Genomic DNA, 127,371 nt, shown 5'->3' with positions numbered 1-127,371 from the left:
CCCCAGTGGGGGGGGGGGGGGGGGAAGGGGCAGCGCTTCCGCCGTACGGCGGCGGGGAGGGCGCCATAGCGCATGCGCGGGGCTGCTGGGCCCGGGGAGGGCGTGATTTCGGAGTTATATAGGGGCCGTTTGGGGGATCTATAGGGGCTGAAGGGGCGCAAATAGGGGTCGAGGGGGTAATTAAGGCTTGAGAGGGCAATTTAGGGGCTGAGGGGGTTATAAATAGGGCGCAGAGGGGCAATTCAAGGGCTGGGGGGGGGGAGGGAGTCATAGAGGGCCTGGTGGGGCATTTCAGGGGGGCAAAGAGGGGCCAAGGGGGCAATTTGGGGGGGTTAGATAAGGGATGAGGGGGCTTTTCAGGGGTTGGGGGAGGGGTGGGTAATTAGAGCCTGAGGGGGCAGTTGGGGGGGGATGAGGTCTGAGGGGGCAATTTGGGGTGGGGGGCAGATACAGACTGAGGGGCTGTTTGAGGGGGGTAAAAAAAGATATAAGGGGGCAGCTCAGAGCCTTTGGGGGGGCACACAGTTTGGAGGGGGGCAGCAACTGAGACACCCCCTGAATAAAAACCCTCGGGGCTTTTATTACCCATGTGGGAGGGGGTAAATACTCCTGGGGGGGGGGTAATACCCCATCACGAATCTTCCTTCTCCTGAAACCTGCAGGAAAAGGAAGATGTGGTTATGGGGGGGGGGAAAGGATTAAGGGGTCCCCCACCCATGACTTGGGGGGGGCTCTCACCGGCACTGGGGGCAGGTGTAGAAGACGGTCTGGCCCTCGTCAGCCGAGCGCATCTGCCGGGTGCGGTACGCCATGCCCTCGTGCCCGCAGCGGGGACACCGCCGCTCCACCTGGCCCCCCCCAAAAAAACAATTATAAGGGTTAGCCCCCCCCCCCGCACCCTGTTCGGGGGGGGGGGGGGTGGGCTTGCCCACCCCCCCCAGCTCGGGGAAGCGTTAAACCCAACCTGGGGGTGGGAACCCCCAAATATCCTGGCTCTGAGGAGGTTGATGTGTTATATGGGGGGTTGGACACACAACCCCATTCTGGGGGGTGCTCCCATCCCACTGGGGTTTTACCTCCTTCTGGGGGGAGGGATGGCGGGGTTTGGGGTGGGGATCCCCTCCCAGTGGGGTTTTACCCTCCCATTAGGGCTTTACCCCCCTCCCAGTGGGGTTTATGGGGTGGGCACCCCCTCCCAGTGAGGCTTTACCCCTCTCCCAGTGGGTTTTATGGGGTGGGGGTCCTCTCCCAGTGGGGTTTTTGGGTGGGGGTCCCTTCCCAGTGGGGCTTTACCTCCCTCCCAGGGTGGGTTTTGGGGTGGGGATCCCCTCCCAGTGGGGCTTTACCCCCTTCCCGGTGGCTTTGTGGAGTGAGGGTCCCCTTCCCAGTGGGGTTTTTATCCCCTTTCCAATGTTTTTTTTGGGGTGGGGGTCCCTTCCCAGTGCCCTTTTACCCCCCTCCTAGTGTTTTTTTTTTTTTGTTTTTTTTTTTTTTTGGAGGGGGGGGGGTGGAACCCCCCCCACTCACCAGGGGCCCGTCAAGATGGGGTGTGAGATCCAACCCCCTCCCTGCCATGGGCTCCAGCCGGTTGAACTCGATGGTGCTGCGGACAACTTTACCCTCAAAATCTGGGAGGAAAAAGAAACCAACCAAGTTGGAGGGAAGAGGCGGGGGGGTCCTGGGCTTTGGGGTGTCTCAGAGGGACACCCACCCCCCCGCCCCCCCATCCCCACTGACCGGCGCTGCGGAGGGTGAAGGCGCAGCGGGGGCAGCGGATGGTGCTGTGGGGGCCCGGGCGGGGCAGGACGGAGCCGCATTCGGGGCAAAAATCCAGACAGGACTGGAAACGGGAGGGGGGCAGCTCCATGGCTGGGGGGAGAATTTAGGGGGGGGGGGGTGTCAGTGGGGGCTCCCAATCCCCCCCCCAGCACCCCTTTATCCCTTTATTCCCTGGTGTCATTGACCCCCCAGCACCCCTCATTCCCCCCGCGGCTCAAATCACCCCACTGCCCCCCCCCTCCCCCAGCACCCCACATTGCCCCCGCCCCCCAAAACCCATCCCAACGACCCCCCCTCATTGCCCCACACTCCCCCCACCTCCCCATTGCCCCCCAATACCTCCCAACACCTTAATGACACCCCCCAGCCCCACACCAACCCAACGCTCCCATCGACCCACGTCCCCCAGTCCCCTGCCCCCAATATTCCCCCACCGCCCGGAGCAGACAAGTCCAACTTCCTCCGCGGCGACCAGAGCGGCAAGACCGCGCGCGTGCGGAGAAACCCCCGCCCCCTCCTTTACGTCACTTCTCCCCGCCCTAAACTTGCGGAGCGAGGCGTTCATTCCTGGAGGCCTCACGGATTGGTTGATAGAGCTGCCATTCACTGATGGGGGCGGGACGGGTAAGGGGCGGGGCCCAGCGGTGTGTGGGGGATTGGGGCGTGCTTATAAGGGGGCGTGTCTACCGGTGGTGGTGGGCGGTCCCCTGTGCCACCGGGGGGGTGTGGCCTGACGTGAGAGGCGTGGTCTACACAGGGAAGGAAGCACGGGGGGCGTGGCCTTGCCGTTGCCATGGCGTCGCTTCCGGTGCGGCGGGGCGGAAGTGGCGGGCGCTGCCGGGAGGCGCCGCTGGTACGGGGAGGGGGGGGGGCGGGTTTTGGGGGGGCTTTGGGACCGGATCGGGCCCTTTGGGGGGGATCCCCCTGTCCCTCGTGGCCGTGGGGGGGGCCCTCCTCTCCCCTATAGCGATGGAGGGGCCGCGCCCGTCCGCTGTGGGGGTCGGAGGGGCCTTTAGTGTCCCCTATGGAGGTCTCGGGGGGGCTGAGGGTTGGGGGGGGGGGGGCTCCTCTGACCCCTGTGGGGTGTTGAGAGGGATGGGGGGGGGCAGCAGTCCCCTATAGGGGTTTTAAGAGGGCTCCCCTGTCCCCTCGGGGGGGCTGAGAGGGGCTCCTCTGACCCCTATGGGGTTATCAGGGGGGTTGGGGGGGGTCCTCTGTCCCCTATAGGGGCTGGGGGGGGGGATGATCCCTTGTCCCTATAGAACTGGGAGGAGTCACACACCCACCCCCCCCCCCCCCCATTCCTGGCAGGAATTTCTCTCCCCGGGGATTTTGGGGTTCTGCAGCATCCCCGGGGAGATCTAGGGGGGGGTTGTTCTCTCTGTAAAAAAAAAGGGGGGTGGGGGATAGGAGGGAATTTGGGCATTTTAACCTTTTCCTCCTCATTTTTAGAGCTCATCTGGACACACCAACCCCACAACCCCCACCCCAAAAAAAAAAAAAAACAAACCATGGCTGGGAGCTGGGAGCTGCTGAACCCCACGAGAGCGGACGGACAGATGGCCTGACCCCCCCCTTTCCCCCTCCTCCACGACCGTGAGGAAGCTCCGACGGGACAAAAGCAGCGAATTCCCCCGATTCCTGAGGGATTCCCAGGCGGTTCTGGAAAAGGGGGGGGAGGGGGGAACCCCAGCGACCCCCCTCCCCCTGGAGCGAGCCACAACCAGGTAAACCCCCCAAAATTTTAACCTGGAGAGAGAAGGGAAACATTTTTCCTGGCTGCTCGCCCTCTAATCCTCACTGGAAGGGGGCTAAAACCTCCCCCAAAAGCCAAAAAATTGGCCAAAAAAATTAGATTTTTAGGAAGATTGTGGCGGTGGGGTGACGCTCAGTGGGAAATCCCGTGGATGAAGGGATTCATTTTGCCCAAGACGAGGGTTGGTTGCCATCGAGCTCCATCGTTGCGGTTTATTTTGGCGTCGCCTGGGCTGAAATGAAGCCAAAAAGGTGAAAAAATGAGGTGAAAAAACTGGGGGGCGGGGGGAGGTCCCCGAAAGCAGCGCTCACTTGCTCGGGCCCTTCCAAGTGGTTTCGGGGTTGCTGAGTTCAGAACTGCTTTCCCCCTAGGGTGCAAAAAAGAGCCTGGATTAATTAAAAAGAATATTTAATGAGTTATTTAGGGGTGGCAGAGCGAAACAGGTGGGCGTTTGCCCAAAATGGGGGTTTGGGGAGTCTGGGGGGATGCCGTGACGAGGGAAAAGAGCTTAAAAATCTCCCCCAAAACTTCAGGAAGCTCTGGATTTGGGGTGTTTCACCTCTAAAAACTCCTGAGGGGGGGGAAAAAAAGGGGGGGTGTCGCCCACCCCCCCAATCCCTGGATTTGGGGGGATTTGGGGTGCTGGAGGATTTAATTTAATATAATTATCGGTCGCTCGGAGTCTCCCCCGGAGCGAAGCCGAGGGCAGGGAAAATCCCCAGCTCTGCTTACTCAGCGCCTCGCCGCCGGCTTGTGCCTTGCTGCCGAGAAACGTTGGGTGAAACCGCGGCTGAACCCTCCCCACCCCTCCCCGCCTTGGGCTAAAACCACCCTCGGTGTGGGCCAAAAAACCCGCAGTTTGGGCCAAACCCCCTCGCTCTGACCCCAGCCCCGGCGTTTTGAGCTGCCACGAGGCCGAGCTGCTTTCGGCCCCGCAGGTACGGCTTCATCCCAGCGTCTTTCTCCTCAGGGACGCAACTGAGAAGCGTGAAATCCTCACAATTGACTTTTTTTTTCCTTTTTTTTTTTTTTTTTTTTTTTCCCCCCCTCACTTTCCTCCTCTCCGGCCGTTTTTTTGGGGCCAGATGAGTTTGTTGGGGCCGGGAAGGGGGAACTGTGCTATCGGCATTTTCCATCTTCACCCTTCCCCTTGGGCGGGGGGAAACCAGGCTCACCCTCCTTTCCTACCTCTCTACACCCCTTTTTTTGCTTTTTTTCCTTTGAAATGCCCCTTTTCCGGGTGTTTTTTTTCCTTTTAATTCCCTTTTTCCGCTCGCCAACGTGGCCCGCGGCGGCGTTAACCCTTAAGCCGCTCCCCCGCGCCGCTCCCTCACCAGAGTTAAGCAATCGCTTTTTTTTCCCCTCTTTATTTTTTCTGTTGCTTTTTTAACTCTGCCTTATTTTTTTTTTTTCCTTTTCTTTTTTCTCCTAATTCCCCTTTCCCCCCCCCGCTTCCCTCCTCCCCTTTTTTTGCCACCGCTGACATCTTGCCTCTGCTGGCAGGAGTCGGGCCGGCCTCCGGGTGAGTAAAAAACTTAAGGAAAACAGAACTTTGTGAAGGTTTTGCTGCTCAAACGTGATATTTTATTTTATTTATCCCCAGTTTGCAAACAGAAACCGCCCCCACTTCACCCCCCTCAACCTCCACGGTGGCAAAGCCTCACCGGAGCCAACTCCTGGGTTAACGTTTAACGGGAGCGGACTCTGCCCCCCTCCTCCTCCCTGCACTGAGATTTGGGGTCGGGGTTTATCATTTGCTTTTTTTCCCCCCAGTTATTTAAGCTTTTTTTTTTTTTTTTTTTTTTTTTTTTCCTCTGTATTTTTGCAGCGCCGCGTTTCTGCTGGGAGTTCTCCCCAGGGCCGTGCAGTTTCGCTTCCTCTCCCCACGGCGGGGGTCGCTTCTCTTTTTGGGGAGGGAAGTTTTGGGGTGTCGCAAGCACGGGGTGTCCTCGTCCCCCCTCCAGCTCCAGTTTGAGGTGGTGGGGGGGTGATGTGTGTGTGTCCTCTTTTTTTTTTTTTTTTTTTTTTAACCCCCTTCCCCCTGCCTTTTGCCAGGTCCATGGCGTGGGAGTGAGCGCTGAAGGATGCTGAAGAAGAGCAGCTTGGTGGTGTGGGGGGCGGCGCTCTTCGTCGCCTGGAACGGCCTCCTCCTCCTCTTCCTCTGGAGCCGCCCGGCTTCCCCCGGCGAAGGCGACCGGCTGACGGCCGAGGTGATCCGCTTGGCCCAAGATGCCGAAACCGAACTGGAACGGCAAAAAGAACTCCTCCGCCAGATCCACCGCTACAGCGGGCTGGGGGGGCGGCGGCGCGGGGTTCCAGTCACCCCTCGCCCCCCTCCGCCCCCCCGCCCTTCCCCGCCGCCGCGACTCCCCGAGCCCCCCGCCGCCGTTTTGCCGGTGCTGGTGATGGCTTGCGACCGCAGCACCGTCCGGCGGTGCCTGGATAAACTTTTACGTTACCGTCCCTCGGCTCAACGTTTTCCCGTCATCGTCAGCCAGGATTGCGGGCACGCCGAAACGGCTCGCGTCATCGCTTCGTACGGCGACGCCGTGGCTCACATCCGCCAGCCCGATCTCGGCGACATCCCGGTGCCGGCCGAGCACCGTAAGTTCCAAGGTTATTACAAAATCGCCCGGCATTACCGCTGGGCGTTGGGCCAGGTTTTCCGGACCTTCCGTTACCGCGCCGCCATCGTGGTCGAGGACGATTTAGAAGTCGCTCCGGATTTTTTCGAGTATTTCCAAGCGACGTTCCCGCTCCTCCTCGCCGACCGCAGCCTCTGGTGCGTCTCCGCTTGGAACGACAACGGCAAAGAGCAAATGGTGGACGTCGGGGAAGCCGAGTTGCTTTACCGGACTGATTTTTTTCCTGGCCTCGGTTGGTTGCTCTTAGCCGAACTTTGGGATGAACTTGAACCCAAGTGGCCGCGAGCTTTTTGGGACGATTGGATGCGCCAGCCCGAACAGCGCCGAGACCGCTCCTGCATCCGCCCCGAAGTCTCCCGTACGATGACGTTCGGTCGCAAAGGAGTGAGCCACGGGCAGTTTTTCGACCAATATCTGAAATTTATCAAACTGAACGACCGCTTCGTGCCTTTTACCCAGCTGGATCTTTCTTACCTCAAAAAGGAAGAGTACGAACGTTTTTTCCTCGCGAAGGTTTACGCCGCGCCGGAGGTGAGGGTGGAGGAGCTCCAAGGGAACCGCCGGCGGGAGCTGGGCACCGTCCGCTTGCAGTACAGCGGCCGCGATTCCTTCAAAGCCTTCGCCAAAGCCCTGGGGCTCATGGACGACCTCAAATCCGGCGTCCCCCGCGCCGGTTATCGCGGCATCGTCAGCTTCGTCTATCGGGGGCGGCGCGTTTATCTCGCGCCTCCCTCGGACTGGACGGGTTACGATCCCAGTTGGAGTTAGCGGGGCGCCGTCGCTGCGCGGGGGGGGGATTATTTTTTTTTTGTGTGTGTGCGTGCGCGCGCCCCCCTTTTTCATCATCTTTTTATTTGTATTTTTTTTTTTGTTTCGGTGTGGCTTCAGCGGGGTGGGAGGCGGCGGGGGGGGGGATAGGATTTTTGGCACCCAGCAGCAGCAGCAGCAGCAGCAGCAGCAGCAAAGCGCCGCTTCTCCGGTGCCGCTGCGGGGGAAGATTTGGGGTGAAAGTGGCTCCGAGCGGAGAAATTATTTTCCAGAATAAAAGGAAAAAAAAAAAAAAAAAAGACTAAATTTTTTTAAAACAAAACAAAACAAAACCAAAAAACCCAAAACCCCACAAAATTCAGATTTTATTTGCTCAGCTCATCCACACCGCCCAGGCTCTGTATTGCACTCTAGGGCCTTGTCCCTGTATTCAGCTTGATGCTCTGGGTGCTGCACGCTGTAAAGCGATCTATATGGGTCTGTACAGATCTATAGGGGTCTGTACGCATCCATAGGGGGTCTGTACAGATATATGTGCCCTGGTTCCTATAGGGTCTCAGCCCTATTCCAGGCCCTATATTGGGCTGTGGGGTCTAGAATCTCTATAAGAGTCTGTTCTAGTCCCTATATGTGATTGTACACCCTGGACCCTATATATATACCATATATATGTATATATACATATATATATGTATGCATACACACCAGGCTGTTGGGTGCCATAGGGTTTGGGCTCTGTGGTTTTGTCCCTATATCAGGCTATAGGGTCTGGGTATCACACTCCATACGTTCCCCTCACCCTATATCACAGCCCGTTTCACAGCCTGCTCGCTGGTCTGTACGTTCTGCCCCATATGTTCCACTGCTGGGGTCTGAGGGGGAGCATCGTTTCTGCTGCTAAAAAGCCCCTTTTGTGTTTAAAAAAGAAAAAGGAAAAAAAAGACCCTTTTTAGTTTAAATAAACCCTCAGCCGTGGCTTTTTTTTGGAGGGGGGAGATGGGCAGTGAGGGGTTTGAGGGGGGGGGAGAAATGTCTTGCTCGGCTTCGTTTTGGGGTGGGAAAGCTTCTTTTGAAAGCAGGGGAAGTTCTGAAATAGAGGAACTGAAATGATGAAATTTTATCCCAGTAAATTGGGATAAGAAGTGGGGAAAAGGCTGGGGGGCAAAACTGGGCAGGGTGGTGACACTGGGAGGGATTCATCCCCCCTCTCCTCCCTCCAAGCAGGATTTGGGTTAAATCTGGCTGGTTTTGGCTATTTTTGGAGGCATTCCATCCCCACCTCTGCTGCTGGTGCTGATACACCAAATCTTTTTACTTTCATTTAAAAGGGGGACAGTCCAACCCCCCCCCAAAAATGGGGGGTTTGGGGTTTATCAGCACTTTTATTAACCAATTCCTCCCCAATTGGGGGTTTTCTTCCCCACAAGGAGCGTTTTGAGGTGGAAAGCCCCCATTTCCCAGCACACTGCCCAAAACATGCCAAACCTCCCCAAAACCAGAGGCTTCAAGCCACTGACTCCCGCCCCGGGGTTGACAGTGGAGCTGTATTTTGGAGCAAAATACGCCCAAATTGGTGGTTTGGGGGGGGGATAACGATCCCGTGATTTTAAAAGTGCCTTTTGAACCCCGTTTTTATAAACACCCGCCGATTATTAACCCGAATAGTTGCAAACCCGCCCCCGAAATCCGCTTTTTTCCACTTAAAACGGATCACTGTGAGGGAGCAGGGGCGGTTTAACGCTCCCGACCTCGCCGGGGACCCGCAGTCCTCACTCAGGTCCGCCCCTCCGCCGCCACCGCCCCTCGCTGCGTCGCGCAGTTTTCACTCAGGTCCGCTCCAGGGAGGGTCACCTGCGGGGAGCGGCGCAGCCAATGGAACGCCGCGATGGGGAGGGGGTGGCCAATCAGAGCGCGCAGCGCCCTTCTAACAGGCGGGGCGCGCCGCGGTTGGCGGGAACGGCGCGGCGCGATAGCGCGGGCAAAGCAGGTGGCGGCGACTCCTCCTCGTCAACCTCCCCCCAAAAACGCTCTAAACACCCCCAAAACGCGCCCGTCTCCCTGCCGGCTGTGGCGAAAACTCCGTCTTTCCCGGAAAAAAACTCCTTCAGCTGCTCCCCGCGGCCTCTTTTCGCAGGTTCCTGCGAGGTTTCTCTCTCCCCTGGGAGGGTTTGGGGGTCCGCGGCGCTGCTGTGGAGGCTCCGCGGGCCGGCTGCGAGGCGCTGGTGCTGGTGCTGTTCGAGGAATGGGGGCCCTGTGCCCGCCACGCCAAGCGAGCTGCCATCCAAATCGCCAGCGTGAGGCTTGTGAGGTGCCTTCGAGGGAGAAGAGGCTGATTTTTTTTTTCTCCTTACCCCTCCCCCGCCTGCAGAGCTATGCCGAAAGGGCACATTTTGGGGGTTGTTCCTTTGTGTGTGCTAACTTTCAAATTAAAGCCATGGAGAAGCAAAGCGAAAGAAATGAGAACATCAGGAGCTCATCTGAGCAGGAAACTGCAAAGAAGCATTTTGATTTTTTACTCGGGACAGGGAGCGCCGCTGGACCTTGCGCTGTGCCGGGTTCTCATGTTTTGAGGGCGATGTCGCCTACGACTCACTTCACCACGAATCAAGCAGGGAAATGACTAATTATACAACTGAGCTGGGCTGTAATTTAGGTTTAGCGGTGATCTGCGGCTTTGTCAGGGACCTTATTTTAAATTAGGTCCCCGGAGATGAAAGCAGCCACCCGCCCCGCTGCTTTTCCTGGTGGTTTCTCCTCTTCCTCGGGCCGTTGTCACGAGTCTCTGTGGACGGGGAGGCGAGTCCGGCAGTGGAGGTGGAGCGATTGGGGCTGTAAGAGCCAGAAACCTGCCCGGTCCTGCCTGCGCTGCCTGATAACAGCGCTTTATTATGTGGTTTAACCCTACTAACGGCTTCCTGCTGTCTCAAGATGCTGGTTTGTTTATTCTTTCCCCTTCTCTTCGCTCATAGGTGGTGAAATGGGAGGATGAAGTCTGGGCCGTGGCCTCTCTCCCTGCTCACATCCTGGCAGCGACTGCAAAACCACAGGGAGGCCCCAGCCCGAGTGATCCCGGGAGGCACAAGAAGTGGTTTTATCCCGTTCCCCCCCTAAATTCCCTGCAAATCCTAAGCAGAAACTTATCTGCTTGCAAAACCTTCCTACGAGGCGTCCAATGGCAGCAGCAAATCCTTTTTTTTTTTTTTTTGTTTTCCTCCTTAAATTGAGCTTTTTACATTGGCAGGGGGTGGGGTTGGGATTCTCCCTGTTTTTCTGGGCCATGTTTCCATTGACAAACAGCCAGGGAAACAAAAACCTCTCCATCCCTGTCCTCCCACTGAGGATGTTTCCTCAGGGGGAAATGTGGGTGTTTTGCAGCACGATGAGGAGAAAAACTCAACAAAAAGCATTAAATTGGGGAAAAAACCCACACCTCAAGCACAGCCCTCTCCCCAGCGTGCAAAACCCAGCTCTGCTCCAGGCCCGTGTGCAATGTGCTCCTCTTTCTTTAATTTTCCCCCTCCTTTAAAAAGTAATAATAATAAATGGGTGAAAAATGTGTATTCAGGGTGGGTTTTGCTTTGGGAAAGGGGTTTGGGATGAGCACTGGGAAGCAAGATATTCCCTTGTCTTTTCCTCTTTCAAGGCTTATTTTCACTGGAGAACTGCCAGCAGAGCTGCAAAAAAAAAAAAAAAATTATTTAAGGGGAATTTTGGGTCCTTGCAAACCCGTCAAGGAGTGGGATGGCGAAATGGGATTAGTTTTGTTAAATTAGGTGTTAAAAGGAAAAGCAAATATGGGGCTGGGGTGGTGGAAGGGTCTGGTTTTGGGGGGTTCAGGGGCAGAGGGTGAGCAGAGCTGGCTCCTCGCCCCGCCAGAGCAGTGGCTGGAGTTGTTCCCCAGTGAAAGCTGCCTGGGGGAAGGTGAAGATTTTGGTCTCGCTGTCGGCATAACCCAAAACCACCTCAACATGTGGGGCTGGGCCGGGTAAGAGCCCGTAGCTGCCCCAAGCACGGCCCAAATGCCTCGTTCGGGGCTGAGACCGAAGCAGCCCGTATGGGACACCAAACCTCAGTTTAACCATCAACCCCAGCACCTCAAAAGCAAAAATCCCAGGGGAAAAGGCTGCAGGGTGAGGAAAAGACGCCTAAAAATGGCATTTCTGGTGATGCTTTTTGGTCCATATACCTGCTCCGGGTGACTTGGGCATCCTGGAGAGGGAGAGATGCTCAGTGCTGTTTGCCTGGGGGAAAAAAAAAAGCCAAAGAGGAGGAAAACAGAGGGATTTGGGGGAAGGATTTGGCTCGCCCCCTTAGCAGGTCACTGTCCGGTTGCCAGTGCTTGGCCCGGAGCTCAGCGACTTCACTGCGTCGCTGCTCCTCCAGCCCTCAATGTAGGCAACACAGCTGGATCAAGAAGGGTGATTTCTGCTTGTCCAGCACCCGCAGAGGCCCTTCCAGCAGCTTCTGCTTCTTAACATTGACTCAAATCTGGGGGATGAAGGAAGAGGAGGAGGAGGATGGGTGAAGCAGGTTGCACCCCGACGGCGGGAGCACCCACCAGCATCTCCCGTCTCGTCTCCTCCGCTGCCAGCCCAGCGCATCGCTCGTCCTCCTCTTGCAAGGCTTTCAGGGAAGCTTCGAATCATTCCTGCAAGCGGGAAAAGGGGTTTTGGCTCCTGGAGAGGGGTAAAAAGGGGGGGCTGGCACCCCTAAAGCACACTGGAAGCGGCCAGCATGGGCGGCCCCGTCCTCACCCTCCTCTCTGGCTGTGCTGAAACAGATATGCAAATGTATATCCCCATTATAATTAGTTTTCTAGCTATGCTATAGGTACACCCATACATTATCTCTATAGATATATAAGTATATAGTGATACATGCCCACTATGGGTCTCCCAGCTGGGTTGGGTTACCCCATCTCTCCAAAACCTCCCCTAAAAGTCCCCGCCAGCCCCTTAAACACCCCAATGCCCTTTTTTTCCCCCTTCCTCACACCCCCAGCCAGGTCCAGACTCCCTTTGTGGACCCCCATTTCCCTTCCACACCCAGAAAGGGAGCAGAAACCCTCCACAATACAGGCGCTGAGGGAAAGCAGGAGCTTTTAAATCATAGATCTTGAGAATTTTGGTCCCCATACTGCCCCGCCCCATTTCATATGTAAGCCTCAGCAAATTGCAGCATTTCAGCTCAATTTTGACTTGTGGGTGCTCGCAGGGCTTTTTTCCCCTGGAAAGGTGGGGAAAAGCTTTGCCCCATTGAAAATACCTATTTATTGGGCTGAGTTTTAAGGGAAATTGGGCTTTTAGAGTCACTCGGGCATGGGGAGGGTGTTTGAACTGGGGTTTTGCTCACCCTGTACTCGCGAGCAGCCTCTTCGAGGGGCACGGTGAGGTGGGGGTGATGCTACGATGGCAAAAATTGTGGCCACAACCCAGGAGCGTGACAGGATCATGGAAAAAAATCCAAGCAGATGGTGCAGGTGGTTTCCTCCTGGAGATTTTCCATGGCGTTTCTCGTGGCTGTGGCTGAAGCAACGAGGTTGGGGGGTTTTATGAGCCCTTTTTGTGGAGCCTCACAAGAGAAAACAACACAGAGCTTATCTGGTGTTTCTCCTGCCCCAGTGATACAATAACCCCCAAGGACAAGGCCAGCAGGGATTTAAGGACAAAAAGGAACACAGGTGGTGATTTCTGTGGGATTAGGAGAGGTGATTTATTGGCGGGGTGAGTTTTCCACCATTCTGGCTGTACCCGGAGGGGAGCAAACTGTGGCCGGCGGGTGGCTGCAGAAAGGAGGGATTAATTCAGGAATGCAATGAGTTCCTGCTACGTCCCACAGAGCTCATGTGGATATTAGCCATGTCGCCAACAATAAACCCAGTGGGGGGGGTTAAACTGAAATAAAACCCCACTGCTAAACCTCAGCACCTGAATCAGATGTGAAAAACAAGAAGCGGAGAGGAAAAAATAAGCACTAGCTGGCAGAGGATGTGGGGGGTGGAGGTGGTGTTAGAGCAGCCCAACCCAGGAGGGAATAATGTTAATGCAGTTGTAGAAGAAAATTAATTCAGGGAACCAAACCAAACGAGGGTCTTTGAGCAGGAAGTTTCACTTTTATAGAATGTAGCCCACTTAAAAATATTTTTTTTTAAAAGAGACTAATCAGGAATTATTGTAGTTATGAATAAGGCTGATAAAACAGTAAAATAAATTGGCTATTTCCAAACAAAGGTGTAAAAACAGCAGCTCGCTGAACCCCAAATTAATCAGCTTTGGCTTTTCCCCAAGAAAACCACAGCCCTTTCCTACGGGGATATCAGCGGCGCTGCCAAACCCCCTCACTCCGGCTTGCAACGAGGGAAAAAAAAAGGTAGAAGCGATGCAAAACCCACCTGTTTTTTCATTTTTTAAGGCCGTTAATAGACCCAGCTCCGCTCTTAGGCGAGGAGGGGCGGGGGTGGAGCCCACCTTGGCCTCGGGAGAGCGGATCGGAAAGTGCCATTGTTATTGGTTGACTTGGGCAGCCAATGGGTAGCCTCATCGTGTCAGGACAGCCAATAGAAGGAGGCGTTTGTGATCCTCTGCCCCTCCGTTCACACCCGCGTGGGGAGCCTCGAGGATGCGATGGAGCAAAGCGCGATCCGACCGGACAGGAGACAACAGGAGGGAGTAAACCAAAATCAGTTCCAAACTTTAATCTCTCGCGGTAGCTCTCTGGGTAGAAAAAAAAAAAAAAAAAAAGCAAAAAAATCTCTCCGAAATCCTTATTTCCTTTTTTTTTGCTTTTTTAGTTAAAAAAATGCACATACATATATATATACGTATGGTTAGTCCTAGCAAAGCGCCTGCAACAGGGCTTTAATTAACAAGAGATCAACTTCACATTTAATTCTTAGTTGTTTCGGGCACTTACTAGCTCTTTGTAAGAGGGATCTCAGCCTGCGAGAGCCTTTGGCAGCAGAACGAGAAGCCAGGGCTGTGCTAGATATTTTCCAGAAACCGGCATTTTTGCGCACTTTCTGTGATCTCTGTGCCCGAAAGCAAACCACCGTTTGTACTCGATTTGAATTTTATTTTTTGCTTGTAAAGACTGTCCGGAGCTGCAGCATCGCGGTGCAAGCGTGCGTGGCAGCCTCTTGAATTTTCTGAGGCAATTTTTAGCGGTTTTGGTGTGGGTTTTTTTTTTGGTTTGTTGTTGTTTGTTGTTGTTTTTTTTAGGGGGTAGAAAAGCCGGTTTTGGCGGCGGCGGGAAGGTACGTGCGGGTTGACTCGGTTGCGTCCGCCGGGGAGGGGCGGGGGGGGGGGATGAGAGCGCGAGACGTTGACTCGGTTGCGTCCGGCCCGGGGCTATATAAAGGGGCCGCCGGGGGGCGCTGCGCCGCAGTTGCGAGCTGACGCCGGAGGGAGGAAGAGCGAAGCGAGAGGGCGGCAGCGCGAAGCGAGAGGGCGGCAGCGGCGAGGTGAAGGCAGCGGCCCGGCCCGGCGATGCCGCGGGGGAGAGTCGCGCCGCAGCGAGGCGCTTCGAGGGCGGCGATGCCGGTGGCGAAGAAGCGCGGCAGGTTGTCGCTGTCGGATCTCATCCTCCGCGCCGTTTGCCTCTCGACGGCTCGCAAAGGCGCTTCGTTAGCTCTCATTAAGAAGACGCTCGCCGCCGGAGGTTACGACGTGGTGAAGAACAGGGGGCGCTTGAAAGCGGCGGTCGGTGCTTTGGTCAGCAAAGAACTCCTGCAGCGGGTGACGGGCAGCGGCGTCGCCGGTTCGTTTCGCATCGGCCGTGTCGGTAAGCAGCGACTGGAGGGAGCCGGGCGGCGCGGGAGGGCGGCCCGTGAAGTGCGTCAGCACCCCGCCGGGAAGAGAAAGGGGCCAAGGCGCGGTGTTAAAGCCACCGCGCAGCGGCTGAAGAAGCCGAGAAGGCGCCGGGGAAAAGCGGTGAAGGCGGCGGCCGTGGAGGAGGCGGCGGCTGGGGGCGCGGAGGAGGCCGGTGGTCCTACTGCGGTGGCGGCTAGGGGAGAGTTTTAGAAACGCGATGAAAATAGTAATAAAGGTTGAACCCAAAGACTCTTTTAAGAGCCACCCCAGGGGGTTCAGCGGAGGAGCTGGTCACGGGGCGGGGGAGCCCCTTGCTGGTTCCTCCAAGGCGAAGCGATGGTGAAAAAGCTGCGTGAGGGAAGGGCGAGGCGCGAATAGGGGCGGTGCGGGGGCTGTGGCCGTTGCTTCGTGTCACTGAAAGAGCTGATGGGTGGGGTGTGACTAAAAGAGCTGCAACGGGGGAACAGGGCGAGGCGGCACTAAAAGAGCTGCACCGAGGGCCGGCCGCTGCCCCGGGTCACTGGAAGAGCTGTAGGGAGGGGAGGGTGAGATGGGACTAAAAGAGCTGCAACGGGTGGAATGGCGAAGCGGCGCTGAAAGAGCTGTACTAAGGGGTGGCCGCTGTGCCCAAGTGTGAATAAAAGTGCTGAACAGGTGGGGAGGGCGAGGTGTGACTAAAAGAGTTGCAATGGTGGGACAGGGCGAAGCGGCACTAAAAGCTGTGCCGAGGGGTGAATAAAAGGGCTGCACGGGAAGGCCGGAGCTGCGCTGCAAGAGCCGTACCGAGGGCTCGCCACCGTCTTGTGTGTCAAGAGCTGATCCGAGGAAGAGCAGCAGCGAGGGAAGAGAAGCGCGAGGTGGAGGCGGCCGGGGCTGCAGCGAAGGGAAGCGGCGCTAAAAGAGCTGCACCGAGGGCCGGCCGCTGCCCTGGGTCCCTGGAAGAGCTGCAGGGAGGGGAGGGTGAGGTGTGACTAAAAGAGCTGCAACGGGGGAACAGGGCGAAGCAGCACTGGGAGAGCTGTGCCGAGGGGTGAATAAAAGGGCTGAACAGGTGGGAGGGGCGAGGTGTGAATAAAAGAGCTGCAACGGTTGGGGAATGGGGAAGCGGCACTAAAAGTTGCGCCGAGGGGTGGCTGCTGCCTTGGGTTACTGTAAGAGCTACAGGGAGGAGGGGAGGGTGAGGTGTGACTAAAAGCTGCAATGGGGGGGAATGGCGAAGCGGCACTAAAAGAGCTGCGCCGAGGGCCGGCCGCTTCGCCGAGGCGTAAATAAAAGTGCTGAACAGGTGGGGAGGGCGAGGTGTGACTAAAAGAGCTGCAACGGTTGGGGGACGGGGAAATGGCACTAAGAGATGTGCCGAGGTGTGAATAAAAGGGTTGCTCAGTTGGGAAGGGCGAGGTGTGACTAAAAGAGCTGCAATGGGGGGAAATGGCGAAGCGGCACTGGAAGAGCTGCGCCGAGGGGTGAATAAAAGGGCTGCAGGGTGGGAAGGGCGAGGTGTGAATAAAAGAGCTGCAACGGTTGGGGGACGGGGAAACGGCACTAAAAGAGCTGCGCCGAGGGCCGGCCGCTGCCCCGGGTCACTGGAAGAGCTGCAGGGAGGGGAGGGTGAGGTGTGACTAAAAGAGCTGCAACGGGTGGAATGGCGAAGCGGCACTGGAAGAGCTGCACCGAGGGGTGGCTGCTGCGCCCAAGTGTGAATAAAAGTGCTGAACAGGTGGGAAGGGCGACGTGTGACTAAAAGAGCTGCAACAGTTGGGGGCACAGGGTGAAGCGGCACTGGGAGAGCTGTGCTGAGGGGTGAATAAAAGTGCTGTAGAAGAGCAAAGCGGCACTAAAAGAGCTGCACCGAGGGCCGGCCGCTTCGCCGAGGCGTAAATAAAAGGGCTGCACGGTGGGAAGGGCACGGTGTGAATAAAAGAGCTGCAACGGTTGGGGGACAGGGAAGCAGCACTAAGAGCTGCGCCGCGGGCCGGCCGCTGCCCTGGGTTATTGGAAGAGCTGCAGGGAGGGGAGGGTGAGGTGTGACTAAAAGAGCTGCAACGGGTGGAATGGCAAAGCGGCGCTGAAAGAGCTGCAGCGAGGGGTGGCTGCTGTGCCCCAGTGTGAATAAAAGTGCTGAACAGGTGGGAAGGGCGACGTGTGACTAAAAGAGCTGCAACGGTTGGGGGCACAGGGTGAAGCGGCACTGGGAGAGCTGTGCTGAGGGGTGAATAAAAGTGCTGTAGAAGAGCAAAGCGGCACTAAAAGAGCTGCACCGAGGGCCGGCCGCTTCGCCGAGGCGTAAATAAAAGGGCTGCACGGTGGGAAGGGCACGGTGTGAATAAAAGAGCTGCAACGGTTGGGGGACAGGGAAGCAGCACTAAGAGCTGCGCCGTGGGCCGGCCGCTGCCCTGGGTTATTGGAAGAGCTGCAGGGAGGGGAGGGTGAGGTGTGACTAAAAGAGCTGCAACGGGTGGAATGGCAAAGCGGCGCTGAAAGAGCTGCAGCGAGGGGTGGCTGCTGTGCCCCAGTGTGAATAAAATTGCTGAACAGGTGGGGAGGGCGAGGGGGGACGGGGAAACTGCACTACAAGAGCTGCGCCCGGGGGGTGGCTGCTGCCCCGGGTCTCTGGAAGAGCTGCAGGGAGGGGAGGGCGAGGTGTGCTAAAAGAGCTGCAACGGGGGCACAGGGCGAAGTGGCACTTGGAGAGCTCCGCTGAGGTGTGAATAAAAGGGCTGTACAAGGGCGGAGCTGCACTAAAAGAAATGCAGTGAAGGGCGATGGGAAGACCTGCAACAGTGGGGGAATGGGGAAGCGGCACTAAAAGAGCTGCACCGAGGGGTGGCCGCTGCCCCGGGTCACTGGAAGAGCTGCAGGGAGGGGAGGGTGAGGTGTGACTAAAAGAGCTGCAACGGGGGAAATGGCAAAACGGTGCTAAAAGAGCTGCAGCGAGGGGTGGCCGCTGGGCCCAATTGTGAATAAAAGTGCTGAACAGGTGGGGAGGGAGAGGTGTGACTAAAAGAGCTGCAACGGGGGAACAGGGCGAAGCGGCACTAAAAGGTGCGCAGAGGGGTGAATAAAAGGGCTGCACGGGAAGGGCGGAGCTGCGCTGCAAGAGCCGTACCGAGGGCTCGCCACCGTCTTGTGTGTCAAGAGCTGATCCGAGGAAGAGCAGCAGCGAGGGAAGAGAAGCGCGAGGTGGAGGCGGCCGGGGCTGCAGCGAAGGGAAGCGGCAGTAGAAGAGCTGCGCCGAGGGCCGGCCGCTGCGCCCAAGTGTGAATAAAAGTGCTGAACAGGTGGGGAGGGGCGAGGTGTGACTAAAAGAGCTGCAACGGTTGGGGGACGGGGAAAGGCCACTAAAAGAGCTGAGCTGAGGTGTGAATAAAAGGGGTGCTCAGTTGGGAAGGGCGAGGTGTGACTAAAAGAGCTGCAACGGGTGGAATGGCGAAGCAGCACTGGAAGAGCTGCACCGAGGGGTGGCTGCTGTGCCCAAGTGTGAATAAAAGTGCTGAACAGGTGGGGAGGGCGAGGTGTGACTAAAAGAGCTGCAACGGGGGAACAGGGCGAAGCAGCACTGGGAGAGCTGTGCCGAGGGGTGAATAAAAGGGCTGCACGGTGGGAAGGGCGAGGTGTGAATAAAAGAGCTGCAACGGTTGGGGAATGGCGAAGCGGCACTAAAAGAGCTGCGCCGAGGGGTGGCCGCTTTGCCGAGGTGTAAATAAAAGGGCTGAACAAGTGGGAGGGGTGAGGTGTGACTGAAAGAGCTGCAACGGGGGAACAGGGCGAAGTAGCACTGGGAGAGCTGCGCAGAGGGGTGAATAAAAGGGCTGCACGGGAAGGCCGGAGCTGCGCTGCAAGAGCTGTACCGAGGGCTCGCCACCGTCTTGTGTGTCAAGAGCTGATCCGAGGAAGAGCAGCAGCGAGGGAAGAGAAGCGCGAGGTGGAGGCGGCCGGGGCTGCAGCGAAGGGAAGTGGCGCTAAAAGAGCTGCACCGAGGGCCGGCCGCTGCCCTGGGTCCCTGGAAGAGCTGCAGGGAGGGGAGGGTGAGGTGTGACTAAAAGCTGCAACGGGGGAAATGGCAAAACGGTGCTAAAAGAGCTGCAGCGAGGGGTGGCCGCTGTGCCCAATTGTGAATAAAAGTGCTGAACAGGTGGGGAGGGCGAGGTGTGACTAAAAGAGCTGCAACGGTTGGGGGACGGGGAAATGGCACTAAGAGACGTGCCGAGGTGTGAATAAAAGGGGTGCTCAGTTGGGAAGGGCAAGGTGTGACTAAAAGAGCTGCAATGGGGGGAAATGGCGAAGCGGCACTGGAAGAGCTGTGCCGAGGGGTGAACAAATGGGCTGTAGAAGAGCGAAGCGGCACTAAAAGAGCCGCGCTGAGGGGCGACGGGGAGACCTACAACGTGGGGGAATGGGGAAGCGGCACTAAAAGAGCTGCACCGAGGGGTGGCCGCTGCATCCAAGTGTGAATAAAAGTGCTGAACAGGTGGGAAGGGCGAGGTGTGACTAAAAGAGCTGCAATGGTGGGACAGGGCGAAGCGGCACTAAAAGCTGTGCCGAGGGGTGAATAAAAGGGCTGCACGGGAAGGCCGGAGCTGCGCTGCAAGAGCCGTACCGAGGGCTCGCCACCATCTTGTGTGTCAAGAGCTGATCCGAGGAAGAGCAGCAGCGAGGGAAGAGAAGCGTGAGGTGGAGGCGGCCGGGGCTGCAGCGAAGGGAAGCGGCGCTAAAAGAGCTGCACCGAGGGCCGGCCGCTGCCCTGGGTCCCTGGAAGAGCTGAAGTGAGGGGAGGGTGAGGTGTGACTAAAAGAGCTGCAACGGGGGAACAGGGCGAAGCAGCACTGGGAGAGCTGTGCCGAGGGGTGAATAAAAGGGCTGCACGGTGGGAAGGGCGAGGTGTGACTAAAAGAGCTGCAACGGTTGGGGGATGGGGAAGCGGCACTAAAAGAGCTGCGCCGAGGGATGGCTGCTTTGCCAAGGTGTGAATAAAAGTGCTGAACAGGTGGGAGGGGCGAGGTGTGACTAAAAGAGCTGCAACGGGGGGACAGGACGAAGCGGCACTGGAAGAGCGGCGCTGAGGACTGAACAAATGGGCAGTAGAAGAGCGAAGCGGCACTAGAAGAGCCGCACTGAGGGGCGATGGGGAGACCTGCAATGTGGGGGAATGGGGAAGCGGCACTAAAAGAGCTGCACCGAGGGCCGGCCGCTGCCCCGGGTCACTGGAAGAGCTGCAGGGAGGGGAGGGTGAGATGGGACTAAAAGAGCTGCAACGGGTGGAATGGCGAAGCGGCGCTGAAAGAGCTGTACTAAGGGGTGGCCGCTGTGCCCAAGTGTGAATAAAAGTGCTGAACAGGTGGGGAGGGAGAGGTGTGACTTAAAGAGCTGCAACGGTTGGGGGACGGGGAAAGGGCACTAAAAGAGCTGAGCTGAGGTGTGAATAAAAGGGGTGCTCAGTTGGGAAGGGCGAGGTGTGACTAAAAGAGCTGCAATGGGGGGAAATGGCGAAGCGGCACTGGAAGAGCGGCGCTGAGGGGTGAATAAAAGGGCTGTAGAAGAGCGAAGCGGCACTAAAAGAGCTGTGCCGAGGGGTGGCCGCTGCCCCGGGTCACTGGAAGAGCTGCAGGGAGGGGAGGGCGAGGTGCGACTGAAAGCTGTAACGGGTGGAATGGCGAAGCGGCGCTAAAAGATCTGCACTGAGGGGTGGCCGCTGTGCCCAAGTGTGAATAAAAGTGCTGAACTGGTGGGCAGGGCGAGGGGGGACGGGGAAACGGGATTACAAGACCTGCGCTGGGGGGTGGCCACTGCTCCGGGTTATTGGAAGAGCTGCAGCGAGGGGAGGGTGAGATGGGACGGAAAGAGCTGCATGGGGGGGCAATGGCGAAGTGGCACTAAAAGAGCTGCAGCGAGGGGTGGCCGCTGGGCCCAATTGTGAATAAAAGTGCTGAACAGGTGGGGAGGGAGAGGTGTGACTAAAAGAGCTGCAACGGTTGGGGGACGGGGAAAGGGCACTAAAAGAGCTGAGCTGAGGTGTGAATAAAAGGGGTGCTCAGTTGGGAAGGGCGAGGTGTGACTAAAAGAGCTGCAACGGGTGGAATGGCGAAGCAGCACTGGAAGAGCTGTGCCGAGGGGTGGCTGCTGTGCCCAAGTGTGAATAAAAGTTTTGAACAGGTGGGAAGGGCGAGGTGTGACTAAAAGAGCTGCAACGGGGGAACAGGACGAAGCTGCACTAAAAGGTGCGCTGAGGGGTGAATAAAAGGGCTGCACGGGAAGGGCAGAGTTGCGCTGCAAGAGCCGTACCGAGGGCTCGCCACCGTCTTGTGTGTCAAGAGCTGATCCGAGGAAGAGCAGCAGCGAGGGAAGAGAAGCGCGAGGTGGAGGGGCCGGGGCTGCAGCGAAGGGAAGCGGCAGTAGAGCTGCAGCGAGGGGTGGCTGCTGCGCCCAAGTGTGAATAAAAGTGCTGAACAGGTGGGGAGGGCGAGGTGTGACTAAAAGAGCTGCAACGGTTGGGGGCACAGGGTGAAGCGGCACTGGGAGAGCTGTGCTGAGGGGTGAATAAAAGTGCTGTAGAAGAGCAAAGCGGCACTAAAAGAGCTGCACCGAGGGCCGGCCGCTTCGCCGAGGCGTAAATAAAAGGGCTGCACGGTGGGAAGGGCACGGTGTGACTAAAAGAGCTGCAACGGTTGGGGGACAGGGAAGCAGCACTAAGAGCTGCGCCGAGGGCCGGCCGCTGCCCTGGGTTATTGGAAGAGCTGCAGGGAGGGGAGGGTGAGGTGTGACTAAAAGAGCTGCAACGGGTGGAATGGCAAAGCGGCGCTGAAAGAGCTGCAGCGAGGGGTGGCTGCTGTGCCCCAGTGTGAATAAAAGTGCTGAACAGGTGGGGAGGGCGAGGGGGGACGGGGAAACTGCACTACAAGAGCTGCGCCCGGGGGGTGGCTGCTGCCCCGGGTCTCTGGAAGAGCTGCAGGGAGGGGAGGGCGAGGTATGACTAAAAGAGCTGCAACGGGGGGACAGGGCGAAGCGGCACTAAAAGCTGTGCCGAGGGGTGAATAAAAGGGCTGCACGGGAAGGCCGGAGCTGCGCTGCAAGAGCTGTACCGAGGGCTCGCCACCGTCTTGTGTGTCAAGAGCTGATCCGAGGAAGAGCAGCAGCGAGGGAAGAGAAGCGCGAGGTGGAGGCGGCCGGGGCTGCAGCGAAGGGAAGCGGCGCTAAAAGAGCTGCACCGAGGGCCGGCCGCTGCCCTGGGTCCCTGGAAGAGCTGCAGGGAGGGGAGGGTGAGGTGTGACTAAAAGAGCTGCAACGGGGGAAATGGCAAAACGGTGCTAAAAGAGCTGCAGCGAGGGGTGGCCGCTGTGCCCAAGTGTGAATAAAAGTGCTGAACAGGTGGGGAGGGCGAGGTGTGACTAAAAGAGCTGCAACGGGGGGACAGGGCGAAGCGGCACTGGAAGAGCGGCGCTGAGGACTGAACAAATGGGCAGTAGAAGAGCGAAGCGGCACTAGAAGAGCCGCACTGAGGGGCGATGGGGAGACCTGCAACGTGGGGGAATGGGGAAGCGGCACTAAAAGAGCTGCGCCGAGGGGTGGCCGCTGCCCCGGGTCACTGGAAGAGCTGCAGGGAGGGGAGGGTGAGATGGGACTAAAAGAGCTGCAACGGGTGGAATGGCGAAGCGGCGCTGAAAGAGCTGTACTAAGGGGTGGCCGCTGTGCCCAAGTGTGAATAAAAGTGCTGAACAGGTGGGAAGGGCGATGTGTGACTAAAAGAGCTGCAACGGTTGGGGGCACAGGGTGAAGCGGCACTGGGAGAGCTGTGCTGAGGGGTGAATAAAAGTGCTGTAGAAGAGCAAAGCGGCACTAAAAGAGCTGCACCGAGGGCCGGCCGCTTCGCCGAGGCGTAAATAAAAGGGCTGCACGGTGGGAAGGGCACGGTGTGAATAAAAGAGCTGCAACGGTTGGGGGACAGGGAAGCAGCACTAAGAGCTGCGCCACGGGCTGGCCGCTGCCCTGGGTTATTGGAAGAGCTGCAGGGAGGGGAGGGTGAGGTGTGACTAAAAGAGCTGCAACGGGTGGAATGGCAAAGCGGCGCTGAAAGAGCTGCAGCGAGGGGTGGCTGCTGTGCCCCAGTGTGAATAAAAGTGCTGAACAGGTGGGGAGGGCGAGGGGGGACGGGGAAACTGCACTACAAGAGCTGCGCCCGGGGGGTGGCTGCTGCCCCGGGTCTCTGGAAGAGCTGCAGGGAGGGGAGGGCGAGGTGTGCTAAAAGAGCTGCAACGGGGGGACAGGGCGAAGTGGCACTGGGAGAGCTCCGCTGAGGTGTGAATAAAAGGGCTGCACGGGAAGGCCGGAGCTGCGCTGCAAGAGCCGTACCGAGGGCTCGCCACCGTCTTGTGTGTCAAGAGCTGATCCGAGGAAGAGCAGCAGCGAGGGAAGAGAAGCGCGAGGTGGAGGTGGCCGGGGCTGCAGCGAAGGGAAGCGGCGCTAAAAGAGCTGCACCGAGGGCCGGCCGCTGCCCTGGGTCCCTGGAAGAGCTGAAGTGAGGGGAGGGTGAGGTGTGACTAAAAGAGCTGCAACGGGGGAACAGGGCGAAGCAGCACTGGGAGAGCTGTGCCGAGGGGTGAATAAAAGGGCTGCACGGTGGGAAGGGCGAGGTGTGACTAAAAGAGCTGCAACGGTTGGGGGATGGGGAAGCGGCACTAAAAGAGCTGCGCCGAGGGGTGGCTGCTTTGCCAAGGTGTGAATAAAAGTGCTGAACAGGTGGGAGGGGCGAGGTGTGAATAAAAGAGCTGCAACGGTTGGGGAATGGGGAAGCGGCACTAAAAGCTGCGCCGAGGGGTGGCCACTGCCCTGGGTTACTGTAAGAGCTACAGGGAGGAGGGGAGGGTGAGGTGTGACTAAAAGCTGCAATGGGGGGGAATGGCGAAGCGGTGCTAAAAGAGCTGCAGCAAGGGGTGGCCGCTGTGCCCCAGTGTGAATAAAAGTGCTGAACAGGTGGGAAGGGTGAAGTGTGATTAAAAGAGCTGCAACGGTTGGGGAATGGCGAAGCGGCACTAAAAGAGCTGCGCCGAGGGCCGGCCGCTTCGCCGAGGCGTAAATAAAAGGGCTGAACAAGTGGGAGGGGTGAGGTGTGACTGAAAGAGCTGCAACGGGGCAACAGGGCGAAGTAGCACTGGGAGAGCTGCGCAGAGGGGTGAATAAAAGGGCTGCACGGGAAGGCCGGAGCTGCGCTGCAAGAGCTGTACCGAGGGCTCGCCACCGTCTTGTGTGTCAAGAGCTGATCCGAGGAAGAGCAGCAGCGAGGGAAGAGAAGCGCGAGGTGGAGGCGGCCGGGGCTGCAGCGAAGGGAAGCGGCGCTAAAAGAGCTGCACCGAGGGCCGGCCGCTGCCCTGGGTCACTGGAAGAGCTGCAGGGAGGGGAGGGTGAGGTGTGACTAAAAGAGCTGCAACGGGGGAACAGGGCGAAGCAGCACTGGGAGAGCTGTGCCGAGGGGTGAATAAAAGGGCTGCACGGTGGGAAGGGCGAGGTGTGACTAAAAGAGCTGCAACGGTTGGGGGATGGGGAAGCGGCACTAAAAGAGCTGCGCCGAGGGGTGGCCACTGCCCTGGGTTACTGTAAGAGCTACAGGGAGGAGGGGAGGGTGAGGTGTGACTAAAAGCTGCAATGGGGGGGAATGGCGAAGCGGTGCTAAAAGAGCTGCAGCAAGGGGTGGCCGCTGTGCCCCAGTGTGAATAAAAGTGCTGAACAGGTGGGAAGGGTGAAGTGTGATTAAAAGAGCTGCAACGGTTGGAATGGCGAAGCGGCACTGGAAGAGCTGCAGCGAGGGGTGGCTGCTGTGCCCAAGTGTGAATAAAAGTGCTGAACAGGTGGGGAGGGCGAGGTGTGACTAAAAGAGCTGCAACGGTTGGGGGATGGGGAAACGGCACTAAAAGAGCTGAGCTGAGGTGTGAATAAAAGGGGTGCTCAGTTGCAAAGGGCGAGGTGTGACTAAAAGAGCTGCAATGGGGGGAAATGGCGAAGCGGCACTGGAAGAGCTGCGCCGAGGGGTGAATAAAAGGGCTGCAGGGTGGGAAGGGCGAGGTGTGAATAAAAGAGCTGCAACGGTTGGGGAATGGCGAAGCGGCACTAAAAGAGCTGCGCCGAGGGCCGGCCGCTTCGCCGAGGCGTAAATAAAAGGGCTGAACAAGTGGGAGGGGTGAGGTGTGACTGAAAGAGCTGCAACGGGGGAACAGGGCGAAGTAGCACTGGGAGAGCTGCGCAGAGGGGTGAATAAAAGGGCTGCACGGGAAGGCCGGAGCTGCGCTGCAAGAGCTGTACCGAGGGCTCGCCACCGTCTTGTGTGTCAAGAGCTGATCCGAGGAAGAGCAGCAGCGAGGGAAGAGAAGCGCGAGGTGGAGGCGGCCGGGGCTGCAGCGAAGGGAAGCGGCGCTAAAAGAGCTGCACCGAGGGCCGGCCGCTGCCCTGGGTCACTGGAAGAGCTGCAGGGAGGGGAGGGCGAGGTGTGACTAAAAGAGCTGCAACAGGGGAAATGGCAAAACGGTGCTAAAAGAGCTGCACTGAGGGGTGGCCGCTGTGCCCAAGTGTGAATAAAAGTGCTGAACAGGTGGGGAGGGCGAGGTGTGACTAAAAGAGCTGCAACGGTTGGGGGACGGGGAAATGGCACTAAGAGATGTGCCGAGGTGTGAATAAAAGGGGTGCTCAGTTGGGAAGGGCGAGGTGTGACTAAAAGAGCTGCAATGGGGGGAAATGGCGAAGCGGCACTGGAAGAGCTGCGCCGAGGGGTGAATAAAAGGGCTGCAGGGTGGGAAGGGCGAGGTGTGAATAAAAGAGCTGCAACGGTTGGGGGACGGGGAAACGGCACTAAAAGAGCTGCGCCGAGGGCCGGCCGCTGCCCCGGGTCACTGGAAGAGCTGCAGGGAGGGGAGGGTGAGGTGTGACTAAAAGAGCTGCAACGGGTGGAATGGCGAAGCGGCACTGGAAGAGCTGCACCGAGGGGTGGCTGCTGCGCCCAAGTGTGAATAAAAGTGCTGAACAGGTGGGAAGGGCGACGTGTGACTAAAAGAGCTGCAACGGTTGGGGGCACAGGGTGAAGCGGCACTGGGAGAGCTGTGCTGAGGGGTGAATAAAAGTGCTGTAGAAGAGCAAAGCGGCACTAAAAGAGCTGCACCGAGGGCCGGCCGCTTCGCCGAGGCGTAAATAAAAGGGCTGCACGGTGGGAAGGGCACGGTGTGAATAAAAGAGCTGCAACGGTTGGGGGACAGGGAAGCAGCACTAAGAGCTGCGCCGTGGGCCGGCCGCTGCCCTGGGTTATTGGAAGAGCTGCAGGGAGGGGAGGGTGAGGTGTGACTAAAAGAGCTGCAACGGGTGGAATGGCAAAGCGGCGCTGAAAGAGCTGCAGCGAGGGGTGGCTGCTGTGCCCCAGTGTGAATAAAATTGCTGAACAGGTGGGGAGGGCGAGGGGGGACGGGGAAACTGCACTACAAGAGCTGCGCCCGGGGGGTGGCTGCTGCCCCGGGTCTCTGGAAGAGCTGCAGGGAGGGGAGGGCGAGGTGTGCTAAAAGAGCTGCAACGGGGGCACAGGGCGAAGTGGCACTTGGAGAGCTCCGCTGAGGTGTGAATAAAAGGGCTGTACAAGGGCGGAGCTGCACTAAAAGAAATGCAGTGAAGGGCGATGGGAAGACCTGCAACAGTGGGGGAATGGGGAAGCGGCACTAAAAGAGCTGCACCGAGGGGTGGCCGCTGCCCCGGGTCACTGGAAGAGCTGCAGGGAGGGGAGGGTGAGGTGTGACTAAAAGAGCTGCAACGGGGGAAATGGCAAAACGGTGCTAAAAGAGCTGCAGCGAGGGGTGGCCGCTGGGCCCAATTGTGAATAAAAGTGCTGAACAGGTGGGGAGGGAGAGGTGTGACTAAAAGAGCTGCAACGGGGGAACAGGGCGAAGCGGCACTAAAAGGTGCGCAGAGGGGTGAATAAAAGGGCTGCACGGGAAGGGCGGAGCTGCGCTGCAAGAGCCGTACCGAGGGCTCGCCACCGTCTTGTGTGTCAAGAGCTGATCCGAGGAAGAGCAGCAGCGAGGGAAGAGAAGCGCGAGGTGGAGGCGGCCGGGGCTGCAGCGAAGGGAAGCGGCAGTAGAAGAGCTGCGCCGAGGGCCGGCCGCTGCGCCCAAGTGTGAATAAAAGTGCTGAACAGGTGGGGAGGGGCGAGGTGTGACTAAAAGAGCTGCAACGGTTGGGGGACGGGGAAAGGCCACTAAAAGAGCTGAGCTGAGGTGTGAATAAAAGGGGTGCTCAGTTGGGAAGGGCGAGGTGTGACTAAAAGAGCTGCAACGGGTGGAATGGCGAAGCAGCACTGGAAGAGCTGCACCGAGGGGTGGCTGCTGTGCCCAAGTGTGAATAAAAGTGCTGAACAGGTGGGGAGGGCGAGGTGTGACTAAAAGAGCTGCAACGGGGGAACAGGGCGAAGCAGCACTGGGAGAGCTGTGCCGAGGGGTGAATAAAAGGGCTGCACGGTGGGAAGGGCGAGGTGTGAATAAAAGAGCTGCAACGGTTGGGGAATGGCGAAGCGGCACTAAAAGAGCTGCGCCGAGGGGTGGCCGCTTTGCCGAGGTGTAAATAAAAGGGCTGAACAAGTGGGAGGGGTGAGGTGTGACTGAAAGAGCTGCAACGGGGGAACAGGGCGAAGTAGCACTGGGAGAGCTGCGCAGAGGGGTGAATAAAAGGGCTGCACGGGAAGGCCGGAGCTGCGCTGCAAGAGCTGTACCGAGGGCTCGCCACCGTCTTGTGTGTCAAGAGCTGATCCGAGGAAGAGCAGCAGCGAGGGAAGAGAAGCGCGAGGTGGAGGCGGCCGGGGCTGCAGCGAAGGGAAGTGGCGCTAAAAGAGCTGCACCGAGGGCCGGCCGCTGCCCTGGGTCCCTGGAAGAGCTGCAGGGAGGGGAGGGTGAGGTGTGACTAAAAGCTGCAACGGGGGAAATGGCAAAACGGTGCTAAAAGAGCTGCAGCGAGGGGTGGCCGCTGTGCCCAATTGTGAATAAAAGTGCTGAACAGGTGGGGAGGGCGAGGTGTGACTAAAAGAGCTGCAACGGTTGGGGGACGGGGAAATGGCACTAAGAGACGTGCCGAGGTGTGAATAAAAGGGGTGCTCAGTTGGGAAGGGCAAGGTGTGACTAAAAGAGCTGCAATGGGGGGAAATGGCGAAGCGGCACTGGAAGAGCTGTGCCGAGGGGTGAACAAATGGGCTGTAGAAGAGCGAAGCGGCACTAAAAGAGCCGCGCTGAGGGGCGACGGGGAGACCTACAACGTGGGGGAATGGGGAAGCGGCACTAAAAGAGCTGCACCGAGGGGTGGCCGCTGCATCCAAGTGTGAATAAAAGTGCTGAACAGGTGGGAAGGGCGAGGTGTGACTAAAAGAGCTGCAATGGTGGGACAGGGCGAAGCGGCACTAAAAGCTGTGCCGAGGGGTGAATAAAAGGGCTGCACGGGAAGGGCGGAGCTGCGCTGCAAGAGCCGTACCGAGGGCTCGCCACCATCTTGTGTGTCAAGAGCTGATCCGAGGAAGAGCAGCAGCGAGGGAAGAGAAGCGTGAGGTGGAGGCGGCCGGGGCTGCAGCGAAGGGAAGCGGCGCTAAAAGAGCTGCACCGAGGGCCGGCCGCTGCCCTGGGTCCCTGGAAGAGCTGAAGTGAGGGGAGGGTGAGGTGTGACTAAAAGAGCTGCAACGGGGGAACAGGGCGAAGCAGCACTGGGAGAGCTGTGCCGAGGGGTGAATAAAAGGGCTGCACGGTGGGAAGGGCGAGGTGTGACTAAAAGAGCTGCAACGGTTGGGGGATGGGGAAGCGGCACTAAAAGAGCTGCGCCGAGGGATGGCTGCTTTGCCAAGGTGTGAATAAAAGTGCTGAACAGGTGGGAGGGGCGAGGTGTGACTAAAAGAGCTGCAACGGGGGGACAGGACGAAGCGGCACTGGAAGAGCGGCGCTGAGGACTGAACAAATGGGCAGTAGAAGAGCGAAGCGGCACTAGAAGAGCCGCACTGAGGGGCGATGGGGAGACCTGCAATGTGGGGGAATGGGGAAGCGGCACTAAAAGAGCTGCACCGAGGGCCGGCCGCTGCCCCGGGTCACTGGAAGAGCTGCAGGGAGGGGAGGGTGAGATGGGACTAAAAGAGCTGCAACGGGTGGAATGGCGAAGCGGCGCTGAAAGAGCTGTACTAAGGGGTGGCCGCTGTGCCCAAGTGTGAATAAAAGTGCTGAACAGGTGGGGAGGGAGAGGTGTGACTTAAAGAGCTGCAACGGTTGGGGGACGGGGAAAGGGCACTAAAAGAGCTGAGCTGAGGTGTGAATAAAAGGGGTGCTCAGTTGGGAAGGGCGAGGTGTGACTAAAAGAGCTGCAATGGGGGGAAATGGCGAAGCGGCACTGGAAGAGCGGCGCTGAGGGGTGAATAAAAGGGCTGTAGAAGAGCGAAGCGGCACTAAAAGAGCTGTGCCGAGGGGTGGCCGCTGCCCCGGGTCACTGGAAGAGCTGCAGGGAGGGGAGGGCGAGGTGCGACTGAAAGCTGTAACGGGTGGAATGGCGAAGCGGCGCTAAAAGATCTGCACTGAGGGGTGGCCGCTGTGCCCAAGTGTGAATAAAAGTGCTGAACTGGTGGGCAGGGCGAGGGGGGACGGGGAAACGGGATTACAAGACCTGCGCTGGGGGGTGGCCACTGCTCCGGGTTATTGGAAGAGCTGCAGCGAGGGGAGGGTGAGATGGGACGGAAAGAGCTGCATGGGGGGGCAATGGCGAAGTGGCACTAAAAGAGCTGCAGCGAGGGGTGGCCGCTGGGCCCAATTGTGAATAAAAGTGCTGAACAGGTGGGGAGGGAGAGGTGTGACTAAAAGAGCTGCAACGGTTGGGGGACGGGGAAAGGGCACTAAAAGAGCTGAGCTGAGGTGTGAATAAAAGGGGTGCTCAGTTGGGAAGGGCGAGGTGTGACTAAAAGAGCTGCAACGGGTGGAATGGCGAAGCAGCACTGGAAGAGCTGTGCCGAGGGGTGGCTGCTGTGCCCAAGTGTGAATAAAAGTTTTGAACAGGTGGGAAGGGCGAGGTGTGACTAAAAGAGCTGCAACGGGGGAACAGGACGAAGCTGCACTAAAAGGTGCGCTGAGGGGTGAATAAAAGGGCTGCACGGGAAGGGCAGAGTTGCGCTGCAAGAGCCGTACCGAGGGCTCGCCACCGTCTTGTGTGTCAAGAGCTGATCCGAGGAAGAGCAGCAGCGAGGGAAGAGAAGCGCGAGGTGGAGGGGCCGGGGCTGCAGCGAAGGGAAGCGGCAGTAGAGCTGCAGCGAGGGGTGGCTGCTGCGCCCAAGTGTGAATAAAAGTGCTGAACAGGTGGGGAGGGCGAGGTGTGACTAAAAGAGCTGCAACGGTTGGGGGCACAGGGTGAAGCGGCACTGGGAGAGCTGTGCTGAGGGGTGAATAAAAGTGCTGTAGAAGAGCAAAGCGGCACTAAAAGAGCTGCACCGAGGGCCGGCCGCTTCGCCGAGGCGTAAATAAAAGGGCTGCACGGTGGGAAGGGCACGGTGTGACTAAAAGAGCTGCAACGGTTGGGGGACAGGGAAGCAGCACTAAGAGCTGCGCCGAGGGCCGGCCGCTGCCCTGGGTTATTGGAAGAGCTGCAGGGAGGGGAGGGTGAGGTGTGACTAAAAGAGCTGCAACGGGTGGAATGGCAAAGCGGCGCTGAAAGAGCTGCAGCGAGGGGTGGCTGCTGTGCCCCAGTGTGAATAAAAGTGCTGAACAGGTGGGGAGGGCGAGGGGGGACGGGGAAACTGCACTACAAGAGCTGCGCCCGGGGGGTGGCTGCTGCCCCGGGTCTCTGGAAGAGCTGCAGGGAGGGGAGGGCGAGGTATGACTAAAAGAGCTGCAACGGGGGGACAGGGCGAAGCGGCACTAAAAGCTGTGCCGAGGGGTGAATAAAAGGGCTGCACGGGAAGGCCGGAGCTGCGCTGCAAGAGCTGTACCGAGGGCTCGCCACCGTCTTGTGTGTCAAGAGCTGATCCGAGGAAGAGCAGCAGCGAGGGAAGAGAAGCGCGAGGTGGAGGCGGCCGGGGCTGCAGCGAAGGGAAGCGGCGCTAAAAGAGCTGCACCGAGGGCCGGCCGCTGCCCTGGGTCCCTGGAAGAGCTGCAGGGAGGGGAGGGTGAGGTGTGACTAAAAGAGCTGCAACGGGGGGATAGGGCGAAGCGGCACTGGAAGAGCTGTACTAAGGGGTGGCCGCTGTGCCCAAGTGTGAATAAAAGTGCTGAACAGGTGGGGAGGGGCGAGGTGTAACTAAAAGAGCTGCAACGGTTGGGGGATGGGGAAGCGGCACTAAAAGCTGCGCCGAGGGGTGGCCGCTGCCTTGGGTTACTGTAAGAGCTACAGGGAGGAGGGGAGGGTGAGGTGTGACTAAAAGAGCTGCAACGGTTGGGGGACGGGGAAAGGGCACTAAAAGAGCTGAGCTGAGGTGTGAATAAAAGGGGTGCTCAGTTGCAAAGGCCGAGGTGTGACTAAAAGAGCTGCAATGGGGGGAAATGGCGAAGCGGCACTGGAAGAGCTGTGCCGAGGGGTGAATAAAAGGGCTGTAGAAGAGCGAAGCGGCACTAAAACAGCTGCACTGAGGGGTGACGGGGAGACCTACAACGTGGGGGAATGGGGAAGCGGCACTAAAAGAGCTGTGCCGAGGGGTGGCCGCTTCGCCGAGGTGTAAATAAAAGGGCCGCACGGTGGGAAGGGCGAGGTGTGAATAAAAGAGCTGCAACGGTTGGGGGACGGGGAAACGGCACTAAAAGAGCTGCGCTGGGGGGTGGCCGCTGCCCTGCGTTATTGGAAGAGCTGCAGCGAGGGGAGGGTGAGGTGTGACTAAAAGAGCTGCAACTGGTGGAATGGCAAAGCAGCGCTGAAAGAGCTGCAGCGAGGGGTGGCTGCTGTGCCCCAGTGTGAATAAAAGTGCTGAACAGGTGGGAAGGGTGAGGTGTGACTAAAAGAGCTGCAACGGGGGAACAGGACGAAGCTGCACTAAAAGCTGCGCTGAGGGTTGAATAAAAGGGCTGCACGGGAAGGCCGGAGCTGCGCTGCAAGAGCCGTACCGAGGGCTCGCCACCGTCTTGTGTGTCAAGAGCTGATCCGAGGAAGAGCAGCAGCGAGGGAAGAGAAGCGCGAGGTGGAGGCGGCCGGGGCTGCAGCGAAGGGAAGTGGCGCTAAAAGAGCTGCACCGAGGGCCGGCCGCTGCCCTGGGTCCCTGGAAGAGCTGCAGGGAGGGGAGGGTGAGGTGTGACTAAAAGAGCTGCAACGGGTGGAATGGCGAAGCGGCAGTAGAAGAGCTGCAGCGAGGGGTGGCTGCTGCGCCCAAGTGTGAATAAAAGTGCTGAACAGGTGGGAAGGGCGACGTGTGACTAAAAGAGCTGCAACGGTTGGGGGCACAGGGTGAAGCGGCACTGGGAGAGCTGTGCTGAGGGGTGAATAAAAGTGCTGTAGAAGAGCAAAGCGGCACTAAAAGAGCTGCACCGAGGGCCGGCCGCTTCGCCGAGGCGTAAATAAAAGGGCTGCACGGTGGGAAGGGCACGGTGTGAATAAAAGAGCTGCAACGGTTGGGGGACAGGGAAGCAGCACTAAGAGCTGCGCCGTGGGCCGGCCGCTGCCCTGGGTTATTGGAAGAGCTGCAGGGAGGGGAGGGTGAGGTGTGACTAAAAGAGCTGCAACGGGTGGAATGGCAAAGCGGCGCTGAAAGAGCTGCAGCGAGGGGTGGCTGCTGTGCCCCAGTGTGAATAAAATTGCTGAACAGGTGGGGAGGGCGAGGGGGGACGGGGAAACTGCACTACAAGAGCTGCGCCCGGGGGGTGGCTGCTGCCCCGGGTCTCTGGAAGAGCTGCAGGGAGGGGAGGGCGCGTGTGCTAAAAGAGCTGCAACGGGGGCACAGGGCGAAGTGGCACTTGGAGAGCTCCGCTGAGGTGTGAATAAAAGGGCTGTACAAGGGCGGAGCTGCACTAAAAGAAATGCAGTGAAGGGCGATGGGAAGACCTGCAACAGTGGGGGAATGGGGAAGCGGCACTAAAAGAGCTGCACCGAGGGGTGGCCGCTGCCCCGGATCACTGGAAGAGCTGCAGGGAGGGGAGGGTGAGGTGTGACTAAAAGAGCTGCAACGGGGGAAATGGCAAAACGGTGCTAAAAGAGCTGCAGCGAGGGGTGGCCGCTGGGCCCAATTGTGAATAAAAGTGCTGAACAGGTGGGGAGGGAGAGGTGTGACTAAAAGAGCTGCAACGGGGGAACAGGGCGAAGCGGCACTAAAAGGTGCGCAGAGGGGTGAATAAAAGGGCTGCACGGGAAGGGCGGAGCTGCGCTGCAAGAGCCGTACCGAGGGCTCGCCACCGTCTTGTGTGTCAAGAGCTGATCCGAGGAAGAGCAGCAGCGAGGGAAGAGAAGCGCGAGGTGGAGGCGGCCGGGGCTGCAGCGAAGGGAAGCGGCAGTAGAAGAGCTGCGCCGAGGGCCGGCCGCTGCGCCCAAGTGTGAATAAAAGTGCTGAACAGGTGGGGAGGGGCGAGGTGTGACTAAAAGAGCTGCAACGGTTGGGGGACGGGGAAAGGCCACTAAAAGAGCTGAGCTGAGGTGTGAATAAAAGGGGTGCTCAGTTGGGAAGGGCGAGGTGTGACTAAAAGAGCTGCAACGGTTGGGGAATGGCGAAGCGGCACTAAAAGAGCTGCGCCGAGGGGTGGCCGCTTTGCCGAGGTGTAAATAAAAGGGCTGAACAAGTGGGAGGGGTGAGGTGTGACTGAAAGAGCTGCAACGGGGGAACAGGGCGAAGTAGCACTGGGAGAGCTGCGCAGAGGGGTGAATAAAAGGGCTGCACGGGAAGGCCGGAGCTGCGCTGCAAGAGCTGTACCGAGGGCTCGCCACCGTCTTGTGTGTCAAGAGCTGATCCGAGGAAGAGCAGCAGCGAGGGAAGAGAAGCGCGAGGTGGAGGCGGCCGGGGCTGCAGCGAAGGGAAGCGGCGCTAAAAGAGCTGCACCGAGGGCCGGCCGCTGCCCTGGGTCCCTGGAAGAGCTGCAGGGAGGGGAGGGTGAGATGGGACTAAAAGAGCTGCAACGGGGGGATAGGGCGAAGCGGCACTGGAAGAGCTGTGCCGAGGGGTGAATAAAAGGGCTGCACGGTGGGAAGGGCGAGGTGTGACTAAAAGAGCTGCAACGGTTGGGGGATGGGGAAGCGGCACTAAAAGAGCTGCGCCGAGGGATGGCTGCTTTGCCAAGGTGTGAATAAAAGTGCTGAACAGGTGGGAGGGGCGAGGTGTGACTAAAAGAGCTGCAACGGGGGGACAGGGCGAAGCGGCACTGGAAGAGCGGCGCTGAGGACTGAACAAATGGGCAGTAGAAGAGCGAAGCGGCACTAGAAGAGCCGCACTGAGGGGCGACGGGGAGACCTGCAACGTGGGGGAATGGGGAAGCGGCACTAAAAGAGCTGCACCGAGGGCCGGCCGCTGCCCCGGGTCACTGGAAGAGCTGCAGGGAGGGGAGGGTGAGATGGGACTAAAAGAGCTGCAACGGGTGGAATGGCGAAGCGGCGCTGAAAGAGCTGTACTAAGGGGTGGCCGCTGTGCCCAAGTGTGAATAAAAGTGCTGAACAGGTGGGGAGGGAGAGGTGTGACTAAAAGAGCTGCAACGGTTGGGGGACGGGGAAAGGGCACTAAAAGAGCTGAGCTGAGGTGTGAATAAAAGGGGTGCTCAGTTGGGAAGGGCGAGGTGTGACTAAAAGAGCTGCAATGGGGGGAAATGGCGAAGCGGCACTGGAAGAGCGGCGCTGAGGGGTGAATAAAAGGGCTGTAGAAGAGCGAAGCGGCACTAAAACAGCTGCACTGAGGGGTGACGGGGAGACCTGCAATGTGGGGGAATGGGGAAGCGGCACTAAAAGAGCTGTGCCGAGGGGTGGCCGCTGCCCCGGGTCACTGGAAGAGCTGCAGGGAGGGGAGGGCGAGGTGCGACTGAAAGCTGTAACGGGTGGAATGGCGAAGCGGCGCTAAAAGATCTGCACTGAGGGGTGGCCGCTGTGCCCAAGTGTGAATAAAAGTGCTGAACTGGTGGGCAGGGCGAGGGGGGACGGGGAAACGGGATTACAAGACCTGCGCTGGGGGGTGGCCACTGCTCCGGGTTATTGGAAGAGCTGCAGCGAGGGGAGGGTGAGATGGGACGGAAAGAGCTGCATGGGGGGGCAATGGCGAAGTGGCACTAAAAGAGCTGCAGCGAGGGGTGGCCGCTGGGCCCAATTGTGAATAAAAGTGCTGAACAGGTGGGGAGGGAGAGGTGTGACTAAAAGAGCTGCAACGGTTGGGGGACGGGGAAAGGGCACTAAAAGAGCTGAGCTGAGGTGTGAATAAAAGGGGTGCTCAGTTGGGAAGGGCGAGGTGTGACTAAAAGAGCTGCAACGGGTGGAATGGCGAAGCAGCACTGGAAGAGCTGTGCCGAGGGGTGGCTGCTGTGCCCAAGTGTGAATAAAAGTTTTGAACAGGTGGGAAGGGCGAGGTGTGACTAAAAGAGCTGCAACGGGGGAACAGGACGAAGCTGCACTAAAAGCTGCGCTGAGGGGTGAATAAAAGGGCTGCACGGGAAGGGCAGAGTTGCGCTGCAAGAGCCGTACCGAGGGCTCGCCACCGTCTTGTGTGTCAAGAGCTGATCCGAGGAAGAGCAGCAGCGAGGGAAGAGAAGCGCGAGGTGGAGGGGCCGGGGCTGCAGCGAAGGGAAGCGGCAGTAGAGCTGCAGCGAGGGGTGGCTGCTGCGCCCAAGTGTGAATAAAAGTGCTGAACAGGTGGGGAGGGCGAGGTGTGACTAAAAGAGCTGCAACGGTTGGGGGCACAGGGTGAAGCGGCACTGGGAGAGCTGTGCTGAGGGGTGAATAAAAGTGCTGTAGAAGAGCAAAGCGGCACTAAAAGAGCTGCACCGAGGGCCGGCCGCTTCGCCGAGGCGTAAATAAAAGGGCTGCACGGTGGGAAGGGCACGGTGTGAATAAAAGAGCTGCAACGGTTGGGGAATGGGGAAGCGGCACTAAAAGCTGCGCCGAGGGGTGGCCGCTGCCTTGGGTTACTGTAAGAGCTACAGGGAGGAGGGGAGGGTGAGGTGTGACTAAAAGCTGCAATGGGGGGGAATGGCGAAGCGGCGCTAAAAGAGCTGCAGCAAGGGGTGGCCGCTGTGCCCCAGTGTGAATAAAAGTGCTGAACAGGTGGGAAGGGTGAAGTGTGATTAAAAGAGCTGCAACGGTTGGGGAATGGCGAAGCGGCACTAAAAGAGCTGCGCCGAGGGCCGGCCGCTTCGCCGAGGCGTAAATAAAAGGGCTGAACAAGTGGGAGGAGTGAGGTGTGACTGAAAGAGCTGCAACGGAGGAACAGGGCGAAGTAGCACTGGGAGAACTGCGCAGAGGGGTGAATAAAAGGGCTGCACGGGAAGGCCGGAGCTGCGCTGCAAGAGCTGTACCGAGGGCTCGCCACCGTCTTGTGTGTCAAGAGCTGATCCGAGGAAGAGCAGCAGCGAGGGAAGAGAAGCGCGAGGTGGAGGCGGCCGGGGCTGCAGCGAAGGGAAGTGGCGCTAAAAGAGCTGCACCGAGGGCCGGCCGCTGCCCTGGGTCCCTGGAAGAGCTGCAGGGAGGGGAGGGTGAGGTGTGATTAAAAGAGCTGCAACGGGGGAAATGGCAAAACGGTGCAAAAAGAGCTGCAGCGAGGGGTGGCCGCTGTGCCCAAGTGTGAATAAAAGTGCTGAACAGGTGGGGAGGGCGAGGTGTGACTAAAAGAGCTGCAACGGTTGGGGGACGGGGAAATGGCACTAAGAGATGTGCCGAGGTGTGAATAAAAGGGGTGCTCAGTTGGGAAGGGCGAGGTGTGACTAAAAGAGCTGCAATGGGGGGAAATGGCGAAGCGGCACTGGAAGAGCTGTGCCGAGGGGTGAACAAATGGGCTGTAGAAGAGCGAAGCGGCACTAAAAGAGCCGCGCTGAGGGGCGACGGGGAGACCTGCAACGTGGGGGAATGGGGAAGCGGCACTAAAAGAGCTGCACCGAGGGCCGGCCGCTGCATCCAAGTGTGAATAAAAGTGCTGAAGAGGTGGGAAGGGCGAGGTGTGACTAAAAGAGCTGCAATGGTGGGACAGGGCGAAGCGGCACTAAAAGCTGCGCTGAGGGGTGAATAAAAGGGCTGCACGGGAAGGGCGGAGCTGCGCTGCAAGAGCCGTACCGAGGGCTCGCCACCGTCTTGTGTGTCAAGAGCTGATCCGAGGAAGAGCAGCAGCGAGGGAAGAGAAGCGCGAGGTGGAGGCGGCCGGGGCTGCAGCGAAGGGAAGTGGCGCTAAAAGAGCTGCACCGAGGGCCGGCCGCTGCCCTGGGTCCCTGGAAGAGCTGCAGGGAGGGGAGGGTGAGGTGAGACTAAAAGAGCTGCAACGGGGGGACAGGGCGAAGCGGCACTGGAAGAGCTGTGCCGAGGGGTGGCTGCTGTGCCCAAGTGTGAATAAAAGTGCTGAACAGGTGGGAAGGGCGACGTGTGACTAAAAGAGCTGCAACGGGGGAACAGGACGAAGCTGCACTAAAAGCTGCGCTGAGGGGTGAATAAAAGGGCTGCACGGGAAGGGCGGAGCTGCGCTGCAAGAGCCGTACCGAGGGCTCGCCACCGTCTTGTGTGTCAAGAGCTGATCCGAGGAAGAGCAGCAGCGAGGGAAGAGAAGCGCGAGGTGGAGGCGGCTGGGGCTGCAGCGAAGGGAAGCGGCGCTAAAAGAGCTGCACCGAGGGCCGGCCGCTTCGCCGAGGGGTGAATAAAAGGGCTGCACGGTGGGAAGGGCGAGGTGTGAATAAAAGAGCTGCAACGGTTGGGGGACAGGGAAGCAGCACTAAGAGCTGCGCCGCGGGCCGGCCGCTGCCCTGGGTTATTGGAAGAGCTGCAGGGAGGGGAGGGTGAGGTGTGACTAAAAGAGCTGCAACAGGGGAAATGGCAAAACGGTGCTAAAAGAGCTGCAGCGAGGGGTGGCCACTGCGCCGAATTGTGAATAAAAGTGCTGAATAGGTGGGGAGGGAGAGGTGTGACTAAAAGAGCTGCAACGGTTGGGGGACGGGGAAATGGCACTAAGAGATGTGCCAAGGTGTGAATAAAAGGAGTGCTCAGTTGGGAAGGGCGAGGTGTGACTAAAAGAGCTGCAATGGGGGGAAATGGCGAAGCGGCACTGGAAGAGCTGCAGCGAGGGGTGGCTGCTGTGCCCAGGTGGGAAGGGTGAGGTGTGACTAAAAGAGCTGCAACGGGGGAACAGGACGAAGCTGCACTAAAAGCTGCGCTGAGGGGTGAATAAAAGGGCTGCACGGGAAGGGCGGAGCTGCGCTGCAAGAGCCGTACCGAGGGCTCGCCACCGTCTTGTGTGTCAAGAGCTGATCCGAGGAAGAGCAGCAGCGAGGGAAGAGAAGCGCGAGGTGGAGGCGGCCGGGGCTGCAGCGAAGGGAAGCGGCGCTAAAAGAGCTGCACCGAGGGCCGGCCGCTGCCCTGGGTCCCTGGAAGAGCTGCAGGGAGGAGGGGAGGGCGAGGTGTGACTAAAAGAGCTGCAACGGGGGGACAGGGCGAAGCGGCACTGGAAGAGCGGCGCTGAGGACTGAACAAATGGGCAGTAGAAGAGCAAAGCGGCACTAGAAGAGCCGCACTGAGGGGCGACGGGGAGACCTGCAACGTGGGGGAATGGGGAAGCGGCACTAAAAGAGCTGCACCGAGGGCCGGCCGCTGCCCCGGGTCACTGGAAGAGCTGCAGGGAGGGGAGGGTGAGATGGGACTAAAAGAGCTGCAACGGGTGGAATGGCGAAACGGCGCTGAAAGAGCTGTACTAAGGGGTGGCCGCTGTGCCCAAGTGTGAATAAAAGTGCTGAACAGGTGGGGAGGGAGAGGTGTGACTAAAAGAGCTGCAACGGTTGGGGGACGGGGAAAGGGCACTAAAAGAGCTGAGCTGAGGTGTGAATAAAAGGGGTGCTCAGTTGGGAAGGGCGAGGTGTGACTAAAAGAGCTGCAATGGGGGGAAATGGCGAAGCGGCACTGGAAGAGCGGCGCTGAGGGGTGAATAAAAGGGCTGTAGAAGAGCGAAGCGGCACTAAAACAGCTGCACTGAGGGGTGACGGGGAGACCTGCAATGTGGGGGAATGGGGAAGCGGCACTAAAAGAGCTGTGCCGAGGGGTGGCCGCTGCCCCGGGTCACTGGAAGAGCTGCAGGGAGGGGAGGGCGAGGTGCGACTGAAAGCTGTAACGGGTGGAATGGCGAAGCGGCGCTAAAAGATCTGCACTGAGGGGTGGCCGCTGTGCCCAAGTGTGAATAAAAGTGCTGAACTGGTGGGCAGGGCGAGGGGGGACGGGGAAACGGGATTACAAGACCTGCGCTGGGGGGTGGCCACTGCTCCGGGTTATTGGAAGAGCTGCAGCGAGGGGAGGGTGAGATGGGACGGAAAGAGCTGCATGGGGGGGCAATGGCGAAGTGGCACTAAAAGAGCTGCAGCGAGGGGTGGCTGCTGCCCCGGGTCACTGGAAGAGCTGCAGGGAGGGGAGGATGAGGTGTGACTGAAAGAGCTGCAACGGGGGAACAGGACGAAGCTGCACTAAAAGCTGTGCCGAGGGGTGAATAAAAGGGCTGCATGGGAAGGGCGGAGCTGCGCTTGAAGAGCCGTACCGAGGGCTCGCCACCGTCTTGTGTGTCAAGAGCTGATCCGAGGAAGAGCAGCAGCGAGGGAAGAGAAGCGCGAGGTGGAGGCGGCCGGGGCTGCAGCGAAGGGAAGCGGCAGTAGAAGAGCTGCGCCGAGGGGTGGCCGCTGCGCCCGTGTCTTGGAAGAGCTGCAGCGAGGGGAGGGCGAGATGGGACGGAAAGAGCTGCACCGGGGGCACAGGGCCTGGCGGCACTAAAAGCGCTGCGCCGAGCGGGGGCCGCTGCCCCGGGGTCCTGGCGGGCTGCGCCCAGGGCCGGGCGAGGCGGCGGCGGCGGCTGCAGCGCCTCCTGGGGCGGAACCGGCGGCTGGCGGAGGCGGGGGAGGGGTTCCCAATCAGGTCCGGCGGCGCAGTTTTCAACCAGGTCCGCCCCTCCACAGCGGACCGCGCGCTCCCCCACCCCTTCCGAATAAATTCCGTTTATACCGTTTATTCCGTTCCCTGGAAGTTCGGTTTTATTCTTTATCACAGCGAGTGGCAGCTCTTGAGCACCGTAAGATTTTTGAGGAAGCGGAACGGCTGCTGGAGGGTGAATCTGGCGGGGGGGGTGTGTGGGGGGGTGGGTGTCACTCGCTTCTGCGGGATCGGAGCTGGGGGAGCGGCTTGGCTCTAACCCCGCCCGTGGCCGGGGGAACACGCGTGGGTACCCGGGGCGGGCGGGGAGGGGGGAAGCAGCAGCAGCAGCAGCTCACCCAGCCCCGTTCCCGCGTCCTGCGGCTCCCCGGGGTTCCCCCCAAGCCGCCGGCTCCTGGCTGCTCCGGGGCTCCCCGCGCTGCGCCCGCTGCTCCTCATCCCACCGGACGCTTTTTCTGTCCGCCAAGAGCTGCGGGACAGGAGCCGCCTTCGCTGCGGGGGAAACGCGGGCGGCTTAGAAACGCGCGGCGGTTTTAGGGGCCCGAAGAAAGGGATAAAAGCCGGCGGCTCACCCCGCTCCTCTGCGCTGGGAGATTTCCCCGGGCTCGGCTTCGCTTCGGGGCTCCCTGTGTCTGGAAGGAGGGGGGAGGTGAGTGTGGTGCTGCGCCGGCTCTCCAACAACTGCCTTCCCCTCCCGAAATGCTTCTCAATTCTCCCCAAGTGTCTCGGAGTTCTCCCCAGATGTCTCTGAATACCCTGAAAATAACTGAATTCTCTCCAGGCGGCTCTGAATTACTCTCAAAATAGCCGAATCAGATTCTCTGAAAATAGCAATCCCTCCCCAGATGCCCCTGAATTCTCCCCAAATGCTGCTGAATTCTCCCCAAAATAACAAAATTTCTCCGCAAAATACCCAAATTCCTCTCTAAATGCCTTTCAATTCTCCCCAAATGGAGCTGAACTCCTGAAACACCAACATTTTAGCCCAAATGCCTCTGAAATCTCTGAAAATACCTGAATTCTCCCCAGGCACCTCCAAATTCATCCCCAAATCTTTCCTAAATATCTCTAGATTCTCTGAAAATAACCAAATCCCTCTCCAGATGCCCCTGGTTTCTCCCCCAAATGCTACCAAATCCTCCCCAAAACACCCAAATTCCTTCCTAAGTGACACTGAACTCCCAAAACACCAAAATCCCTCTCTGAAAGCTGCTGAATTCTCCCAAAAATCCCTCCCCAAATGCCGCTGAATTCTCCCCAAAACACCCAAATCCCTCCCTGAACGCTGCTGAATTCTCCCCAAATGTCTCAGAACTCTCTGAAAAGAACTGAATTCCCCGTCCCCCAAAACACCTGAATTCTCCCTGGATTCCTCCAGGGCCTCCCGCAGAGCAGCCCGCTGGCGGCGGCAGGAGCTCAGGCTTTTTTCCAGCTCGGCCGGGAGCCCGGAGGGGAGGTGAAGCCTCATTTCGCTCCAGCTGAGAAGAGAAACCGCAGAAAGGGCTCTCGGGGGTGAGGGATATTTCACCCCTTTCCACGCTCGGGGTGACAAAAGGGGAGGAACAACCAAGCGCCACGTACCTGCTTAGGATGCTCCCGCTACCCTGAAAAAGGAGAAAAAAGGGGGTTCAGGACCCCACCGGCAGCACCTTGAGGGGGAGATTTCTCACCCAGAGCCTCACCTGCGGCGAGCGTTTGGCTTCCAGCTGCCCGATGAGCCCGTGGAGCCGGGCGATTCCCTCGGCCACCCGCTCGGATTTGTCCTCGTGGGCAGCTTCGAAGGCGGCATCGAGCTCCGCCAGCCGCCCCAGCACCTCCCGCTCCTTCTCCGCCAGGAACCGGCGCAGCCGCTCGAACTCGGCCCCGATGCGGCGCCGCTCGGCTCCGCTCCTCTCCTGGAGGAGGGGGAAAAAAAAAAAAAACCAAACCAAAACCCCTCTGAGACCACGAGCGACCCCCCAGACCTGGATTTTTTTTTTTTTTTTTTTTCCTTTCAAGCTACAGGACAAACCGCTTTGGTTGGAGCCGGAGGGTTGTAGCGCTGGGGATGTGGTTAATTAACAACCGGAGGGTAATTAAGCAGTTCACCCCATGCTTTTCCTTCTCGTTTCCCCTTCCCTGTTGCCATTCCCTCCTTATGGGTCGATCCAAAATCAACCAGGGCCCTGGGAAGCGAGGGGGAGGATTCATTCCTCGTTAACAAACGGCCCTTTAGGACTTGATCGGGGATGGAAACGAGCGGCGCCACGGAAATGAAGCGATTTAAAACCAGGATAATGAGCAGCTGAACGCGGAGGCGGCGCCCGTCAAACCTGCCCGGGATCCGCCCCGGCAGCTCCCGCCGGGTTTGGGGCTTCGCGAGGCGCCGGGACGTGGCGCAGAGACGATCCCGCGTGTTTCTGCTGAAGGGATGAAGGGAAAAAAAAAAAAAAAAAAATAAATTCCCATGGACCCTTTTGGGCTGCGAAACGCCGAGAGGCTCCTTACCAGGTAGTCCAGGCGTTGCTTCTCTTCGCTCGCTCTCCAGTCCAGAAACTCTGCTAACACCTTCCGTAGGGATTGCAGGTGAGGCTGGATTTTCTCCTGAATACACCAAAAAATAAAATAAAAATTGGAGCGATCAGCCTGGCTCGTTTGTCTAATCCTGCCCTTAAAATCTTAAATTATTTGGGGGAGGAAAGCAAATAATCCCCCCAAAATCCACCTGGCTGCCTTCCCTTTAAAAGCAGGAATCCGCTGGCTTTCAGTTTCTCCCACAAACCGCCCCCTTTTCCCTTTCCCCCCCCCCTCCAGAGAAATTAAAACATTTTCGCTCCGCCTTGTTCTTTGGTGGAGGGGGGGGAAGAGGCCTGGCGGGCCCGTGGGAAGACGATCTCGCACCTCGCCCATTGCTGCCACCCGTTCCACCCCGAAGGGTTTTTGTCCCTTCAGCACCGGGAGGCGACGGCGTGGCCTGTCGCGCCGCGGAGGGTTCGCGCCGCTGCCGTGGCCGAGCTTCCCTCCCGGCGAGGAGAAATCGGTGCCAGAACGGGGTGACAGCGGCGCCGGGCGAAGCCGCTTTCCCTCGCACCTCCCCTGGGTGTTCCCGCGCTCCGCACCACCTTCCCCGGGTGGGTGAAGCAAATTGCCTCGCCCACAGTTGCCTTTAAACGCGGTTTCTCTCCCTCAGGGGGTCTCATTTCTACATTTTGTTGACTCAGCCCTGGCCTAGAAGCTGCTCCCGTCCTATTTGGAGGTTTGGGGGGCAGGGGGGGGGGGGCAACAATTTAACCAATTTAACCAATTTCTTCCTTGGGGCGCGGTGCGATAATGCAGGTTTTTGACACCACCTTTGTATTTTTTTTTTTTTTTGCTTCCTCTCCTACCTCAGCGTCTACATTGAGACAGAAAATGGCCCTGAAATGGAGGGGGAAAAAAAAAAAAAAAAAAAAAAGGTGCAATCTGAGGGTGCAGGAGGCGTCCGAGAGCGTCGCGGCCCCGTCTGCGGGTGGGAGATTGAAGGTCTCCTCCCTCCCCAGCCGATAAAAGCTGGCGGAGGCAGAGACGGGACCGAGCTTTGACTGAGCCTGTGCCAGAGAGGGGGGAAAAAAACTCCAAGAGAGAGGAAAAACTCCAAAAGAGGGGGAAAAAACCAAGCGGAAAGAACAGCTGGTGGAGGCAAAGCAACCAGAGGAACCCCAAAACGGCACCAAGGACAACCCCGAAAGGTTCGAGAGGGGGGGAAATCCCAGCGTTGCCAGGTGGGTTACACCACCCTACTGTCTCTTTTTTGGGGGAAAAAGGGGATTTTGAGCACTCTCCCCATCCCATCAACAAGGGAAGGAAAGCGGATTTATCCTTGCTTTGCCCTCAGGATCTTTGTTTCGGATTTAAAGGTGGTTCGAGGTGGTTGGTCGTGGTTATTTGCTTCTTGTCTCCCCATAACGATCCAGGTGGGGAAATTTGGGTGAGAAGCAGCACGGCTCCCGTTTATGTCTTAATTTAAAGCTGCTTTCCCCACCTTTTCCCCACTTTTATCCATCCGCCTGCTGCTTTCATTCCCCTCTCTGCGGTTTTGTCGGGGAAAGCACGCGGGAAAGCAGCAACCTGTTGATTTCTGAGTATTGCAGCGTGGTTTCTTCAACAATTTTGGGGCTTTATTACAAATTTTCAGTGCTCCTTACTGCGGGCAACTGCTTGTTTGCACTCAAAACCCCACGCTGGGTTTCAGAGGCTGGATTTGAGGCCCTCTGACGCCAGCTCTTATCTCCCCCGTGCACATTTTTCCTGGGGCCAACCGCAAACTTCTCCACCTCTCGCAAGATTTCTCTGGACGTGGGGAAGTTGGACTCTGCTTATCTTAATTAGAAGGATTTTTTTATTACTCAAATAAACCTTATTGGATTTGATTGCCCAAGAAAATGCGTGGTGGAGGCAAAGATGGATTTAAGATGGATTCATCCCTGAGCCAGCACAAGGAATGGGGATTTTGGGGTATAATCATATCTATGAGGTAGGTGGGTCCATCCCAACGTACTCTTCATGTTCCCTTCATAGTCATAGGGAAATCAATAAATCTAATCCATCTCCATGGCTCTTCCCATAAGTTAACCAAGCTACTTCGCAAGTGCTGGAGGAAAAATGGCATTTTCTTTTCCAGTATTTCAATTAGATGCAGCTGTTGAACCCATTTTCTGACATAAAATGGGGGGAAAAGCCGGGATGTGCCCATTTGTCGGATAATAATTTTATTTTGTTCTTTTTTCCCCCCTTTCTGCACCTCTAGCAGGGAGGGGAGGACGTCGCGGGCGCGATGGCTTTCTTCCTCAAACCGCGGCCGCGCACGTGGGATCTCGTCCTGGACTATTCCGCAGCAAAACAGTTTGAAGGTAACGAAAGGCGGCTGGGGAGGAGCAAAGTACCAATTCCTGAGGTCTTCGGGGCTGCATCAAGTGAGGTGTCGGTTGGAGTTGGAGATCCTCCAGCTCCACCTTCTCTCTCTCTGGCTCCTCCGTCTCCAACCTCCCTCTTTCGTCTCCTCCATCTCCAACCTCTCTCTCTCTGGCTCCTCCATCTCCAACCTCTCTTTCATCTCCTCCATCTCCAACCTCCCTCTTTCTTCTGCTCCATCTCCAACCTCCCTCTTTCATCTCCTCCATCTCCAACCTCTCTCTTTCGTCTCCATCTCCAACCTCTCTTTCATCTCCTCCATCTCCAACCTCCCTCTTTCTTCTGCTCCATCTCCAACCTCCCTCTTTCATCTCCTCCATCTCCAACCTCTCTCTTTCGTCTCCTCCATCTCCAACCTCCCTCTTTCGTCTCCTCCATCTCCAACCTCCCTCTTTCGTCTCCTCCATCTCCAACCTCCTTCTTTCGTCTCCTCCATCTCCAACCTCCCTCTTTCGTCTCCTCCATCTCCAACCTCCCTCTTTCGTCTCCTCCATCTCCAACCTCCCTCTTTCGTCTCCTCCATCTCCAACCTCACCACTCCTCTCCCTTTCTTCTTGAAAAGGAACCGGTGAAGGGGATTTTTGGGGTGTGCGTCCCCTACGCTTCAGTTTGGCTTCTCTGTTTTCCTCTCCAGTGGACGTGACCCTGGATCCAGCCACGGCGGGTCCCGAGGTGATCCTCTCTGAGGATCTCAAAGAGGCCACCTGGGGTAGACCTGGATGCCGGTGGCCTGAAGGGCCGAGGCAGTTTGACACGGATCCGTGCATGTTGGGCAGCCAGGGCTTCACCTCAGGCCGTCACTACTGGGAGGTGGAGGCGACTGGGCGCTTCTGGGCCGTTGGGGTGGCCCGCGAGTCGATTCGGAGGAAAGGCCGGGTCCTCTTCAAGCCCAACACCGAGATTTGGGGCTTGCAGAAATACGATGAGCTCTGCGTGGCCCTCACGGCTCCTTCCAACACCTCCGTCCCGCTCCTCAACGGGGAGATCGGGGTCTACCTGGACTACGAGGTGGGACAAGTCTCCTTTTACGCTGTCGGCAGCCGCCAACGCATCTTCACCTTCCCCGTGGGCTCCTTCCGTGGAGAAAAGGTCTTCCCCTACTTCTGCGTCCTTCTCTCCACCATCAAACTGTCCCCCAAGGGGTGATGCGCCAGAGGGGTCCCCCCAAAACTGGTTGCTCCACAGTGGTTGGAAATGCTCCTTGATGCCCCTCAACTCTTATTTTCCAGGTCTTGGAGTCATTTCCACCTCAGCTCATGGTCCTGCCTCCGTCTTCGATGGCTCCAGTTTGGGTTGTATCCAGGGGGTTTTGGGTCTGAGCTCGGCGCAGCTCATCCCACTGTTGTTAAATTCATCAAAAGCTCGTTAACGGGAGCGGGGCTTCACCGAGGTGGTTTTGAGGTGAAAACCTGGGTTTTCCTCTCAAACTCAGCCCCTTCTGAAGATGTCTTTTACTGACCTCAGTGCCCACCATTGTCTGGGCTTCCAACCCAAATTAAAAATCTTAATTTTGCCAGGTTTTTTGTCAATACCAGCTGCTACCTCGGTTTATTTTCTCACTGTGAGGATGTGCTCGTGCTTGCTTACCCCCCCACCCCGTTTTCTTCTGCTTTTCCCCCCGCCTAGGATATATTTCTGTGTAATTAATGTGCGATTAATTATAAATGTGCTCAGAATATACCACATACTTTTTATTTTTTGTTATAAGAAGGAGAAGGCATCTACATTTGACCACCCCTCCCCCCCTGGCTGCCCATGACCCCCAAGACACCCCAGAACTGCCCCATGGGGGACCCCAACAGCTGTCCTGGCCCCCCCACACCTCCTTGAGCCCCTGGGACCCCCAAGAACTCCCCAAAACTGCCCCATATGGGACCCCAACAGCTGCCCAGGCCCCCCAACGCCTCCTTGAACCCCTGGGACCCCCAAGAACCCTCCCACACCCTGCCTGGGGCTTTCCCACGTGGGATCCCAAACCCAGCGCCTCGGATTTACATTAAATCCAAGCAACTAAAATATTTCTCCAGTCCTGCCCCACATCCCGCCTCCCCCCCTGGCTGCCATCACACAGGATTCAAAACCTCCACCGAAACCCAACCCCAAAATGCGACATCACCCTTGGAGGCAGCAGCCTCGGCAGGCTAATTTGGAAGACAAAAAATAAAAGAAATCCTATTTTTTTTTTTTTTTCCCTCCCCCCCCAGCACCAAACCATGATTCATTTTCCATTGGCAACCCTATTTCCGACGCTTTATTTTAAGCTTTGAGCAAAAAGGCGCCGGGCGGCAGCTGCTCAGCCCCTTTTCTCCTCGTTCAAATCCGCGCAGGTGCCGGCCCCACGGATGGGCGACCTGCGTGGGGTGGAGAGGGGTGAAACGTGGGATTAGAGGGGGGTGGGGGGTGTTTATCCACCTTCCGTCCCCCCAATTTCCCCCTCCCCGGTCTCACCTGGAGGCGTCGCGCTCAGCGCCGTCGGGCTGCACCCAGACGGGGCCGGCGCGGTGGACGCCGAGCCGACGCGCCACGAGCCCCTTGTAACGGTGCAGAAAATCCTACGGGAAGGGAAAATAAAAAGGTTGGTTGCTTGTTTTGTTTTGTTGGGTTTTTGTTTTTTTTTTTTTTTTTTTTTTTTCAGCCCAAAAATCACCCCAGGACCCCCCACCCCCTCTGCCCCACCCCCCATCGCCCCAGTATTCCCTCACCAGCTCCGCCGTGGGGTCGCTGGTGGCCAAGGTGGCCCCCAAGGACCAGCAGCGCTCCCGCCTCGCCGACCAGTTGCCTTCGGCCTCGGAGGTGGAGCAGCAGCGTCGGGCAAAGCCCACCCAGCCGTGGGGCAGGGGGTGGGGGGGCTGGGGGACCCCCCGGCAGGCGTCACCCCTCTGGAGGGTGCTGAAGAGGAGGAGGAAGGTGAAGGCCAGCATCCACCCCATCACCCCTGTCCTGGGGTGAGTGAGTGGTGGAGTTTTTTGGTGGCAGGGGAGGGGGCTATCAGGGTGGCCCCCTGGGAGAAGCTCCTCGAAGCTCCCCCAGCTCCACGTCAGCTCCACTTCTGTTTGGGAAATTGAGCCCATCAGCTGCGCCTCTGCGATAACGTATTTAAGAAGGGACGTGGTGAGGAGCAGTGGGACTGGTGAGGAGGAGTTGGGGCAGCTGCATGAACACCAAGGTCAGTGGAGGAATGGAGGAAGAAAGGAGGGGGGAGGTGTGCCGGAGCAGAGACCCCCCTGCATCCTGTGGGGAGATGGCAGGGCGGCCCCCCCCTGCCACCCATGGAGAGCTACGGTGGAGCAGACATTGATTTACGGCCTGTGGCTCCTGCTCAGAATAATCAAGGTGCTGTGTCTGAAGAAGGCCGGGGTCTCATGGGAAAAGGCAGCCCCGCTGCTGTAATTCAGTGCTGGGAGGATTGCAGCATGTGGGGGAGTCCCACGCCGGAGCAGCTCGGGAAGGGCTGCAGCCGTGGGAGAGAATCCAGTCAGAGGAAGATAGTGACCCATGACGGAGCAGTGTGGGGAACACTGCGGCCCATGGGAGGAATTCAAGTCAGAGAAAGTTTGTGGAGGACTGTCTGCTGTGAGAGGGGGACCACGATGGAGCAGGAGGAACAAGTTCCGGACACTCCCCTCACCGAAGATGAAGGAAGTGGCAGCGCTGCCTGCACCCCCCATTCCCTGCCCCTGCGCCCCTGGGGGAGGAGGTAGAGATATCGGGAGCAGAGCTGAGCCCGGGAAGAAGGGAGGGGTGGGGGGAAGGTGTTCTCAAGATGTGGCAATGCTTCTCACTGTCCTACTCTGTTAGGTGTTGTTAGTGTCTGTAATAAATGTATGTTCTTTTTTTCTTCCCCTAACGAGTCTGCCTTTTGCTCGTTCCCATAAAGGGGGATTTTTCCCCATCCCAGTCCTATCTCGACCCCCAAGCCTTGCTCTCTGTCCCTTCTCATTGCCGGAGGGGAAGGGAGAGAGAGCTGCTGCCTTGTGGTTGGCTGCCAACCAGGCCCAAACCACAACAAGCCCGTAGAGGCAGCTGAGCAGCGGGCAGGGCAGCCTGCTGGGGAGGGGGGGGGGCTGCTGGGAGAACCCCCCCAAAATTGGGAAGGGGAGGGGGGATGATGAGGGGGATACCCCCCTCAACAACGCACGAGGAGGAGCCCTGATATCATGCACCCCTCTCTGCACCCCAATCTGCTGCACCCCTTGGGGCACCCCCAGTGCAGAGCCCCGATATCCTGCACCCCTCTCGGCACCCTGGTAACCTGCACCCCTTGGTGCACCCCACTATTTTGCACCCCGATGCAGAGCCCTGCTATCCTGCACCCCGCAACCCTGTGCCAAGCGCTGGTGTCCCGCGCCCTCCTCTGCACCCCAATATCTTGCACCCCCTCGGTGCACCTCACTATCATCCACCCCGGTATCCAGCACCCCTTGGGGCACCCCAATCTCCTGCACCCCTTGGGGCACCCCAATATCCTACATCCCTTGGTCCACCCCAATGCAGCACCCCCATATCCTGCGACCAATGCAGAGCCCCACTATCCTGCACCCCCTTAGTGCACCCCACTATTGTGCACCCCAATACAGAGCCCCGGTACCCTGGACTCCTCTCCGCACCCCAATACCCTCCCTCCCTTCCAGCTCCCCAATGCTGAACCCCCCCCCCCAATATCCTACACCCCTTCTTGCACCCCAATATCCTACACTCCTCCCATCACCCCCAACGTGGAGCCCCAACACCCATCTTACACCCCTCAGTGCACCTCAATATCCAGCACCCCAACATCCCGCACCCTTCCCCGCACCCCAACACCCGGTGCAAAGCCGAGACGTCCCCCCACACCTATTTTGCCCCCCCTGCACCCCCTCTTCTCACCTGCCTGTCTCCTGCCTGCACATCTTTGCCAGAGTTCCATCGCTCTTCCTCAGCCCTTCGTCTTCCTCCAGACACCCCTTTCTCAACCACTTCCCCCCACCCCCCGCCAAAAAAAAAAGAGACGCAGGAAAATCTGTATAAGTAAGAAAAAATAATTTTAACCCCCGCCAATCTGGCAAAATGAGCCCAAATCCAGGCTTGCTACCTCACGGGAATGGTGATTTCCAGCCCCATGGGGGTAATTTGGGGGGGACTGGAACTGTCCCCCATCTTCCCCGTCACTCCTGGCCCTTCCCCGGGGGGTGTTCCCCTCCTCCCAGCTCTTATTTTGGGGCCGAATCCTGAAAATCCGCCCCACCATAACCCAAACCCTCCAAAATTCAAGAAGAAGGAGGAAAAAAAAAAAAATTTAAAAACTACCCCGAAACCCCCATTTCCCCTCCACACCCCATTTTCCCCACCCACCTCCCAAAACAGTGATGCGGAAGTCGCGTGGCCAAACCTGCCTGGCAAGTGCTTAAAAAAAAAAGTATAAAATCCCCAAATTGGCTTTTCCAGCCCAATTTTGGTCACTTTTCCTCATTGCAAGGCCCAAACGACGATGTGGGATCCATCCCAGCCCGGCTGTGGGCGAGGAAATGGGTGGCAGCAAAAAATCAGAATTTTTTTGGAGGGGAAAAGGGATTTATTTGAGTCAAGTGTTCCTGGCTCAGCTGCTGGACCCAGGAAGGGGCCAGGGGGATGACGGGGTGAGGAGGGTGCAAAAAATAAGGAGGATTTGCAAAAAAATCCCAACTGGGGCCACACTTTGGGTCAACTAATGAGAATATTGGTCGTTATTTAAATTTTCTCCCATTTCTGAGGTTTTGTCTTGGTTTTTAATCCCCTCGACCATATACTTTTCCAGGGGTTGGGGTTAAATTGAAGAAGTTTTTCTCTTTATTGTTAGTTCCAGGGTGAATGATGCTCCTCATGCTGGCATTGCGTGAGCGGGTCCGGCTCTGGGTGAAGGAGCAGCGATGCCCGGTCCTGTTCGGATCCAGCCCCTTGGATGTGCAGAAGACATCATTTTTAAAAAAAAAAAAAAAAAAAAGGCAAAGAAAAAAAAAAAACAACTCCAAAAAACCACAAACCCACCCTCCCCACCAAAAAAAACCCAGCCTACTGAAAAAAAAAGACCACCTCAAACAAAAAAGTCAGAATATAATTTAAAGCAGTAACAGAAATAGCCACAGGGGGGTACCATGGACCAAGCTGGTTGTGGATGTGCATTCACTTCCTTTTAAAAAATAAATTGAATTACCTATTAAATATTAAAGATTTAATTTGTATTTTGGGGGGATTTTTTGAGTTTTTCAGTTTTTTAGTTCTTTAGTTTAGCATTTTTCACTGTGCTTCCACGCAAGCAGGTGATTAAGAAGAGATTTGTTAACCAGCGATAAATGTTTATTGCGTGTCGTTGTCACAAGTAATTAGTCTGTGACAAAGGGAATAACGTGTTGTGCAGAAAACCTCTCAAAGGTGTCAGCCACTAAAAATCACCGTTAAAACTCATTCAGCAGCGCCCGGGGCAATGAAACCGAGATGAAGAGAAATCACAAAACGCATTAAAAAAAAAAAAAAAAAGCAAAGTTTTGCCTATTCGTCCATCAATATTTGGAAATTTATGGGCAAATCCCTCATGTGGTGTTTTTATTCCACCTCCATCTGACAGAGCCTGCAGGGGTGAATCCTGAGAGTTCAAGGTACGTGGAAAGACCCAAAAAAGCAGTTTTTAACTTGATCTTTTCCTCAATGAGGCCAATAAAAACTCAATATTTCCTCATTAACAGCAGAGACTTAATTCTAGGTCTTTTTCTATATAATATTAGGACATATATATCAATATATTAAATATAATTCTAGGCCTTTTTTTTCTTATTTTTTAGTGTTTCACCTTAAATAAAGAAAGAGTGGGACAGTGCACGTACAACGCCATGGAGATGCAAGCAAGTGGAGTCACGATATAAAAGCACGCTATAATAAATTAGCGTCCCACTTTGCAACACTTTTGCAGGCAAACTGGGCCTGAAAAGCACCAGAAAAAGCCTGAATTTAAGCACGAGCGCATGCGCGTCTCTGATCACAGAGGTGTGAGGTCTCTGGCTGCGACTCCCCTCATTTCAGCTGCAAGAAGCGGTTGGGATTGGAGGAACTAGTATGAATATTAATACAAAGAAGAAGAACAAGATGAAGAAGAAGGTGATAGATACCCCAGGTTAAATTTGGCTCAGTTTTCCAGCAGTATTTATGAAGTTATTTCTAAATAGTTTGCTCGTTGTTTCTCTGACACTACCCCAGGCCAGCCCGTCTTGTGAAAAATCTTGCAAGCAGCTCAAGGGTGCATCAAAAGCCCTCAGAAATATTGAATTTGGTTGATTCTCGAGCGTTACGCGATGCCGAAACAGCAGCTGGTCTGAAGATGGTCCTTTGGAAGGGTGAGGATGGACACGGCGGGGGAGCAGGAGAGGTTTCCCTGGGGTCTGGGCTATGCCGGGATAAACTCCGTTGCTCCCAGGAGATGGAGCTGCCAACTCCATCCATCGATGTCCTTGGCTCGTGGAGTTGGCAGCTCCATCTCCTGGGAGCAAGAGCCAAGGACATCGATAATCCTGCCCCCAAAAAACCCCTCACTTTGGTGAAACATCGCTGGGAGAGCATCTGAGAAGACAACGGTCCCCAAATTGCTGAAAGAGGATGAAACAAAGGATTTCATCAGTCCTGGAAAAAAAGCTGGATCCTTTAGCTCCTTGTGCTAAATACCACTAAAAATTAAAGTGCTGCTAAAATCCTATTACCCTCCTATTTACACCTTCGCCAACAGTCCCCGAGTCAAGACGCTCATCAAAAAAAGTCTTCCCTGGACATGGTTGTTCATGCAAACGTGTCAGCTTTCCTCAAGACGAGATGCTCGAAAGCCTTCCCTGGACACGGTGTTCCACGAAAATGTACAAAATCTTTTGCTTTACTCCTTCTTTAAAAACCTTGCTGGCTTTTATCCCTAACCTCACCGGCACGTTACAGTGAAGACATCGCCTTCTCTCTGAACCGGTTGGAGCTGGCCACTCCAATCTTGACTTGGCAGATCCTCCCCAATCCCACCGCTGTCCCACCTCCAGAGCTGTGTCCTTGGGGAGAATAATCTGATTTTTTTGATATGTGGAAGTCTCTTCACCTTCATCTTGTTCTTGATACAGAGCCACGTATGATCACAGGTTGACTCAGCCGCAGCTTGTGCTTTCCCAAAGACAAGAGCAGCAGATTCTCGGAGGTCTTGCAAGTGTTGTCCATCCTTGCAGCATTTCCACACCCTCGTAAAGTGCCAAGAGGCTTTTCTCAGCCGACAAAGCCTGAAAGTTGCTGCTTTAACTCCCCAAAGAGTGGGAAAAGCAAAAATCCTATGGCATTTGCCCATTTTTCTGGTCGCACCGTGCAAGGTAGCAGACATCTCGCGAAGCTTCACCCTCCAGGCATTTTTCCATGGTCTTTGGTATGGAACTACAGCTTTCCTCTTGCTCTGACATTTAATTGCAGTGGGGTAATGAATAATCATTCTGAGGTGTGAATTGCAAGGCCGCTGTGAGTAATTACTGGATAGTTTTCATCGGTTGTATACCAAGGTTGGGTTGACAAATGCAGACATGTCATAACTTTGGTTCTTGTTTGACAGTTTGGGGCAATAGGCATTTTCCCCCCGAGTGTGGGTTCTCTGTGGGGTTTTTTTTGAGGTTTTCTTTTGTTTCCTTACCGCACGCTGGGCATTTTGGTTTGAGGAGCACCTCCTGCAGCTCCTTAGGAGCTGATGCAAAGGTTTTGAGCCCGTCTTGACCGGTTGCCCTTGCTTGGGCTCTGCGTCTCAGGCTTATTGCAAACCCAACTCCTCTCGGCGCTGCAGCGGGAGGAGCTGAGCCCGTTGTCGTTCACGTAGGCGCAGAGGCCACCGCTGCGGATCTGAAACCTGGAAGGACAAACGAGACAACCCACTTCAGATGGAGACAGCAGGAAAAAGGAGGAAAAAATCACACGTCGGCTTTTCCCCCCCCTGCTCTTCAGTCCTCATGCGTCTTCATGGGCATCAATATGGCAATATTGGGGCTGAATTATGTCTATTTTGGAAGCAGTCTGGATTGGCTGTAAGACACCTGAAGCTTCGCAAGCAAAAAAACCTTATTTCTAAATAAACGATCTATCAAACAGTGTTTTCCCCACCAAACGCTTCCACGTCTCGAGTCAAAGGGGAAAATGAAGACCAGCTCTGGATGCAACGTTGCCTTTCCCAAACGTCATTGTCTCATTGCTACCTCTGGCTGCACCTCAAGTGCCAGAAGAAATACACATTTAGGGGCCGAGGAAACCCCAACCAACAACGTAACGATGAAAAACGCAGGCTCACAGGTGAGATAAACGTGAGTGGTTCACCCACTTCCACGGTTGCTCTTCACCTTCCCGTGAAAGGCCGATCCAAAGCTCCAAGCTCCCTTTATATCTCATCACGAAGCTCTGGAAAAAAGCAGAGAGAAGAAGGTTTTATGGCAGGTCATGGAGCTTTGGGACATCTCCAGCAGGTCACCATCCGCAGAAACTTCCTTCCAACCAATAAGCTACATTTTATCAGTTGTTCATGTTCCTTTAGGGCTCCTTTGGTGCTTGAACCTTTCAATCTGCTGACAAAACCTGCAGTGTTTAAGGCAGAGCTCTATTATTGCATAGAAACAGGGCTTTTTTTGCTACAGTCCTTGCATCGGTTGGCTTTGGTGAGAAATTTGAAGAAACCCATGATGGCCTACCCTCCAGAAAACCATTTTTCCCATCTCCTCACTGCAGATCTCCAAGGAAGATCCTGGAAGAGCAGTCAAAGAAACCAAAAGGTGGCAAATACGTTGGTGGCTTTTCCCCCCCTCCCTCCCCATGCCAAGCATGTCTTCATGTCTCCTTACCAAGTCCTCCACGCTGTCAAGCATGGCCAAGGAAGCGCCAAGTGCCGAGCAGTTGTCCTGGCTTGATGTCCAGTTCCCCTCAGCTTCCAAAAAATAGTAGCATTTTCCTCTGTACCTGATCCAGTCGAAGGGACACCGAAAGCAGGGTTGGGAACGAGGCTGAAAAGCTTGCACTGTCATCAATAGAGCAACATCGTTAGGGAGCAACACCTTCCCCTTGCCTCTCTGGGGTGGGGAAGGTCATCCTCCACCCTGTGACCTCCAAAAGTCTTGCATCTTGCTCAACGGTGGGAGGAAAGGAGAATTAAGACACCAAGAGGAACCTTGGGTGGATTGGAAGGAGTAAGCAGGATCACATCATGGCCCAGCTTGTGGCACTGGGCAAGAAATGTGGGTGCTGTACCTTCAACAAAGCAAACAGGTGGCCTTCAAAAACCGCAAGTTTTAAGAGGATTGCCGCAGTAGACATATCCCTAAACACGCCTCTAGATATTTCTATCTGTCATTAATGCAAAAGTAGCGATGGGCAAAGGACAGAAAAAAAAGTTATCTCGTTCCTGCAGACTTCTTAGGTTGATGTGACTCATGCCAACATCTCTTGCTGCTTGGACAAGCAGCAGAGAAACGGCCCCTCCTTCTCTGAAAAAAACCACCCTTGAGAAAGCTCAGATGACTGTACCCGTGAAACGACTCTTTCTGTTGTCTGGTTAAGGGTTTCTGGATGATAACAGCTCCTACAAAGAGGAGATGGGTTTGGTCTTCCGTAGAAAGGCTTCTCTGCTCCTTGAAATGTCCCTCTCCGGGAGGGGACAGCACCTCGGGTCGGGCTGCGTCTTCCCCGGGGAGCGTGGAGTCGGGTCTGGCACACGCGCAACAACCTGGAGTATCTCAGAGACGTCCCCCGCGAGGCGAAAAACCCCGCTACTCACCTGCAAAGGTGACGGCCGTGAGGAGCAGAGCTCCGAACAGCACCGCCATCGCCACCTGGCAGGCAACGCGTGCCTCCGGCTTCAGCTCAGGGCCGTGATCTGCAGGAGAAGAGGCCTTCAAAGCCTTTGCGGGGGGGGGGGGGGGGGGTCGCAAAGGGGAGCAACACGCTCCCGGTCCGGGCTGTTGGCCCAAAAGATGCTTTTTTCCTCCCTTTACTCAAAGATGAAGGGGGCTTTTAATGCCATCTCCCCATAGCAGGCCAACGTGGAGAACACCGGGCCCCACATCTGAGCATGTGGGTGATGCTCATCCAAAGTATCTTTGGGAAGAGCCTTCCTCAAGGACAGGCAGCATTTGATGCCCAAACGATGAGAGGTTCGTCTTTTGCCCGCACCAGATGGACTTGCTGTCGTTTTGGGTGAGAAACATCAAAAATTCTTCTCCCCATGGAATAAAATGACATATATTTTTTACTTTTGGGAACTCTTCCTTAGCAGGGGACCCTTGTCTCCTCCTCAGTTCCAGCTGTAAAGTCCGGCTCTGAAATGCACCATAATTCAAATTATATTTTAATTTATGGGTTCTACTTCATTATTAAAGTTCAGTGAACTTCTTGCTCCACCCAAACTGAGACACTTTGGGTCTTGCAGATGTCTGAGTCATGGTCACTTTACTTCTGGGGTTTGTGATCCAGAATAATGCTCTTTCCCCCCATCATGAGCAAAGAAAATTCTGTTCCTTAAGGGTTTTGCCAAAAAATATCAGTGTTTTCACCCAGTGGGATTTCCCTCATTTTTATTTTAAACTTCCGCCTCTTCGTCCCCATCTGTCACATGAACTAAGTCTCATGGGACAAACTCTCCTTTCCCCTCTTCTTCCCCCTGTCCCCACGCAAAAACATTAGTCAGAAACCAAATATGCCAAATAATAATAAAAAAAAAAATCATTGAAAAACAATCCACAAATAATTTTTAAAAATCAACAACAGAAAAACAATTCAAAAATCAACAAATCAACAAATCAAAAAATATGTCAAATAATAAAAAAAAAAAAAGTCTCAAAATCATAGTCCCTGGCTGGGTAGAGAGAGGTGATAGAAAAGACCCAAAATCCCCTTTTCTGCCTTATGCACCAAGAGGATGATGGGGATGGGAGGAAGTGTCAGGAGAACTAAAATAGGGCAGTGTTGAAGGGGAGGCAGAGAATAATAAAAATCTTGCTGATGTGTCTAAACTGGACTTGAATCCCAGGCTTATTTCTTGGGGTCTTTTAACACTTCGGCTGTTCAAAAATTATTTTCCTTCGGAATAAAGCAGAAATTTTTCAATCGTTGGTGGTAAAAAAAATAAAAAGGCCCAAAAGAAACAGTGACTCAAGCGCCTTAGGGAGGATTAATCATATGTGAGAATTTCAAAGCATCTGAAATTAGATCTTTTAGAGCAAAAATTCCGACTGCTGACTGACAAAAAATTTCCCCCTGGGGAAGTGCTAGAAAAAGTTTTTTTTTCCTACAACCCCTCCTCCCTTACCTCAGCTGTTTTTTGTTCTCAAATTATAGAAGTATTAAAAAAAAAAAAAAAAAGAAAAAGAAAACCCCAGCGATTAGTCAGTTCATTGCTCTACAGTTACCTGCCCACTTGCTCCTTTCCGCACCCAAAAATCCGGAATAATCCCTCATTTTCTTCATTTTTGGGTTCCACCTCCGCAGATGCTCCCGCCTCACCTGCCAAGAAAAGTTTCACCTATCAGGGGTGTCACAAAGGCTGTGGGTCCTCAGCCCCCCCTTAGGATTTACAAAGTGGGGTGGTCAGGAAGGTACATCTGAGCGCAGGCAGAGGTGGGAACTCATTGCAGAAAACGTCATTTCTACCCCAATAATGTTAATTTTGCACTGTGGGGGCTGTAAATCTTCCAGATGCCAGTTAGAGATATCAACAGGCAGCACAAAGAGTGACATCGGGGAAAGAAAATAAAGCTCATAAAGTGATTTTTAAGAGGACAATGATTTTCTCCCCTCAATTAATTTTTTTTCCCCTCAGTTAGTTTTCTCCCCATAATTAAAGTTTTTTTTTCCCTGCAATCAAACCTTTCTACTCCCAATTAAAGTCTTGTCCCTGCAATTGAAATTTCCCGCTCCACCTAAAATTTTCTTCCCCCAAGTAAAATTTTCTCCCCGCAAAGTTTTTTCCTCATATTTAAAGTTTTCTCCCTGCAATCAAACTTTTCTCCCCCCAGTCAAAATTTTCACGATTAAAATTTAAGCCCAGCTCCCACAGCTCATCCCAAACCCGCTTACCTGGATCCGGCTGGTGGGACCAAGCAGAACACCGAGGCGCGACCCGCTCCTGCTAAGAGAAGTGTGAAACAGAAAATATTAAAAAATGAATTGTTTTGGTTTGTTTTGTTTCATTTTCGGGGATTTTCGCACAGATCCTCCAGGGCAGATGGCGAAGGGGCTGCCTGACCAAGGGCAGCTGCCCATGAGCAAAACCGTGGTGGTTTCCCTTCCAGCTCCACCCCGCACACTCTTCACCTCCTTTTTCTACATTTCCAGAATTTTTTTTTTTTTTTTTCAGCTGGAGAGAACAGACTATCAAAAAATGCTTATTTTGGGGTGCAGGAGGGGAAAACTGCTGTGCTCTGGGGTGTCGGGGCACCCCAAAAAGGATCTCAGGGATGCGACGAGGAGGTAGTGGAATGAGCAGGTGGCTCCCTCCAGCCCATTTGATGATTTTTTTACTATAAAAATCCCTTTTTTCCATGCCACCACCTCCCACAAACTTACATCATCAAGCCAAGGCCGGATCCTCTCTCCTCCCACCTCTATTAAAACCCCCATCCTTTCTCCCACCCTCAATAAATGGGATTATCAAGTGAATGCATCCATAGGGAAAACACTACAAAAAAAAAGTGTTCTTACAAATGACCTATCTGACTCCAGATTTTTACCTAAAAAACCTAATTTATTTTCTTTTTTTTTTTTTTGCAATGATCGCACACCACCAGAGCTGCTACCTTTGCACAGCGCAGGAAGAGCGAAGCATAGAAGCAGCTCACCACAAAAAGTTTCCATAAAACTAAAAAAGCTTACAGGCGGAAAAAGAAAAAAAAAACAACAAAAGCAAAAAGTAAAAAGGAAATAATAATTTTTAAAAAGAGATAAAAATAAAAATATAAACAAAAATAAAAATATAAATAAAAATAATTAAAATTAAAATTTTAAAAAGACAGCGCTTTTCCTGCTGGGACTTTTGGGGTTCTCCTGTGTTACCCCATTTCTTGCTGCTGGTGGGTATTGGGGCAAATTTCTGATTTTTTTTCTTGAAGTCTTTTGGGTGTGTGGGAAAAAAAAATTGTTGTTTCTACCTCTATAAAAAGACGTTGCTGGGGGTGTTACAGGATGGGCCTAAACCTGCTGCACATGGGGTTAACACCAACAGAAGAAAAAAAAAGACGAAGAAGAAGAAAAGGTCACTGTAGCCTGGGAAATGCTGGTTACTCTGTGCAATGGGGAAAATGTCCCAGATCTGGAGGAAATGCAGGTCTGAATGCTGTGAAACCACGCTGGGGGGGTGGGAGGCTATGCTTGCAGGATAAAAAGTGAAATAAACTAAAGTTAAAGTAAAAGTAAATAAAGTAAAAGTAAATAAAGTAAAAGTAAATAAAGTAAACCAAAATAAAGTAAGATAAAATAAGATAAAGTAAAATAAAATTAAAAAAAAAAAGTTAAAAATTTAAAAAACAAAATAAAATAATATAAAATAAAATACAATAAAACAAAATAAAATAAAATAAAATAAAACAAATTAAAATAAAATAAATAAAATAAAATAAAAATAAAATAAAATAAAATAAAATAAAATACAATAAAACAAAATAAAATAAAATAAAATAAAATAAAAAATAAAATAAAATAATAAAATAAAATAAAATAACTTTATTAGCAGCATGCCCGAAGCGGGTAGGCAGACCAGACTCTGTGCCCATCTGGTGCCAGAGCTGGGCAGTCCCCGTGTTCTCGGGCAGCTCCCCCACCACGGGACAAACCGGGGCCCAACTCTCGTGTCAAAGCAGAAAAAGCCACATGAAGGAAAAGCCATTTCAAACCACTCACAGCCAATATTCTGGGGAGGAAATACCAAATATCACCCATCTCCTCCTCAGCTGATTATCTGCCTCTGGCCATGCTGATCCAGACCCTGATAAGCTTCAGCCTGACCCTCAAAAACCTTATTTAAAGGCCTTTTTAATTTTTTTTTTTTGCAACTCTGCATGTTTTCGCGGCTGCTTGGCACAATCATTGAACGCGTAGGTTTTTCTGATGCCTCTAGATACGCGACCTCCTCCTGTCTCCAGGACACCTACACCCTCACTGGCTTTAATTTACAAGGAAAGGCTATAGGATATATATATTTCAGGGGAAAAAAAAAAAAAAAAACGCAGATAAAAGGCCCAGCCAATGCCATTTCCTGGGGCTAGACGCAGGCGCAAGCGCATCGGTCATAAGGCAGGACGTTGCCCAAGAACGCTTTTCACTCTTGGGACGCTCTTGCAATTTTCTGAGCTGGTCATGGCTGGGGAAATAGTTTATGCTGATTTAAGGCGTCCTGGAGATGGTTTTTCTCCGGCCCAGAAGTGTCGCGGTAAGTCCTATTTTGGGGGAAAAAAATGCTTATTTCAAGCTTTTGGGGTTGCTTGCTTCTTCACCCCCATGTTGTTGAGGTTTCCAAGATCCCTGGAGAATGTCGGATGGACGAAGCGTCCTGTAAGGTGGGATTTGGGGGGGGGGGGGGGGGAACCACGGATGGGGGAGAGGGAAGCTTGCAAACTTTGGGGGTTGAACAGTTTTGCTTCTTTTGGCGGCAAAAAAAAAAGGGTCCCAAGAAGCCCAACGCGAGCCAACGCGCCTTGTTGGAAAGCAAAGCTGCTGGGACCGTGACTGGGATCCTGGTGGAGACGAGGGCTGGAGAGACCCGCGTCCCGCCGGCTCCCAGCTCCACCGCAGGCGGGTTTCGCCTGTTCTAAATCAAGCCGAAAAATTCAGAAATTCATCTAGTCTCAGACGGTTTCAGGACTGCTACGCTCCACTGTTGGGCACCCAAGGCTCCCCCGGAGGCTACTTGCAGCCCCTCCACCACCTGAAAAAAAAAAAAAACAAAACACCCTTCCGTGTTGTCCTCACTTCTCCATCCAACCTCTAGACCTCCTCGGTGGTGACTTATATTTTTGGAGGAAGAAAAGCAGCTGGAAACTTCTGCTCAAACTCACTGGCTTGACAGAAGGGGCTTTTTTTTTTTTTTTTTTTTTTTTTTTCCCCTCCCCCCTCCTCTAAAACCCCCAGCTTTTTCACATGAAAATGTGCAATTTTATTTGCGTGGGGTCTTTCAGCTCCTGCCTTGTGCCCGTGGTGGCATGGAGTCCTCCTCAAAGTCGGCGGGCTGGGGCACCTCGTCCTGCTGGTGCTGGTGGTGGTGCTGAGCGTGCAGGGTGAGTAACTTGCTCTTATCTACGTCTCAAATGCCGGCGAGTGAGCTTGGAGGGGGAGTCGGGTTTTATTGCAGCCTTTGGAAGGGACAAGGTTGCCCCATGGAGACGGCAACAAGATGTGTCACCCACCAAGAGTGAACCCTCTCCGAAGGAAAGCTGGACTATCCCCGTAGCTTTTAAGCAAGGGGGCAGGATATAAGCCACGGGTTTCAGGCTGGTTTAATTAAATGGGAAGAAAAAGAAGGGTCTCACAAAATCAAACCCAGCCCTACTTGGGTTTTTTTTGGGGGGGGTGGTTTCATCCCCGAATGGACGTAACATCTCACCCTGGGGTCATTCCTCCAAGTTTTTCAGGGCTCTCTGTGGCGAACGGGGACAAACGCTCCCTGGCAAGACGGTGGTGAGACCCAGGGAAGGAACCACACGGAGCGATGCGTGATTTCAGCCCTGATGCGGTATTTCTGCCAGCCCCGGTGCAAAAGCCCCGCAGGTAAAACCCCTTCCCACCCAAGGGAATGCTCAGGTGGGACCTTCGATGGGGTTTCCTCCGCCGCTTCATTCACCAAGCTGCCCTTGGGGATGCAAGTTGTTGGTCCACCAAGGATTATTTGGCAAAGTGTTGCAAGGAAATATTTCTTTTTTTTTTTTTTTGACATACGTGGAGGAGCAGGACCAACCCTAGGGAGGAAGTTCCTCACCACCCTTCCTCCATCCCAACCAGCCACTCGTGTCCTCGTGGTCACCCAACCACGGTCCTGCTTTCTAGTAACTAAGGAAAAACGGGGTGGAAAAACCCTCAAGGATGGGGAAAGAACCGGGGCTTGGGATGGAAAAGCCCTCAGTGCCTTTCAGCTGGGGGTTGGGGAAGACTTTGGCCACTCTTTGGGTTGTCTCATGGCTCTTGCTCTTCTTCAGCCTGTTCTGGCTGCAAATTATGTCCCCAGGATTGGCGGCTCCACGGGGACAGATGCTACCAGCTTTCCAAGGAAAAGGGGAACTGGAATCAAGGCAAGAAAGGCTGCAAAAATCAGGGGTCTCACTTGGTAGTGCTCCGGGACAAGAAAGAAAAGGTAAATACAGAAGAGAAGGTTTGAAAAGGGCCAGAAAGTCCTTTTTTTTTTAGGTGGGCAGGGGAGCAAAAAGTGCCTGGCAGCGGGAGGGTTTGGAGATGCAACGGTGCCTCTCGCCCATCTCCTGCTCCGATGTCTCCTAAGAAGTGACCGGGAAGAAAAAAGGCTGAATCACCCCCCTAAATCCCCTCTGTGTCCCCGCGCCCCAACCCCGCTGTGACACGGGAGGAAGGGGAGGGATGTGGAGCTCAGATGGAGATGTCGGTGTCACCTCGATTTCCCAGGAGTACATCAGGAATGTAACGGGCGGAGGCACGCAGCCGGTGTGGATTGGATTGCTCTCGTCCCACTCGAAGTGGAGATGGGTGGACAACACCCCCTTCAACACCAGTATGTGAGTGTGGCCACAGCGCGCTGGCAGAAAAACCAACCTTGCTCCATTTCAGGCCTGGTGTGTGCCCCAACCCGTCCCTCCAAGGTTTCGCTGGCTATGCAACGGTCTCGTGTTCCCCCCTCCAACCCTTCGCAAACCAAGAGTTGGGTTTGTTGAGCACGGTAACCCAACACCTCCCACCACACCCACGCAACCCAACGCGGCTTTTACCGGCCCACGCGCGCTCCTTGCAGACCTCACTGCAAAACACGACCGCCCGTACGCAAATCTGGGCCGCCTGCCAGCGAGAAAACTTTTGGGTTTTGTTAGCACGATGAGACGGGGCGGAAAAAAAGGCAGGAGAAACCCCCCCCCCCACCTCCCCTTTTCTGCGAGCCTGGAAGAGTTTGCTCCTTTGGAGCAATCAAATTTGTCTTCTGCAGGTTCACCACCCTGCAGGAGATGAATGAGGGGTGCGGGACACTGAAAGACGGGGCGTTGGAGGTCGATATCTGCGACGGCGAGCACCAGTGGGTTTGCCAGAAAGACCCTTTCCAGCTCTCCCCATCGATGGCAGGAGCTGAGGAAAAATGCGATGCCTCTTTCTGACATGTGCCCATCCCGAAACGCCCGGTCTACGAGACGCTTGCTGGCCAATATTTGGGGTGAAGCCAGTCCCGTCCTCACCGTAACAGCTCTGCAAGAGGTTTCAGGGTTTTGCAAATGCATTTCCCACACAGGTCAGGACAATATTTTGGGTGGTGGGGGGGACTGGGAAACCAGAAACATCTGTGCCCTGGACACTGGGTTGCTAGAGCTACAGCATCAATAAAAACGTATAAAACTGGTTCGCTTCGGTTTGTTGAAACATCACAGACTTACAAACAAGAGTGTGGGGTGGCGTTAAATGTATTGCAAATATTGTGAAGTTTAATTAAGAAAAGTTTTCATGAGCGATGGCGGCGGTCAAGGGTTTGCAGCTCCCGGGGTGCAGCTGCGAGCATCAGCGCGTGGACGGGTGCAGGCAGCTGGGGTTTAGTGACGATTTTAGGGGGTTGGAGTGGGGCTTTTTTTGTCTTTTGGGGTTTTTTGGTCTTGATTTCAGATTATTTTTGGTGTTGGGGATTTTTTGTTTGTTTGGGTTTGAGGTTTTTTGGGTTTGAGGTTTTTTGGGTTTGAGTTTTTTTGGGGCAGGTTGGATTTTGATTTGGGGGGGCGAGAGTTGATTGGTTGTTTTCATTTTTTCATTTTTCCTTTTTTTTTTTTTTTGGTTGGTTGGTTGGTTATTCTTTTATTTAAAAAAAAAACTGCACAATATTCCAAGCCCATCCAAATCCACCATTTTACCAAATTCCCTCCCTACCTTTTTCCATCCCCTTCCAACAGCAAGAAAATCTCTTTGTTAAAATCACTTCAACTCAAGTGCTTAGCTTATGGACCTGACTGGCTTAGAGGCAAAACTCTGCTTTGAAAAGCACACAGGAAATATCTAATAAGCTTTTTCTGATGCAGTGATTTGGCAGCAAGGATGAATCGATTATAGTCTAGATGGTCTGAGCAGAAAAGCTTATAAAAATACAAACTCATAAATGTTGGTGCTCGAGTAAGATGTAAGGTTTTACCAAACAAAGCCATCCTTGGATCTGTTTCACCTGCTGGTCAGAGAATTGGGATGAAGCTCTTTTTTTGTGGGGTCTTTTATGATGGATATGCTTTTTGCTTCCAGAGGACATAGTCGTCGGGTCTGCTGCAGAGCCAGTTCTTCTTGGTGTGGCACAGGGACGAGCTGATCCTCTCCTCGTTCAGGTACGCACAGGACCCACCACCCCGCACCTCAAACCTGCAACACCGACACGCTCAGGAGAGCGAGAAAAGGAAGAAAAGAAGAAATCTACCCCCAAAAAATTGCAAAAAGCTGGGATTTCCTCTCTAGGAGAGGAAGGGTAGCGTTTGGCTGAGGGTATCTAATAGGGGATTGGTGTGGAACATCCTTGGTTCCTCCCAAACCTCCCATGGAAAGCCAGGAGCTGCTTGGACACGGTGGCAGGAGAAGGTCCCCAGCCCAGGACGGGTCATCCCTCTGAGAAATCCCATCCAAGGGGGGGAAGGAGGAATGCAACAACCCCCCAAGGCCATTTCAAACCACACCAAGAGGGAAACCTGCCCCTGTTGCCATCCCCAAGCACCCAACACGGGCAGAGGGACCAACCAGTTGTTGAGGGCCGTGCCGTTGGTCCACCACCACTCATCATCCTTCTTCCGCAGCCCAAACCAATGGTTAGCTTCGCCTTTATAACGTCTAATGAAGGTCTTTGAAGCAAAGAAACACTGTGTTTTAGCTCGTCTTGCCTTCCCCACCTCCTCTTTTCCCCCTGTGTCCATCACCCCACCCAGAGATGGTGCTTTGCCCAAGGCATCTGCTCCTGGCTACAGCACTGGGTGCAATTAGGGGCCAAGCAGGATTTTGCTCTGGGGTCTTTGTGGGCTTCTTTTGGTCTCTTTGGTTATTTTTTTTCAAGTTTCCCATCCTGGTGCTAGCACAGAGGCTCAAACACAGTTCTTACCAGTTCATCCACGGTGTTCAGGAGGGCCAGGGAAGCTCCCAGGGCCTCACAGTTTTCCTGACTGGTGGTCCAATTGCTCTCAGATTTAGAAAAATAATAGCATTTCCCTTGGAAACCAATCCAGGTGTCTGGGCACACGTGGGAGAACTGCGGGTGAGGCGAATGGGATCCCAAACGGACAACTGAAAAAGAGAAAGCTGAGTGAGGTGCGTGGGCAGCCCTAAAAAGCAGGAAAATGGGATTTATTCTTGTTTTCCTAGGAGCTGCAGGGGTGAAATTGGGGATGATGCCCTTGGAAAAAGGAATGGTGTGACTGAGCGAGGAGCCAGGATGTCTGGATCACAGTTTAGGGAAAAAAGGGCTTCCCCCCCCCCCGAAGCAGACATGGTGCTTTGCTTGGGGAGCACCCCTTAATGCTGGGGAAACCCCGGGATCTCCCCCGTTCCCCCAAAAAGGGGTACCTGGCCCGAATTCCTCCCCAAGGGAGGGGGATGCCTGGATGGGACTCACCTGTCAAGGCCACCAGCAGGATGAAGATGATGAGGACCAGCACCACACACACAGGGATGAAAACCCGTGAGGACTGGGACCTTTCCCGGTCTGACTTCTTGGCGCCAGACCCTGGGGGAGGGAAGAGCAGGAGAAGGTGTGGGCTGGGACATCCCCCCACTCCTTTGCCTTTTTCCTGCTGGATCCTCAGTCCATCCTGAGCTCCAGCCGGGAGAAGGATCTTTTGGGGGACTTGGGGGTGTGGGGAGAGCTTGCAGAGGCTGCCCGCAAGGCAGGGAGAGCAGACGGGTGACCTTCAGAGGCACTGATGTGTGTTTGAGAACCTGGAGACGGATTTAGGGCTTTTCAGCCTTTGAAAGTGGCCACATCCTGAACTTTAGCGCCTATGCACCTGGGTTGGCCTGCGCCCACCCGAAAGTTCCATCCCCATCCCACCAGTGCTCCACTGGAGCAAGACGCTCTTCCCACCCCGTGCCCTCACCCCAAGCATTGGTTTTTTCCCGACTTTACCCCATTTGCAATCTTTCTCTGTGTCTTGGTAGCTGTTCAACACTTCATCTTGCTCTGAAGAATTCGGATTTTGGGATCCTCTCCCCATCCCGAGCAGAGAAGTGCTCAACCCAGAGGCTTACATCCACCGGTGTCCGTGGAGACCGTGGCTCAGGCTGCGTGTTAACAAGGAAAAAGCCGAGAAAATCTGCAGCCAGCCATACCTCCCGAATTTGCAAGATCCCATCGAGCTGTCCGGAGCCTCTATACCATGGGAAGTTATGGCAGAGGAGCACGTTTGTCCTGTGCTAAAAACACATCGGAAGGGAGAGAAAAACAGAAAGGAGGACAAAGTGAGAGGTGGTGAAAAGAGAAGAGAAGGGGAGGACAAAAAAGAGAAGGGGGGAACAAAAAAGAGAAGGGGGGAACAAAAAAGAGAAGGGGGGAACAGGGTAAAGAAGGGGAGAACAGGGAAAAGGAGGGGAGAACAGGGAAAAGGAGGGGAGGACAGGGAAAAGGAGGGGAGGACACAAAAGAGAAGGGGAGAACAAAAAAGAGAAGAGGAGAACTAAAAAGAGAAGAAAAAATATTTTTAAAAGAGAAAAAAACAGGAGAGAGGAGGAAAAAAGGACTAGAAAAAGAAGTTTAGAAGGAGTTTCACTATTCAAAGATATTAAAAGAAAAATATAAACTTTTATCTAGTCTAAACGGAGATTAGGTATTTATGAGGGGACACAAGTTAGAAACTGTTGCTGCAGCGAGGAAGCAAACTCCCTGACAGACGGAAGCTGAGCTTGTTGTTCAGTACTCCCCCCAGAAACAGGAGGGAAGGAAGCTGGCTTTAGCAAAAAAACTTTCCTATTGAGTTGCATGTTTGGCAGCTGCTGCAACATATTTGAGATAAGAAGTTATCTCTGTTCCTCCAGCGGCCGCCCTTGTCTAGAGCAAAGGGAGGGGTCATTTCCCCATATGCAAGCTAGCATAGCACAGCAGCTGTTATTCCTCCTCTGGGTCCTGTGTATTTTAGAATTCAAAAATAAACACATAAACGCCTACAAAGCCAGCTGGGCTTGCGACAAGTAGAACTTTTTGTTCCGGGAATAAGCTCTAAAGTCACATTCAGGGCAGGTTCGAGTTGTTGGTAAACAGAATAGGACAAAGTGCAAAGGCACAGGAGATTTGCAGGAGGAGAAATTCAGGGCTTGAAGGTGTGCTCGGATATTGCGTTGCAGAAGCAGGTTTAAGGGTTAAAGTTGGTACTAGGAAAGAGAAAAAGCCGTAACAAGTGTGGGCTGGGGGCTGGAGGTGCCTAAAACTCCGTGGAACAAAGCCCCAACTCTGTTTGCTCTCTTGGGAGCACTGCCAAAGGGTTGAGCTACTAGTTGAAAAACAAGAGTATTGACCGAAGCGGGTTCCAGGAAATAAAAAAAAAAAATAAAAAATTCTGCAGACCAAGCTTTCACTTTCTTTATTTCGAACAGAAAGCTTCGGTTCTGCTTTGTAGCGACACGTAAAAATTCAAAAGTCCCTTAAAAAAGACCCCAAGGAGGTTCATGTTTTTCACAGCCCACCCCCTGCCAAATTAAGAGATCACACAGGGCAGCCCGAGCTCCTGCCCTGGTTTTATCCCTCCCAAGCCCACTGTGGTTTCCAGTCAGTTTGCTCCAGCTCCCCCGAAACCACTATTAAGTCCACTGAATGCAAAGAAATGTAAGTCATTTTTATTACACAATTATTTCCCTCTTTCCCCCATGATTTTCTTAATTCCCTTCCAGAGAAAGCAACCCTGTTAGCTAGCAGGGGCAGAAAAAAAATCACCACTGAAGAAGGCTTACAGAGCAGCAAAACAGAGAGGAAAAAAATTAAAAACCAGCTGAAAAACACATCCAGAAACTCAAAAAAACCCACAGTAATATAGGCAGGGGACCCAGGACACCCTTAGTAGCAAATGCTTCGATAAAACCAGTTGAAAAATAATGATTTGGAGGGTTGGCTTTCTTCCCCCCTGGCTTAATATAGCCAGCTGATTATTTTAGCCCCACAAAACACGAGCCCTCTCTCAGGGGGAGGCGGGTCATGCCCATCCCGCCCCAGCATCGCTCCAGCCGGTACTGACTCAGCCACCCGCAACGACTCCACATAGCAACAACAACAAAAATCTTTATTTTCCCAGAGCTTACCTTGCCTGCAGAGCATACCCAGGCTGTGAGGAACTTCCAGACGTCGCTTGAGTCTCGTGGGGTGCAGGGCGGGACGGGACGACGCGCTCCCCCAGTGGGCAAAACACACTGCACAGCCTCACCTTATAATTTGGGATGCAACTTCAGGCTCACAATCAAGGCAAAGGGGTGAAGGACCACTCCAAGAAACCAGCGGTTGTTTTAAGCTTTATGCTTAAGAGGTTCCAAACACATAAATTTTTTTTTTTTTTTTTTTCCGTCATGGTTTTTGCTGAATAAATCCCGCTGAGGGGGGATTTTTAAGAAGCCTGTAGGTGGGTGCTGCTAAAGGCACCTTGCCCCCCCCTCAAAGGGTTGCAGTTTCTCACCCACTCTGGCAGCTCCTGAGGACTGGTTTGAAATGGTTTGCAGGCAAAGGCAAGCTCAGACTGGGCTAATGTGGCTCTGAATCATCATGCTGCTGCAGGGGAAAAACCAATATGCTGAGATGCCAGGCGGAAGGGGGAAAAAAAAAAAAAAAAAAAAAGTCAAAACACCAGAAAAACACAAACCCAAACCAAGCTTGAAGGAAAAACAGTCCAGAAGGATGAAAAAATGTTCCAAGGAGAAGGAGGTGCAGGATGGGAGTTTAAATCCAGTGCAAAAAGTCCTTGGGGAGGAACAGGAGGAGGAGGAGGATTGAAGGTGGTGAGAAAAAGCGTGGGGAGACTGAGGTGCCCTGGGAAAGCCCCCATGTTGTCACCACAGGGATAAACTTTTGATGTCTGGAGATGTTGTGGTTTAGGCCTGGGCGGCAGCCAACCACAAGGCAGCACCTCTCTCTCCCTTCCCCTCCGGCAATGAGAAGGGACAGAGAGCCAGGCTTGGGGTTCGAGATAGGACTGGGATGGGGAAAAATCCCCCTTTATGGGAACGAGCAAAAGGCAGACTCGTTAGGGGAAGAAAAAAAGAACATACATTTATTACAGACACTAACACCACATAACAGAGTAGGGCAGTGAGAAGCATTGCCACATCTTGAGCACACCTTCCCCCCACCCCTCCCTTCTTCCCAAGCTCAGCTCTGCTCCCGATATCTCTACCTCCTCCCCCAGGGGCGCAGGGGCAGGGAATGGGGGGTGCAGGCAGCGCTGCCACTTCCTTCATCTTCGGTGAGGGGAGTGTCCAGAACTTGTTCCTCCTGCTCCATCGTGGTCCCCCTCTCACAGCAAACAGTCCTCCACAAACTTTCTCTGACATGAGTCCCTCCCACAGGCCGCAGCGTTCCCCACACTGCTCCGTCATGGGTCACTAACTTCCTCCGACTGGATTCCCTCCCACGGCTGCAGCCCTTCCCGAGCTGCTCCGGCGTGGGACTCCCCCACATGCTGCAATCCTCCCAGCACTGAATTACAGCAGCGGGGCTGCCTTTTCCCACAAGACCCCGGCCTTCTTCGGACACAGAACCTTGATTATTCCGAGCAGGAGCCACAGGCCATAAATCAATGTCTGCTCCACCGTTGCTCTCCATGGGTGGCAGGGGGGGGCCGCCCTGCCGTCTCCCCACAGGATACAGGGGGGTCTCTGCTCCAGCACACCTCCCCCCTCCTTTCTTCCTCCGTTCCTCCACTGACCTTGGTGTTCACGCAGCTGCAGCAACTCCTCCTCACCAGTCCCACTGCTCCTCACCACGTCCCTTCTTAAATACGTTATCGCAGAGGCGCAGCTGATGGGCTCAATTTCCCAAACAGAAGTGGAGCTGACGTGGAGCTGGGGGAGCTTCGAGAAGCTTCCCACAGGGGGCCGCCCCGATAGCCCCCTCCCCTGCCACCAAAAAACTCCACCACTCACTCAACCCAGGACAGGGGACATGATCTCACCACAGACACACAACGTCTGCTTGGCTGCCTCAAATAGCATCTTCTGTCCTCCCCCCAAAAAAAAGGATTATTTTCACTTGGGGACAACACGCTTGATTGATGCTGACCAGATTCTGGATCACCCCCGTTCCTCACAGGAATGATAATTCCTTCATTTCTCACCAAAATGGAGGTTGCCTGCCCAGTGTGATGGGTGATAGGGGGTCGGGCTCTTCTTGGGGTGCACAGGGAAAGGTGCAGGAAGGATGATTACCAGAAGAACAAGATATATTTTCATTCTTATCGGGATGCATTTGGGTTTGAGTCCAACACACCATTTCTTGTTGTCACAGCCCCCCCCCCCCCCCCCCCCCAACTTTCTGCCTTCAGACTCTTGCTGGGAGGTACACATCCCTGCTCTGCGTGGTCCCCATCTTTCTTTGAGCATTGGGGACCTTTGGGGTGGGGGAGGCTCTTTGCATCCTTGGTGCTGGCCCCCCCTTTTCCCCAGGGAAACCACCCACCCTGCCCATTTGGAGAAAACCCAAATTCATATCAATATTATAAATGGATTAAACGCCACTCTAGCCATCTGCAAGACATCTTCACGTGGGTTGTGTTGGCGGTGAAGATGGTTGGGGGTGATTGGTGTGACACCCCCCCGCCCCGGCATGCCAAGGGTGTAGGGGGGTGCTCCAGTCCCCTGCCCACAGACACCACGTCCCCGGGGAAGGAGCAGGTGGCCATGCTCATCGTCACCTACCCAAACACCCGAGCCTGGGATCCACCTTGACCCGTTGAAGATGCGTCCAACAAAGCGTCCAGCTGCAAGCTGAGCACTCCAGGAGAAAAATAATCCCTCATGGACCACGATGCTTTCCACGAGGGAAGACGAGTCAAGAGGCGGGTGGTGAGACCATGAGGTGTAAAGTGGCTTTGGGTCTCGCTGCCTCTTTTTGTATTTGTGGAGAATACCATCAGGACAGGCAAGATCTAACTTGTCCCATCCCTGCCCCAAACTCTTCTAACCACAAGCCCTAAGACTCAAAGCTGGGTCATGGGGATCAAAGGTTTGGGTGTCCCTTCATTGCTGTTCCTGGGAGGCCAACACTTGGGGTGCGGTGCTGATTTTGATGCCATCAAGTGTGGAGGCAACACATTAAAAAAAAAAAAAAAAAAAAAAAAAAGGCACCAAACTCTGCCCGGCCAGGACCCGGGAAGTCACACAAGGTGACAAGCTGGGTTTTCTCCTAGCTGAGAACAGGCTGCAATAAAACAAAAAAAAAAAAAAAAAAAAAAACAAAAAAACCCACCAAACCACAAAAAACAACACATGCACAGCTTCGTGATTGGACATGAGTCTTCAAGAGGAGAACGAGCGCTCCCAGATCAAGATTGCTGATGCTTACCTCTTTAGGAACCTATGTTTTCCCATCTTGAGGTTCCTGATGTTTCCCAGGAGTGTGTCTCCAACTTTTTCTTGACAAGGAGGAGCCTGAGACTTCAGCAGCCCCCCAAGGAAAGGTCGTGCGAGCTGCCCCCGGCACCCCGAGGTCCAGGCCCACCACTCAGAAATCTGTATTTTGCAAAGGGCTACGCTGGCGTGGCAGGAGGAACGGGGAGGGCTTCCTCCACCAGCTTCACCTAACCACCTGCCCATAAAAGCTTCCCTCCTTCATCCATCACTCACTCAGCACCAGCGATGGAGGACGACAGAGGTTACAGCATCATGACCAAAGTGAAGGTGAAGGACCCCAACCTGACACCCAAGCTGATGGACCCAGCTACCAGCGATCTTCTCGGCCAGAATGGCCACAAGAAGAAACTGGGGGGGGGAGGGGAGTAAAAATTTTTGCTATTCATTTTCCTTTTCCTTCCCCTGGGTTTTCCCCTCAGTCAGCATCGCTGCACAGGTGGGAAAAGCCATGAGGAATCTCAACGAGGGGCTCAGGGGGCATTTTGTCCATCAGCTTCATGCTTCAGCCTTTGGGCACTTCCAGATTCATCTCCCTAAATGATGGTCAGTCTGCCATTGCCTCTTGCCTACCCTGGAAACCAATGCAAAGAAATGTAATTCTTTAGCAATCCTTACTCCTTTATTTCTGCTCCATTTTTTTTGGCCAATGCTCAAGATGGCGCAACTCTTGTTATGCCATTTTTTTGCACGGGGTTAGATTTAAGGCTGCACTAGCAAAAGAAGGGCGATGCACCTGGGGATACCCAGCGCTGCACCCCTGATGCCTGCGACCGGTTCTTCCATCACTCAGCACTTCTAATTTCTCCATAAAGTCCAAAATGTTTTTTTTTTTTTTGTTTTGTTTTGTTTTGTTTTGTTTTGTTTTGTTTTTTCCTCAGGCCCATCCTATCACCAATGTCAGTACAAAGCAGCTGTGGTGCTGCTGCTGCCCTTGAGCCTCCTCCTGGGCTCAGCTGTGATTTTTCTGAGCATCCATGGTAAGTACCAGAAGGGAAAACCTCCCACTGATACTGGCGGGGGTTTGGTTTTCTCCCACAGCCTTTTACTGCCCCATCATACAAAAAATTGGCTGTTCTTCCTCAGAAACTCAATCTCATCGTGCGGTATCCCTAATCCTCCTTCCCTCCACATCTGTGCCATGCAAGAGGGGACGTTACCAAAAGTACAGATCAACACATTGAGAAACACTTTTTCCTTAGAAAAACCACCCTGCTCCAACCACCCCCCCATTTATAACACTGGTTATTTAGGAGGAGTGGCCTAAAATAAAAGAGAAGTGCATGTTTCCTTTGGAAACCGATACTTGCACATCTGCAAAAAAGTCATATTTTTGCCCACCTGAAGCTGGGGCCAGCTCTTGCAAACACACTAAGTCACTACAACACGTGGGAATAGCGTTCCCTCAGAGACACCGACCCATATATTCAGGCCAGCAAAATGATGTTAAACCAGCAGAAAAACAAGTGCCAAACTTCTCTGTGGTCACGGCCGTTTCCTCCAGCACTCTGTGTTTTTTTTCTGTCCCTTCAGATATGACAAAGTTTTCAAGAAACCCATCCTTCAAACAAATTTTCAGAGGCAATGATGATTTGGTTTTGAGTCAGCCACTGAACTAACACCTTCGGCCACAGCAGAAGCTGAAAGCTGCTGCTTGACTAGTTAGGAGAAACTCTACTTTCATGAAGAAAATGGGCTTTCCTGCACACATGGGGCAGCAGCCTTTGTGGCTGGTTTTCTCCTCACAAGCATACATTTAATATTCCTCAACTCAGCGCTGCAATTCCCCCCATTCCCCACCCAATAAGCTCATCGTAAATCGAACCGGTGCCGTTTGGTACTTTCCCAGGAGTACAGCAACATCCATTTCAAGACAACTTTGGCTCAGCTGAAGCAAAACCTCTGGTGACCCAGCACGGGACAACTTACCAGGTACCTGCGGTGCTCCCTGTACTGAAGAAAATTAGAAAATAATTTTAAAAATACATGTAAATTAACCCCATGGCAAAGCAGAGTTTGCTGCTTTGCTGTGAGTCCAGGCAGATTGTTCATGGATCTCCTTGGTTTGCTCTGTCCATGCTGTGTCACCTTCACAGCCTGTCAAATGGGGGTGGGAATTCTCCTGCCCTTCCAGATTTGGCTGCTCCCCGTTTTTTTGCGGGCTAACGCATGTCTGTAATAAATACTTCTGAAAAACAGCAACATCCAACTCTGTTATTCTTTGGGTTGAGAGGACTCGTGGCTGGTTTTGGGCAGCTCCATCCCAGGAGAGAAAGGATGGATCACTGGACTGGACCAAGGCTTGGTTGCTTGGCAAATTTCTGATGGGGGTGGGAGGGAGAAACCCACCTCCAGCACCTCCAGTTCAAGAGACAACAGGGAAATAAGAGGTCTGGGAGCAAGGAGGAGAAAGAAAACGGGGGAAACTGGGAGGTGATACTGGTCTGGGGAGCATGGAGGAGCGTTGCTCCTCTTTGAGTCGGATTTTTAGGGCAAAGATTGTGAAGTTTGAGTGCATTTCTCCATCTCTTCCTGCAGCAAAAAGCGAGTGCAAGCTCTGTCCCAAGAACTGGATGGCATATGGGGAGAAGTGCTACTGGTTGTCCAAAAAGAGTTGGGTTTGGAACGAGAGCAGGAAGGACTGTGAAGCCCAGAGAGCTCAAATGCCGATCATCCAGGACCTGGAAGAGATGGTAATGCAAAAAAGCATGGGTGGCCAGGTCCTCCTGGGGTATAAATCATCCACATTTCCATTTAAACTGGGTCTGTGTTGGGGTGGTTGGGTTGTCCATCGTGTCCAAAACCCGTGCACTGGGAGGACTGGTCCCACCATCCTCTCTAACCCCCCTCCTGGATTTCATCTCCAACATCACGGAGGGGACCAGGCATGTCTGGATCGGGCTGCACTTACCCATCAGTGCTCAAAACTGGACCTGGGTAGACAGGGCTCCCTTGGACCAGTTGATGTGGGTGTTGCCCAAGGAGATGCTCAGCTGCAGATGGAGAGCCCCGTCGTGGGGGTGGTTTTGGGATGGAGCACTTTTTGGGGGGGAGCTACTTCATCTCTTCTCTCTCCATCAGGTTCAAGGTCTCGGGCAACATGGACTTGGAGAGCTGCGGGGTGGTGAAATCCAACCGGATCAACTCGGAGACCTGCCAGGTGGAATTCAAATGGATCTGCGAGAGGGAAGCTGTTGAAATGTAAAGCAATGCGAGAAAGCACACGGAGGCACCTTCATTTTGAGTCTAGATGATGCAAATCCTGCATGGAAGAACACTGGAAAAAACCCTCAATCCCTTACTCCGTGGTATAAAAGAGGAGAAAAGAAGCAACAGCTTGGATGGAGCTGAGTTTCCTAGATGGCTTGATTGGTCACCCTTCTCTGCTAGTCCCCTCACCTCTTAAACTTTTATCCCTGTTTCAAAATAAAATAAAAAGGAGCAGACACCTGCAGAACTGCCTATAAAGCACCACAGGACCCCACCACCCCTGGAAAGCGCTGGGTGATGGGTGGTGCCACTCATACCCAACCTCACCAGCTAAAACCTCGCTCAGGCACTTTATAACCTCATGGCTCAGCCCATTTACTATTGCCAAAACATCAGTGATGGATGAAAAAGCTCCGAAAATATAACTTGCCCTCCCCTGACCTTCTACTGGAACACGCTCTCTTCCCGTCCCAGTTTCGCAAAGCTTTGTGCAATGCCTAAACCCACAGTCGTGGTGTAACCAACCCTCTTGATCAGTGAAAAAGGGGAAGGGGCACAACCAGTTAGAGAAGAGAGGTTGAAATATTTAACAGTAAGTCCTGGCAAACCTCCACCACCAATATTGTATCTTTCCAGGGGATACGGGATGCTGAAAACCTCACCATGCCGCCACGCTGGGTGGAAAAGAGCTTAATGTCCAAGGAAAGGGCTATTTTTGGCTAAGCCCTAACAAAAATCAGGTGATTTGGGTTATTTCTGTAACTGGAGCATGAAGAGGCAGTTGTATTTCAGGTTAAAGCATCTACTGGTCTGCCAATAAATTTTAATTCTTAGATACTTATACAAGGTACACTATTTCCCTTTTTCCTAAGAAAAACAGCAATAGCAGCAATCCAATCCCTGTCTTCCAGCCAAGCTGATGAAGGAGTTGCCTCATCCCAGCCCAAGAAAAAGAGGAAGGGCATTGCTGGTTGGTGGTTTTTTTTGACTTTTTTCTTTGTTAATTCTTGCAAAAATCTCACAGCTTGCTTGAAGGGTCAGAAGCAATACCAATATTTGGGAATTGGAAGTACCAAGGCCCCCCCCAACTTGCACTCCTGCCACTCTATGGACACAAAACATGGGCGAAGACCACAGGGATCTCAGACCAGAGATGGTCCTTTCTGCTGTGCCCCAGATTTTGGGCTTTCTGGCAGCACACGATCGTTTCTCAGTCGAGGCACTACCAGTTTTTTTGATTGAAAAGCATCCTGAGAAAAACCACATCCTTTGCCACCTCGCAGAGCGGCAGGTGAGCAGAGATGCTGCCAGAGATGAAATCCAGCCCTGGGCTTTGCATTTGTTTGGGTGGGGTTTTGGGGTGTTTTGTTTTTGTGGTGTTTTTGTGTTTTTTGTTTTCGTTTTTGTTTGTTTGTTTTGTTGTTGTTGTTGTTGTTTTTGTTTTTCCCAGCTGAAAAAGGACTTGAAAAGGTTCAAAGACAGTATTTAGGCCTTCCTCAAAAGCCAGTGAGGGAGATGAATCAGCAATCTGCTGCCACTCAGCTCCAGGACCATGACACCAAGTGGGGAGCCCTTGGTCTTTTCGGCATTCACGGGTGAATGATTTTAGAGACCGGGCCAGGGGGGCAGCAAATGTGAAGGAGGGAGAGCCTGGAAGGTTTTCATCATCTTCTCCTCAAAGAGCATCACTCTGGGCAGAGCACTTCTCCAGCCCTTTCTTCACCACTATCCATGGAGATTTGTGCAACCCATTCTCCAGGAAAATCTTCTCCCAGTAATTCCATCAATTGTTTTGTTGTCTTTTCCACAAGAAAAGAGAGTTTGCTCCTCTCTCCACCCCTTTGCTCTGCCAGCGTCCTTACTCCAGAGCAGTATTTGAGGTGGAGAGGATGCAAGAGCAGCCCCGCACAGCCAACGTGATCTCAAATATCTCAAAGAAACGTGAATTTGCTCTGATAAATCCATAATGTCTAGCAAGGCTCATTTATTCAGTCCATCCTTAGCAAGGAGGAGGGTTTGGCACTGCCCAAAAGGTCCCTTGGGACTCAGGGGAGGAGAAACAAATTGGTGGGGACACCTGAAAAATGTAAATATTGCTGAGACCCGCCTTGTGCATCCAACACCTCATCCATCTAAGCGAGCAGAAAAGCCTGAGCTGACCCAGATGGGAAATATTCCCCCAGATTTTGGGCCCTAAATCCAGATTTTGGCAATAACTTGAAGGCACCCTTGGGAAGTTCTCACCCCTGAGCTCCTTCCTCATATCCCTCCCCACTGCAGGTGGTGTTGCTGCTGTCACCGTTGACGCGATGGAAAGGTGCAACCAGACCCTCGCGACGTCCCAGCGGCAGTACCGACATAGGATGGAGGTGGTGGGGGCGAAATTTCTACAAAGCAAGGGAAAAATGTCAGCTACAACACCTCGCTGGTGCTCCAGGGTGGCTGGCCAGATGGTGCTGGGGCCCGCCCGTTGACGGTGCAGGGTCTGGAGATGGCACTCCCCATGCAGGTCACGCTGATTTTGCGAGGTCGTGGTGGCTTTGGGTGGGTGCCATCAAATCCCAAGAGGTGGAGAGGAGCAACCGGCAAAGGGCAGGTTTGGAAAGCCCAGGAGAAGGTTTTTCTAGGGAGCAAACCCTTGCTGAGCCTGCCCAAAATGCAAAATAATGATAATTTAGAAGGAAAAACCATCTAGTCCTATTAAGACAAAGACCTCACTGATTTACAAGAGCCCGTATCTGCCACGTGCCATGGGGCGGGATGGGATGGGATGATGTTGGGGGTGAAGCAGCCCCTCCTGCTTGCATCCAAGCCTTGAAAAGCTCTTTGGGAATCCTTCTGTGCAAAGGGAAAGCCTCCCTTTTCCTTCTTCCCCCTTATTCCTCTCCAGCAACCCAGCCCCTGCCCAACTCAACCAAGCGGCACGGCTCTCCACTGCCCTGCGGATCCCCAGCTAGCAGAAAGGCCTGCTAGAAAAAAAAAAAACAAACAAACAAACAAAAAAAAAAAAACACAAAGCAAGTTTTGTCTTCCTTTTCATGCCGCTTCAGAACTGAAACACAGAACTTCTGCAGAAGAAAACTGCCCTGGGGTTGTTTTCTAGAGGAAGCAAGAGAAAACAAGAAAATTCCAAACCCCAGAGGCACGGCGAACTGCAGAGCCTGCCCTAAAGGCCCCATTTTGGTGCCAAAATCCCCATTTTTTAACCCATCCTTTTTACCTGTCCCCTGGTTTGCCCACAAATCAGCCCATCATCTTCAACCTTAAATATTGAGCAAGAACTGCTCATAATCATTAAACAAATATATGGATTTGGGAGCTGTTTCTCCCCAAATTATTAGCTGAGCTCCCCATGCTGTCCATCCAGACCCCCGCTGCATTTATCTGCCTATCGCCGCAGGGAGATGCTGCCTCCTGGTGGGTTTTTGTTCTGTTTTTTCCCTTTTTTGCACTTGAAAATGTCTATGACTTTGAGCCCAAGGTGTGAGAGATCTCCCCAAACAGTTCTTATTTCTATTAATACAATAAAGAGCAGGAAGCCCTGAAAGGGCATCACCCCAATTTCTCCCCCCAGGCAGTTGCTCTACCAGCCCCAAAAATAATTGCAATAAAAATAATCAGATTTCAGCGCTCAGCCTCTGGTAGATCTAAAAGCAGATGTGGGATCAGAGGTTCCTTTTTTAAAGTTAATTTCTCAGTAACGAGGAAAAAAAAATAAGCAATTCCTTCTAATAGGGAATCTGAGGGAGTTTTTTTTTCTCACTGGCTCGTGGTACAGAAATGAGTCACCTAAATCCCGTTGGATCTACCCGGCCCTTGGCACATCGCTTGGGTTGTGTCCCCACCTCACGGCTGACTGCTTGAATTCAACGGCTTCTCGTGGAAACTTGGGGTTGGAAAGGCAATTTGGGAGAAATCTCTGCCTTTCTGAGATTTATCAAAAGACGGGTGACCCCAGCTTTGCACCTACCTGCTTTGAGCAGCTGCCAGCAGCCATCTTCATCCCCAGTTTGGGCTCATTTCCTTTGAATTTGGGGTTTTGTGCTGAAAGCAGAAAAACGTGGGGAGCTCCAGGGTGATGCATCCCCCCGCCGTCATGGTTTGGGCCTGGGCGGCAGCCAACCACAAGGCAGCACCTCTCTCTCCCTTCCCCTCCGGCAATGAGAAGGGACAGAGAGCCAGGCTTGGGGTTCGAGATAGGACTGGGATGGGGGAAAATCCCCCTTTATGGGAACGAGCAAAAGGCAGACTCGTTAGGGGAAGAAAAAAAGAACATACATTTATTACAGACACTAACAACACATAACAGAGTAGGACAGTGAGAAGCATTGCCACATCTTGAGAACACCTTCCCCCCACCCCTCCCTTCTTCCCAAGCTCAGCTCTGCTCCCGATATCTCTACCTCCTCCTCCGGTGGCACAGGGGCAGGGAATGGGGGGTGCAGTCAGTGCTGCCACTTCCTTCATCTTCGGTGAGGGGAGTGTCCGGAACTTGTTCCTCCTGCTCCATCGTGATCCCCCTCTCACAGCAGACAGTCCTCCACAAACTTTCTCTGACATGAGTCCCTCCCACGGGCCGCAGCGTTCCCCACACTGCTCCGTCATGGGTCACTAACTTCCTCCGACTGGATTCCCTCCCACGGCTGCAGCCCTTCCCGAGCTGCTCCGGCGTGGGACTCCCCCGCATGCTGCAATCCTCCCAGCACTGAATTACAGCAGTGGGGCTGCCTTTTCCCATGAGACCCCGGCCTTCTTCGGGCACAGCACCTTGATCAACGAGGCGGAAGCCACAGGCCATAAATCAATGTCTGCTCCACCGTAGCTCTCCATGGGTGGCAGGGGGGGGCCGCCCTGCCGTCTCCCCACAGGATACAGGGGGGTCTCTGCTCCAGCACACCTCCCCCCTCCTTTCTTCCTCCGTTCCTCCACTGACCTTGGTGTTCATGCAGCTGCCCCAACTCCTCCTCACCAGTCCCACTGCTCCTCACCACGTCCCTTCTTAAATACGTTATCGCAGAGGCGCAGCTGATGGGCTCAATTTCCCAAACAGAAGTGGAGCTGACGTGGAGCTGGGGGAGCTTTGAGAAGCTTCTCACAGGGGGCCGCCCTGATAGCCCCCTCCCCTGCCACCAAAAAACCCCACCACTCACTCACCCCAGGACACCCCCGTAAGCACCTAAAGCAAGAGATCAACCAAGAGACCCACCCTGAAAACGAAATCCTGCTTAGGCAGGTATGTTATACCTCACCCTTTAATTTTTGGGGGGAGCATCTTTGGGTTTTTTTCAGCCCCTTTCCCAAAAGGGATTTTTATTGTTGCATTTTGAGCACTTGCAGGAGCACAAATCCACTTGGATCTCCTGCAAATTTGCCTCTAGAAAGACCAGACAAGCCAATTATGATTTTTTTTTTGTAGCCAAATACAACAGGTTTTGTGCTTCCTCCGTCACCAGCTCTGTTTTTCTCACCTCTCCGCAGTGGGATTGCAGCAGCACCAAGACCCTAAAGAGCTACTAGAAAACACCCCCAAAATTAGCCAGCGCCCTGCAAATTGCGAGCACATCACATCCTTGCTCTTTGCTGCCGGTTAAAAGCAGGTTGGAAATTAAAAAATATAAATATATATTAGTCCCTGCCAGCAACAGCCCTGCTCTGGCACCAGGAGGAGGAGCAGGCTGCTTTCCCCAGTAGAAGATGACGTTCAGGCACCTTCCTTTTTTTAACCCAAAGCTGCTCCACAGCTTGAAAAAGCAGTTTTGCTTTCAGAAGCAGCTCTGTGGGCTGCTGCAGAGGAGCGGAGCGAAGGGGAGGCACGACAGCGAGCGTGGGGTTTTAGCTGTGACTCCAGATACAAAAGCCACCGCCGCTGCCGGCTCCAGAAAGAGGGGGGAAAAAAACCCCACAAAACAAAACAAAAAAAAAAGAAAGAAACCTCTGTCGGCCTGAACTTTAAGACCACAAAGACGTCGATCACCGTGGCGGCTGCGGGAAGCTTCCTGGTAAGTGAATTTTCTCGGTGGTGTGGTGCTGGGCTCCTCCTGCCCTCCTGGGATTTCTGCTCGGTGACAGAGGGGGTTTGGAGGAGCCGACATCCCCGCTGCTGCCGGACCCCTACCCTGCAGGAAAGCACAGGGAAAAAAAGGAATTCCCCGTGTCTTTTCTAGCCGTTTCCTAAGCAGATAGCGGCCAAAACCCAACGCTTTCCTCTCAAGCGGGCTCACTACCCATCTCCATCCTGGGGCAAAGCGATGGCACAAGCAAGTTTCTTTCCCATAGCCTGATTTTCTTGGAAAAAGGGGGGAAAAAAAATACAGCCAACCAGTGAGGACACCCTCCACACAGGGCTTATATGCGCTTGTCTTTTTTTTTTTTTTTTTTTTTTTTTTTTTTTTTTTTCTTTTTGCAGCGGAGTCGTGCACTCTCCTCATCGCTTCAAGCATCTCGCGGGCTTTGCTTTGGGTCCTTCCCTTCCCCAGGGCACCTCTGGGTGCAGCACGGGGAGGAGAGGAGCTGAGCTCCCAGCTCGGGGCTTTTACAAGCTGGTTTGCTGCGGTTTCCCTGGATAAGCCAGGCGGCTTGGGGGTTTTCTCGGCTCCCCTGCTCCCGCAGACACTCGCAAGGTTTTCTCGCTAAGCGGGGCGACGCGGGGAGGGACGTGCCTGCTGACACACAAAGGTGTTAAAAACAGGGCGAAGACCGCAGAAGAGCTGCTTCCACCCTGGCTCCCAGGACGGGTCCTGGTGCAGGTCCCTCGGTGGTACTGGGGCACTAGCCGTGCTGGCTCGGGGCCATGACCCTGACGGGCGTCGTGCTGCGGCTGCTGCAGCGACACGGTGAGGGGCGGTGCGTCCTCTAAAAATGGGGAAAATCTCCCCAAATCCATCACACCCCAGGCCTGGGCTGGAGCGGATTTTTCCTGTATTTTTAGCAAAGGAGCAGCTCCTACCCCCCGGATAACCCCACTGGGGGCAGGAAAGCTGCCAGCTTATCCCCCACGGACACACACAGGCTGATTTATGTGTTGGTTTTTTTTTTTTTTTTTTTTTTTTGAGCCTGTCGGAATTCAGGTCCCTTTCTCCACCCTGACAGCGGCTGTAAAGACCCCGGGGGTCCCTCCTGTCCCCCCCGGCAGCTCCTTGCTCCACCCCCAAGGGCTGCTTTGCGCAGGGGTTTCCACCCCAGCGCTCGCATCCTCCTCTCTCACTGCAGCAGCACGACGGTGCAGGTCAAACCCATCCTCATTTTAGGTGGAAACAGCCCCATCCTGAGCCAGGGCGTGCGGAAGGGGGGGACAACAAGGCCAGGAACATTGGGAAAGCACCCCGAGACCCCCCCTAATCCTCCTCACTGCTGTCCCCCATCCACATCACCCTCTCCCTGCCCTCAACACCTTCCTCCACTGCTCCTCTCGCTTGTCCCCCCATACCAGGGGAGATTTTTCCAGCCCACGTTTCCCCAAAACGCACCTGGAAGGGCTCAAACAGCAGGAAAAAGCCCCTGCGTTCGGCTTTGCTTAAGGTTTGACTTTCCACCAAAAGCTGCGCAACCTCCAGACCGTGGCTGACCTTTCCTTCCTGGCTTGCAAAGCGCCCAAGCCCACGGTGCAAGGCAGGATTTCGGGGAAAAAAAAAAATAATTAAAAAAAAAAAAAAAACAAAACAAAACAAAAAAAAACAACCCAACACCAGAAATACGAGCTCAGAGGAGATTAAAGGAGAAGGGCAAAACCACGGTTTGCTTCCAGGCTCCTCTAATCCCCCCGTCATCTCCAGATCACACTCCCAGCTTCTCCCAAAGCACTCCCTGACCCCTCCAGCCCCCAGTCTGCAACTGGGATGTGTCAAGCTCATCCCAGACCAGACCCCCACGGGCGGGATCGGGTCTCCACCCCACCCGATCGGCCTTAAGACTCCATCCCTCCTTCCGGGGCTGAGCATCAACCAGAGAGGGAAAGAGTGGACGTGGTGGGGTGGTTCCCCCCCTTTCCAGGGGGTCTCGTGAGTGTGTCCCCGCTCCGGGTGCCATAACCACATCCCAGGGGAAGTATTTCCCAGCCCAACGCTCACCGCAGACCCGGCAGCTCCCAAAATCCCTCTGGAGCCGGCGGCAACGTTCACGGGAACAAGTTAAACCAGAGCAACACAGGTCCAGTCTGCTAAAAACAGGGAGAAGAGAGTTTAAAAAAAAAAAAAAAAAAAAAAAGGGGCAATTAAGCTCTTACTCCTAAATTACACCCAAGTGCAAAAGTGGGGAAAATTCAACCTGTTAAAAAGCAAGACCCTGTGGTAATACTTTTTTATTCAGGGGTGCTGTTGCAGCCACAGTGACTCCAGTATATATTAAAAAAAAAAAAAAAAAAACAGTTTCTGATAGAACTAATATTTATTAGACCAAGTAGTACAACACAAATGGATCTGGGGAGGAGAAACAAGTTTTTTGGGGAGCACAGGCTCCTCCAACACAGCTGGAAAAACAAGAGGCAAACGGGTGGTACATTCCCGTGCTCGCAGCTGAGCTGACGACCGCTGACCCGGTTCAAGTTCTGGGGGGAAAAAACCCCTTAATGAGATAAATATGGTTCCTGGGAACACGCCGGCAGGCTGGTGGGCATCACGGTGATCTCCAAGTCGCTGGTGCTGGGTCCCACGAAGGCGGATGCTTCGTACCATGATTTGGAGGGATCAGCTACGCTCCCACATCCGCAGCGTTCCGTGGTGCTGGACTGGTCAGAATGAGGCCATTGGGATTTAAGCCGGCCAAAATACCACAAGGAAAAAAAAAAAAAACAAAACAAAAAAAAAAAAACACCAACAAAAAAACCAGGGCAGACTCTGTGCCAGGCAACTCACAGAGATGACAAAGGCACAGCCCAGAGCAGCGGTTTGGTGGCTTTTCGCTGAAATTGGGGTCTTCTCCCAAGCAATTTGGATTTATTTCTCCACTTTGCATTTCTGCCTCTCACCTCCAGCTCCTCCAAATCGATCAAAGACGCCAAAACCAGCAGGATCGAGCTTTGCAGCGCAGCAGCTGCCGGCAAAGCGGGGAGTTTTCCAAGCTTCTTGAATATTCCCAAGTTTCCCTGCAACTGCAAAAGCTGGGAAGGACTGAAGTGAGGATCCTTTAGTCACGGCTCTGTCATCATCATGGGGAGTTTCTACTTTTGTAAGCTCAACTTGAAATAAATATATATCATCGGGACACTCACTACCATGGTGCGTAGGGTTAACAGCAGCTTGTGGTCAACCTCCTCTGCTGAGGGGGAAATTTCAAGTGACATTCAGAAGGATTTCTGAATCCTTCCGAAGCGCGCTGGGACGTTTTTGCTGGTGGCTGCAGACAGAGTATTTCATCTGGGAGCACTGGTCGCTGTCGATCCCGTCGCCGTTGATATAAGCACATTGTCCACTGCCCCGGACATCGAACCTGCATCGAAACAGCGGAAAGAAAACTCAAAGAGAAGCAAACGGGTTGCTGTCAGCCGCGGGTCAGCGGCCGGGCGTCTCCCAGCCGGGTTAACGGTGCTGCAAGGAGCAGGGACCACCCTTCCCAGCAAACCACCCGGAACAAAAACTGCCTCCCACTCCCCAAAGGAGGGAAGATTTTCAGCCAGGGATGCCCTGCCAGCATCTGCGTCACACAAATCCCCAGGCTGCCGTCCCAGTGCTTTACCTCAAGCAAGAAAAGCGGCATTTAATTGCTCCCACCTCATTAAATTTTTATATATATATATATATATATGTGATCTTGCATTCAACCCCTGGCCCATTCAGCCCAGGGCGTGGATATGATCTCCAGAAGAAGACGGGACGTACAGGTTGTTGAAGAGAGACCCGTTGAACCATTTCCAAGGTCCAAAGCCTTCCCTTCGGAGACCGACCCAGTAACGCGAGGAATTCCCGTAGCGTGAGAGGAAACTCTACAGGAGGGGGGGAGGCAAAAAACCAAACACATTATTTATCTTCGCGCTAATTCCCAAATCCGCTTCCCGAAAGCCACCGGCACACCAGCTCCTCGGGGATTTCTCATTTACCAGCTCCTCCCGGCTGTCGATGGTGGCCAAGTGGGCTCCGAGAGAAAGGCAAGAGGTCTGACTCCGGTTCCAGTCCGCTTCGTCCTCCACGAAGTAAAAGCACTTCTCCCTGTACCCGATCCCGTTTTCCAGGCAGCTGGGGAGGACGGGAGAGGGGCAGGATGGACAGGACGGGCATTTTTTCGCTGGAAAGAAGCGGAACGCGTCTTGGCGTCTTGCGCTGGCGGGTTTTCCCCAGGGGAGGAGGAGATTGAGGCGGTGGGCACCCCCACCCCCAGGCACTTACCCGCCAGCGCGACGATGGTGAGGAGCAACGCCGCCACGACCACGGTGACCCCGATGGGGACCTTTTGATCTTTAATGCACTTGAGGCTAAAACCTGGGGGCAAACCGCGTGGAAGAGGCGCAGCCAGCCAACCCGTGGCACGAAGAGCACCCCAAACTCCCCACGTTCTTTAAAAACAGCCATGAAGCATGGGGTGGAGGAGGGGGGGGGGGGGTGGCAAAGCACAGTGGGGTGCAGGCTCAGTTCGGGGGGTACATCCCAGTGCTTTCATGGGCCTCCGAGGTTTTTTGGGGCTGCCTGGCCTCGCCGCACCCTCTCCAACCTTCTTCATCCGCGAGAGACTGGCACCATCCCCCAGACCCGCAGCCTGGCCTGCCCTGTGCCTCCTGCCACTCGCAAACAGCTCTGCCTTTCCTACATCCTCCTCCTCCCTCGCCCCGGCTGCTTTAAGGAAATTTTAGCTGCCCACGTCAGCCACGGCCTCCAGAACAGCCCCAAAACGAGACCGGTACTTACTGGTCCCTTCCTCTGCTCTCTGATGCGACGGCATCACTGCAGCGGTCGAGTCCTCGCCTGGGCCAAAAGCAAGAAGCCCACGCAAATGCTTTGTTATCTCTATTATACATATACTGGGAGGTTATTCTGTAGGAAAAGCCTGACCTTGGGTATTTTGCCCGCCCCCAAGACAAGGGAGAAAAGCAGCATTTCTCTTCCGTCATCTGGTTTACGTGCACAGCAGGGAGGGAAAACACAATTTCTGCCTGCAGAAAACCAGGATTTGCTTTGTTTTTTTCCAAGCCACCGTTGGTTTTATTGGCTTCTGCCGGCTCTGGTTGCCCTGGGGATGTGTCGTCTCAACTGCTCCCAGACTTCTCCAACTAGAAGGTGTCCTGGGCTCCAATCCCCACGCCAGGACCCTCAGGGTCACCCCAGAGCCCTTCAAAGCCACCTGAGCGTCGTCCCCCCCAGCCCGAAAGCCCCGAAATCACCCCCCTCCTGTCCCCATCGTGTGCGGGGGCAGCTCTTAAAGCCTCGAGGGAAGGGGGACGGAGCTTGTGTACCTGCATCACGAAGAGCTTCGGCCATCCTTGGTGTCACGGAGGGGACAGCAGCAGCTTCTGGGGACAACTCACGCGCCCCCCAACTCCACCAGCAAGAAGGGGAGAGGGGTGAGGGACACCCCAAAACCCCAGCACGGCAGCCGGGTCCTTCTCCGTCCCGGGGCGTTGGCAGGATGCTCCTGCAGCCACTAAAAAAGACAAAAGGCTCCTAAATCCCCGCCCCCCCCCAAACCCCAGTGCTGCTCATCACAGCACTTTTTGCAAAATAATCTCATTTCCTCAAAGCTCCTTTTCTCCTCTTTCCACATCTCAGCCTGCATTCACTCTGAATTCTCGCATCCCAAAACCTCCCACAACTGCATTTTTTCCTACGTTGTTCTGGGGAAATAGTTTTTCTAAATTCTTCGGGGGCTTTGACCTTTCCCTGGACACGGCCTTATCCCAAATCCCACGGCAAACTATTAAACAGATTCATGTCTCTCCTCAGAGAAGCAAAAACCAGCCCCACAGAAGCTATTTGTTGAACATTCGCATTTACAAGAAAAACCTCAATGAAACTGAGCAAAAACCCACCGATGCAAAACAGAAAAATGTGCAGATGCTGTAGCCAAGAAGCCCTTGAAGCTACAAAGAGCTGCTGCTCCTCAAATAGCGCATATTTATTAAAAATCATATATAAAACCCTGACATCAGGTGCGCCCGTTTGATATCAGCTCTGTCAACACGAATTACATCGCCTGCACTGCAGATCTTCCTCAAATATTTTCCAAGGAAGAGCCACCTTCATGTGTTTGCAAAGGTAAAATATTTTTTTTTCCCCAACCACTTGATTTTGAACAGGGTTTAATTAAGGCAGCATTTTGTTACTGTCCCCAACACCTAAAACCAAATTACTCCCAGGCTGCAGCTTGGTGTATTCTGAAGTAAAAAAAAAAGCGGGTGATGGAGGAAGAGGAGGAGAAAAACCACCAAGTGAGGAAGAACAGAGAAACCTGATCATCAAAAAATACTCCCAAACGCACTGGGCTTGTGGGAAATTAAAGGACTTTTGTGTCCCAAAAGGCGCGTCAAAACTACTACAGGCAAACATTGTTCTAGTCCGTGGCCTTGGTAGGAGGAAATATTGCTGCCTGGTGAAATCGGGTCTTTGCAAGTGGCTTGTGGAAATAAATCAACGGTGCTTTTGTCTGGTGCCCAAGGAGTGAGAAATCCACGCAGCAAAGAGAATTGAATTCCTCGTGCCCTGACAACACCCAAATTCTGCTGCAATAAAAAAAAAAAAAAATAAGGGGAGAAAAATCCACTTTTACCTGCAAAAAAGGAGAAAAATCCACATTTCACCTGCAAAAAAAGGTGAAAACCCCACCTTTCACCTGCAAAAAAAGGAGAATCCACCTTTCACCTGCAAAAAAAGGAGAATCCACCTTTCACCTGCAAAAAAAGAAGAATCCACCTTTCACCTGCAAAAAAAGAAGAATCCACCTTTCACCTGCAAAAAAAAGGAAAAAAAGCCACATTTCACCTGCAAAAAAGGGAGAAAAAGCCACATTTCACCTGCAAAAAAGGGAGAAAAAGCCACCTTTACCTGGAAAAAAGGGAGAAACCCCCAGCTTTCACCTGCAGGTGTGTCCCAGCCTGGGGTGAGCTGGAGCCCTGGGGGAGGAAAGCGCAGAGTGCGCAGGGGGGAACATGCTGAGGGTGGAAAAAACCCACCCTGAAATGAAATTAATGGGTTTTCACACGCGAGGCGGCCCCAGTGTCCATCTCCACAGGCTCCCGACTCACCCTCCCCGTGCTCAGAGGAAAAATTGGCTTTTCCACATCAGGTCCCTAGTCCAAACTTGCGGGGAAACTGCTGCTGAATTTGGGGGTCCCAGCCCCTAGGAGCTGCAGGGGGAGGACAGAGGAGCTCTCACTAAATAACCAACTTCACCATGTGTTGTGGTTTTTCTTTTTTTCCCTCTGTGGCAGAGGAAAAACTGGAAATTTCCCCTCTCTGGGCCCCCAGCCTCCATCCAGATGAAGGATTTAAACACACACAGGGATGCTCCCTGCTCCCAAACCCCTTTAACCTGGTAGTACCGGAGCAAGAATCCAATAAATTGGAAACTACCAAAAACATCTAATACCCAACACCAAGGAGCTGCTGAAACGCGCCCTCTCCACGTGCTTTCCATGGTAAATCCCTCCTCAAAATTTACCCCAAAAGCAGATTCCTACCTGGTGTGCAATAAGGCAATCTTAACATCCTCAGGAGAAAATTTGTGTTTTATTCAGGCCTGAGCGCTCCGTGGGCTTTTCCACCTACCAGCAGGTTTAGGTACTTCTCTTTATAGGCAAAAATCAGAGGTAAATACTTTTCCAAACACACTTATTAGACACCGATCGGTTAGTGATTAAAATACATTACAAAACAAACCACAGAATGCTTTTATCACTACGTATGCTCAGGGAAAGGGTCTTCAACCCGGGCAGGGGTCATTCTGCCCTGGGGGGATTGGTTTTTAGTATTGTAATGAAGGTAGTTCTCTCTCAGGACACTTAAAAACTTAGTTACCCTGCCAAATTAATTATTTGATTAGTTGCTTTGTCAGATTATCAAATAATTCACCCTTGACACACCCAACCCCTGGCATTCGTGTTACGATTTTATGATTTACCTATTAACCAGTTAGGAGGAGCAGGGTTTGATCTCCTAAAATTTTTATCACTAATCAGAGTCATCTCAGCGACAGTTCTCAGTCTTGCTCGACCAACCTTTATGGCCATTGTCCCCATATATTCTGTAACAGAATATATTTAATTTAATGTAATAGAAGTATTTAATTGTCCCCATGTATTTTGCAACAGTGGCTACCGTCAGATTTGATGTAGAACGAACTATTGTCTCTGGCCAGCTGCAGGTGTGGGCTATAACCACATCAATTATCTAGAACCGCCTGCAAATGGGAAGCGTGTTGCATCATTCCGAGCAGCACTGTTGCCTTCAGAACCCCCTTCTCGCTGTTCCTGGTTTTTTTTTTGGTTTTTTTTTTTTTTTTTAAATTAATCTCCCACCCTCCTCCCTCCCCCAAAGCCAGGTGGGGAGAGTGGCATCCCAAACCCCTGCCAGGCTCTGCCAGGACTCGGGGAGAATTGGAGCAAAGCCACTTGCTTACAAGACCCCAGCTGCCCTTCAGCATCACACTTTTCCTTAAATAGAGCCTGATTCAGGCAGGTTTGGAGCTTTTGCTGACTGTGTTGGAGGGGATTTTGGCTTCCAGCACACCAGGGCAAGAACGGTCCCTTTAGCAGGGTTTAAAAGAAGGGTATGTTTGGCAGGGTTTAAGAATGGTATGTTTGCCAGGGTTGGCAGGGTTTCCAGAACTGAAATCCGCCTTTGGGGCGGAGAGTTCTGTTTCAGCTGCCTTAGGAGTTTTATTTTTAAAGCTCAGCCCTTTTATGAAAGGATGACCTGACATCTGATCAGCTGAGCTGAGGACACCCGGGTTTTAAAATTAGCCCTGTAAAATCACTGCTTAATGCACGCAGGATAAAAGAAGGAGGTGGGAAGGGGAATAACCCCATCCCCGAGATTCAGGCGGGAGAAGCTGGGGTGTCGAGCCCCGCGGCAGCGAACAGGTAACAGCCTTCGATTTGGGAGGTGCAGGGTGTTGGGGGCATCAGGGCTGCCCAGTGGCTCCTTCATCCTCCCCGGGCAGCTCCAAGCTCCCGAGGAGCAAAGTCTTTCTGACCAGGGCTGGGCCGCCCTTCAATTTGCTTTATTTCCCCCCTAAACCAGCAGGAAAACTCCCGTGCCCTGCCGTGTTACAGCGAATCATGTGCATAAGGTTATTATCTTTTAATGATAATGCATGAATTAATATCTATATTGTTATAAAAAACAAAGACTAATTCATATTAATTAATAATAGTAATGATGATATTATCTTGTAATGATAATATTATTGTGATGTATTAATAACTAATGATAAGGTTATGACCTTTTAATATTATATTAACATTAATCAATAATCTTAATGATGAGGTTATGATCTTTTAATGATTTTTATGATTAAGGAATCATGTTAGCAGAGAGGATACACGTTTCTAGTGCAAGACGGAGGGACTGCTGAGGGAAGGGGGGGTTTTCCTCAGCATCCCCCCAGCCCCTCTCGCCCCTCAAAAAGGGTCTGAGGGAGCGGGGAGAGCCGGGGGGCTGCTGGGGTTGGGGTGTCCTCCAGCCTCTCGTGGGGCGTGGGTGGGGTGGGGGGGTGAAAACGGCCGCGTTTGCCCCAAAAACTCCGCGACAGGCGGCAGAAACGGGGGGGGGGGGGGGGGGGGGGGGCGGAAAAAAGGCACTTCGAGATGGCGGGGAGTCTCGGATTCCTCTCCTGACGCTCGGGTGAGGCGGTCGCTCTCACTCTCATTGGCTGCTCCGCCCGCCGCTCCTCGTTCTTGCGCCGCTGATTGGCCGAGCGCCGTTAAGCGGGAGTGTAGGGAAGATCTCAAGGGGCGGAGACTTCCGGGTTCTCGCGTAGGTGCCGGGCCCGGCCCGGCGGCCCGGGTTCCCTCCGCCTTTCGCTGCCGAGCGGGGAGAAGCTGTGGTGAAGGGGGCCCGGCGGGGCTCCGCGGAGGGTTCGAGGCTTGTCCTCCTTCTCCCTGGGGTTCGGGCTTCTTCCCCTGGGACCGCTGTGGGAGGAGGAGGAGGAGGTGATCGTAACGAGCCGAAATAGTGATGCTGGGACTCACTGGGTGATGCTGGAAGCCCAGCCAGGGGAAGGAGCCGCTTTGCAAACTGGCGCGGGACGCTTCCCACTGTTGCTGGCGTGGCGACCTGGTTCAGGAACGGCACGGCGGGCGATCCCCGGCCGCTCGGGCCATCTGCTCACAGACACCGATGTGGTGGACGGCAAATGGCGTTTTATTACTGAATGACACAGCTTTATATGGCTTGAGTTTACAACATCACTTCCATCTGCTTACATCATGAACTAAAGACCATAGGGAGAGGGGTCCTACCTTTCCGTACAGCGCGGTATCTTCCGGCCGCCAGACCCTAACTACCTACATTTCCCCCCTCCCTATGCACGACTAAACTAACTAAAATAGAAAAACATAGGAAACTTAAATGAAAACATAAGGCACAGTGGACAGGTGGAAATTAGAGGGTAACTAGTAATAACGGGGTGCTATTTAGGGTAACTAAGGATAATTGGGAGTAACACAGAGTAAACGTGTTCTTAAAGCAGTTGTTGGCGTTCTACCAACATAATGTTAACCTTCTCTAGCTGGCTTTTGATGAACGACACAAGCTTATTTAGTATACAGGGTCCAAAGATCAGTGCCACCATGATCATTACGACTGGCCCTGTCAAGGTAGGTATCAGGGTGGTTAGCCATGGCGAATGGTTGAACCATGATTCAAACCAGCTTTGTTGTGCCTCACGTTCCTTTTTCCATTTTTCTAATCCTTCTTGCAATTTGGCCATAGTGTCTCTCACTATTCCGGTGTGGTCCGCATACACACAACACTCTTAGTGCAGCGCACACTCCCCCTTGTTGTAAGAACATCAGGTCTAATCCTCTTCGATTTTGTAACACTACTTCAGACAATGATCTAACTGATTGTTCTAATGCAGTTACTGATTGTTCAATTCCAGCCAAGTCCTCATCTACTGCCATCCTCAAGGCGTTAAATTCTTTACTCTGTTGCACCAAGGATGCTACTCCTGTACCTATTCCCGCACCTCCTATGAGCAGTAGAGTGGGCACTGTTATTGCTGTAAAGGGTTCTCGTTTTGACAGATGATGTTCGGGGGTGATATGTGAGTTGTAGACAAAGTCGTCGGAATGGTAATAAATCTTGGGGACTATTGATATCTGGACACAATACTCTGAGGATTCGTTAAAGTTTTCCAACGACAAACAAGGTGTAACTCCAATAGTAGAACAAATCCACTTGGCATTTTGGGTCGGTATTAACCACTTTGCTGAGACTTTATATTGTCTCTTACTAAAACACAGTTGTTCTTTATGCTTTGGGACTTTGCCTACACACAAGCCCCTTCCCACTACCTGTGTCAGTGTAATGCCTTGCTTTTCTGTATCCCATATGCAGCGGGCCGGATTTGTCCCATTTGACTGCATAGGTATGTCAACTACCCCTACGGCCTCATAAAAAGGTGGTTTTATTCCGTAGCACAACCAGCAATGTTCCGTAAGGTTTGGGTTAGTTTTGTTCAACACTTGGTAGCTAGCTTGCATCATTTTCCAGAGAGGATTTCCATAAGGGATTTTGGTGGAGCGTGTTGTTACCGGTGTGGTAGTACATTTTGCTTTTGATGTTTTCTGGTTGTTAGTCCCTTTAGTTGGGAAGACTTGACTGGGGATAGTCAGAGCTACTTCGTTAAAAATGCTCGGCTGGGGCCTACTGGCAGTGTATCATTCAGGACAACTTCCTTTTTTATGAGGATTAAGCCACCTCTGTCTGTTCCTGGTTCTGTGTACCTTATTCCCCAAGTTTTCCCAAGTAGCCAACTATCCTCTTGGGGCTCGGTAACATTTAAGAAGAGGTAGCGGCAGTTTCCACGTCCTTGCCATGCTTGTGGTGGAATGCACCCATATGGACCCCACTGGACTTTTAGGTATTTGTCTCTACCGCTACCCGGTATCCAAGCAGGGGCTACGGTTTCACATCCCCAATAACTACAGTAGTATTGGTTAGGGTAGTTACAATACCCCTTCCCAGGATTCGAGCTAGGACACATATAAAATCCCATGTATTCCCAACATCGGTCTCTCGGGACAAGCTGACACAGAGAGGCATTAAAACTTGGCGCGCCTGATGTTATTTGAGTTGCGATAACTTGGGGGTCCTCTGGTCGAATGAGGGACCATTTAAATGGCTGCTGGTGAAAGCGACTCGATTGTACCTGTCCTATGGTGACAAGCTCTAAAATCAAAATCGCACAAAGGCATCGCAGTCGTCGCTTGGTTCCTGCCAATGCGGGGCTCCCAGGCGTAGATGGGGCGCCTGCTGGCTCATCCGCTTTTTCTGCCACCGGGGTGTACGGGTTATGGGGGTGTCCGAAGATCTGGTCCTGTAAACAGAAACTCACGGTTTTCATTAGTTTTGTTAGGTTTATTCTGAAGGTCCGGTTTAATAGACTTAAGCGGACACCATTTAATTCTACCATCTTTTCTGACCGCAGCATACCCTCGCCCTGTTAGAACTAACTTCCCCCCTTGTTCCCAGTCTCCCAGCTCATTTCTAACTACGACCGACGGGCCTTTTGCTTCTACGGGCAGGGTCAAGGAGTCGACCGCCGCCTGGAGACGATCTACAAATTGCGTAAAGGTCTCACTTTCGTTTTGCTTTATTGTGGACCATGGCGATGGCTTGGTGACAACTCTAGAGGCCACACGAATAGCTTCTCTGGCCGCACGAGTGGTTGTCGTAACTTCATGGGCCCGCAAGCCTTGGGCTTGTGCATGGGGGGTGATCATCGTTGGGTCTGTACCCATTAGCCGCTGCAGGCTGGAGCCGTGTAGCGGATGGTCCGCTCCGGTTACTCGGGCTAGTTGCTTCGCACAGTTGTCCTCCCATTCTTGTTTAAAAACCATCATCCCTGCCCCGTCGAAAATCAAATCTACAAGTTTGCTTTATATCGAACGGGAGCATGTCGTCTCCCCCGAAAACTCCGTCTATGAGGGTGGAAACCATGGCAGAATTAAGCCCTTTGTCTGCGATTGCTTTAACAATTGCTTGTATATCCTTAGGATTTATTGGCGAGTGGACCCTTTGTCCCCCGTCCGTCACTCGGACTGGCAACGCTAGTGTGGCCGATGGGGCCCAGTCGGCACACGCTATCTTTATTTTTCTCCGATCCGCGAGGGGAATTTTTCCCCTCGTAGTTCCTCTTTATTGCGAATGGGGATATTTTGGCTTTTGGCTCTGTCTGTCTCTATTTCCTCCTCTTCTGAACTTGAATCAATTGCGCGCCACTCGCCCCAGGTACTATCTGACCCGCAGTCGGAACTCGACTGACTGGTCACTTCCGGATTCCAGGGCCTGTTTGTCGGGCTCTGGCCCCGCCCACTTCCCTTGTGGGCGGGCCGTTCCCTCCCCCTCAGCTCGCCCCGCCTCCTACGGGGCGGGGCCTTTGCCTTATAAGGGCATTTTTGCACACGGTCGCTCGGGTTGGGTCTCCGCCCCTCGCCCACGCTCCCCTCCTCCCCCCGGGTGCCCCCGCCGCTTTTCCCTTTCTGATTCTTCTCCCCCTCCCGTTTGTGCGCCCGTATCGGTTTTAGTGCTTCTTCTTTGTTCTCTCCGGGGGCACCTTCGCCCCGCCCTTCCCCTTCCTGCTCGGCGCCATTTCTGGGGGCACATAAGGAGGTGGTCTCGCCCGGGCGTGCTCAGACTCCGAGTTCTCTGCGGCACTCCTGGCCTCCTCGAGGGATTTGCCCCCGAAGGATTTTGTTTGATTTTTTTGCCCCTCCGCTAGCGGGACGGGGTTCGGGGGCTGGGGGGTCTGCAGGCTCAGCGGGATTGCCAGCAGCGCGGAGTCTGCGTGGCTGCCCCGACTCCTAATTTCGGGGTAACCTTCAAACGGTCCCTTGCCACCCTCCAGGCATCCTGCTCTTGTATGGCCTTTTGTACGACTCTTCCCCATGATTTAAGATTTTTCCCACAACCCGAAGACGTCGTCTCCTCAGCTAACACTTCAGTGCATTTATCCCGCACATCTGGGTGGAGAATACCCCCCAATGACCCCAATTTGTAAAAGCCTCGCAACTGCCAGGGTAAAATCTTTGGCTTTACAATCAACCCCCCACTGCTTATGTATTTGGGATACGACCTTCACAAGGGCTTCCATCCTCCTTGGTGGTCCTGCTCCGGGAGCGTCCTCCCCTGACCTCCCCCACCGGGCTGGTCCCGCCGCTCCAGCCGCCGTTCACCCGAATCCAGGGGACGATTCCCGGGTTTCGGCACCTCTTGTCGCCTATCGCTGGCGTGGCGACCTGGTTCAGGAACTGATGTGCGGAAAACAGACTCCACAATCTGACAGATTGTAAAGCAGGTATGTTTACTCAGCGGTGGGCACGCAGGGGATCGCGCCTCCCAATGTGTGCCACCATATGGCGCCGTTGCCTTAGATTTCTAGAGCAAATGATTACATATTCCTAATATTTCGCAATACGCCTACACATATGCATCACCTATCCCCGCTTCGTATTAAAGTTAGCATTTCCATAATCTCCTCCCAGTTGAGTCTGTGCAGTGAGTTCCTTTGGTCCTAGGCAGGGGTTGTGGGAGGAAGGATCTCCTCTTCCTCAGGGCTGAGCTTTTCACTGCGAATTCCTGCGCAGTCTCCTGGACTGCAGAGCAGGTTTGTGCCGGTTGCGGGGTGATCTTCTGCTGACACCCACTTACTTAGGGGTGGAGGGGGCTTTGTACTTAAACAGGAGATAGTGGTTGAGCAACACAAACACAGCAATATCTATCTCCTACAAGCTAAGCAAACTCTTATCTCGACTATTTCCCTCCTCATCCCCTTCTTGCTGTTCCCACATTAACCCTTACATCCCCTGTTCCTATCTAGGCCCTGTATCAGGAACGGCACGGCGGGCGATCCCCGGCCGCTCGGGCCATGTGCTCACAGACACCGATGTGGTGGACGGCAAATGGCGTTTTATTACTGAATGACACAGCCTTATATAGCTTGAGTTTACAACATCACTTCTGTCTGCTTACATCATGAACTAAACACTATAGGGAGAGGGGTCCTACCTTTCCATACAGCGCGGTATCTTCCGGCCGCCAGACCCTAACTACCTACATCCCACCTCCCCTTTTCATGTGCCAGCTGAGCGGGTTCTGCTTTTTTTGGCTGCTGAGTCTCTGCGTGCCGGGATGGGCAGGTTGTGCTGTCGGGAGAAGTAGCCGAGAAGAAGCTTTGCTCGGCACCCCCCGCCCCGTTTTCTCCCACCACCCCCGAGGTAATTGCGTTGGCAGCCCCTCGATGCCTCCAAAGCCTCGAGGTGTTGCCCCTTGCCCGGCCCGGGGTGCTGGTCGTGCCCCCCAGCAGCTGGGGGGAGCGGAGCGGGGCTTTGCCGAGATGTTGGTGTGTCCCTTGGCCCCCGGGGGGAGCAGGGCGAGGGCAGGATTTGCTAACTTGTCATTCCTGAGCCATGCTGCCACCTCAAGGATGAGGCTTCCGTTTTAAAGAAATTACCCGATGGCTGCCAACTACCAGAATAATATTTGGTTTGGGTTCTGTGTTCCCTACGATCTCGTTTCGGGATGGAGCCAGCTGCTCTGCTCGCAGGATTGATGCCTCGGGCGTGCGGCTCCTGCTTGTGGCAAGCAAAGAATTCCACTTTTCAGCGTGCCATGGGACAAGGGGAAGAGAACAACCACTCCTCCGTCAACGGGAACGTGGAGGAGCCCCTGAGGCCTGAAAACGGAGGGAAATCTCCCAACTATGGGCACCCAGACCAAAGTCACACTCCGGGTGAGTGCGGGGTCACCTCTTTGGTGTGCAGAGGGGACAGTGGCAGTGTCACCCCCACGAGGGCTGGGGCTGGGCAAGCACCGTCCTCACTGCAAGGGGCTTTTTTTTTTTTCTCTTTTTTCCAGGCAGGTGTTGCCTGCTCCAACAAGTGATGGTCCCGGTGGTGATGCTGGTGGGGTTTGTGGTTCTGCTCCTGGCTTTGGCCACGGCTGTCGCTGTGCCGGCGGGTAAGGGGGGGAGCGCGACTGCCTCGGGCTGGGCTTGGATGTGTGAGGACCGTGGGCTGGTGGGGAGAACATGGGGGGGGGGGGTGTGCCAGCCCCTCAGGAATCCTCAGACCTTCTCCCCTTTTTCTCCGCAGCAAAAAGCAGCGAGTGTTCCGCCGCGGTGCTGGGCTGTCCCAGTAGCTGGGTTGGATACGGAGGGATGTGCTATTACCTCTCGCAGGAGGAGGGGAGCTGGCAGTGGGGCCAGGAGCGGTGCTGGGCGCTCAACGCCTCGCTGGCCGTGCTGAAGGAGCCGTGGGAACTGGTGAGTTGAGGGGCGAAGGGGGGGCGGGGGGTTTGGGGTTGGTGCTGGGCAAGCAGAGCTGGTTGAGCTCCTTGGAGCAACCCCCGGGCTGGGAGCCGGGGTTGGCAGCAGCTCCTGGCCTGGCAGTTTCTCTCTTTCCTTCCTTCCCAGGAGTTTCTCAGGCACCTCAAGGGCAACGTGGAATACTGGCTCGGGCTGCGGAGACGGGGCCAGAACCTGGAGTGGGTGGATGGCAGCAGCTTCAACCAGACGTGAGTCCTGTCGCGAGCTGCGGCTGCGCCAACACTGTCCCGCCGTGGCCGGGTCCTTGGTGGGACGTGTCTGCTGGGACCGTCCCTCGTGTCAGCCCTTGTCGTCCCCCCCCTCCTGCTGGAAGGGACGGGGGACAACCTGAGGATGATGGCCGTGTCTGTCTGTCTTGTTGCAGGTTCAAGGTGCGGGGCCGAGAAGATTGTCTGGTTTTGGATGACGGTTATTTGACGGCCGCGACCTGCTCGCAGCTCCGGCCGTACCTCTGCAGCAAACCCTCAGCTCTGCTGTGAGACGCGACGGGGGAAGGAAAGGACCTTCTCGGAGCTGGGGACTCCCCAGCTTCCACATTCCCACCAGCACAGGGAAGGGGCGGGATGTCCTTCCCTCAACTGCTGCTCTGAGTTGCTCCTGATCTCAGCGCTGACTCGCTGCCAGCTCCGAGACGTGAACATCACGGAACCTGACGTGTGTCTGCCTGGACTGGGGACCTTGGGCCGTACATGGTGCAATTTCTGTCTTAATCGGGAACACCCCAGGGCTCCCCTTGCTTTTTTTTTTTTTCCACAGTTATCTCTTCTTGATTTTTTTTTTTTTTTTTTTTTTTTTAATTCTGCTCCGGTGCCAAAATCTCAACCAGGGCCCCTGTGCAGGGCATGGAGCCAGGTTGTGAATCAGCCCTCTGGCACCCCTGGGAGCTCCAGGTGCTGACACAGTTTTATTGAAATATACTTGAATTAAAACACCTCAGACTCCCCTGGGCGTCCCTTCTGTTCTGGAAGGTGCCTGCTCACGGCAGCCCTGTCCTTCCCCAAATCCTGACCCCCTCAGGAAGGTGCTGCAGGAGCCTCAGGAGCTGCCCTGGGCACTGGGGACGAAGCTAATTGGGGTGGGGGGTGAGCAAACCCTCCCCACGTCCCCTGCGGTGCTCCCAATCTGTCCTTATTCATATTTATAGAGAAATGTATTTATAATGTACCCTATATGAAGCTCGTGTGAATATTCTTATTTTCAAATCTCTGCTGTGTGAAATCACCTTTTATTGCATCATGTCAATCCTTTGTTGTCTAACGCTAAAACTTAACCTTTGATCTACCTGAAAAATACTTTCTAAAGCACTGTCCTTAATTATTTATATTATATTGTAACTGTGATATAAACTTATGACTGCTTGAGATACTTTTCTTTGTGACACTGACCTGGGGACACCCCATTTTGGAGGCTTCCGCTTGTCCCCTGCTGTCCCCTCCTCTGCTCAGCAAAACGGGTTTGGGGCCATTTTCCTCCTTGGAGCCAAGAAAATAAATGCAATTATTGCATGCTTGCCAGGACCTGGCAAAGGATGAAAGGAGGAGAAGTGCGGGTGGTAATAAAATAGTGCTTAATTAGGCTAATGAAATTGCTCCTAATTAAGAGGTGCCTGGGTGCATGTGGCTTGGGCGTGGTCACATCTGCCATCTCATCACGGTGAGAGCCGCTTCTCTAAAAATCAACGTATTTACCTATTTTTTTTTTCTTCCGCTATTATTTTTTTTTTGGAGGGGGGGAGGGTTTAGGCAGAAAAATCATTGTGTGTTTTTTTTTTTTTTTTATTTTTCTTGCAGGAGCTTGTCCCACACCTTGCCTTTTCCCCTGTAGGGTGCACCTTGGCTTTCCCACCTCCCTCCTTTCCCCAGCGCCCGTCACCCAGGCATCAAGGCTGCTCTACCCCCCCCCCGCCCCCCCTTATTTTAAGCAGCTTTTTGGGTTCTGGAGCTGCACCCCTGGCAGGAAGCTCGGGCCCCTGCTGCCAGCTCAGCCCTCGATGGCCCAAGGCCGCGTGGTCAGCTGTGCTCTGGTTTCCTGTCCCCAAGCCTGGTGGCCTCTCGGCTCTTCGGCACCATGGAGGATGAGGATGGTTACACGGTTTTAGAGAAGCGGGGCGCAGCGGGGAGCCCCGGTCCCCTCCAGCATGCAGGTAGTGGGGGGTTAAATTTGGGGGGGGGAACTGAGGAAAGAGGAGGTGGTGATGAGAAGCGGGGCGATGCAGCCCCTTGGGTCCCCAAGAGCTGCTCAAGCTGGGGAAACTGAGGCACGGATTGAAGCCGGGGGGGGGGGGGGGGGTGCTTTTTTGGAGGCTGTGGTTCCCACCCTGTTCCCGCTGAGCTAGAGGTCTTGGCTGTGACCCCAAAAGAGGGGAGCAGAGGGATTTGGGGGGGGAAACGACATACCCAGTTCCTGCCACTCATCCTTTACTGGGGTCACAACTTTGTGCAAAGCAGGGGGGTTTTTGGGGGGGGGGTTTCACCAGGGTGCTTTGCCCCACGCCACCTCGTTTCGGGCTCTCTGTTGGGGGGGGGGGATGTGGTGTGACAGATGCTTTTGAGCGCTGCCCGCCCCCTCCCCCCCCCCCCCTTTCTTTTTTTTTTTTTTTTCCCAACCCCTGACCGCAGAATGGAGCCTGGAAGACCCTTGGGGGGGTTTTGCCCCACAGCGAGCGAGGGTCCTTGGGGGACCCCTCCGCTGTCCCCGCTGCCTCCTCGGGGCCACGCTGGCTGCCCTGCTGCTGTCCCTCGGGGCATGTGGTGAGTTGGTGTTGTGTTTCCCCCCCACCCCACGTGTGTTTTATTTTTGTTTTTTTTTGTTTTTTTTTTTGGGAGGGGTGCAGGGGGAGCTCTCCCACTCAGGCTGAAGTGTCCCTCTCTCCCAGTGGTTTGGTTGGTGGCGGAGAGGGGACAGCCCGAGGGGACGGCGGCCCGCGGGAACGCCACGCTCTGCTCCGACCGCCTCAACCTGGAGCTGAGGAAGAGCCTGTGCACCCCAACAGGTCCCCCCACCCCACCCTGGGGTCCCCTCAAAGGGACCCACCCCCTCACCCCCCCCCCAGAGAACACCCCTCCAGCCAAAAGCTGCTGTCCCCCACCCCGGCTCCGCGCCTTAGCCTGGCGGTGTCCATCTGTCCGTCCGCAGGGGGCGAGGGGTGCTGGCTGTGCCCCGCGAGCTGGAGGCTGCGCGGGACCAAGTGCTACTGGTTTGGCAACGGGATCGACCCTTGGAACCAGAGCCGGGTGGACTGCGTGAATCGGGGTGCCCAGCTGGTGATGCTGGGGGACCGGGAGGAACTGGTAAAGGGGGCCGGGTGGGATGGGGCTGGCGGTGCCTGGGGAAGGGCTTCGCCCAGAAATCCGGGGCAAGCACCCACCTTCTGCGGCTGGGACAGGCTAGAGCTTGGGTTTGGGGGGGGTGGCCGGCTGGCACCCCCCACCCGCCCTTCTCCCCCGTTGTAGGATTTCCTAATTGAATCCATCCAGAAACCTACCAGCTATTACTGGATCGGGCTTCTCCTCTCCCCGGTGCAGGGCTGGACCTGGCTGAACGGCTCCCGCCTGGACCGCAGCTGGTGAGCGTTTTGGGGAGAGCCGGGTGTCTTTTTTTTTTTTTTTTTTGGGGGCACCTCTCTTTTCACCCCAGGGATCCTCGTGCGGTGACACGGGCTCCCTCCCGCACCCCGGCAGCTTCCAGCTGAACCCCCCGAGCAGTGGCGGAGCCTGCGGGGTGCTGAAGGGGGGCAGAATCACCTCCGAAAACTGCAGCGCGGAATTGAAGTGGATCTGCCAAAAAAAAGCCACCCACCTCTGAGGCGTTGTGGGGTCGGGGCATTTCCGCCCCCCCCCCCCCCCCCCCCCATATCTTGTAATATGCCAACAGCAAGGTGCTGGCTCATTTGCATGCTAATTAGTATATAAGGAGGGAGCTGCGGGGTTGGGGGGGGGGTGTTGGAGGTATTTGGGGTCGGGACAAGGCGTGGGGAAAAACTGCCACGGCTCAAAAGCATTGAAATCCTCCACCGCTCAAAAGCACTGAAATCCTCCATCCCACCCCAAAAATAATGGGCGAGGCCCGCTCAGAGGAGGAAAAAAAGAGTCGCTGCGGTGTGAAAAAAAACAATTCTTACCATTCTGAAATTCTCAAGTGGTTTCATTGAGTTTGAGGTTTTGGCGGAGCAGGGATGCAGCCGGTGCTCTGCCTGCAACAGCCACCCCACAGGAAGTGATGCTGGGGAAAAGGGCGACAAGAAGTGCTTTTAAAAAATAATAAAAGAAATTTAATTCAAAAAAACCCACTCTTTTTTGGGGGGTGGGGTGGGGGAACTGAGGGAGAAGGTAGAAATCAGCTGGAGGTGAACGCTAAATTTATAACGGCGGTGGTGATGCCAAGATGATCCGAGCTTTTGCCAGGGAGAGAACCTGAAAAAAGATGCTCAAAAGGCTGGAAAATGATTTAATGTAAAACTGGGCTCCTTTGGGCAACATCAGCCATCACCGGAAAAAGGCCTTGGAGCAGGGGGAAGGAGCACAGGGTGAGCATGGAAGAGGTCACCCAGATATGGCACTAAGTGTGTTAGCTTTTGAAATTATTATTATTAATTATTAGCACAGCTTTGGGGCTGGCTCAAAGGGATGTGGGGCAGGTTCGGGTGGGGGGGGGGAGGGCCTCTACCTTCTGCATGAAGGCAACCCAACTCACCTCCCAACCTGAAAACTGCCCTCAGTGGGGCTGTAAAACGCCAAAAAGTGCCCCTGAAGAGAAATATTTAAAAAAAAAAAAATCTACCTTGGATGTGGGCCTTACACACACCCCTAGACCTAACATGGCCACCCCGTCGGTGGGAGGCCGGGGGGGTCCCGGGAGTTTCGCCCTCGGGGTGCGGAGAAGGGGGGAACACACCAAGGGGACCCCAAGGGGCGTCGTCCCGTTCCTTCCCCCCCCCCCCCCAAAAAAAGGGCCTTGATTTCCTTCAGCTCCCACCATGCGGACTACATTTCCCAGCGTCCTCTGCGTGAGGGCGGGATCGGCGCATGCGCAGAGGCGGGGGGGAAAGCGGGCTGTCCGCCATCTTGTCGCCGTTCCTCAGCAGTGTGAGTGGCGTGGGGGGGGGGCGGGGGAGGGGGGGGGAGGAAGAGCGCCTTTGGCTCTTAAAGGGGGCACGGCCCCGGGGTGGGGCCACCGCGGGGTGAGATGGAGCGCGGCCCGGCGGAGGAGGTTCGCCGGCGTGCGGGGCGGCTGCGGGAGGGGACGGCGGTAGCGGGCCGGGGCCTCGGCCCTTCTCCTCCCGGCGGTTTTCCCTTCCCAGCCGCGGGGCCCACTTTAAGGCCCGGCGGCGGGAACGGGGCCGCGGCGGCGGGAACGGGGGGTGTTGGGGGGGGGGGGGGGGGGGGGGGGGATAGAATGGCGGGAAGGCGGGAACCGGGGTTACGGATAGGAGGGGCGGGGCTTGGGGGAAGGAATGGGAGGAGCCAACAGACCGCGGCGGGTGTCAAAAGTGGGCGTGGTTGAAGCGGGTGGGCGGGGATTAGAGGGCGAAGCGCGGGGTTGGGGGGTTGGGGGTGGAGCCAAGGCGTGGGGGCGTGGTCTAAAGGGGAGGTGGGGCTTCAGCTGGATGGGGCGGGGCCAGCGTGGCCTCGCCCACCCTGTGTCCCCCCCTTGGCCACCCCCCCCCATGGTGGAGGGCGACCCCCATGTCCCCCCCCCAAGTCCCCCCCAGCACCCTCCCATGGCCCCCCTGACCCCCCCCAGGCCCCCTACCTGGAGCCTGGCCACCCCCACATCCTCATGTGTCCCCCCATGTGTCCCTGTCCCCCCTTCATGTCCCCATGTCCCCCCCCATGTGTCCCTGTCCGTCCCCCCCCCACATCCCCATTTCCCATCCCCATGTGTCTTTGTACCCCCCCACATCCCCATGTCCCCCCCCATGTGTCCCTGTCCCCCCCCACGTCCCCATTTCCCATCCCCATGTGTCTTTGTACCCCCCCACATCCCCATGAGTCCCCCCATGTGTCCCTGTCCCCCCCCCACATCCCCATTTCCCATCCCCATGTGTCTTTGTACCCCCCCACATCCCCATGTGTCCCCCCATGTGTCCCTGTCCCCCCCCCACGTCCCCATTTCCCATCCCCATGTGTCTTTGTACCCCCCCACATCCCCATGTGTCCCCCCACATGTCCATGTCCCCCCCCATGTGTCCCTGTCCCCCCCCACGTCCCCATTTCCCATCCCCATGTGTCTATGTGTCCCCCCACATGTCCATGTCCCCCCCCCGTGTCCCTGTCCCCCCCCCACATCCCCATTTCCCATCCCCATGTGTCTTTGTACCCCCCCACATCCCCATGTCCCCCCCCACGTGTCCATGTCCCCCCCCATGTGTCCCTGTTCCCCCCCCCACGTCCCCATTTCCCATCCCCATGTGTCTTTGTACCCCCCCACATCCCCTTGTCCCCCCTCATGTGTCCCTGTCCCCCCCATGTCCCCATTTCCCATCCCCATGTGTCTTTGTACCCCCCCACATCCCCATGTGTCCCCCCACATGTCCATGTCCCCCCCATGTGTCCCTGTCCCCCCCCCACATCCCCATTTCCCATCCCCCTGTGTCTTTGTACCCCTCCACATCCCCATGTCCCCCCCCCACGTGTCCATGTCCCCCCCATGTGTCGCTGTCCCCCCCCCCGTCCCCATTTCCCATCTCCCTGTGTCTTTGTACCCCCCCACATCCCCATGTCCCCCCCATATGTCCCTGTCCCCACCCCCCACGGAGCCTTTTCCACCCCTCCCATCCCCACGTCCCCTACCCCAACGCATCTCCTGTCCCCCTCCTCACGTCCCCACGTCCCCCGCCCCAACTCATCCCTGTCCCCCCCCCCCCACCCCCCAGACCCCCCCCATGGAGCCGGGCCGCCCGGGCCGCCAGCGAGCCCCCGATTTCATCCGACGCCAGAAGCGACGGGAGCTGGACGCCCGCCGCAGCAAGTGCCGCATCCGCATCGGGGGGCACCTGGAGCGCTGGTGTCGCCTCAAGGAGCAGCTCGGCTTCGCCCTGCACTCCCAGCTGGCCCAGTTCCTCCTCGACAGGTCCGCAGGGAGGGCTGCAAATCCCTCGGGAGGGCCGAAAGAAAGGTTTGAGCTCGCCCTCACTCCCTTTTTCCACCGCAGGTACAGCTCCCACGGCTGCGTCTGGAGCCCGGGTAGGTGCCTCCCACCCCAAATCCACGGTGACATCGGTTATTTTGGGTCCAAAAAAAGAGGTTTGTGGTGAAGAGAGGAGATTCCTGTTGCGTTGAGGGCTCGGGTGCTGCCGATCCTCAGCCCCCCCCCCGTGAAGGAGGCGGATCGCTCCCTGCCTTGGGGCTGTTGGCATCCCCAGCTCGGGTTTTTTTTGGGGGGGAACTATTTGGGGTTTTGGGAGCTGCTAAAAAAGGGGGAGGTCTGAATCTGGTGGAAACAGCAGGACCTGCGTGAGATGGTGGGGAAGGCGGAGGGAGACCCTGGCCGACGTCCTCCTCACGCTGATTTTACATGGTTGAGAACAACCGAAAAGCCAGAATTTGGAGCTGGTTTTCACCGATTTGTCTGATTTTTTTTTTTTTTTTTTTTTTTTTTTTTTTTTTTTTTGTTGCCTTCACCAGGCGAACCAGAGCCAAAGTCTGGAGCTGGTTTTCACCAATTTCTCTGCGTTTTTTTGTGCTTTCCCCAGGTGAACGGGAGCCAAAGTTTGGAACTGATTTTCACCAATTTGTCTTTTTTTTTTGTGCCTTCACTGGGCAAACCAGAGCCAAAGTTTGGAGCTGGTTTTCACCAATTTCTTTGCCTTTTTTTGTGCTTTCACCAGGCGAACCGGAGCCAAAGTCTGGAGCTGGTTTTCACTAATTTCTCTGCGTTTTTTTGTCCTTTCCCCAGGTGAACGGGAGCCAAAGTTTGGAACTGATTTTCACCAATTTGTCTTTTTTTTTTGTGCCTTCACTGGGCAAACCGGAGCCAAAGTCTGGAGCCGGTTTTCACCAATTTCTCTGGGGGTTTTTTTGGTGATTTCACTGGGAAAACCAGAGCCAAAGTTTGGAGCTGGTTTTCACCAATTTCTCTGCATTTTTTTGTGCTTTCACCAGGCGAACCAGAATCAAAGTTTGGAGCTGGTTTTCACCAATTTCTCTGGGTTTTTTTTTTTTTGGTGCCTTCACCGGGGGAACCGGAGCCAAATTTTGGAGCTGGTTTTCACCAATTTCTTTGCTTTTTTTTTTGTGCCTTCACCAGGCGAACCGGAGCCCAACCTTCTCCACGCCGACGCCCTGCAGCGCCTCGTCGTCCTGTCCCACGGTCACGGCCAGGAGTGCGGTTTTGTCCCCGACGTGAAGCCGCCGGCCGCGGGCGGCGCGTCCCAACTGGTGTGGGAGTGCGTGGCCGGGCACAGCTTCTCCTGGGGTGTCCCCAGGGCGGCGGGGGACCGTCCCCCCGCCACCGGCCACCGTGGAGAGGAACAACGGGGGGACTCGGGGTGCAGCTCCCCGCCGGTCGCCGGCCGCCGGCGCTCACTCCGGCGAGCAGGGCTGGCCGCCCACTCCGGGAAGGGCGAAGCGGAACCGGAGGGAGCAGCTCGGTCACCCGTGGGTGCTGGGGAGCGGAGGGAAGAGCCGGGAGCTGGTGGTGATGATGGCAACGCAGGTGAGCTCCTCCGCGTCCCCTCCTCCACCTTCGTTTCCCCACTGGCTTCTTGATTCCCCAATTCCAGCCCTTCTCCCGGTCCCAAGGGCACATCGACTGGGAGCGGATGGTGCCCCAACTCCGTTGCTTCAGATTGGACAGCACCACCATGTAAAACAGATCTGTGGGCCTTTGCTGGAAAAACAAGTAGTGGAGTCTCCCACTCGGCTTATTTTCTACCGCAAAAGAAGCCCAGATCTTCTCCATCCTTCCCCTCCCATGGAAAAGCAGAGCTGGGGGACCTCAGGTTCATTAAAGGTGTTGAGAAAACCTCACCAAGCCCACACAGATGCCGCTCTCAGCAGTTTCCAAGAGTCACAGCTCTTGTTGTTTACCCAGATTGAAAACTGGGGAGAAAAATCTCCCCTTTTTTCTTTTTTCCTGCCCCCCCACACAGTGGCCTGTAGTAGCTACTTGAGAAGAGGTTGAACTTCTTCCAGTAGAGTCCATTGAAGTAACTTGGCCTTCAATTCTGCTGGTCAGTGGGATGGCACCATGCGGGTCCTTTCCAATACCTGTAGGCTTCCCAACCCTGCTGCCAGATCCACTCCCCATCTTCCTCCTCCTCCCTCCTCTGCCTCTCCCAACATCCCAGCTCAACCAGCTCCACTTCAACTCACCACAACTCCTGTCGTCTCTTTGCAGCTCCCCAAGTGCCAACGGAGATGGAGACCACGGCAAAAGATCACGGGAGGTGAGTGGTGGCACGCACGAGTCTTCCCCCAGTGTCTAACCGGGCTCTCCAAAGCTGAAGGGCGAGTTTGGACCCATCCATCTCATCCCTTGAGTTCTCCAACGGGCAGGCAACCTTTTAGCGAAGACCTTCCACGATTAAAACCCATCGTGGCAGAGTTGACTTTGATCGTTGCGTTCCTGCAGCGGACTCTTCCCAGAGGAGAAAGCGGAGCAGGGGGCTGAGCCCCAAGAAGAAGAGGAGGAAGAGGAAGACGAGGACTTTGCCGAGGACGATGACCTTGCCTACACCGATGACCTGCGTGATGAGAACTACCACCCATCTCTGGACAGGTGAGGAGCTTAGAGCTGCTGGGAAGGAGCCTGTGGACTGGGACCACGTGAGAGCCACTCCACGGGCTCCCAGTCACGCTGTCCCAGTCCCGACGGGTATTGCACTGGGAGGGTTTCAGACCTGACATCTCTGCCACCCTCTTGTCTTGCTACAGCTGACGTAGCAGAGATGGGAATAATGTCCCTATATCACTTAAATAAGGTGCTTCTGGGCTCAAAAGGGCACAGCCTTTTGGGGAAACACCTCCCTTCACTGTATCTCTGCCTGGGTGAGGGTCTTTGCCATGTCCTACCACCTCCAACCGGTGTCCTACCACCTCCAACCGGTGTCCTACCACCTCCAGCCAATGTCCTACCACCTCCAACCACCTAAACCATCTGGTCTACCCCATGTCTGCCTTCTCCCCCAGTGACTCTGAGCCGCAGCGACAACAAAGCCAGACCAAAACCCGTAAGAAACCCGTAAAGGAGGAGCAGCCCCCAACTGAACCGAACCTGACCAGCTCCAGCCCATCAGAGGAGAAGAGTGGACGAGCCAGGTGAGCCATGATGTCCGCGCAGGTGTGGTGACACTGGGTGGTGCCTCTCTTGGGACATCCATCTCTCCATGGCCACTGAATGAGCCTTCCGGGGGACGTTGGAGATGCTGCTGCTTCCCATGCTGAGAAACCCAGGAGGAAACCATCCGACCCAACCGTAAATGATGCTCAAGCCTTGAGCTCTGGGCAGGACAGGAGCCACGTGTCCCCGAGGGGGTTTAATCTTTCTCCTCGCAGTGCCGGCGTCCGCAGGGCAGAGCTGCATTGCCAGGCCTCGTTGGGTGCAGGAGCTTGCAAAGGGAGGGGGGGTCCTGGCACGTGGATTTTGCCACGGGGTGCGGGCGCTGAACGAGTCATCGTTTCGTCTGCTGTGTCTCTCACGGAGCTGATCCCCGCGCTCGGGTGGCCTGAGAGCGAGGACGTGCTGCTTGGGCAGGGGTTGAAGACCTTCAGCCACCCCCGTGGTGGGCGTCGGAACCTTTCTTTCACCTCTAGAAAGCCATCAAGTAGCCTGGAGGTTTGCAGCAGCAAGAAATCCATACGTTTCACCTCCTACTCCTGTCTCCACCTATAGACACGGGGCTTCTCCAGCAGCCAGAGCAGCTCTATACAGCCCAGCTATATTGCCCGGCAGCTCAAGCCCATGGGGAGAGGTGAGGAGAGACTGCAGCGCTGCCAACCTCAAGCGTTGGCCAAGGGACGGCTTGATAACGACCACAGTTATTGAATCTGCAAGCACTCTGCCTGTTTTGAGGCCGAGGGTTAGGTTTTAACCTCTCCTCCCCAGCCACGTGGGCTCAAAATTCACTTTTCCGTTCTAAATCAGCTCAAAGTCATCAGTCTGGTTTTTCTGCTGGGTCTTTACGCATGAGTGTTAAGGAGAGGTCGGTCTCCATGCTGAAACAAGATGGTCCGTGTGTTGCCTCTCGGGTCTGACACACAAGGAGATGTCACCTTGCCGGATTTTTCTGACACTTTCGTTACGACGAGGGTGTTAAAAACCCCCTTTTCCGTTGGAGTGACCACGTAAAACCGCCTTGTAACGCACCTTGCCTTCGCCTGTCCTGTGAAAGCCAGGACCAGCAGCAAAACACACGCCCCAAAACTCGACGCGTAAGTATCGTGCTGCTCCAATAAGACTTTTATTGATTTTTTTTTTTTTTTTTTCCCTCCTGACTTTAATACGGTGTATTGCCGCTTCTTTTCGGTGCTAAACACCCTTCCCCTCTCCTTGCAGCTCTGAAACCGCCTCGCGGCGAGAGCGACAGCCCTCGTGGTGGCCCGGTCCCGGCAAAGGAAAACGTGACGGTAAATCTGGCATTTGCTTTTCTCCTCTTCCTGCCCTCAATTTGAGGTTAGAAAGGTTTGGGTTAAGCCCAAAAGTGACTAAAAAGAGGGATTTTTCACATCCCTCTGGCATTTTTGGGGGGGGGTGGTCCTGCACATTTTCCATTCAAAATCCTGGTGTTCAGCTCTCCAAAAGTGCCTGAAGATGCACCTACGGACCAGTGGAGATTTGCAGGAGCGGCTGGTCAAAGTGGCCGTTGACTTCCCTGGGCAACCAGGGTGGTTTTGGAGCTTTTAACCCCTTCTCCAAAGCCCTGCCTGAGCTTTAGGCCAGTGCTGCCCTTCTGAAGGCTGAGTTTGGTTACAAAGATCACGTTTCCAAGCGTCGGATTAATTTTTCCCCCCCGCTTTTGTCGCAGCGACTGGGAGACCGGAGAGAAAATACTATTTCACGAGCAAAAAGCGAGAGCCTCCAGGCTTTGGTGTGTTCATCCTCCTCTCGCTTCCCAAAGGTAATGCCATCGTGAGCTGCTAAACCATTTTGAAGAGATTATGGACAAAGATGCCAAGCCTCGGTTTTATTCCATGCTGAGGATGCGGTCTGGCATCGTCGTCTATTAACAATCTCTTTATTTCTCCTCCCTACAACAATACGCCTCTTTTGTTTTTTTTTTTTTTTTTAACGCATCTTTCTTTCGTTTCAGGATGTCAGCCAGAAATAGCTGCTGTTTCCACGGAGCTGTGGATAAATTATAGATCAAACGAGGTGGACAGCAACCTTAAATGTCCTGGGACATATCCAAAACCCTGTGAAAGCCTTTTTTTGTAATGAGCAATAAAAGAATATTTTCCTATTTATAATGTGTGAAAGGTGCATTTGTTAACAACGGCGTTTCCTGCTCCGAGGGGCAGAAAGGCTGAATTCCCCAAACGGGAGAAAAAAAAAAAGAGAAACGGTCGCCCCGAGGATGGTTTTAAGGTTGTGGTTTGGTTGGAAACCCATCAGCTGCGAGGTTGGAGGACCTCGGCTTCTCGGTGGGGGCGAAGAGGGGGGGACAAGAGCCTCACTCAAGACTTTTTTTCTTTCCCGTCGCAGCTGCAAGAGGCGAGCGCGGCCGTGCGACGAGGACGTGGCGCAGATCGGCCCGAAGAGGATCAGGTACTGGGGGCCGGTGGGGAAGGGGGGAGCCGCCGCGCCGTTTCCCAGCCCCTCGGGAAGAGGAGAAGGTGCAGCTCAGCCCTTCCGTGGTGGGACGCCCTCGGCAAGCGGCACCGGCTCTGCGAGGGGCCTCCTGAGCATCCCGAACTGGAGCTTTCGGTGGGTGGGAAGATGGGTGAGGAGGCCCGAGCGGGGTGCCGGAGCCAAAAGCCACGCCGTTTTCAGCAATCCTCATCCTCACCGCCGCCGGTTTTTTCCCCTCCCTCCCCTCTCTCCCCTTCTGCAGGAAGGCGGCGAAGCGCGAGATCCTCCTCTGCGACTTCGAAGGCTGCGGCAAGATCTTCTCCAACCGCCAGTACCTGAACGTGAGGGCTGGGGACAACCCCTGCGCTTAACTCCAGCTCTTCCTGCGCTTAAATCCAGCTCTCGCTGCGCTTAAATCCAGCTCTCGCTGCGCTTAAATCCAGCTCTCGCTGCGCTTAAATCCAGCTCCCGCTGCGCTTAATTCCAGCTCCCGCTGCGCTTAATTCCAGCTCTCGCTGCGCTTAATTCCAGCTCTCGCTGCGCTTAAATCCAGCTCTCGCTGCGCTTAATTCCAGCTCCCGCTGCGCTTAATTCCAGCTCCCGCTGCGCTTAATTCCAGCTCCCGCTGCGCTTAATTCCAGCTCTTCCTGCGCTTCAATCCAGCTCCCGCTGCGCTTCAATCCAGCTCCCGCTGCGCTTCAATCCAGCTCCCGCTGCGCTAAAATCCAGCTCCCGCTGCGCTTAAATCCAGCTCCCGCTGCGCTTAAATCCAGCTCTCGCTGCGCTTAAATCCAGCTCTCGCTGCGCTTAAATCCAGCTCTCGCTGCGCTTAAATCCAGCTCTTCCTGCGCTTAAATCCAGCTCTTCCTGCGCTTAAATCCCCCCCTCACGCCCCAGGAGGTGCAGCAGCGGAGCTGGGCACCAGCATCCCTCCCATTCCCAGTCTCTGCTTCTGGGGCCGCTGGGAGCTTTGCTGACCCACCAGATGGGGCAGATTTTGCCTGTCCCAAGCTCCATTTTGGGCATCTTGGGTGTTGCGGGGCAACCGGAATCGGCCACGGCTTTCCAAAGCTGGCTAACAGATACAGGACTTGGGCCCCCCCCGTGTTCAGCAGCAGCTCAGCGTGCCCGAGGTCACTTGAAGTCCCACCACGCGCTTCGGGGAGCATAACGGGGGGGGGGGGGGGGGGGAGGTTGTCGCTGGAAGTTTCCCTAGGGCTTCCTCCGAGCGCAGCTTCTCGGCACCGACCTCCTCGCTTCTTAACCCCCCTTCTTTTTTCCTCCCCCCCCCCCCCCCCCCCCCCAAAAAAAACGACAGCACCACAAGAAGTACCAGCACGTCCACCAGAAGACCTTCACCTGCTCAGAACCCAGCTGCGGCAAGTCCTTCAACTTCAAGAAGCACCTCAAGGAGCACGAGAAACTGCACAGCGGTGAGTCAGCTGCCTCCGTGCAGGCACGTACGGATGTTTTATGGATAAATCTCCCACCTCTGCTGGGCTACACCTGACCACACTCTAGATGTTACCGCACCCATTTTCTTTCTGCTCCCCAGATCTACTCCATCATCATCTCCGTTTCTGTGCTGGGAAAGCATCCTGCCTCCTTAAATTCACCCTGAAAGCATCCCGACTGCTCTTCCAGGCTGGATCAAGCCTTAATCCTTTTTTTTTTTTTTCTTTTGATTTTTTTTTTTTTTTTTTTTTTTTTTTTCTCCCTTCTGCCCCCACAGACAAGCGGGACTATATCTGCGAGTTCTGCGCCCGTTCCTTCCGTACCAGCAGCAACTTGATCATCCACAGGCGCATCCACACAGGAGAAAAACCCCTGCAGTAAGTACCAGGCCCGTCAGCGTTTCTGGTTGGCATCGGGGTTTCTTTTCCAACCCAAATTTAGCTTCTCTGGTTGGCATCGGGGTTTCTTTTCCAACCCAAATTTAGCTTCTCTGGTTGGCATCGGGGGTTTCTTTTCCAACCCAAATTTGCGGGTAGCCCGAGGCCTGGCTGTTATTTTTCCTTTGCCTAAAGGTTTCTGCCCCCGGGGCTGATCCAGCAGCTCTAGGAGCAGCTTGGGGGGGGCGGGGGTTTGATTTGGAGAAGCTTAATAAGCTGGGACTTGACGAGAGCGATGCATTTCCTTGCCTGGAGGGTGTGCTGGAGCCACACCGAGCTGAGGCGGCTGAGCAGGGCGCTGGCTTTGCTAAACCCACGTGAAATCCCAGCACCCAGGCGGGGCCGGTTCTCCTTTAAGTGCTTAAGCCCTTGTTAATCCAATTTTTAAATTTTTTTTACCTCAGCTCCCGCTCTCTTTTCTCTCCCAGGTGCGAGATCTGCGGCTTCACCTGCCGCCAGAAAGCCTCCCTGAACTGGCACATGAAGAAACACGACGCCGACTCCTTCTACCAGTTCTCCTGCGACATCTGCGGCAAGAAGTTCGAGAAGAAGGACAACGTCACCGCCCACAAAAGCAAAAGTCACCCCGAAGTGCCCGGCGGCCCCCCTCCAAGCGAGGGGGCCCAGCGGCAGACGGTGCCATCCCCGGCGCCCGATTTCGGGGCGAGGCTGGAGCACCCGGAGGCGCCCGGAGCGTTGGCCGGGGAGCCGCGGGAGCTTGGGGACACCCCGGTGAGGGGTGGGGAAGCGGAGAAGAGCTCGGCCGAATCTCAGGGGGGTATCGGGCAGGATCCAGGAGCGCCCCAAGGCCGGGTGACGGACGGCCTTGGCTCGTAGCAGGACTCATCCTCCAATTTTTGGACAAAAGAAGGACCGGGCGGCGGGACGGGGGCAAAGCGAAACGCCGCCGGGGCCCCGCGGCGCCTGGCAGCGGCGCGCCCAGCTGCCCAAACCCACACGAAACGGGGCAAGGACCCCGGCGCTTCCCGACGGAAATCCCAGCTTTTCCACCCAAACCCAGGCTTCCCTCGGCCTCGCCGCGGCGCAAGGAGGTAGCGCGGGTTTGCGAAAGGCGGCGGCAGGCTCCTCAATAAAGACTTATTTTGTGTAAAAGCGGGGCTGCCCGCTCGCGCCGCCCACCTGGGCGCCGAGTCTCTGTGGGGAAAAAAAAAAACAGAGGGAGAAAAGGGAGATTTCCGCGCGCGGCCTGGCGCCACGCCCCGTCCGAAGGTTGTATTTAGCACAATAAAAACAACAACAGAAAAAAAAAAAAGGGTGATTTAGGTCAGGAAGTCAGCGGTAGGTGGAGAGGATCAAGGCCGTATCGGTTTTAGCCTCAGAAACGGGCGTTATTTAATCCAGCGATGGTTTCTCAAGTCCTGTAAGCACCACTTGCTTTTTACCGAGCCTTTTTGGAAAGGATTGTTGTATTTACGCGGCCTCGAAGGTCACCAGCGTTGATGAGAAAACAAAAAAACAACCCTGCGAGCGTAGGCTAGAAGATGCTTTTGATGTAGATAAAGGGGCTGCGGGGAGGATGGAGCTCACCGGGGCACCCGTGGGAACTGGGGACCCAAAATGGGGTTGGCTGTAGGAATTAGAAGTCAGGCTGTGCCCTTCAAAGAACACTTTTGGGGGAAAAAAAAAAAAAAACAAAACGTTTCAGGGGAGAAAATGGGTGTTTGAGGTGGGGTTTTCCACTGCAATAAGCAGCTGGGGGTTTTGTTTCCAGCTGCGCCGAGGGCTAAATCCCAGCTGCTGCGAGCGACGAGCGCGGCCCCGTATCCAAACTGAGGCTTAGAGAAACCTGATAACGGAAGGAAATGACCCAAAAACCGGGGCTGAGGGCTCCGGGAGAGCTCCCACCCCAGGGAGAAATCGCAGGGTCAGCTATGGTGCCGAGATGCTCTGTCATACCCCGGCTCGGGGGCATCTGCTTTCCTGCTGTTTAATATTTTTCTGCTCAGAATCAAAATTGGGGGGATTTCCCGGGGGGAACGGGGACCCCCAATTTCCCCCCCCCAGCACAACCCGGGGCAGCAGCACCCCCTCACCCCCCCGCCCGCTCCTTCCCCCTGCACCCGTGGTTGCACAAAGGCCGCGTCCCCTCCGGGAAAAGCTTCTGCCCACCCACCCCCAAAAAAAGAAGATTTCACCCCAAACCCCCACTTTTTCACCCCCCAGAAAATAAAAGGCTTGGTGCTGGCCCTAGGGAACAACAAGGGGCCCCCCCACTTTGACCATGCATGTCCCTAACATTGCTCCCCCAAAACCAGGCCCGCCCCTTCCCCTTCCTCTCTAAGGGTTCATTTTAAAGATTTGCCTTGTTGCTTTATTCCTTTTCTAGCAGCTCTGAGTTGAACAAATTTAGATATATCTATATACATACAGATATATATCTATATATGCGAGGAAAAGGCGGGGAGGGTCTTAAACCTCCCAAAATAGGCTTTTTTGGGGCATTTAAAGTCAATCTAAACTTTCATTTAAAATGAAAGGCTTGGGACTCAGGGCCTTTTCGTGGCACCCAAAACTCGGGGTGTTTCTCGGCTGAGGGGAGGGCTCAGCCCTCCTCAGCCGCACCCTGCGCTGGGTAAACCCCTCCCCACTTAGACACCCCCCTTCCCAAAAACCCCAAAACCCCCTCCCCGAGCTGCTTGGGGACAAGGAGAGGTGTCCCCAGCTCTGTTCACCTCGGAGAAGAGGGTGGCTGCAGGTCCAAGCCTGCGCCAAGAGAGCAGCTTTTACTTCCACAGCCATCAGATTGTTGTTTTTCTTTTTTTTGTTGTTTGTTTGGGTTTTTTTTAGGATTTTTATGGATATTTTTTTTTTTTTTTTGCACAGCAACTTTTATTTCCCCACTAAACAGAGTGACAGGGCAAAGAGACGTAACAGCATCGCGGGCTCACACGAGGGCGGGCAGGGGGTTTAGAAAGCACGCGCGAGATCACACCTAAAACAAGGCTTCCCCCCCCCCCCCCCCACCTCCTCTTTTTCCCCACAGCCTGGGTTTCCAGCGGCAGCTACCCCCCAAATCCACAAAGCCAAACCCACACCCCCCCAAAAAAAAAAAAAAAACAAAAACCAAACAACAAAACACCTCCCAGGTTTGAGGTGCATCCCTACAGCTACACCCATCTCCTTTTTTACTCCAGCCCCGGGGCTGCGGCTCCCAGCTCGACGCCTGCTCAGCGTTACCGGGAGGGGGGAAGCGGTGAGGGAGATCGAGGGGTTTTTGCTCTCTTTAGCGCTAGCGGCAGAGAAAAACGGGCTCGGTCCTTTCCCGGAGGAGGAAAGGAAAGCGAGGGGGGGGGGGGGTGGGGTGGGGAAAAGCTAAAAGGTGACCTGCAGAGCACCGGTGTCAGAAAGCAGGGGTTGGGTACGGTTACCTCTCCTCCTCCTCACGCAGGTTTTCTAGCCCTCAAGCTTCCCAGGGCGTGGGAAAGCAGGTGGTTTTGGCTACAGATCGATGCAGGATGCAATAAACCCCTAAGGTAGCTTTTTCTCCCTGGTTACATCCCTGTTTACATGGGGCAGCCAACTTAAAAAAAAAAAAAATACAAACCAAGAAAAAAAAAAAAATAGATGGGGTTGCTTATACAGCAGGCCAGAGGGGGGGGGGAACTAACCCCACGCCGGGGCTTCTCAAGCAGCCACCCTCAATGGTTGATGCCCCAGAGGAAGGTTTTCAGGGTAAAGAGACCCTAAACTTTTAAATGCAACAAGAAAAAGTTAACCCTGAAGCCGAACAAGGGACAATCATGAGTTTCAGGGGTCCTTTGAAAGCAAGGGCGGGGAGAAAAAAGGGGAAAGGATCGGGCACTACTTGCAGGTCACCTTGGGGAGAGTTAAAGAAACTGGGCCGGGGGGGGTGGAGCTCAATTGCAAAGGGAGAGCGAGGAGCCCACATAGAAGAGCCAGAAGAAAGGAAAGATCTTTTCGGTGAAAGCGGCCGTGAAGGTGAAGATGGGAGCCATGTTATCGGCGTTGTAAAACGCCACCCACCCGCCTTCGTAGTCCAGGTACACCCCGATCTTCCTGGGCCTCTCACACAGGGACAGGGGCGTCTCCGGGGAGGTGAAAGCCTGATACTGATCCCAATTCTTCCCCTTCCAGTTCAAGCCCACCGCCCAGATCCCCTCCTCCGGCGCGAAGTCAATTTTCTCCTTCCTCCGCACCGACTCGCGGGCCGCCCCCAGGACCCAGCTCTCTCCATCTCCCACCTCCACCTCCCAGTAATGCCTCCCAGCTACGAAACCCTCCGCCGCCAGCACGCAGAAAGAATAATCGAATCTCTTGGGGTTTGCCGGCAATTCCTGCGGAGCACTCCTGAGCCGTACGCTCCTCTTGTCCTCCGACAGCACCAGGTAGGGGTTGGCAGTGTCCGGGTCCAGAGAGAGATCACCTGGGCAGAAGGAAACACCGACGTGAGCACCTGCAAGCACAGAAACCTTCTCCCCCCCCTCTCCCCAAGGGGGGATTCATCCTTCGGACGACACCAGACGAGTCACCTCCAACAGCTTCGAGCACCCGAAGCGCAAAGAGCCGCAGGGGAACAAAGACCAGGCTCCACTTTCTAATTAAAAGCAGAGAAACAGCCGGATCTCTGCTGCAAATCCACCAGCCTGCCCCACCTGAGACACCTCTTTGCTCTGGAATAGAAATTTCTGAGCAGAAATAACTCTTTTTTTTTTTTTAAAGTCTGTGCCAAGCGCCGGAGAGGAACGAGCACAAATATCCTCGTGTTTAAGGGCTGGTTTTGTACCCGGGGGACGGTCGGGAACTAGGGCTGCACAACCTGGAACTGACTGTGAGAGGGCAACATCAGAGAGTGCTGAAAGCAAAACAGGTCTGGTCCTGCGCTCAAGCCAAGGAGACGGAGCTCAGCAACGGTCCTGAGCTACCAGCAGCAAACGCAAAGGTTGCAAAGTCCATCTCAGAGCTACCTCAGCGAGGCCAAAGGTCTCCTCGCTCCGGGTAGAGCCGATCAGCTTCTGGAGAGTCCTCTTAACCCCACAGTTTCCTAAAAAATTCCAAGGCTGAGCCTTTTGGGGACTCCCCCAGCAGCTGAATCTTTTATTTTTTTCCCCTTCCCTTGGCAGCGCCAGCAATAATTTTTCTCCTCTCCTGACCTCTAAGGGTAGTTTGAAGGTCTTACCGCTGAGATCCTCCCCAGGGAAGCTGAAACTCTCAAATTAAACCTTGCAAAAATGAAGGTCACGCTCCTCAAACCAAACTGTGCTCACCTGTGTCATTCTCCAGCTCGAACCGGAGGTTCTCTGAGGGAAATAAAAAAAAAAAAAAAAAAAGAAATTGAGAACCTTTTGTGCACAGGGAGTCCCCCGGGGATGGCCTACACGCACACACGACCTTGCTCCCTGCCTTACAGCCAGCCACCAAACGCTGCTGCTCGGGAACGATCCCACCCAGTCACAGCAGACTTCCACACAGATACCCACGGGCAACCAGCTGCTTTTCGAGCAAGCAGGGCTTTCTGGTTTAGATAAGCAGATGCTCAAACAATAAAGACTTCTCCCAACAAGCCCAAGGGAGAAGCAAGAGCACAGCTCAAGCCAAGTCATCTTTTTAAGTTCATCTCAAGTTGAATTAAACGTAGGGGGCTAGGAGGCACCAACTTTTAAAGAAACCCTTTCTCAGCGCTCACCCTTGAATTCCAGCAAGACTTCTTTCAGCACTGCACTCTTCTGGGAAAAGCTCTTGAGTTTCTTCTCCAGCTCCGCGAAGCCAGCCTCCGGCTTGCAAAACATCCAGCTCTCAAAGCTGGGGAGGAGAAAGCAGCATTAGGTTTCCTCTGGAAAAAAAAAAATAAAATCTCCAAACTAGAGGCAGGGAAGAAACCTGAAGAGGTTTGGTGTTGGATTTTTCTCCCTCTGTCAGCGGTCGTGAGGCCACACCTGAGGACTGGGGCCAGTTTGGGGCTGCCCAGGATGAGGCACGCAGGAGAGATGAGATGTGGGGCCCGATACTGGTGCTGATGGTGTGGGTTTGGGCCCTCATCAACCAAATTACTCCACAGTTTTCTCTGGGAGGATGCTCAAACCCTCCCCGCAACCCCCCTGCCACAAAGCCCCTCTGCAGAGGTTTGGGTTTTGCCTCAAATGTAGCACCGGGGTGTGGGTGAGAACCTCAAGACAGGCAAGAGGGGGAAGCTGGACAGGGTGTACACCAGCTCTGCCTCCGGTGGGAGCCTCCCAGTTAACCCAGCAAGGGCTCAGGTTCGCTCACCTGCTTCCAGCTGGGGCAACACCCTGGAGTTTAAAAAAAAAAAAAAAGGGAAAAAAAACAAAAACAAAAACCAAATTAATCAAAACAAGTCTCTCTTATCTCACAGCCTCCCAAAATCCTCCCCGAAACCGGCCCCACAGCTGCTCTGCTGAGGGGATCAGCTCTCAGCAGCTGTTTCCAAAGCAGACTTGGACTCATAGAGATGGCAGACTTGGTTTATAATTATGGGGGTTTTCATCCCTTTTTTAGTGTGAGTCGAACACGTGCTTCTTTTTAAAGAAATTAAGAAAAAAAAATCATGACTGCCATCAGACTGCCAAAACCACGAGGATTCAGGGCTCACAGCAGCAATGGAGCACCACAAAACATTTGGGACTTGGGGGTATTTCTCAGTCCTCAGCATCAAAGGGGGACCAAACAGCTTCACTCCCACAACCATCAATTTTACCCCTCAAAGCTGTGCTAAAAATTTGGGTTCCCACCTGAGAAAACAGCCCAGCAGGTCAAAACCCCTGACTGGTAGATGGGTCAGCTCCCACGCAGAATTAATGGACTCGAGCTGTCCCCCAGCAGAGCACATCAAGCACCCTGGGGTCCCTGTAATGGCATTTTTTGTCCCCGGGGATCCCAACCCCAAGCTCTCCCGGGATTTACACCCTGCTATCCCATCACCTCTGGGCTGGGAGGACACGTCCCAGGAGTCTCACCTGCCCAGACTGGTTTCCTGGGCCATTTTCTCCTCCTTGCTCGCCCAGCAGTTTATCAAGCTGGGCAATCTCCTCGGAGAGCCGGGAAACGCTCTCATCTCTCCTCTTGACGATGTCTCTGTCTAACTCCTCCAGACGGGACAGCAGGAGCTGCTCCTTCTCCTCCAGGAAACCCCGGAGTTCCTTGCACTCGGCCACAATCTTCTGCCTCTCCACTTCCGTCTGCTTCTGCAAAACCCAGAGGGGAAACCCACGTGAGACTGACATCCCTGTGGCCTTGGGGGGGGGGGTTTGGGGAAACCCCACATCCCGAGGCACTCACCAGCAAGTCCTCGCTTTGCCTCTCCCTCTCAGCCTTGGCTTCTTCACGTCCTTTCCTCAGGGAGCTCAAATGCTCCTGTGGCACCTCCTGGAAGGAGAAAGAGGAGATCTGTTGGGAATCCTTCTTATTTGGGCTCAGGAATATGGAAGAAAAGGATTAGTGGGGGATTCCCTCCTGCACTGCTGCTAAAACTGGCCAAATTTCATCAAACACGGGGGGTTTTTTGCAGATGGAAAACACCACGAACCCAAACTGAGGTGAAGCCATCACTGCACCCTGTCCTGTCCTCCCCTCCCCTACTATCCTCAACTTTTACTTTTGAGCATGCCAAGAAAGCCAAAAACTTTCCCCCCCATCAGCCCCAAAACCACCCCCTAAAACAGCCTGAGCACTTGAGAGCCAGGTGCGGGAGAAGCAAAAATAAACTAAATCAGAGCTAATTTGTATCTCCCTGTAAGAGCGCAGCTGCAAACGCAAACCACCAAATCCCACCCACGTGAAAACCCCTTCCGCCTCAGCGCCTCTCGGGATCAGCTTTCACATCCCAGCCCTGCCACGAGCTGGGGAGACCGGCTGAGGCACCCCAACATCTGCCTGAACCCCACCAAAATGAAGGGGCCGGCCACCTCCAGGCTGCTCGTTAAGTTTATTAACGGCTCATTGCTGGAAACCATCCTCCTTTAAGTCATTTGACCTCCAAGAAAGACAGAGAGGCTCCTAGCAACGCGAAACAAAAAGCAGCAAGGCTTTTGAGAGCAAGCAGCGACAGATCTTTTTATAAATAAAACACAAAGCTACAGAGATTTTGCTGTTGGGAACCAGCTGTGCAAACCAGCGCTTCCTATCTTGTGATAATGCAGAATTTAAGCACGAGATAAAAGCAAAGATTGGAAAAAACGGGATCACGGGTTGCAAGCAGCCCCCAAGGGGGAACAACTAGTTGTTAAAAAATGCATGAAAGCAGATTAACAACGGGAGGGGGGGGTGTGTGTGTGGAAGAAGCAACAGCCTGAGCAGTGTTCAACAGTGGATCTGCCTAGAGGTCCTCAAAAAGGACAAAATCCCAAATTTGGAGGTGGTGGGGACGCTGCCAACTCAAGCTCCAGCTTCTCACTAAGAGCAACCACGGCCACTGCCGACGGCAAGGACGGCGCAAGCGGGCACCGGCAGCGATTTCAGTACAAAATTCAGTATAAAAGCTTTTGGTGCCACCTGCCTCGACACCGATATTTGCAAGAATTAATATGCAGTGGTTAAAGATCACGCAATCCCCTTCTTGCCCCGGCTACGCCGGTGCCACCCTCCTCCTCCTCCTCCTCCTCCTCCTCCTCCTCCTCCTCCAGTCGCTGCTGCGCAGTAAACATCCGCTCCCCGGCCGGCATCTTGGTTTTCCTCCACCTCGCCGGAGAAACGAGGCCTGGCCGCTCAGGATCAGGCAACCACACTCACACGCCTCTTAATTATTAATTATTCCCAACAAGGAGCTTCCCTGCCCCCCCCCCCCGCATCGTGACATGGGGGTCATTGCTTCGTCACCGTGGAGGTTTTGGCGGAGATTAAACGCTGCCGGAGGCCAGGCTCCCTATTCGCTCTGCGTCACGTTGCTCAGCCACCCTGTGCTCGTTTTTTGGGGTTTTTTTTTTTTTTTTTTTGTTTGTTGAGGAGGGGGGGAAAAAAAAAAAAGGTCATTCCTGGGGGATTCCTGCTTCACTTCAGCCCCAGATTGTGCTTGGCACTAAAAAAAAAAACCAAAAAAAAACCAAAAAACCAACCAAAAAACAGTCCCCCCACCCCCAGGAGCCAGGCTCCGTGCTCACTCCAGAGCATTTCTGCCCAGGGAAGCAGGAGCTGAGGATTTTGGGGTGTTTAATGGGATTTTGCATACTCACACCTGCACAAACACGACCCCAGGGTCAGTTCAGCGTTATTTCACAGAGGAGCCCAAACTGACCTGCATCCCCAGTATCTTCCCAGTTAAACCCAGCTCCGTTTTGCACCAGGGATATTCCGCCATCCTGTCGTACTGCGTGGGGTCAGCCCCCACCCCAGCGTGTCCCCATCTGGGGGAGATTTAAGTCCCTACTGCACCCCGTATCCTGCCCCACTGTAGGAAAAAGCACCCACCTTGGAAGGGGGGGGGGGGGGGGGGGTGTCCCCATTCCACACCCCACACCCTCGGGGGGGGGGCCCCACTATCCTCACTGCACCCCAGGTACATATGAATGGGGGGTACCCATCACGGGGGTGTTCCCTTACACCCTGGGAGCAGTGGGTCACCAGTGGGTATGAGGGGGGGGGACGACACAGTATACCCCTATTGCACCCCTAAATCGGCGTGGGGGGTGTCCCTGTTATTCTCCCTTCACAGAAAGGGTCCTTATTGCATCCCTCACCCCTGGGGGGAAGGGTGTGTGCGTGTGTGTGTGTGTGTGTGTGCTCTCCTGCACCCCAAACAGGCTCCCCGTGGGGGGGGGGGGGGATAATCTCATCGCACCCCAACCTCCCAAGCGAGGAGGGGGGGCCCTACTGCACCCGATGTAGGCTCCCAGTGCACAACCACCTCCAAAAAAGGGGGTCCCGACCGCATTCCCAATTCCTTTCCGCACGCAGTATGTGCTCCCCAGCTCCCTGCCACCCTCCCCGGGGGGTCCCTACCTCCCCCCCCCCAGCCCCCCCAGCACTGACCTCCGCGGCGTGGGCCGCCTCCTCGGCGGGCAGCACGGTGTGGGTGCGGTGCTCCCGGGAAAGGTGACAGACGACGCAAACGGCCCGCCGATCCTGGACGCAGTAAAGCCGCAACGGTTCCCCGTGGCGGGGGCAACGCGGCGGGCCCGGCGGGCCGGGAGGAGCGGCGGCGGGCAGAGGCGGGGCGGGGGCGGGAGGCCCCGGCGGCGGTTCGGCGGGGCCCGGCGGCAAGCCCAGCTGACGGACGATGTGGACGATGTTGCCGAGAGAACGGTTGGGGCGGAAAAGCCGTTGCGGTACCGGCTCCCGGCACTGCGGGCAGCAGAGCCGCCGCGCCGAGTCCTCCCAGCACTGGGTCACGCAGGCGCGGCAGAAATTATGCCCGCACTCCGCCACCAGCACCGGGTCGTTGAAGTACTCCAGGCACACCGGGCACGTTAATTCGTCCTGCAGGCTACGGGCCGCGCTGCAGGGAGCGGGGGGAACGGCGGGGGGAGCGGGCGGCGCCTCCATGGCGGCTCCGCGCTCCGCTCCGCCGCTCCGACGGCCGGGCGGGAGGGGCGGGGCCGCGCCTGCGCGGAGAGCGGGGGGGTGGGCGGGGCCGCGCCTGCGCGGAGTGAGGGGACCCCCCGCCCTGAGGGGAGGGGTGGGAGTGCGCATGCGCGGGAGGGCGGGGGCGGGTGTGGGGGGGTTTCTATAGGGCCCGGATGTCTGGGTGCCTATAGGATGATGGAGGGGGTGGATGTATCGGTGCCTATAGGGTGCTGGGAAGGGGGCCCGGATGTCTGAATCCCTATAGGATGTTGGGGGGAGGGTGGATGCATAGGTGCCTATAGGGTGCTGGGAAGGGGGCCCGGATGTCTGAATCCCTATAGGATGTTGGGGGGAGGGTGGATGCATAGGTGCCTATAGGGTGCTGGGAAGGGGGCCCGGATGTCTGGGTGCCTATAGGGTGTTGGGGGGGGGTGTGGGAGCATCGGTGCCTATAGGGTGCTGGGAAGGGGGCCCGGATGTCTGAATCCCTATAGGATGTTGGGGGGAGGGTGGATGTATAGGTGCCTATAGGGTGCTGGGAAGGGGGCCCGGATATCTGGGTGCCTATAGGGTGTTGTGGGGGGGTGGGAGCATCGGTGCCTATAGAGTGCTGGGGAGGGGGTGTGTCTGTATGTGGTGCTGGAAGACCCCAAATGTCTGGGTGCTTATAGGATGTTGGGGGGGGGGGGCACGGAGGATGCATCGATGTCTATAGGGTATGGGGGATGGTGCCGCACCGCATGCCAGGGTTCTTCTGCCTGCCTTGGAGGGGGAGGATCGGGGACAGGGACCCCCCCAGTATTGGGGTACCAGCCCCCCGTGGGCATCACTTCTCCCCAGGGTACCCCACGGCAGGCAACAGCCCCTTGGAGCATCCCTGCATCCACGGGGCTCCGCAATCCCAAGACTTCCCTGAAAATAAACTTCAAAACCACATTAATTTATCCCCATCTCTTCATCCGGCCTCCATTAAACACAGAGTATTAAATCCCGTATTAATAATCACTAAAAATTATCATCTTAATGTCTCAAGTTCTGACAACAAAGTGTCTTTGTTAGGCTGAATGTGGGACATCTATTTTAATTTTTCTTAATTCTTCTGACAGCCCTGATGAAACATCCTCCCATTTTTCTTGCTTTTTCCCCTTGATTTTTCAGCACCGGACTGGAGCAAAGGGATGTTTTCATGGGTGCCCCTAAATCAGGTTAATTCACCCCAGCATCAGTGAGACACCAGGATTGGGGTGCCAAAAGCACCGGGGTGCAGGGAGCACCCCAGGGGGTGGAGGTGGGTTCCCAAAACCCACCCCAACAACCCCGGTGGCATTTAAATAATTTAAATCCAGCTTCACGTTCATAATTAAGCCTTAACAGCACTATCAGACAGTGGGTGATTTGCCTGGCTTTGCTTTTTATCATTTTTAAACCATTTTTCTGTTAATAAAAGGAGACGCCAGGTGGGTTTGGAGCTTCCCTTGGTCACAGCAGATCCTCAAGGCAGCCCATTTTACCTCCAAAGTAGTGTTTTTTGTGGAAAGGAGCACATTTTTGTTCCAGGCTCGCTCACCCGTCACCCAGCAGCTGGTTTTCCAGCGCAAAGGATTAAATACGGTGAAAAAATAAGTTGGAGCTCCCCATGGACTTTTTTTTCCTTCAGAAACCGATTTTCAGGGTTGGCGCTCACTGGACTGGGGGTTTCTGGCGTGAAAGTGGGAAAGAGAATCTGTTTGGGATGGTTTTCACAGCATCGGCCTCTTTGTTGCGTCAGCCTCTCCACCGTGTCACTGCAAGTGTCATAGATCAGCTCAAAGATCCTGAATTAAGAGAAAAACAATCCAAACCCTCCCTACACCCACGCAATAGCCCTTCCCCAGATTTAAAATCCCTACCAGGAGCATCCCTCTTGCTGCGGGAGAAGCATGAAGCAGATGGGAGGAGAAAACACCACGATTTCTCTGCTTTTCTTTAGATTTTCCTCACTGCCTCTGGTGAAATTTGTTTTGGGGAGTAAATATTTGCGGGAGACATTACTATTGGATTGCGGAGGGCAAAAAAATGGGGTGAAAAAAAACGTTAATTTGGGCCCTGCGGGTCAGGGTGGCCTCAGGGGGCAGTCGCCCGCTTCCAAAATGGCGGCCCCGCGCCCACTTCCAAAATGGTGGCCGCTGCCCTCCTCCAAAATGGCGGCCTCGCCCTCAGGCAGGGGGAGAGCGGGAAGATGGCTGCAGCCTCCTCCGCAGCGTGGGGCGGTCTACCCCCTCAGGGGGCTCTTCAAGACATTTTCACCGTGCTCCTTGCCGGCCCTGCATCTCCAACACGCAGGCTGCCACCCCTGTTGACAGAAAACCCCCCTTTTACCCCCAAAAACCAGACCCTTACCCAGCAGTAAAGAATCAGAACGGCCACCACAATGGGAGGATTTCTGCAGACCGGCAGCCCAGCCCCCGCAGTCCACACTTGCTGAAACATCCTCTTAGTACAACACCCCCCCCCCCCCCAGCTCTTAATTTAGGGGTTTTGGCCCCAAAGTGGTCATTAATGGGTTTATCACCAATAAATTTATGGGGTTGCTCTTCCAACCGGCAGCAAGGAGCTCCACCGCCACAGCCCTCCATGAGGAAAATGTCTCCCCAGAGGCACGTCCTCGTCCCCACAGAGGGGCAGGTGAACCCCAAAACCATCCTTGATTCCACGTTTTGAGGGAAAAAGCACCTCACCGGGACGCCAGTGAACATTTTTCACTTTGCAAGGTGGTCGTTTGTTTTTTTTTTTTTTTTTTTTTTTTTAATTAATTTCCGCCCAGAGACACCGTCGCTATTGCCACCAGAGGGCCCTGGTAATTGTGCAGAGCTCTTTGCTCTTTTCTCCCCTCTCCTTCCAACCATCCCCCCCCCCTTTTTTTTTTTTTTTTTAAATTTCTTCCTTCCTTCCCCTTTTTTTTTTTTTTTTTTTTTTTTTTTAACTCTTATTGCTCAGGATATCAGAAGAACTGGGCTTCCCCGGTCACACCGCGGCCACCGCACCGTGCTGACCCGTGGCCCTCGCATCCCCGGGACACACACACACACACACACACACACACACACAGAGCCCCTCGCTGCCTCCATGCCCCATATTTTTGGGGGAAAAGGGGCTTTCTGGGGGGAAAAAGAGTAGGGGGGGGCATCTCCGGGCTTTGCCGACAGCACCTCCCAAGCCAGAGACTGCAGGTAATGGGGAAGTTCGGTCTTTGGATGCGGAAAGGGAGTGGAAAATGGCTCCTTTTTTGGTTGTTGTGTTTTGTTTTTTTTTTTTTCTCCCCATCCCTTTCCTTTCTCCCTCCATCCTTCCCTTCCCCTCTCCCCCCGTCCCCTCCAGCTCTCCTCCCCAGGGTGCCTGCACAAACACCAGGCTTAAACTCAGTGCCCGGATGCTCTCTGTCCCCTGGGATGGGGGGAAAAAATAATTAAAAAAAAAAAATAAAAAATAAAAAACCCACCAAAACCCCAGCCCTGTTGTCTTTCAGCAGGCGTCTGTCCTTCCCCCCTCGCTTCATCCAGGCGGGTGGGTTTCATTTTTGGACGGGCTGCCGGGGGGGCCGGGAGCGGCGGTGTCGGCAAGGGCGTGCGGTATTGACCCCTTTATTTTTATTTCTTTGAGCAGGATGGCAAACTACCAGGGAATAAATGAAGCGGGCTGAGATGCTGGTGGGGACTTTTTTTTTTTTTTTTTTTTAAAAAAAAAAAGGCAAAAATTGCAGGAGGGATCTGCAGTCTGTGCGTGAAATCACCCTTTTATTCCTGGCATCAGTAAGTGTGCGACAGCCTTCGGCAAATCCACCTTTTCTCAACCTAACTCCTTCGTCCTCTGCAGCTGTAACAGCTTTGCTGCTAGAAAAAAAAACCCAAAACATAAATCAACCCACACATTGGGATCCTAATATGCCTGGTGCTTACAGAGGAAGATGAGGAAGGGGTCAGGGAAGTGGTGGAAATTTGCTTTGTAAATTATTTTTGCAAAGGAGAGCACCAAACCCTCTTCCTACAGCTGGGAAAACTCACGTTTTCCCTCAAGCACAGTCTCTGAGCACTGGAGATTTGCGTAGAGAAATAACTGGGTGATTTATCCTCTTTGAGAAGGAGGAGCAATTGCTATGGGGTTTTTCGGGAAGGGTGTCTGGAATATTTGGGACAGGAGTCTCTGGGAAGGTGAAGGATCATGTAGACAAGCACCCAGGGTTTGGTGTAGTAGGAATTAGCTGTTAGATAAAATCTAGGTGAAAATGAATTTTAGGGTAAAGATCTCTCAGCAGTGTCGTCTGCGGGTTACAGAAATATGTTCTTCGTGGGCTGGGTTTTATCTTTTTTTTTTTTTTTTTACAGAATTATGCTGTCTGCATTTCTGTTTTCCACTTCTGCTTCCTCCTCCCCATTAACTTTTGGAAAAACAAACAAACAAACAAACAAACAAACCAAAACATTGTTCAGCCTGATTTGATAGAGGCAGAGGGTACAAAGTTCCTGCAGGACTTGGGAAAATATGTGGCGGAGTAAAGGATGGAGGTTTTTATTAGCCACCTGTCCCCACGCCTTACCCCCATTTTGTGATTCAGCTTAGCCTTTCTGTTAGCTTATTAGAGAATAGTAGTGATTAGATTATTAGAGGCTCCACAGGTTAATAAAATAGAGGGATTTGCCTGAAGAATCCAGCCGACATGCAAATCCATAGGCTGCAGGTTGGTGATGGGTCGCAGGCTGGGCTCTGCTTAGGCGGGGGGTTACCTCCTTTTTTCAGGGGGTCTGGTGGCACCAGCCATGGAGCCGTATGTGCTGCTGGACCCGCGACAGAGAGCGCTGTATCGCGACGTCATGCAGGAGAGCTACGAGACGCTGATGGCGCTGGGTGAGGACCCTTCCCGCAGCGGAAAATTTGGGGGCGGGCGGAGGATCCGCTTTGCTGGATCCTCACGTCTTCGTGCTGGGGGGCTGCTGGGAAGGGCAGACCCTCCTGACCCGTGTTGCTCACACCCCCCCCTCCCCCCTTCTCCTTTCCAGAATTCCCCGTTGCCAAACCCGATCTGCTGTCCCGCCTGGACCACAGGGATGAACCCACAGCCCTGGATCTCCACGTGCCCAAGGACACCCCGG

General features: G+C 54.5%; 15 protein-coding genes and 1 long non-coding RNA gene across 40 annotated transcripts in view; 8 read left to right on the top strand and 8 right to left on the bottom strand.

Moving 5' to 3' along the window:
* The window catches only part of PPP1R11 (protein phosphatase 1 regulatory inhibitor subunit 11), a 2,472-nt gene extending 2,157 nt beyond the window's left edge, over positions 1-315 (bottom strand). Inside the window, exon 1 of the mRNA XM_042802327.1 lies at positions 1-315. This exon is cut by the window's left edge and continues 301 nt beyond it. Within this exon, the coding sequence (XP_042658261.1) occupies positions 1-74 (74 nt within the window). The 5' untranslated portion in view covers positions 75-315.
* A 241-nt stretch (positions 316-556) lies between these two features.
* POLR1H (RNA polymerase I subunit H) lies at positions 557-2,322 on the bottom strand. Its single transcript, XM_042802459.1, has 5 exons — positions 2,214-2,322; positions 1,738-1,869; positions 1,528-1,628; positions 739-848; positions 557-656 (listed from the first exon to the last, which is right to left on the bottom strand). Exons 2-5 carry the CDS (start codon positions 1,865-1,867, stop codon positions 632-634), a joined length of 366 nt encoding a protein of 121 aa, XP_042658393.1. The 5' UTR covers positions 1,868-1,869; positions 2,214-2,322; the 3' UTR covers positions 557-631.
* Positions 2,323-2,544: 222 nt separating this feature from the next.
* MGAT1 (alpha-1,3-mannosyl-glycoprotein 2-beta-N-acetylglucosaminyltransferase) lies at positions 2,545-7,907 on the top strand. Of its 5 annotated transcripts, none has more exons than XM_042802251.1 (3): positions 2,545-2,632; positions 3,232-3,506; positions 5,591-7,907. In XM_042802251.1, exon 3 carries the CDS (start codon positions 5,620-5,622, stop codon positions 6,946-6,948), a length of 1,329 nt encoding a protein of 442 aa, XP_042658185.1. In that variant the 5' UTR covers positions 2,545-2,632; positions 3,232-3,506; positions 5,591-5,619; the 3' UTR covers positions 6,949-7,907. The 5 variants fall into 5 exon arrangements, with proteins under 5 accessions (XP_042658185.1, XP_032845752.2, XP_032845753.2 ...); XM_032989861.2 differs by lacking the exon at positions 2,545-2,632 and adding an exon at positions 5,039-5,057; XM_042802264.1 differs by lacking the exons at positions 2,545-2,632; positions 3,232-3,506 and adding exons at positions 4,286-4,473; positions 5,039-5,057.
* A 6,421-nt stretch (positions 7,908-14,328) lies between these two features.
* On the top strand, positions 14,329-15,742 carry LOC122154365 (histone H1B-like). Its single transcript, XM_042802425.1, has one exon. The coding sequence runs from the start codon at positions 14,433-14,435 to the stop codon at positions 14,964-14,966; it is 534 nt and encodes a 177-aa protein (XP_042658359.1). The 5' UTR covers positions 14,329-14,432; the 3' UTR covers positions 14,967-15,742.
* Positions 15,743-39,845: 24,103 nt separating this feature from the next.
* LOC116960913 (E3 ubiquitin-protein ligase TRIM7-like) lies at positions 39,846-43,013 on the bottom strand. 3 transcript variants are annotated; one of them, XM_042802317.1, is made up of 8 exons: positions 42,648-43,013; positions 42,255-42,350; positions 42,080-42,169; positions 41,450-41,662; positions 41,349-41,371; positions 41,121-41,245; positions 40,340-40,399; positions 39,846-40,259 (listed from the first exon to the last, which is right to left on the bottom strand). In XM_042802317.1, the coding sequence occupies exons 1-8, from the start codon at positions 42,654-42,656 to the stop codon at positions 40,102-40,104; spliced, it is 774 nt and encodes a 257-aa protein (XP_042658251.1). In that variant the 5' UTR covers positions 42,657-43,013; the 3' UTR covers positions 39,846-40,101. The 3 variants fall into 3 exon arrangements, with proteins under 3 accessions (XP_042658251.1, XP_042658253.1, XP_042658254.1); XM_042802319.1 differs by having other exon boundaries at positions 42,080-42,166; XM_042802320.1 differs by lacking the exon at positions 42,080-42,169.
* A 109-nt stretch (positions 43,014-43,122) lies between these two features.
* On the top strand, positions 43,123-46,381 carry LOC104356692 (butyrophilin subfamily 2 member A2). 4 transcript variants are annotated; one of them, XM_032989854.2, is made up of 4 exons: positions 43,123-43,474; positions 44,533-44,635; positions 45,331-45,785; positions 45,926-46,381. In XM_032989854.2, the coding sequence occupies exons 2-4, from the start codon at positions 44,560-44,562 to the stop codon at positions 46,013-46,015; spliced, it is 621 nt and encodes a 206-aa protein (XP_032845745.1). In that variant the 5' UTR covers positions 43,123-43,474; positions 44,533-44,559; the 3' UTR covers positions 46,016-46,381. The 4 variants fall into 4 exon arrangements, with proteins under 4 accessions (XP_032845745.1, XP_032845744.1, XP_042658276.1 ...); XM_032989853.2 differs by having other exon boundaries at positions 43,123-43,507; positions 44,536-44,635; XM_042802342.1 differs by having other exon boundaries at positions 43,123-43,507.
* Positions 46,382-50,224: 3,843 nt separating this feature from the next.
* Positions 50,225-58,564, bottom strand: LOC104360591 (C-type lectin domain family 2 member B). 4 transcript variants are annotated; one of them, XR_006166270.1, is made up of 7 exons: positions 57,765-58,564; positions 57,098-57,191; positions 55,468-55,566; positions 54,539-54,711; positions 53,995-54,101; positions 51,815-53,559; positions 50,225-50,608 (listed from the first exon to the last, which is right to left on the bottom strand). XR_006166270.1 is itself a non-coding variant. In XM_032989858.2 (7 exons), the coding sequence occupies exons 2-6, from the start codon at positions 57,153-57,155 to the stop codon at positions 53,394-53,396; spliced, it is 603 nt and encodes a 200-aa protein (XP_032845749.2). In that variant the 5' UTR covers positions 57,156-57,191; positions 57,765-58,564; the 3' UTR covers positions 50,225-50,608; positions 53,350-53,393. The 4 variants fall into 4 exon arrangements, 2 of the variants coding, with proteins under 2 accessions (XP_032845749.2, XP_032845750.2); XM_032989858.2 differs by having other exon boundaries at positions 53,350-53,559; XR_004406675.2 differs by lacking the exon at positions 55,468-55,566.
* Positions 58,565-59,511: 947 nt separating this feature from the next.
* Positions 59,512-63,245, top strand: LOC116960911 (killer cell lectin-like receptor subfamily B member 1B allele C). 6 transcript variants are annotated; one of them, XM_032989848.2, is made up of 6 exons: positions 59,512-60,111; positions 60,857-60,955; positions 61,302-61,445; positions 61,900-62,025; positions 62,310-62,415; positions 62,842-63,245. In XM_032989848.2, the coding sequence occupies exons 1-6, from the start codon at positions 59,928-59,930 to the stop codon at positions 63,005-63,007; spliced, it is 825 nt and encodes a 274-aa protein (XP_032845739.2). In that variant the 5' UTR covers positions 59,512-59,927; the 3' UTR covers positions 63,008-63,245. The 6 variants fall into 6 exon arrangements, with proteins under 6 accessions (XP_032845739.2, XP_032845738.2, XP_032845742.2 ...); XM_032989847.2 differs by having other exon boundaries at positions 61,871-62,025; positions 62,310-62,419; XM_032989851.2 differs by having other exon boundaries at positions 62,310-62,419; positions 62,842-62,971.
* Positions 63,246-63,291: 46 nt separating this feature from the next.
* On the bottom strand, positions 63,292-68,526 carry LOC104363803 (C-type lectin domain family 2 member D). Of its 4 annotated transcripts, none has more exons than XM_032989855.2 (6): positions 68,142-68,526; positions 65,983-66,269; positions 65,473-65,583; positions 64,963-65,144; positions 64,608-64,708; positions 63,292-64,238 (listed from the first exon to the last, which is right to left on the bottom strand). In XM_032989855.2, the coding sequence occupies exons 2-6, from the start codon at positions 66,068-66,070 to the stop codon at positions 64,097-64,099; spliced, it is 624 nt and encodes a 207-aa protein (XP_032845746.2). In that variant the 5' UTR covers positions 66,071-66,269; positions 68,142-68,526; the 3' UTR covers positions 63,292-64,096. The 4 variants fall into 4 exon arrangements, with proteins under 4 accessions (XP_032845746.2, XP_032845747.2, XP_032845748.2 ...); XM_032989856.2 differs by having other exon boundaries at positions 65,983-66,137; XM_032989857.2 differs by lacking the exon at positions 68,142-68,526 and adding an exon at positions 66,660-66,783 and having other exon boundaries at positions 65,983-66,137.
* Positions 68,527-80,426: 11,900 nt separating this feature from the next.
* Positions 80,427-98,480, top strand: LOC116960910 (C-type lectin domain family 2 member B-like). Its single transcript, XM_042802403.1, has 6 exons — positions 80,427-80,662; positions 96,410-96,536; positions 96,662-96,763; positions 96,898-97,067; positions 97,218-97,318; positions 97,495-98,480. The coding sequence occupies exons 2-6, from the start codon at positions 96,416-96,418 to the stop codon at positions 97,607-97,609; spliced, it is 609 nt and encodes a 202-aa protein (XP_042658337.1). The 5' UTR covers positions 80,427-80,662; positions 96,410-96,415; the 3' UTR covers positions 97,610-98,480.
* LOC116960909 (C-type lectin domain family 2 member E-like) lies at positions 83,027-89,655 on the bottom strand. 3 transcript variants are annotated; one of them, XM_032989844.2, is made up of 7 exons: positions 88,261-89,655; positions 86,041-86,228; positions 85,496-85,552; positions 84,980-85,072; positions 84,694-84,878; positions 84,476-84,579; positions 83,027-84,086 (listed from the first exon to the last, which is right to left on the bottom strand). In XM_032989844.2, the coding sequence occupies exons 2-7, from the start codon at positions 86,063-86,065 to the stop codon at positions 83,930-83,932; spliced, it is 621 nt and encodes a 206-aa protein (XP_032845735.2). In that variant the 5' UTR covers positions 86,066-86,228; positions 88,261-89,655; the 3' UTR covers positions 83,027-83,929. The 3 variants fall into 3 exon arrangements, with proteins under 3 accessions (XP_032845735.2, XP_032845734.2, XP_032845736.2); XM_032989843.2 differs by lacking the exon at positions 88,261-89,655 and having other exon boundaries at positions 86,041-87,366; XM_032989845.2 differs by lacking the exons at positions 84,980-85,072; positions 88,261-89,655 and having other exon boundaries at positions 86,041-87,366.
* Positions 90,923-95,405, bottom strand: LOC122154367. Its single transcript, XR_006166275.1, has 2 exons — positions 94,881-95,405; positions 90,923-93,122 (listed from the first exon to the last, which is right to left on the bottom strand). It is a non-coding gene; the product is annotated as an uncharacterized LOC122154367 (long non-coding RNA).
* A 103-nt stretch (positions 98,481-98,583) lies between the features above and the next one.
* On the top strand, positions 98,584-101,390 carry LOC116960908 (killer cell lectin-like receptor subfamily B member 1B allele B). The gene is made up of 7 exons (XM_042802313.1): positions 98,584-98,682; positions 99,055-99,273; positions 99,749-99,880; positions 100,006-100,122; positions 100,266-100,420; positions 100,583-100,695; positions 100,811-101,390. Exons 1-7 carry the CDS (start codon positions 98,622-98,624, stop codon positions 100,932-100,934), a joined length of 921 nt encoding a protein of 306 aa, XP_042658247.1. The 5' UTR covers positions 98,584-98,621; the 3' UTR covers positions 100,935-101,390.
* A 785-nt stretch (positions 101,391-102,175) lies between these two features.
* Positions 102,176-113,011, top strand: LOC116960900 (zinc finger protein 692). Of its 3 annotated transcripts, none has more exons than XM_042802042.1 (12): positions 102,176-102,214; positions 104,005-104,201; positions 104,283-104,314; positions 105,378-105,785; positions 106,470-106,518; positions 106,704-106,850; positions 107,261-107,389; positions 109,773-109,835; positions 110,122-110,200; positions 111,178-111,292; positions 111,415-111,691; positions 112,180-113,011. In XM_042802042.1, the coding sequence occupies exons 2-12, from the start codon at positions 104,014-104,016 to the stop codon at positions 112,586-112,588; spliced, it is 1,896 nt and encodes a 631-aa protein (XP_042657976.1). In that variant the 5' UTR covers positions 102,176-102,214; positions 104,005-104,013; the 3' UTR covers positions 112,589-113,011. The 3 variants fall into 3 exon arrangements, with proteins under 3 accessions (XP_042657976.1, XP_042657984.1, XP_042657971.1); XM_042802050.1 differs by lacking the exon at positions 102,176-102,214 and adding an exon at positions 102,288-102,338 and having other exon boundaries at positions 111,592-111,691; XM_042802037.1 differs by lacking the exon at positions 102,176-102,214 and adding an exon at positions 102,288-102,338.
* Positions 113,012-114,573: 1,562 nt separating this feature from the next.
* On the bottom strand, positions 114,574-122,284 carry LOC104356786 (E3 ubiquitin-protein ligase TRIM7). The gene is made up of 7 exons (XM_042802124.1): positions 121,712-122,284; positions 119,027-119,113; positions 118,705-118,932; positions 117,998-118,020; positions 117,417-117,532; positions 116,998-117,030; positions 114,574-116,156 (listed from the first exon to the last, which is right to left on the bottom strand). The coding sequence occupies exons 1-7, from the start codon at positions 122,222-122,224 to the stop codon at positions 115,630-115,632; spliced, it is 1,527 nt and encodes a 508-aa protein (XP_042658058.1). The 5' UTR covers positions 122,225-122,284; the 3' UTR covers positions 114,574-115,629.
* Positions 122,285-125,196: 2,912 nt separating this feature from the next.
* LOC116960899 (zinc finger protein 436-like) overlaps positions 125,197-127,371 on the top strand; it is a 4,768-nt gene continuing 2,593 nt past the window's right edge. Inside the window, exons 1-2 of the mRNA XM_042802022.1 lie at positions 125,197-127,126; positions 127,279-127,371. The exon at positions 127,279-127,371 is cut by the window's right edge and continues 6 nt beyond it. Coding sequence (XP_042657956.1) covers positions 127,039-127,126; positions 127,279-127,371 — 181 coding nt within the window. The 5' untranslated portion in view covers positions 125,197-127,038. The remainder of the gene's footprint in view (positions 127,127-127,278) is intronic.

This window comes from Tyto alba, unplaced genomic scaffold, assembly GCF_018691265.1.
Source record: "Tyto alba isolate M040663 unplaced genomic scaffold, T.alba_DEE_v4.0 Super-Scaffold_100000100064, whole genome shotgun sequence".
Lineage (NCBI taxonomy): Eukaryota > Metazoa > Chordata > Aves > Strigiformes > Tytonidae > Tyto > Tyto alba.
The sequence above is the reverse complement of the archived record's forward strand: the minus strand, read 5'-3'. Positions and strand labels throughout refer to the sequence as shown.

Excerpts from the sequence above, each read along its gene's own strand:
- POLR1H (XM_042802459.1), bottom strand. The coding sequence starts at position 1,867 with ATGGAGCTGCCCCCCTCCCGTTTCCAGTCCTGTCTGGATTTTTGCCCC. Across the intron at positions 1,629-1,737 it reads CTTCACCCTCCGCAGCGCCG|ATTTTGAGGGTAAAGTTGTC; the intron begins GTCAGTGGGGAT and ends TTTTCCTCCCAG. Across the intron at positions 657-738 it reads TACACCTGCCCCCAGTGCCG|GTTTCAGGAGAAGGAAGATT; the intron begins GTGAGAGCCCCC and ends CTTTTCCTGCAG.
- MGAT1 (XM_042802251.1), top strand. The coding sequence starts at position 5,620 with ATGCTGAAGAAGAGCAGCTTGGTGGTGTGGGGGGCGGCGCTCTTCGTC.
- LOC122154365 (XM_042802425.1), top strand. The coding sequence starts at position 14,433 with ATGCCGCGGGGGAGAGTCGCGCCGCAGCGAGGCGCTTCGAGGGCGGCG.
- LOC116960913 (XM_042802317.1), bottom strand. Across the intron at positions 41,372-41,449 it reads AAGCCAAACGCTCGCCGCAG|GGTAGCGGGAGCATCCTAAG; the intron begins GTGAGGCTCTGG and ends CTCCTTTTTCAG. Across the intron at positions 41,246-41,348 it reads AGCGGGAGCATCCTAAGCAG|CTGGAGCGAAATGAGGCTTC; the intron begins GTACGTGGCGCT and ends TTCTCTTCTCAG.
- LOC104356692 (XM_032989852.2), top strand. The coding sequence starts at position 44,227 with ATGGGGATTTTGGGGTATAATCATATCTATGAG. Across the intron at positions 44,260-44,532 it reads GGTATAATCATATCTATGAG|CAGGGAGGGGAGGACGTCGC; the intron begins GTAGGTGGGTCC and ends CTGCACCTCTAG. Across the intron at positions 44,636-45,330 it reads CGCAGCAAAACAGTTTGAAG|TGGACGTGACCCTGGATCCA; the intron begins GTAACGAAAGGC and ends TTTCCTCTCCAG.
- LOC104360591 (XM_032989858.2), bottom strand. The coding sequence starts at position 57,155 with ATGAAGAAAATGAGGGATTATTCCGGATTTTTGGGTGCGGAAAGGAGC. Across the intron at positions 55,567-57,097 it reads GGAAAGGAGCAAGTGGGCAG|ATCACGGCCCTGAGCTGAAG; the intron begins GTAACTGTAGAG and ends CTTCTCCTGCAG. Across the intron at positions 53,560-53,994 it reads CACTCACGTTTATCTCACCT|GTTTCAGATCCGCAGCGGTG; the intron begins GTGAGCCTGCGT and ends TTGTCCTTCCAG.
- LOC116960911 (XM_042802285.1), top strand. The coding sequence starts at position 59,928 with ATGCCATTTCCTGGGGCTAGACGCAGGCGCAAGCGCATCGGTCATAAG. Across the intron at positions 60,112-60,856 it reads TCCGGCCCAGAAGTGTCGCG|CTCCTGCCTTGTGCCCGTGG; the intron begins GTAAGTCCTATT and ends GGGGTCTTTCAG. Across the intron at positions 60,956-61,301 it reads GGTGGTGCTGAGCGTGCAGG|TTTTTCAGGGCTCTCTGTGG; the intron begins GTGAGTAACTTG and ends CATTCCTCCAAG.
- LOC104363803 (XM_032989855.2), bottom strand. The coding sequence starts at position 66,070 with ATGGGGAGAGGATCCCAAAATCCGAATTCTTCAGAGCAAGATGAAGTG. Across the intron at positions 65,145-65,472 it reads CCTGCTGGTGGCCTTGACAG|TTGTCCGTTTGGGATCCCAT; the intron begins GTGAGTCCCATC and ends TCTCTTTTTCAG. Across the intron at positions 64,239-64,607 it reads GGCACGGCCCTCAACAACTG|GTTTGAGGTGCGGGGTGGTG; the intron begins GTTGGTCCCTCT and ends TCGGTGTTGCAG.
- LOC116960909 (XM_032989844.2), bottom strand. The coding sequence starts at position 86,065 with ATGGCCGAAGCTCTTCGTGATGCAG. Across the intron at positions 84,879-84,979 it reads CACCATCGTCGCGCTGGCGG|CGAAAAAATGCCCGTCCTGT; the intron begins GTAAGTGCCTGG and ends GCTTCTTTCCAG. Across the intron at positions 84,087-84,475 it reads GGGTCTCTCTTCAACAACCT|GTTCGATGTCCGGGGCAGTG; the intron begins GTACGTCCCGTC and ends GTTTCGATGCAG.
- LOC116960910 (XM_042802403.1), top strand. The coding sequence starts at position 96,416 with ATGGGACAAGGGGAAGAGAACAACCACTCCTCCGTCAACGGGAACGTG. Across the intron at positions 96,537-96,661 it reads AGACCAAAGTCACACTCCGG|GCAGGTGTTGCCTGCTCCAA; the intron begins GTGAGTGCGGGG and ends TCTTTTTTCCAG. Across the intron at positions 97,319-97,494 it reads GGCAGCAGCTTCAACCAGAC|GTTCAAGGTGCGGGGCCGAG; the intron begins GTGAGTCCTGTC and ends GTCTTGTTGCAG.
- LOC116960908 (XM_042802313.1), top strand. The coding sequence starts at position 98,622 with ATGCAATTATTGCATGCTTGCCAGGACCTGGCAAAGGATGAAAGGAGG. Across the intron at positions 98,683-99,054 it reads AAGGAGGAGAAGTGCGGGTG|CTTTTTGGGTTCTGGAGCTG; the intron begins GTAATAAAATAG and ends TATTTTAAGCAG. Across the intron at positions 99,881-100,005 it reads GCTGTCCCTCGGGGCATGTG|TGGTTTGGTTGGTGGCGGAG; the intron begins GTGAGTTGGTGT and ends CCTCTCTCCCAG.
- LOC116960900 (XM_042802037.1), top strand. The coding sequence starts at position 102,315 with ATGGAGCGCGGCCCGGCGGAGGAG. Across the intron at positions 109,836-110,121 it reads ATCGGCCCGAAGAGGATCAG|GAAGGCGGCGAAGCGCGAGA; the intron begins GTACTGGGGGCC and ends CCCCTTCTGCAG. Across the intron at positions 110,201-111,177 it reads CCAACCGCCAGTACCTGAAC|CACCACAAGAAGTACCAGCA; the intron begins GTGAGGGCTGGG and ends AAAAAACGACAG.
- LOC104356786 (XM_042802124.1), bottom strand. The coding sequence starts at position 122,224 with ATGGAGGCGCCGCCCGCTCCCCCCGCCGTTCCCCCCGCTCCCTGCAGC. Across the intron at positions 117,533-117,997 it reads GTTGCCCCAGCTGGAAGCAG|CTTTGAGAGCTGGATGTTTT; the intron begins GTGAGCGAACCT and ends TCTCCTCCCCAG. Across the intron at positions 116,157-116,997 it reads CGAGCTGGAGAATGACACAG|GTGATCTCTCTCTGGACCCG; the intron begins GTGAGCACAGTT and ends CCTTCTGCCCAG.